Source organism: Mytilus edulis, chromosome 10 (genome assembly GCF_963676685.1).
Source record: "Mytilus edulis chromosome 10, xbMytEdul2.2, whole genome shotgun sequence".
In the NCBI taxonomy this organism is placed as follows: domain Eukaryota; kingdom Metazoa; phylum Mollusca; class Bivalvia; order Mytilida; family Mytilidae; genus Mytilus; species Mytilus edulis.
Genome location: NC_092353.1, coordinates 64,515,807 through 64,659,985, shown reverse-complemented (window position 1 = coordinate 64,659,985; position 144,179 = coordinate 64,515,807). Strand labels below are relative to the sequence as shown.

The 144,179-nt window shown below is 32.2% G+C and overlaps 1 protein-coding gene across 4 annotated transcripts; it reads left to right on the top strand.

Annotated features, from left to right (window-relative positions):
• Nucleotides 1-50,726: 50,726 nt before the first annotated feature.
• Nucleotides 50,727-137,291, top strand: LOC139492244 (DNA polymerase zeta catalytic subunit-like). 4 transcript variants are annotated; one of them, XM_071280436.1, is made up of 36 exons: nucleotides 50,727-50,833; nucleotides 53,355-53,518; nucleotides 54,189-54,375; nucleotides 56,702-56,776; nucleotides 61,386-61,467; nucleotides 63,960-64,038; nucleotides 64,322-64,472; nucleotides 65,294-65,391; nucleotides 65,689-65,793; nucleotides 71,623-71,707; nucleotides 73,486-73,571; nucleotides 76,058-76,186; nucleotides 82,384-82,651; nucleotides 83,474-83,598; nucleotides 84,494-90,707; nucleotides 97,755-97,794; nucleotides 98,761-99,993; nucleotides 100,738-100,857; nucleotides 101,740-102,392; nucleotides 105,634-105,749; nucleotides 106,623-106,741; nucleotides 108,408-108,526; nucleotides 109,447-109,588; nucleotides 113,518-113,768; nucleotides 115,019-115,076; nucleotides 116,050-116,129; nucleotides 117,311-117,380; nucleotides 117,727-117,834; nucleotides 121,085-121,194; nucleotides 121,951-122,065; nucleotides 122,899-123,036; nucleotides 125,894-126,084; nucleotides 129,040-129,267; nucleotides 130,473-130,539; nucleotides 133,709-133,870; nucleotides 135,228-137,291. In XM_071280436.1, the coding sequence occupies exons 2-36, from the start codon at nucleotides 53,380-53,382 to the stop codon at nucleotides 135,375-135,377; spliced, it is 12,093 nt and encodes a 4,030-aa protein (XP_071136537.1). In that variant the 5' UTR covers nucleotides 50,727-50,833; nucleotides 53,355-53,379; the 3' UTR covers nucleotides 135,378-137,291. The 4 variants fall into 4 exon arrangements, with proteins under 4 accessions (XP_071136537.1, XP_071136538.1, XP_071136539.1 ...); XM_071280437.1 differs by having other exon boundaries at nucleotides 50,746-50,833; nucleotides 53,332-53,518; XM_071280438.1 differs by lacking the exons at nucleotides 50,727-50,833; nucleotides 53,355-53,518; nucleotides 54,189-54,375; ... (4 more) ...; nucleotides 65,294-65,391; nucleotides 65,689-65,793 and adding an exon at nucleotides 66,264-66,384.
• Nucleotides 137,292-144,179: the final 6,888 nt, after the last annotated feature.

Genomic DNA, 144,179 nt, shown 5'->3' with positions numbered 1-144,179 from the left:
TTTAATACTGTCAGGTTTGAGGTAACGGTAGGTTATACTTTGTGTATAATGTATTAAGGGGAGATAATCAATCCAAATGACTTCATAGGGGGGTGAACTATAAAGATTTGTTTTATACTGTCAGGTTTGAGGTAATGGTAGGTTATACTTTGTGTATAATGTATTAAGGGGAGATAATCAATCCAAATGACTTCATAGGTGTTGAACAATAAAAATAAAATTATACTGTCATGTTTAAGGTAACGGTAGGTTATACTTTGTGTATAATGTATTAAGGGGAGATAATCAATTAAAATGACTTCATAGGGGGTGAACAATAAAGATTTGTTTTATACTGTCAGGTTTGAGGTAATGGTAGGTTATACTTTGTGTATAATGTATTAAGGGGAGATAATCAATCCAAATGACTTCATAGGTGGTGAAAATAAAAATTAAATTATACTGTCATGTTTAAGGTAAAGTTAGGTTATACTTTGTGTATAATGTATTAAGGGGAGATATTGAATCAAATGACATTATAGGTAGTCAACTAAAAAATTGTTTTATACTGTCAGGTTTAAGGTAACGGTAGGTTATACTTTGTGTATAATGTATTAAGGGGAAATAAAATGAATCAAATGACATTATAGGTAGTCAACAAAAAAATTGTTTTATACTGTCAGGTTTGTGGTAACGGTAGGTTATACTTTGTGCATTATGTATTAAGGGGAGATAATCAATCCAAATGACTTCATAGGTGGTGAACACAAAAATTGTTTTTTACTGTCAGGTTTGAGGTAATGGTAGGTTATACTTTGTGTATAATGTATTAAGGGGAGATAATCAATCCAAATGACTTCATAGGGGGGTGAACTATAAAAATTTGTTTTATACTGTCAGGTTTGAGGTAATGGTAGGTTATTCTTTGTGTATAATGTATTAAGGGGAGATAATCAATCCAAATAGGTGGTGAACAATAAAAATAAAATTATACTGTCATGTTTAAGGTAACGGTAGGTTATACTTTGTGTATAATCTATTAAGGGGAGATAATGAATCAAATGACATTATAGGTAGTCAACAAAAAAATTGTTTTATACTGTCAGGTTTGAGGTAATGGTAGGGTTATACTTTGTGTATAATGTATTAAGGGGAGATAATCAATCCAAATGACTTCATAGGGGGTGTACACAAATATTGTTTTATACTGTCAGGTTTGAGGTAACGGTAGGTTATACTTTGTGTATAATGTATTAAGGGGAGACAACCAATCCAAATGACTTCATAGGGGGGTGAACAATAAAGATTTGTTTTATACTGTCAGGTTTGAGGTAATGGTAGGTTATACTTTGTGTATAATGTATTAAGGGGAGATAATCCAAATGACTTCATAGGTGGTGAACAATAAAAATTAAATTATACTGTCATGTTTAAGGTCACGGTAGGTTATACTTTGTGTATAATGTATTAAGGGGAGATAATGAATCAAATGACATTATAGGTAGTCAACAAAAAAATTGTTTTATACTGTCAGGTTTGAGGTAACGGTAGGTTATTCTTTGTGTATAATGTATTAAGGGGAGATAATCAATCCAAATGACTTCATAGGGGGTGAACAATAAAAATTTGTTTTATACTGTCAGGTTTGAGGTAATGGTAGGTTATACTTTGTGTATAATGTATTAAGGGGAGATAATCAATCCAAATGACTTCATAGGGGGGTGAACAATAAAGATTTGTTTTATACTGTCAGGTTTGAGGTAATGGTAGGTTATACTTTGTGTATAATGTATTAAGGGGAGATAATCAATCCAAATGACTTCATAGGTGGTGAACAATTAAAATAAAATTATACTGTCATGTTTAAGGTAACGGTAGGTTATACTTTGTGTATAATGTATTAAGGGGAGATAATGAATCAAATGACATGATAGGTAGTCAACAAAAAAATTGTTTTATACTGTCAGGTTTGAGGTAACGGTAGGTTATACTTTGTGCATAATGTATTAAGGGGAGATAATCAATCCAAATGACTTCATAGGGGGTGAACACAAAAATTGTTTAATACTGTCAGGTTTGAGGTAACGGTAGGTTATACTTTGTGTATAATGTATTAAGGGGAGATAATCAATCCAAATGACTTCATAGGGGGGTGAACTATAAAGATTTGTTTTATACTGTCAGGTTTGAGGTAATGGTAGGTTATACTTTGTGTATAATGTATTAAGGGGAGATAATCAATCCAAATGACTTCATAGGTGTTGAACAATAAAAATAAAATTATACTGTCATGTTTAAGGTAACGGTAGGTTATACTTTGTGTATAATGTATTAAGGGGAGATAATCAATTAAAATGACTTCATAGGGGGTGAACAATAAAGATTTGTTTTATACTGTCAGGTTTGAGGTAATGGTAGGTTATACTTTGTGTATAATGTATTAAGGGGAGATAATCAATCCAAATGACTTCATAGGGGTGAACACAAAAATTGTTTAATACTGTCAAGTTTGAGGTAATGGTAGGTTATACTTTGTGTATAATGTATTAAGGGGAGATAATCAATCCAAATAGGTGGTGAACAATAAAAATAAAATTGTACTGTCATGTTTAAGGTAAAGTTAGGTTATACTTTGTGTATAATGTATTCAGGGGAGATAATGAATCAAATGACATTACAGGTAGTCAACTAAAAAATTGTTTTATACTGTCAGGTTTGAGGTAACAGTAGGTTATACTTTGTGTATAATGTATTAAGGGGAGATAATCAATTCAAATTACTTTATAGGGGGGTGAACAATAAAGATTTCTTTTAAACTGTCAGGTTTGAGGTAATGGTAGGTTATACTTTGTGTATAATGTATTCAGGGGAGATAATGAATCAAATGACTTCATAGGTAGTCAACAAAAAAATTGTTTTATACTGTCAGGTTTGAGGTAACGGTAGGTTATACTTTGTGCATAATGTATTAAGGGGAGATAATCAATCCAAATGACTTCATAGGGGGTGAACACAAAAATTGTTTAATACTGTCAGGTTTGAGGTAACGGTAGGTTATACTTTGTGTATAATGTATTAAGGGGAGATAATCAATCCAAATGACTTCATAGGGGGGTGAACTATAAAGATTTGTTTTATACTGTCAGGTTTGAGGTAATGGTAGGTTATACTTTGTGTATAATGTATTAAGGGGAGATAATCAATCCAAATGACTTCATAAGTGGCGAACAATTAAAATAAAATTTTACTGTCATGTTTAAGGTAACGGTAGGTTATACTTTGTGTATAATGTATTAAGGGGAGATAATGAATCAAATGACATGATAGGTAGTCAACAAAAAAATTGTTTTATACTGTCAGCTTTGAGGTAACGGTAGGTTATACTTTGTGCATAATGTTTTAAGGGGAGATAATCAATCCAAATGACTTCATAGGGGGTGAACACAAAAATTGTTTTATACTGTCAGGTTTGAGGTAACGGTAGGTTATACTTTGTGTATAATGTATTAAGGGGAGATAATCAATCCAAATGACTTCATAGGGGGGTGAACAATAAAAATTTGTTTTATACTGTCAGGTTTGAGGTAATGGTAGGTTATACTTTGTGTATAATGTATTAAGGGGAGATAATCAATCCAAATGACTTCATAGGGGGTGAACAATAAAGATTTGTTTTATACTGTCAGGTTTGAGGTAATGGTAGGTTATACTTTGTGTATAATGTATTAAGGGGAGATAATCAATCCAAATGACTTCATAGGTGGTGAACAATTAAAATAAAATTATACTGTCATGTTTAAGGTAACGGTAGGTTATACTTTGTGTATAATGTATTAAGGGGAGATAATGAATCAAATGACATGATAGGTAGTCAACAAAAAAATTGTTTTATACTGTCAGGTTTGAGGTAACGGTAGGTTATACTTTGTGCATAATGTATTAAGGGGAGATAATCAATCCAAATGACTTCATAGGGGGTGAACACAAAAATTGTTTAATACTGTCAGGTTTGAGGTAACGGTAGGTTATACTTTGTGTATAATGTATTAAGGGGAGATAATCAATCCAAATGACTTCATAGGGGGGTGAACTATAAAGATTTGTTTTATACTGTCAGGTTTGAGGTAATGGTAGGTTATACTTTGTGTATAATGTATTAAGGGGAGATAATCAATCCAAATGACTTCATAGGTGTTGAACAATAAAAATAAAATTATACTGTCATGTTTAAGGTAACGGTAGGTTATACTTTGTGTATAATCTATTAAGGGGAGATAATGAATCAAATGACATTATAGGTAGTCAACAAAAAAATTGTTTTATACTGTCAGGTTTGAGGTAATGGTAGGGTTATACTTTGTGTATAATGTATTTAGGGGAGATAATCAATCCAAATGACTTCATAGGGGGTGTACACAAAAATTGTTTTATACTGTCAGGTTTGAGGTAACGGTAGGTTATACTTTGTGTATAATGTATTAAGGGGAGACAACCAATCCAAATGACTTCATAGGGGGGTGAACAATAAAGATTTGTTTTATACTGTCAGGTTTGAGGTAATGGTAGGTTATACTTTGTGTATAATGTATTAAGGGGAGATAATCCAAATGACTTCATAGGTGGTGAACAATAAAAATTAAATTATACTGTCATGTTTAAGGTCACGGTAGGTTATACTTTGTGTATAATGTATTAAGGGGAGATAATGAATCAAATGACATAGGAAGTCAACAAAAAAATTGTTTTATACTGTCAGGTTTGAGGTAACGGTAGGTTATTCTTTGTGTATAATGTATTAAGGGGAGATAATCAATCCAAATGACTTCATAGGGGGTGAACAATAAAAATTTGTTTTATACTGTCAGGTTTGAGGTAATGGTAGGTTATACTTTGTGTATAATGTATTAAGGGGAGATAATCAATCCAAATGACTTCATAGGGGGGTGAACAATAAAGATTTGTTTTATACTGTCAGGTTTGAGGTAATGGTAGGTTATACTTTGTGTATAATGTATTAAGGGGAGATAATCAATCCAAATGACTTCATAGGTGGTGAACAATTAAAATAAAATTATACTGTCATGTTTAAGGTAACGGTAGGTTATACTTTGTGTATAATGTATTAAGGGGAGATAATGAATCAAATGACATGATAGGTAGTCAACAAAAAAATTGTTTTATACTGTCAGGTTTGAGGTAACGGTAGGTTATACTTTGTGCATAATGTATTAAGGGGAGATAATCAATCCAAATGACTTCATAGGGGGTGAACACAAAAACTGTTTAATACTGTCAGGTTTGAGGTAACGGTAGGTTATACTTTGTGTATAATGTATTAAGGGGAGATAATCAATCCAAATGACTTCATAGGAGGGTGAACTATAAAGATTTGTTTTATACTGTCAGGTTTGAGGTAATGGTAGGTTATACTTTGTGTATAATGTATTAAGGGGAGATAATCAATCCAAATGACTTCATAGGTGTTGAACAATAAAAATAAAATTATACTGTCATGTTTAAGGTAACGGTAGGTTATACTTTGTGTATAATGTATTAAGGGGAGATAATCAATTAAAATGACTTCATAGGGGGTGAACAATAAAGATTTGTTTTATACTGTCAGGTTTGAGGTAATGGTAGGTTATACTTTGTGTATAATGTATTAAGGGGAGATAATCAATCCAAATGACTTCATAGGGGTGAACACAAAAATTGTTTAATACTGTCAAGTTTGAGGTAATGGTAGGTTATACTTTGTGTATAATGTATTAAGGGGAGATAATCAATCCAAATAGGTGGTGAACAATAAAAATAAAATTGTACTGTCATGTTTAAGGTAAAGTTAGGTTATACTTTGTGTATAATGTATTCAGGGGAGATAATGAATCAAATGACATTACAGGTAGTCAACTAAAAAATTGTTTTATACTGTCAGGTTTGAGGTAACAGTAGGTTATACTTTGTGTATAATGTATTAAGGGGAGATAATCAATTCAAATTACTTTATAGGGGGGTGAACAATAAAGATTTCTTTTAAACTGTCAGGTTTGAGGTAATGGTAGGTTATACTTTGTGTATAATGTATTCAGGGGAGATAATGAATCAAATGACTTCATAGGTAGTCAACAAAAAAATTGTTTTATACTGTCAGGTTTGAGGTAACGGTAGGTTATACTTTGTGCATAATGTATTAAGGGGAGATAATCAATCCAAATGACTTCATAGGGGGTGAACACAAAAATTGTTTAATACTGTCAGGTTTGAGGTAACGGTAGGTTATACTTTGTGTATAATGTATTAAGGGGAGATAATCAATCCAAATGACTTCATAGGGGGGTGAACTATAAAGATTTGTTTTATACTGTCAGGTTTGAGGTAATGGTAGGTTATACTTTGTGTATAATGTATTAAGGGGAGATAATCAATCCAAATGACTTCATAAGTGGCGAACAATTAAAATAAAATTTTACTGTCATGTTTAAGGTAACGGTAGGTTATACTTTGTGTATAATGTATTAAGGGGAGATAATGAATCAAATGACATGATAGGTAGTCAACAAAAAAATTGTTTTATACTGTCAGCTTTGAGGTAACGGTAGGTTATACTTTGTGCATAATGTTTTAAGGGGAGATAATCAATCCAAATGACTTCATAGGGGGTGAACACAAAAATTGTTTTATACTGTCAGGTTTGAGGTAACGGTAGGTTATACTTTGTGTATAATGTATTAAGGGGAGATAATCAATCCAAATGACTTCATAGGGGGGTGAACAATAAAAATTTGTTTTATACTGTCAGGTTTGAGGTAATGGTAGGTTATACTTTGTGTATAATGTATTAAGGGGAGATAATCAATCCAAATGACTTCATAGGGGGTGAACAATAAAGATTTGTTTTATACTGTCAGGTTTGAGGTAATGGTAGGTTATACTTTGTGTATAATGTATTAAGGGGAGATAATCAATCCAAATGACTTCATAGGTGGTGAACAATTAAAATAAAATTATACTGTCATGTTTAAGGTAACGGTAGGTTATACTTTGTGTATAATGTATTAAGGGGAGATAATGAATCAAATGACATGATAGGTAGTCAACAAAAAAATTGTTTTATACTGTCAGGTTTGAGGTAACGGTAGGTTATACTTTGTGCATAATGTATTAAGGGGAGATAATCAATCCAAATGACTTCATAGGGGGTGAACACAAAAATTGTTTAATACTGTCAGGTTTGAGGTAACGGTAGGTTATACTTTGTGTATAATGTATTAAGGGGAGATAATCAATCCAAATGACTTCATAGGGGGGTGAACTATAAAGATTTGTTTTATACTGTCAGGTTTGAGGTAATGGTAGGTTATACTTTGTGTATAATGTATTAAGGGGAGATAATCAATCCAAATGACTTCATAGGTGTTGAACAATAAAAATAAAATTATACTGTCATGTTTAAGGTAACGGTAGGTTATACTTTGTGTATAATCTATTAAGGGGAGATAATGAATCAAATGACATTATAGGTAGTCAACAAAAAAATTGTTTTATACTGTCAGGTTTGAGGTAATGGTAGGGTTATACTTTGTGTATAATGTATTTAGGGGAGATAATCAATCCAAATGACTTCATAGGGGGTGTACACAAAAATTGTTTTATACTGTCAGGTTTGAGGTAACGGTAGGTTATACTTTGTGTATAATGTATTAAGGGGAGACAACCAATCCAAATGACTTCATAGGGGGGTGAACAATAAAGATTTGTTTTATACTGTCAGGTTTGAGGTAATGGTAGGTTATACTTTGTGTATAATGTATTAAGGGGAGATAATCCAAATGACTTCATAGGTGGTGAACAATAAAAATTAAATTATACTGTCATGTTTAAGGTCACGGTAGGTTATACTTTGTGTATAATGTATTAAGGGGAGATAATGAATCAAATGACATAGGAAGTCAACAAAAAAATTGTTTTATACTGTCAGGTTTGAGGTAACGGTAGGTTATTCTTTGTGTATAATGTATTAAGGGGAGATAATCAATCCAAATGACTTCATAGGGGGTGAACAATAAAAATTTGTTTTATACTGTCAGGTTTGAGGTAATGGTAGGTTATACTTTGTGTATAATGTATTAAGGGGAGATAATCAATCCAAATGACTTCATAGGGGGGTGAACAATAAAGATTTGTTTTATACTGTCAGGTTTGAGGTAATGGTAGGTTATACTTTGTGTATAATGTATTAAGGGGAGATAATCAATCCAAATGACTTCATAGGTGGTGAACAATTAAAATAAAATTATACTGTCATGTTTAAGGTAACGGTAGGTTATACTTTGTGTATAATGTATTAAGGGGAGATAATGAATCAAATGACATGATAGGTAGTCAACAAAAAAATTGTTTTATACTGTCAGGTTTGAGGTAACGGTAGGTTATACTTTGTGCATAATGTATTAAGGGGAGATAATCAATCCAAATGACTTCATAGGGGGTGAACACAAAAACTGTTTAATACTGTCAGGTTTGAGGTAACGGTAGGTTATACTTTGTGTATAATGTATTAAGGGGAGATAATCAATCCAAATGACTTCATAGGGGGGTGAACTATAAAGATTTGTTTTATACTGTCAGGTTTGAGGTAATGGTAGGTTATACTTTGTGTATAATGTATTAAGGGGAGATAATCAATCCAAATGACTTCATAGGTGTTGAACAATAAAAATAAAATTATACTGTCATGTTTAAGGTAACGGTAGGTTATACTTTGTGTATAATGTATTAAGGGGAGATAATCAATTAAAATGACTTCATAGGGGGTGAACAATAAAGATTTGTTTTATACTGTCAGGTTTGAGGTAATGGTAGGTTATACTTTGTGTATAATGTATTAAGGGGAGATAATCAATCCAAATGACTTCATAGGGGTGAACACAAAAATTGTTTAATACTGTCAAGTTTGAGGTAATGGTAGGTTATACTTTGTGTATAATGTATTAAGGGGAGATAATCAATCCAAATGACTTCATAGGGGGGTGAACTATAAAGATTTGTTTTATACTGTCAGGTTTGAGGTAATGGTAGGTTATACTTTGTGTATAATGTATTAAGGGGAGATAATCAATCCAAATGACTTCATAGGTGTTGAACAATAAAAATAAAATTATACTGTCATGTTTAAGGTAACGGTAGGTTATACTTTGTGTATAATGTATTAAGGGGAGATAATCAATTAAAATGACTTCATAGGGGGTGAACAATAAAGATTTGTTTTATACTGTCAGGTTTGAGGTAATGGTAGGTTATACTTTGTGTATAATGTATTAAGGGGAGATAATCAATCCAAATGACTTCATAGGGGTGAACACAAAAATTGTTTAATACTGTCAAGTTTGAGGTAATGGTAGGTTATACTTTGTGTATAATGTATTAAGGGGAGATAATCAATCCAAATAGGTGGTGAACAATAAAAATAAAATTGTACTGTCATGTTTAAGGTAAAGTTAGGTTATACTTTGTGTATAATGTATTCAGGGGAGATAATGAATCAAATGACATTACAGGTAGTCAACTAAAAAATTGTTTTATACTGTCAGGTTTGAGGTAACAGTAGGTTATACTTTGTGTATAATGTATTAAGGGGAGATAATCAATTCAAATTACTTTATAGGGGGGTGAACAATAAAGATTTCTTTTAAACTGTCAGGTTTGAGGTAATGGTAGGTTATACTTTGTGTATAATGTATTCAGGGGAGATAATGAATCAAATGACTTCATAGGTAGTCAACAAAAAAATTGTTTTATACTGTCAGGTTTGAGGTAACGGTAGGTTATACTTTGTGTATAATCTATTAAGGGGAGATAATGAATCAAATGACATTATAGGTAGTCAACAAAAAAATTGTTTTATACTGTCAGGTTTGAGGTAACGGTAGGTTATACTTTGTGCATTATGTATTAAGGGGAGATAATCAATCCAAATGACTTCATAGGGGGTGAACACAAAAATTGTTTAATACTGTCAGGTTTGAGGTAACGGTAGGTTATACTTTGTGTATAATGTATTAAGGGGAGATAATCAATCCAAATGACTTCATAGGGGGGTGAACTATAAAGATTTGTTTTATACTGTCAGGTTTGAGGTAATGGTAGGTTATACTTTGTGTATAATGTATTAAGGGGAGATAATCAATCCAAATGACTTCATAAGTGGCGAACAATTAAAATAAAATTATACTGTCATGTTTAAGGTAACGGTAGGTTATACTTTGTGTATAATGTATTAAGGGGAGATAATGAATCAAATGACATGATAGGTAGTCAACAAAAAAATTGTTTTATACTGTCAGGTTTGAGGTAACGGTAGGTTATACTTTGTGCATAATGTATTAAGGGGAGATAATCAATCCAAATGACTTCATAGGGGGTGAACACAAAAATTGTTTTATACTGTCAGGTTTGAGGTAACGGTAGGTTATACTTTGTGTATAATGTATTAAGGGGAGATAATCAATCCAAATGACTTCATAGGGGGGTGAACAATAAAAATTTGTTTTATACTGTCAGGTTTGAGGTAATGGTAGGTTATACTTTGTGTATAATGTATTAAGGGGAGATAATCAATCCAAATGACTTCATAGGGGGGTGAACAATAAAGATTTGTTTTATACTGTCAGGTTTGAGGTAATGGTAGGTTATACTTTGTGTATAATGTATTAAGGGGAGATAATCAATCCAAATGACTTCATAGGTGGTGAACAATTAAAATAAAATTATACTGTCATGTTTAAGGTAACGGTAGGTTATACTTTGTGTATAATGTATTAAGGGGAGATAATGAATCAAATGACATGATAGGTAGTCAACAAAAAAATTGTTTTATACTGTCAGGTTTGAGGTAACGGTAGGTTATACTTTGTGCATAATGTATTAAGGGGAGATAATCAATCCAAATGACTTCATAGGGGGTGAACACAAAAATTGTTTAATACTGTCGGGTTTGAGGTAACGGTAGGTTATACTTTGTGTATAATGTATTAAGGGGAGATAATCAATCCAAATGACTTCATAAGTGGCGAACAATTAAAATAAAATTATACTGTCATGTTTAAGGTAACGGTAGGTTATACTTTGTGTATAATGTATTAAGGGGAGATAATGAATCAAATGACATGATAGGTAGTCAACAAAAAAATTGTTTTATACTGTCAGGTTTGAGGTAACGGTAGGTTATACTTTGTGTATAATGTATTAAGGGGAGATAATCAATCCAAATGACTTCATAGGGGGGTGAACAATAAAAATTTGTTTTATACTGTCAGGTTTGAGGTAATGGTAGGTTATACTTTGTGTATAATGTATTAAGGGGAGATAATCAATCCAAATGACTTCATAGGGGGGTGAACAATAAAGATTTGTTTTATACTGTCAGGTTTGAGGTAATGGTAGGTTATACTTTGTGTATAATGTATTAAGGGGAGATAATCAATCCAAATGACTTCATAGGTGGTGAACAATTAAAATAAAATTATACTGTCATGTTTAAGGTAACGGTAGGTTATACTTTGTGTATAATGTATTAAGGGGAGATAATGAATCAAATGACATGATAGGTAGTCAACAAAAAAATTGTTTTTTACTGTCAGGTTTGAGGTAACGGTAGGTTATACTTTGTGCATAATGTATTAAGGGGAGATAATCAATCCAAATGACTTCATAGGGGGTGAACACAAAAATTGTTTAATACTGTCGGGTTTGAGGTAACGGTAGGTTATACTTTGTGTATAATGTATTAAGGGGAGATAATCAATCCAAATGACTTCATAGGGGGGTGAATTATAAAGATTTGTTTTATACTGTCAGGTTTGAGGTAATGGTAGGTTATACTTTGTGTATAATGTATTAAGGGGAGATAATCAATCCAAATGACTTCATAGGTGTTGAACAATAAAAATAAAATTATACTGTCATGTTTAAGGTAACGGTAGGTTATACTTTGTGTATAATGTATTAAGGGGAGATAATCAATTAAAATGACTTCATAGGGGGTGAACAATAAAGATTTGTTTTATACTGTCAGGTTTGAGGTAATGGTAGGTTATACTTTGTGTATAATGTATTAAGGGGAGATAATCAATCCAAATGACTTCATAGGGGTGAACACAAAAATTGTTTAATACTGTCAAGTTTGAGGTAATGGTAGGTTATACTTTGTGTATAATGTATTAAGGGGAGATAATCAATCCAAATAGGTGGTGAACAATAAAAATAAAATTGTACTGTCATGTTTAAGGTAAAGTTAGGTTATACTTTGTGTATAATGTATTCAGGGGAGATAATGAATCAAATGACATTACAGGTAGTCAACTAAAAAATTGTTTTATACTGTCAGGTTTGAGGTAATGGTAGTTTATACTTTGTGTATAATGTATTAAGGGGAGATAATCAATTCAAATTACTTTATAGGGGGGTGAACAATAAAGATTTCTTTTAAACTGTCAGGTTTGAGGTAATGGTAGGTTATACTTTGTGTATAATGTATTCAGGGGAGATAATGAATCAAATGACTTCATAGGTAGTCAACAAAAAAATTGTTTTATACTGTCAGGTTTGAGGTAACGGTAGGTTATACTTTGTGTATAATCTATTAAGGGGAGATAATGAATCAAATGACATTATAGGTAGTCAACAAAAAAATTGTTTTATACTGTCAGGTTTGAGGTAACGGTAGGTTATACTTTGTGCATAATGTATTAAGGGGAGATAATCAATCCAAATGACTTCATAGGGGGTGAACACAAAAATTGTTTAATACTGTCAGGTTTGAGGTAACGGTAGGTTATACTTTGTGTATAATGTATTAAGGGGAGATAATCAATCCAAATGACTTCATAGGGGGGTGAACTATAAAGATTTGTTTTATACTGTCAGGTTTGAGGTAATGGTAGGTTATACTTTGTGTATAATGTATTAAGGGGAGATAATCAATCCAAATGACTTCATAAGTGGCGAACAATTAAAATAAAATTATACTGTCATGTTTAAGGTAACGGTAGGTTATACTTTGTGTATCATGTATTAAGGGGAGATAATGAATCAAATGACATGATAGGTAGTCAACAAAAAAATTGTTTTATACTGTCAGGTTTGAGGTAACGGTAGGTTATACTTTGTGCATAATGTATTAAGGGGAGATAATCAATCCAAATGACTTCATAGGGGGTGAACACAAAAATTGTTTTATACTGTCAGGTTTGAGGTAACGGTAGGTTATACTTTGTGTATAATGTATTAAGGGGAGATAATCAATCCAAATGACTTCATAGGGGGGTGAACAATAAAAATTTGTTTTATACTGTCAGGTTTGAGGTAATGGTAGGTTATACTTTGTGTATAATGTATTAAGGGGAGATAATCAATCCAAATGACTTCATAGGGGGGTGAACAATAAAGATTTGTTTTATACTGTCAGGTTTGAGGTAATGGTAGGTTATACTTTGTGTATAATGTATTAAGGGGAGATAATCAATCCAAATGACTTCATAGGTGGTGAACAATTAAAATAAAATTATACTGTCATGTTTAAGGTAACGGTAGGTTATACTTTGTGTATAATGTATTAAGGGGAGATAATCAATTAAAATGACTTCATAGGGGGTGAACAATAAAGATTTGTTTTATACTGTCAGGTTTGAGGTAATGGTAGGTTATACTTTGTGTATAATGTATTAAGGGGAGATAATCAATCCAAATGACTTCATAGGTGGTGAACAATAAAAATTAAATTATACTGTCATGTTTAAGGTAAAGTTAGGTTATACTTTGTGTATAATGTATTAAGGGGAGATATTGAATCAAATGACATTATAGGTAGTCAACTAAAAAATTGTTTTATACTGTCAGGTTTAAGGTAACGGTAGGTTATACTTTGTGTATAATGTATTAAGGGGAAATAAAATGAATCAAATGACATTATAGGTAGTCAACAAAAAAATGTTTTATACTGTCAGGTTTGAGGTAACGGTAGGTTATACTTTGTGCATTATGTATTAAGGGGAGATAATCAATCCAAATGACTTCATAGGTGGTGAACACAAAAATTGTTTTTTACTGTCAGGTTTGAGGTAATGGTAGGTTATACTTTGTGTATAATGTATTAAGGGGAGATAATCAATCCAAATGACTTCATAGGGGGGTGAACTATAAAAATTTGTTTTATACTGTCAGGTTTGAGGTAATGGTAGGTTATTCTTTGTGTATAATGTATTAAGGGGAGATAATCAATCCAAATAGGTGGTGAACAATAAAAATAAAATTATACTGTCATGTTTAAGGTAATGGTAGGTTATACTTTGTGTATAATCTATTAAGGGGAGATAATGAATCAAATGACATTATAGGTAGTCAACAAAAAAATTGTTTTATACTGTCAGGTTTGAGGTAATGGTAGGGTTATACTTTGTGTATAATGTATTTAGGGGAGATAATCAATCCAAATGACTTCATAGGGGGTGTACACAAAAATTGTTTTATACTGTCAGGTTTGAGGTAACGGTAGGTTATACTTTGTGTATAATGTATTAAGGGGAGACAACCAATCCAAATGACTTCATAGGGGGGTGAACAATAAAGATTTGTTTTATACTGTCAGGTTTGAGGTAATGGTAGGTTATACTTTGTGTATAATGTATTAAGGGGAGATAATCCAAATGACTTCATAGGTGGTGAACAATAAAAATTAAATTATACTGTCATGTTTAAGGTCACGGTAGGTTATACTTTGTGTATAATGTATTAAGGGGAGATAATGAATCAAATGACATTATAGGTAGTCAACAAAAAAATTGTTTTATACTGTCAGGTTTGAGGTAACGGTAGGTTATTCTTTGTGTATAATGTATTAAGGGGAGATAATCAATCCAAATGACTTCATAGGGGGGTGAACAATAAAAATTTGTTTTATACTGTCAGGTTTGAGGTAATGGTAGGTTATACTTTGTGTATAATGTATTAAGGGGAGATAATCAATCCAAATGACTTCATAGAGGGGTGAACAATAAAGATTTGTTTTATACTGTCAGGTTTGAGGTAATGGTAGGTTATACTTTGTGTATAATGTATTAAGGGGAGATAATCAATCCAAATGACTTCATAGGTGGTGAACAATTAAAATAAAATTATACTGTCATGTTTAAGGTAACGGTAGGTTATACTTTGTGTATAATGTATTAAGGGGAGATAATGAATCAAATGACATGATAGGTAGTCAACAAAAAAATTGTTTTATACTGTCAGGTTTGAGGTAACGGTAGGTTATACTTTGTGCATAATGTATTAAGGGGAGATAATCAATCCAAATGACTTCATAGGGGGTGAACACAAAAATTGTTTAATACTGTCAGGTTTGAGGTAACGGTAGGTTATACTTTGTGTATAATGTATTAAGGGGAGATAATCAATCCAAATGACTTCATAGGGGGGTGAACTATAAAGATTTGTTTTATACTGTCAGGTTTGAGGTAATGGTAGGTTATACTTTGTGTATAATGTATTAAGGGGAGATAATCAATCCAAATGACTTCATAGGTGTTGAACAATAAAAATAAAATTATACTGTCATGTTTAAGGTAACGGTAGGTTATACTTTGTGTATAATGTATTAAGGGGAGATAATCAATTAAAATGACTTCATAGGGGGTGAACAATAAAGATTTGTTTTATACTGTCAGGTTTGAGGTAATGGTAGGTTATACTTTGTGTATAATGTATTAAGGGGAGATAATCAATCCAAATGACTTCATAGGTGGTGAACAATAAAAATTAAATTATACTGTCATGTTTAAGGTAAAGTTAGGTTATACTTTGTGTATAATGTATTAAGGGGAGATATTGAATCAAATGACATTATAGGTAGTCAACTAAAAAATTGTTTTATACTGTCAGGTTTAAGGTAACGGTAGGTTATACTTTGTGTATAATGTATTAAGGGGAAATAAAATGAATCAAATGACATTATAGGTAGTCAACAAAAAAATTGATTTATACTGTCAGGTTTGAGGTAACGGTAGGTTATACTTTGTGCATAATGTATTAAGGGGAGATAATCAATCCAAATGACTTCATAGGTGGTGAACACAAAAATTGTTTTTTACTATCAGGTTTGAGGTAATGGTAGGTTATACTTTGTGTATAATGTATTAAGGGGAGATAATCAATCCAAATGACTTCATAGGGGGGTGAACTATAAAAAATTGTTTTATACTGTCAGGTTTGAGGTAACGGTAAGTTATTCTTTGTGTATAATGTATTAAGGGGAGATAATCAATCCAAATGACTTCATAGGGGGTGAACACAAAAATTGTTTTATACTGTCAGGTTTAAGGTAACGGAAGGTTATACTTTGTGTATAATGTATTAAGGGGAGATAATCAATCCAAATGACTTCATAGGGGGTGAACAATAAAGATTTGTTTTAAACTGTCAGGTTTGAGGTAATGATAGGTTATTCTTTGTGTATAATGTATTAAGGGGAGATAATCAATCCAAATGACTTCATGGGTGGTGAACAATAAAAATAAAATTATACTGTCTTGTTTAAGTTCACGATAGGTTATACTTTGTGTATAATGTATTAAGTGGAGAAAATCAATCCAAATGACATTATAGGTAGTCAACAAAAAAATTGTTTTATACTGTCAGGTTTGAGGTAACAGTAGGTTATACTTTGTGTATAATGTATTTAGGGGAGATAATCAATCCAAATGACTTCATAGGGGGTGAACACAAAAATTGTTTTATACTGTCAGGTTTGAGGTAATGGTAGGTTATACTTTGTGTATAATGTATTAAGGGGAGATAATGCAAATGACTTCATAGGGGGGTGAACAATAAAGATTTGTTTTAAACTGTCAGGTTTGAGGTAATGGTAGGTTATACTTTGTGTATAATGTATTAAGGGGAGATAATCAATCCAAATGACTTCATAGGGGGTGAACACAAAAATTGTTTTATACTGTCAGGTTTAAGGTAGCGGAAGGTTATACTTTGTGTATAATGTATTAAGGGGAGATAATCAATCCAAATGACTTCATAAGGGGGTGAACAATAAAGATTTGTTTTAAACTGTCAGGTTTGAGGTAACGGTAGGTTATTCTTTGTGTATAATGTATTATGGGGAGATAATTAATCCAAATGACTTCATAGGGGTGAACACAAAAATTGTTTTATACTGTCAGGTTTGAGGTAACGGTAGGTTATACTTTGTGTATAATGTATTAAGGGGAGATAATCCAAATGACTTCATAAGGGGGTGAACAATAAAGATTTGTTTTAAACTGTCAGGTTTAAGGTAACGATAGGTTATACTTTGTGTATAATGTATTAAGGGGAGATAATGAATCAAATGACATTATAGGTAATCAACTAAAAAATTGTTTTATACTGTCAGGTTTGAGGTAACGGTAGGTTATACTTTGTGTATAATGTATTTAGGGGAGATCATCAATCCAAATGACTTCATAGGGGGTGAACACAAAAATTGTTTTATACTGTCAGGTTTGAGGTAACGGTAGGTTATACTTTGTGTATAATGTATTAAGGGGAGATAATCCAAATGACTTCATAAGGGGGTGAACAATAAAGATTTGTTTTATACTGTCAGGTTTGAGGTAATTGTAGTTTATATACTTTGTGTATAATGTATTAAGGTGAGATAATCAATCCAAATAGGTGGTGAACAATAAAAATAAAATTATACTGTCATGTTTAAGGTAAAGTTAGGTTATACTTTGTGTATAATGTATTAAGGGGAGATAATGAATCAAATGACATTATTGGTAGTCAACTAAAAAATAGTTTTATACTGTCAGGTTTGAGGTAACAGTAGGTTATACTTTGTGTATTATGTATTAAGGGGAGATAATCAATTCAAATGACTTTATAGGGGGGGTGAACAATAAAGATTTCTTTTAAACTGTCAGGTTTGAGGTAACAGTAGGTTATACTTTGTGTATAATGTATTAAGGGGAGATAATCAATTCAAATGACTTTATAGGGGGGTGAACAATAAAGATTTCTTTTAAACTGTCAGGTTTGAGGTAATGGTAGGTTATACTTTGTGTATAATGTATTAAGGGGAGATGATCAATCCAAATGACTTCATAGGTGGTGAACAATAAAAATAAAATTATACTGTCATGTTTAAGGTAACGGTAGCTTATACTTTGTGTATAATCTATTAAGGGGAGATAATCAATCCAAATGACATTATAGGTAGTCAACAAAAAAAATGTTTTATACTGTCAGGTTTGAGGTAACAGTAGGTTATACTTTGTGTATAATGTATTTAGGGGAGATAATCAATCCAAATGACTTCATAGGGGGTGAACACAAAAATTGTTTTATACTGTCAGGTTTGAGGTAATGGTAGGTTATACTTTGTGTATAATGTATTAAGGGGAGATAATGCAAATGACTTCATAGGGGGGTGAACAATAAAGATTTGTTTTAAACTGTCAGGTTTGAGGTAATGGTAGGTTATACTTTGTGTATAATGTATTAAGGGGAGATAATCAATCCAAATGACTTCATAGGGGGTGAACACAAAAATTGTTTTATACTGTCAGGTTTAAGGTAACGGAAGGTTATACTTTGTGTATAATGTATTAAGGGGAGATAATCAATCCAAATGACTTCATAAGGGGGTGAACAATAAAGATTTGTTTTAAACTGTCAGGTTTGAGGTAACGGTAGGTTATTCTTTGTGTATAATGTATTAAGGGGAGATAATTAATCCAAATGACTTCATAGGGGTGAACACAAAAATTGTTTTATACTGTCAGGTTTGAGGTAACGGTAGGTTATACTTTGTGTATAATGTATTAAGGGGAGATAATCCAAATGACTTCATAAGGGGGTGAACAATAAAGATTTGTTTTAAACTGTCAGGTTTAAGGTAACGATAGGTTATACTTTGTGTATAATGTATTAAGGGGAGATAATGAATCAAATGACATTATAGGTAATCAACTAAAAAATTGTTTTATACTGTCAGGTTTGAGGTAACGGTAGGTTATACTTTGTGTATAATGTATTTAGGGGAGATCATCAATCCAAATGACTTCATAGGGGGTGAACACAAAAATTGTTTTATACTGTCAGGTTTGAGGTAACGGTAGGTTATACTTTGTGTATAATGTATTAAGGGGAGATAATCCAAATGACTTCATAAGGGGGTGAACAATAAAGATTTGTTTTATACTGTCAGGTTTGAGGTAATTGTAGTTTATATACTTTGTGTATAATGTATTAAGGGGAGATAATCAATCCAAATAGGTGGTGAACAATAAAAATAAAATTATACTGTCATGTTTAAGGTAAAGTTAGGTTATACTTTGTGTATAATGTATTAAGGGGAGATAATGAATCAAATGACATTATTGGTAGTCAACTAAAAAATAGTTTTATACTGTCAGGTTTGAGGTAACAGTAGGTTATACTTTGTGTATTATGTATTAAGGGGAGATAATCAATTCAAATGACTTTATAGGGGGGGTGAACAATAAAGATTTCTTTTAAACTGTCAGGTTTGAGGTAACAGTAGGTTATACTTTGTGTATAATGTATTAAGGGGAGATAATCAATTCAAATGACTTTATAGGGGGGTGAACAATAAAGATTTCTTTTAAACTGTCAGGTTTGAGGTAATGGTAGGTTATACTTTGTGTATAATGTATTAAGGGGAGATGATCAATCCAAATGACTTCATAGGTGGTGAACAATAAAAATAAAATTATACTGTCATGTTTAAGGTAACGGTAGCTTATACTTTGTGTATAATCTATTAAGGGGAGATAATCAATCCAAATGACATTATAGGTAGTCAACAAAAAAAATGTTTTATACTGTCAGGTTTGAGGTAACAGTAGGTTATACTTTGTGTATAATGTATTTAGGGGAGATAATCAATCCAAATGACTTCATAGGGGGTGAACACAAAAATTGTTTTATACTGTCAGGTTTGAGGTAATGGTAGGTTATACTTTGTGTATAATGTATTAAGGGGAGATAATGCAAATGACTTCATAGGGGGGTGAACAATAAAGATTTGTTTTAAACTGTCAGGTTTGAGGTAATGGTAGGTTATACTTTGTGTATAATGTATTAAGGGGAGATAATCAATCCAAATGACTTCATAGGGGGTGAACACAAAAATTGTTTTATACTGTCAGGTTTAAGGTAACGGAAGGTTATACTTTGTGTATAATGTATTAAGGGGAGATAATGCAAATGACTTCATAGGGGGGTGAACAATAAAGATTTGTTTTAAACTGTCAGGTTTGAGGTAATGGTAGGTTATACTTTGTGTATAATGTATTAAGGGGAGATAATCAATCCAAATGACTTCATAGGGGGTGAACACAAAAATTGTTTTATACTGTCAGGTTTAAGGTAACGGAAGGTTATACTTTGTGTATAATGTATTAAGGGGAGATAATCAATCCAAATGACTTCATAAGGGGGTGAACAATAAAGATTTGTTTTAAACTGTCAGGTTTGAGGTAACGGTAGGTTATTCTTTGTGTATAATGTATTAAGGGGAGATAATTAATCCAAATGACTTCATAGGGGTGAACACAAAAATTGTTTTATACTGTCAGGTTTGAGGTAACGGTAGGTTATACTTTGTGTATAATGTATTAAGGGGAGATAATCCAAATGACTTCATAAGGGGGTGAACAATAAAGATTTGTTTTAAACTGTCAGGTTTAAGGTAACGATAGGTTATACTTTGTGTATAATGTATTAAGGGGAGATAATGAATCAAATGACATTATAGGTAATCAACTAAAAAATTGTTTTATACTGTCAGGTTTGAGGTAACGGTAGGTTATACTTTGTGTATAATGTATTTAGGGGAGATCATCAATCCAAATGACTTCATAGGGGGTGAACACAAAAATTGTTTTATACTGTCAGGTTTGAGGTAACGGTAGGTTATACTTTGTGTATAATGTATTAAGGGGAGATAATCCAAATGACTTCATAAGGGGGTGAACAATAAAGATTTGTTTTATACTGTCAGGTTTGAGGTAATTGTAGTTTATATACTTTGTGTATAATGTATTAAGGGGAGATAATCAATCCAAATAGGTGGTGAACAATAAAAATAAAATTATACTGTCATGTTTAAGGTAAAGTTAGGTTATACTTTGTGTATAATGTATTAAGGGGAGATAATGAATCAAATGACATTATTGGTAGTCAACTAAAAAATAGTTTTATACTGTCAGGTTTGAGGTAACAGTAGGTTATACTTTGTGTATTATGTATTAAGGGGAGATAATCAATTCAAATGACTTTATAGGGGGGGTGAACAATAAAGATTTCTTTTAAACTGTCAGGTTTGAGGTAACAGTAGGTTATACTTTGTGTATAATGTATTAAGGGGAGATAATCAATTCAAATGACTTTATAGGGGGGTGAACAATAAAGATTTCTTTTAAACTGTCAGGTTTGAGGTAATGGTAGGTTATACTTTGTGTATAATGTATTAAGGGGAGATGATCAATCCAAATGACTTCATAGGTGGTGAACAATAAAAATAAAATTATACTGTCATGTTTAAGGTAACGGTAGCTTATACTTTGTGTATAATCTATTAAGGGGAGATAATCAATCCAAATGACATTATAGGTAGTCAACAAAAAAAATGTTTTATACTGTCAGGTTTGAGGTAACAGTAGGTTATACTTTGTGTATAATGTATTTAGGGGAGATAATCAATCCAAATGACTTCATAGGGGGTGAACACAAAAATTGTTTTATACTGTCAGGTTTGAGGTAATGGTAGGTTATACTTTGTGTATAATGTATTAAGGGGAGATAATGCAAATGACTTCATAGGGGGGTGAACAATAAAGATTTGTTTTAAACTGTCAGGTTTGAGGTAATGGTAGGTTATACTTTGTGTATAATGTATTAAGGGGAGATAATCAATCCAAATGACTTCATAGGGGGTGAACACAAAAATTGTTTTATACTGTCAGGTTTAAGGTAACGGAAGGTTATACTTTGTGTATAATGTATTAAGGGGAGATAATCAATCCAAATAGGTGGTGAACAATAAAAATAAAATTATACTGTCATGTTTAAGGTAAAGTTAGGTTATACTTTGTGTATAATGTATTAAGGGGAGATAATCCAAATGACTTCATAAGGGGGTGAACAATAAAGATTTGTTTTATACTGTCAGGTTTGAGGTAATTGTAGTTTATATACTTTGTGTATAATGTATTAAGGGGAGATAATCAATCCAAATAGGTGGTGAACAATAAAAATAAAATTATACTGTCATGTTTAAGGTAAAGTTAGGTTATACTTTGTGTATAATGTATTAAGGGGAGATAATGAATCAAATGACATTATTGGTAGTCAACTAAAAAATAGTTTTATACTGTCAGGTTTGAGGTAACAGTAGGTTATACTTTGTGTATTATGTATTAAGGGGAGATAATCAATTCAAATGACTTTATAGGGGGGGTGAACAATAAAGATTTCTTTTAAACTGTCAGGTTTGAGGTAACAGTAGGTTATACTTTGTGTATAATGTATTAAGGGGAGATAATCAATTCAAATGACTTTATAGGGGGGTGAACAATAAAGATTTCTTTTAAACTGTCAGGTTTGAGGTAATGGTAGGTTATACTTTGTGTATAATGTATTAAGGGGAGATGATCAATCCAAATGACTTCATAGGTGGTGAACAATAAAAATAAAATTATACTGTCATGTTTAAGGTAACGGTAGCTTATACTTTGTGTATAATGTATTAAGGGGAGATAATCAATCCAAATGACTTCATAGGGGGTGAACACAAAAATTGTTTTATACTGTCAGGTTTAAGGTAACGGAAGGTTATACTTTGTGTATAATGTATTAAGGGGAGATAATCAATCCAAATAGGTGGTGAACAATAAAAATAAAATTATACTGTCATGTTTAAGGTAAAGTTAGGTTATACTTTGTGTATAATGTATTAAGGGGAGATAATGAATCAAATGACATTATTGGTAGTCAACTAAAAAATAGTTTTATACTGTCAGGTTTGAGGTAACAGTAGGTTATACTTTGTGTATTATGTATTAAGGGGAGATAATCAATTCAAATGACTTGATAGGGGGGGTGAACAATAAAGATTTCTTTTAAACTGTCAGGTTTGAGGTAACAGTAGGTTATACTTTGTGTATAATGTATTAAGGGGAGATAATCAATTCAAATGACTTTATAGGGGGGTGAACAATAAAGATTTCTTTTAAACTGTCAGGTTTGAGGTAATGGTAGGTTATACTTTGTGTATAATGTATTAAGGGGAGATGATCAATCCAAATGACTTCATAGGTGGTGAACAATAAAAATAAAATTATACTGTCATGTTTAAGGTAACGGTAGCTTATACTTTGTGTATAATCTATTAAGGGGAGATAATCAATCCAAATGACTTCATAGGGGGGTGAACAATAAAGATTTGTTTTATACTGTCAGGTTTGAGGTAATGGTAGGTTATACTTTGTGTATAATGTATTAAGGGGAGATAATCAATCCAAATGACTTCATAGGGGGTGAACACAAAAATTGTTTTATACTGTCAGGTTTAAGGTAACGGAAGGTTATACTTTGTGTATAATGTATTAAGGGGAGATAATCAATCCAAATGACTTCATAAGGGGGTGAACAATAAAGATTTGTTTTAAACTGTCAGGTTTGAGGTAACGGTAGGTTATTCTTTGTGTATAATGTATTAAGGGGAGATAATTAATCCAAATGACTTCATAGGGGTGAACACAAAAATTGTTTTATACTGTCAGGTTTGAGGTAACGGTAGGTTATACTTTGTGTATAATGTATTAAGGGGAGATAATCCAAATGACTTCATAAGGGGGTGAACAATAAAGATTTGTTTTAAACTGTCAGGTTTAAGGTAACGATAGGTTATACTTTGTGTATAATGTATTAAGGGGAGATAATGAATCAAATGACATTATAGGTAATCAACTAAAAAATTGTTTTATACTGTCAGGTTTGAGGTAACGGTAGGTTATACTTTGTGTATAATGTATTTAGGGGAGATCATCAATCCAAATGACTTCATAGGGGGTGAACACAAAAATTGTTTTATACTGTCAGGTTTGAGGTAACGGTAGGTTATACTTTGTGTATAATGTATTAAGGGGAGATAATCCAAATGACTTCATAAGGGGGTGAACAATAAAGATTTGTTTTATACTGTCAGGTTTGAGGTAATTGTAGTTTATATACTTTGTGTATAATGTATTAAGGGGAGATAATCAATCCAAATAGGTGGTGAACAATAAAAATAAAATTATACTGTCATGTTTAAGGTAAAGTTAGGTTATACTTTGTGTATAATGTATTAAGGGGAGATAATGAATCAAATGACATTATTGGTAGTCAACTAAAAAATAGTTTTATACTGTCAGGTTTGAGGTAACAGTAGGTTATACTTTGTGTATTATGTATTAAGGGGAGATAATCAATTCAAATGACTTGATAGGGGGGGTGAACAATAAAGATTTCTTTTAAACTGTCAGGTTTGAGGTAACAGTAGGTTATACTTTGTGTATAATGTATTAAGGGGAGATGATCAATTCAAATGACTTTATAGGGGGGTGAACAATAAAGATTTCTTTTAAACTGTCAGGTTTGAGGTAATGGTAGGTTATACTTTGTGTATAATGTATTAAGGGGAGATGATCAATCCAAATGACTTCATAGGTGGTGAACAATAAAAATAAAATTATACTGTCATGTTTAAGGTAACGGTAGCTTATACTTTGTGTATAATCTATTAAGGGGAGATAATCAATCCAAATGACTTCATAGGGGGGTGAACAATAAAGATTTGTTTTATACTGTCAGGTTTGAGGTAATGGTAGGTTATACTTTGTGTATAATGTATTAAGGGGAGATAATCAATCCAAATGACTTCATAGGGGGTGAACACAAAAATTGTTTTATACTGTCAGGTTTAAGGTAACGGAAGGTTATACTTTGTGTATAATGTATTAAGGGGAGATAATCAATCCAAATGACTTCATAAGGGGGTGAACAATAAAGATTTGTTTTAAACTGTCAGGTTTGAGGTAACGGTAGGTTATTCTTTGTGTATAATGTATTAAGGGGAGATAATTAATCCAAATGACTTCATAGGGGTGAACACAAAAATTGTTTTATACTGTCAGGTTTGAGGTAACGGTAGGTTATACTTTGTGTATAATGTATTAAGGGGAGATAATCCAAATGACTTCATAAGGGGGTGAACAATAAAGATTTGTTTTAAACTGTCAGGTTTAAGGTAACGATAGGTTATACTTTGTGTATAATGTATTAAGGGGAGATAATGAATCAAATGACATTATAGGTAATCAACTAAAAAATTGTTTTATACTGTCAGGTTTGAGGTAACGGTAGGTTATACTTTGTGTATAATGTATTTAGGGGAGATCATCAATCCAAATGACTTCATAGGGGGTGAACACAAAAATTGTTTTATACTGTCAGGTTTGAGGTAACGGTAGGTTATACTTTGTGTATAATGTATTAAGGGGAGATAATCCAAATGACTTCATAAGGGGGTGAACAATAAAGATTTGTTTTATACTGTCAGGTTTGAGGTAATTGTAGTTTATATACTTTGTGTATAATGTATTAAGGGGAGATAATCAATCCAAATAGGTGGTGAACAATAAAAATAAAATTATACTGTCATGTTTAAGGTAAAGTTAGGTTATACTTTGTGTATAATGTATTAAGGGGAGATAATGAATCAAATGACATTATTGGTAGTCAACTAAAAAATAGTTTTATACTGTCAGGTTTGAGGTAACAGTAGGTTATACTTTGTGTATTATGTATTAAGGGGAGATAATCAATTCAAATGACTTGATAGGGGGGGTGAACAATAAAGATTTCTTTTAAACTGTCAGGTTTGAGGTAACAGTAGGTTATACTTTGTGTATAATGTATTAAGGGGAGATAATCAATCCAAATAGGTGGTGAACAATAAAAATAAAATTATACTGTCATGTTTAAGGTAAAGTTAGGTTATACTTTGTGTATAATGTATTAAGGGGAGATAATGAATCAAATGACATTATTGGTAGTCAACTAAAAAATAGTTTTATACTGTCAGGTTTGAGGTAACAGTAGGTTATACTTTGTGTATTATGTATTAAGGGGAGATAATCAATTCAAATGACTTTATAGGGGGGGTGAACAATAAAGATTTCTTTTAAACTGTCAGGTTTGAGGTAACAGTAGGTTATACTTTGTGTATAATGTATTAAGGGGAGATAATCAATTCAAATGACTTTATAGGGGGGTGAACAATAAAGATTTCTTTTAAACTGTCAGGTTTGAGGTAATGGTAGGTTATACTTTGTGTATAATGTATTAAGGGGAGATGATCAATCCAAATGACTTCATAGGTGGTGAACAATAAAAATAAAATTATACTGTCATGTTTAAGGTAACGGTAGCTTATACTTTGTGTATAATCTATTAAGGGGAGATAATCAATCCAAATGACATTATAGGTAGTCAACAAAAAAATTGTTTTATACTGTCAGGTTTGAGGTAACAGTAGGTTATACTTTGTGTATAATGTATTTAGGGGAGATAATCAATCCAAATGACTTCATAGGGGGTGAACACAAAAATTGTTTTATACTGTCAGGTTTGAGGTAATGGTAGGTTATACTTTGTGTATAATGTATTAAGGGGAGATAATGCAAATGACTTCATAGGGGGGTGAACAATAAAGATTTGTTTTAAACTGTCAGGTTTGAGGTAATGGTAGGTTATACTTTGTGTATAATGTATTAAGGGGAGATAATCAATCCAAATGACTTCATAGGGGGTGAACACAAAAATTGTTTTATACTGTCAGGTTTAAGGTAACGGAAGGTTATACTTTGTGTATAATGTATTAAGGGGAGATAATCAATCCAAATGACTTCATAAGGGGGTGAACAATAAAGATTTGTTTTAAACTGTCAGGTTTGAGGTAACGGTAGGTTATTCTTTGTGTATAATGTATTAAGGGGAGATAATTAATCCAAATGACTTCATAGGGGTGAACACAAAAATTGTTTTATACTGTCAGGTTTGAGGTAACGGTAGGTTATACTTTGTGTATAATGTATTAAGGGGAGATAATCCAAATGACTTCATAAGGGGGTGAACAATAAAGATTTGTTTTAAACTGTCAGGTTTAAGGTAACGATAGGTTATACTTTGTGTATAATGTATTAAGGGGAGATAATGAATCAAATGACATTATAGGTAATCAACTAAAAAATTGTTTTATACTGTCAGGTTTGAGGTAGCGGTAGGTTATACTTTGTGTATAATGTATTTAGGGGAGATAATCAATCCAAATGACTTCATAGGGGGTGAACACAAAAATTGTTTTATACTGTCAGGTTTGAGGTAACGGTAGGTTATACTTTGTGTATAATGTATTAAGGGGAGATAATCCAAATGACTTCATAAGGGGGTGAACAATGAAGATTTGTTTTATACTGTCAGGTTTGAGGTAATTGTAGTTTATATACTTTGTGTATAATGTATTAAGGGGAGATAATCAATCCAAATAGGTGGTGAACAATAAAAATAAAATTATACTGTCATGTTTAAGGTAAAGTTAGGTTATACTTTGTGTATAATGTATTAAGGGGAGATAATGAATCAAATGACATTATTGGTAGTCAACTAAAAAATAGTTTTATACTGTCAGGTTTGAGGTAACAGTAGGTTATACTTTGTGTATTATGTATTAAGGGGAGATAATCAATTCAAATGACTTGATAGGGGGGGTGAACAATAAAGATTTCTTTTAAACTGTCAGGTTTGAGGTAACAGTAGGTTATACTTTGTGTATAATGTATTAAGGGGAGATAATCAATTCAAATGACTTTATAGGGGGGTGAACAATAAAGATTTCTTTTAAACTGTCAGGTTTGAGGTAATGGTAGGTTATACTTTGTGTATAATATATTAAGGGGAGATGATCAATCCAAATGACTTCATAGGTGGTGAACAATAAAAATAAAATTATACTGTCATGTTTAAGGTAACGGTAGCTTATACTTTGTGTATAATCTATTAAGGGGAGATAATCAATCCAAATGACTTCATAGGGGGGTGAACAATAAAGATTTGTTTTATACTGTCAGGTTTGAGGTAATGGTAGGTTATACTTTGTGTATAATGTATTAAGGGGAGATAATCAATTCAAATGACTTCATAGGTGGTGAACAATAAAAATAAAATTATACTGTCTCCCGAGAAATATATACACACTTTATCAGTAATATATTGTCATGCTTCTGCATATTCACATTTTTTATGCCATCACCAAAATTATTTATCATTGGAAATTTCACTTACATAGGGTTTATTAATATAGAGTAATTTTGGTAAGTAGGGCTTATTAATTATAATGTTCTCGAGATGTGCTTTTCTAGACATTTTTGACGGTCAGTTTAATCCCATTTATCTCAATATTATCTCCGATGACAGAAATGTCAACCCGACCTATTCGTGTCAAAATCTATTTGATGAACTAATTTCTTCTAAAACTACACGTGCAGTAATTCTGTATTATTTGATAATCAATCACATTCACGTTACACGTTTGCATGATAATGGGTTCTGTATGAGTGAACTGTAGTGTTGCAAGATCAATGCAAAAGATTGGGACCGCTTCATGGACTGACATGCGTTAGCAACTCGAATATGATACAATAATCTTGGACTGTAGTCTTTTTGATTGGTACTATGTGTTAGAGAAAAATGACATAAATTTGGTGGAATCAATCGTTACTCGCTCCATGAAAAGCGTAGTGCGCTCCTTGAAAGTAAATAAACATTTAAAAGTAGTAAGGTTTACCAAACTCATAGGCTGTAAATAGATAAGATTGTTTAAAGATAATGTATAGTGACTGGAAACAGATGTAAATATAAAGTAACAAAATTTTACTGGATGATTCCAGGTTCTCCTGATAGAGGAGGGATCTACAGAAGGTAACAGGTAACAGTGAGCTTACACGTGACATTATTATTTGTAAACAAACCGGCTCCTCATGTAACACGTGTCTGAATTATGCATTTGAAGTGCAATCAATCTTTTAATCACTATTTTTTGTTATTTATGTGTCTGTTTTTAGCTTTGCATATCAGCTGATCAGTAGTCGAAGTAAATTAGACATAGTACTATTTAATCCTGTTCTGAGTTGTGATTTTTATATAGTACTAGAACACACCCGTGATATCGCGGGTCCGTGACTGAATTAAAGTATATAACTACGTGCAAGCCTTATCTTAGTATTAGTACTGTCATCTGATAAAGTCATGCCGATTATAAGATACACAATTTTCTTTGCTTTCAAATCTTTCTGTTTGAACCCGTCGAACTGGAACTTATCAATTATTGGTAATATTAAATATTTGGAAAACAAAAGATCCTGGAATGGAGTATTTTTTAATCAACAGCATTGTCCTATATTAGTTATAAATAAAGTTGAATTCTTTGATTCGTTGTTTTACGTCATGCCCGCTAACAAATTGAAACTTATTTTTAGTCCAGATTTTTAGTATTCGTATTGTTATGTATATTAGAATTAGTGATTATACTATTGGTTTCGGTATCGGACTCGACCCAGAACTTCCTAATTACTGGCGATATTAATTACGTGGAAAACAAAAGGGCCTGAATTGGTGTAATTTTTAATCTACACCTTTGTACTATATTAGTTGTATATAAAGTTGAATTCTTTGATTCGTCGTTTTTACGTGATGACGGCTGACAAATTGGACCTCGTAATTTTAGTATTATAGATTAGAAGGTAAGCATGGTAAGTCTAATTAAGTCCTGATCCAGAAATCCTGAAATTAAAAACATGAAATCCCGAAGTCACGAATTTAAAAAATATCAAATCCCGCCATCCCGAAATTCAAAATAGACATCCCGGATCCCAAAAGGGTCAATAGAACATGGGTTTTTAGGTCAGGTTTGTACGCATGAAATCTATAGTAAAAAAATGCCAGTGATAGAAAGATAAACAGATAAGCAACTGTCAGGGCCAAATAAGGGAGGGGAAGAAAGCCAGTATTAGTACTATTTCACAGAACGATAAACAGATGCATTCATAGACGATCATAGACAGACCCAGGGAGTGGGAAAAGTTTAGTTGATTATATATGAAATCATCGAAACATGACGGGAGTGGGCAACCCTCTGGTCAGTCAGAGCCCTCACCCCTTTATGGAAAGTTCTGGATCCGCCACTGAGATTTGCAGGTTTTGTAAAGATACCTTAAAATATCACCAACTCTGACTGAGCACACAGTTTGATTCATGTTAGCTCATTAGCTGGGTTCACTGGCTAAAAATTTTCATTACGGTTCACTGGCAAATATTTTATGATATTCATGTGTAGATAATCTGATAATCTACATGTGTGTGAGGAAAAGTTAATATCAAGCTGGCTTTTGTCTGTAAAAAATGTCATAGGCCAAGTTATGGAGGTGAAAAGCCAGTTACAGAACGATGAACAGATGATCAGGTTTTCTTCGTATAGATCCCTTAAAATTCCCCCCAATGAGGACACAATTTGATTTACATTAGCTCATTAGCTGCACTCACTCGCCATTAAGTTCATTGTGGCTCACTGGCTTATATTTAGAAAAGCTGATAACATGTACATACATGAGGGTGTTAATTCCCTTTACTGTCAGGTGTCAAACAGTCATTCTCGGCTACTGTTAGCTTCAAATTGGTTAAAATATAACTGTGATTAGTCAAAATATCCTTAAGGTGATTTGACAGATGTCTCAAATAATTATCATTACTGTTATTTTTGGAAAACAAATAGCGTGATTTTTCAAATTCAGCTGATTTTTTTTTCGTCTGAAAAAAAGTTTACATTTTATCTTCATGTCTAAAAATTACCGTTTAATCTTCATTTGGCTTTGGCAAGAATACTTCAATAAGGTACCACCATTACTACCCTCATACATGTACATGTATATGGTCAGATCATATGTTATCGTATGTCATTTGAATTTGTACTTTGCATGCCTTTTCAAATAAAATTGTAATGCTAGAATGCATTCTTAATAGAACAATAACCTATGAGAAGAGGACACATATGTCAACCAAAATTTTTGCAGCCACGTCAAAACCCTATCAAGCTTGCGCTCATGTTGTGTTAAAACTTTTTTAGGAAGCTGAAAAATACCAACAATAGAAAAATAAACAGATAATTGATATTGTAAAATATCAATGCGGTGAAAAGCCAATGATCTACATACATGTATTTACATGTACATAAATATGGCAACCATAAAATACAACTGATTTAATTTACACCACAACTGTTGGAATGGTTGGAAAAAACCTTTATGTCTATATAACTTAATTGTCTCATTCTAGTCCATTCAACTGACAGAATCAATGTAAATTTCATGAATTCTTTAATATCATGTATAATCATGAAAAATACCAACAATAGAAAAATAAACAGATAATTGATATTGTAAAATATCAATGCGTTGAAAAGCCAATGATCTACATACATGTATTTACATGTACATAAATATGGCAACCATAAAATACAACTGATTTAATTTACACCACAACTGTTGGAATGGTTGGAAAAAACCTTTATGTCTATATAACTTAATTGTCTCATTCTAGTCCATTCAACTGACAGAATCAATGCAAATTTCATGAATTCTTTAATATCATGTATAATCATGGACTATTGTATATAGCAATATCTGTTAGCCATTTAGGGGTCTTTTGCATTTAAAGTTCAGTTTAAGTGGGTTTATTTTGCGAAAAAGAACTCAATTTCCACATCATAGTTGCATTTTCTTTATATTTTGCGGTGTCAAAATGACCTTAATATAAAGGACAATATATAGACTCAAAAATGGTATATCACATTCTACACATGAGATTTTAGCAGGAAAGACTGCCATTGTAGTATTTAACAATTGCAACGTTTTAATTTGATCTCCTCCACTAATTGAAGTAGAATATTTAATGAAGGTTTGTCCACATTTTGGAATATGTTCATATGTATAGAAATAATGATGAGCCTGTTTCTAGATGCATGAGATAGACTTCAATATTTATCATTTATTGAAAATAAGTGGAATCATTTTTCAGAAAAGTTTTATTCTATGGAAATGTATCCCCCCCCCCTTTTTATAAATTGAAAAGATTACATTTTCCCCCTTATTTCAAAACCTAAGCTTGAATGTAATTATGACATGATAAAGCATCAGAAACCAAAAGTTCTAATAAAAGACAACTAAACCCAGATTTATGTAAATTGAATAAAACAAAAACATTCAAGTATAATTAGAGTTTATATACTATTTTTTTTCATTTTACGGTTAATTAATGAATACACACACAGGCACTGGTCTCAGAATTTATTATTTAAAGGTATAAGACGAGTGCCTGTGAATACACATATCCGTTTTTGTGAGAAAATACAAAACTGGCAGAGGGTTTGAAACGGGACACAAATTAAAACTATAATTGCTCCTCAGTGAATAAACCAAATAAAACAGCTAGCAAATAACCCTAACCATAAACCAAATAAAACAGCTAAACAAAGAAAGAAACATACATAATGACATATTTAAGATGGACAAAAATCTGGGGTTGGTATTGCCTAAATATTCAATATTGTGTTGATGAAAAAACTCAATGCATTAAGGAGCTTGGTGGTGAAAACCCCAATTTTGTATTAACTTGAGGGGTGAATTGGAATTGATAATGCAATTAAAAAACTTTATCACCCAATTATATAAGAAAATGGTGGGTAAAAACCCCAATTTGTGAATTCTTATCTGGAGCTCTTGACAACCACCAAACATCAACCCACACCAAACTGAATGTAATTGAAAGACATCTAGAGGTCAATATACAGTCTCTAACAGAAGATAAAAAAGGGAAAAATATAGGGAATTTTGAAGAATTTATATTATTAAATGTACTTGCATTTAATTTTGAGATGTATTGTTTCAAATTTTTATGGTATACAAATGTCCTGTGTCCGTCCGTCTGTCTGTTCGGCGTAAACATGTCGCACCGTAACTTGAGAACGACTTATCCAAATTTCATGAAACTTAATATAGTTGTTTCTTATGATGGTCAAATGATATGTATACTTTTTGGTGAAAATAAGATTAAAACTTTTTGAGTTGCGGCACTTTGTTACTAAAACAGGGGTGTGTTTTTTTCACATGTCGCACCGTATCTTAAAAATGATTCTTGATTATGGCTTAAAACTTTAAACACTTCTTAGTTATATTAATCTTAATATCTGTATACTTTTTGGTGATGATTCAAAATTTTATTTTTGAGTTATTTAGTATTTTGTAAAAAAGGGGGAGGGTTTTTTTACATGTCGCACCATATCTCAAAAACGATTTATGATTATTGCTTAAAACTTTATACATGTCTTTGTTATATTAATCTAAAGATCTGTATACTTTTTGGTGATGATTCAAAATTTCATTTTTGAGTTATTGAGTATTTTGTAAAAAAGGGGGAGGTTTTTTTACATGTTGTGCCGTATCTCAAAAACAATTTATGATTATTGCTCTAAACTTTACACACTTCTTTGTTATATTTATCTAAAGATCTGTATACTTTTTGGTGATGATTAAAAACTTTATTTTGGAGTTATTGAGTATTTTGTTAAACAGGGGAGGCTTTTTTTACATGTCGTGCCGTATCTCAAAAATAATTTATGATTATTGCTTAAAACTTTACCCACTTCTTTGTTATATTAATCTAAAGATCTGTATACTTTTTGGTTTTGATTCAAAATTTTATTTTAGTGATATTTAGTTTTTTGTAAAAAAAAAAACAGGGTTGGGGGTTTCACATGTCCCGCCGTGTCTCAAAAACAATATATGGTTATTGCTCAGAAACTATTTATGATTATTGCATAAAACTTACACACAAGACGTCGGGCGTATCATGCGCTCATGGCGCAGCTTTTTATTTAGTTCTAGGTTCCACGGTGACCTAGCTACCATTTTAGAAAACTGTGATTTAAATGCTAGTCTATTAGAGGGATATTTCATTTTCATTGGTGGTAGATATGGAATCTTATTTTATCATGAAGTCAGATTTGAAAATGACTTTGGGAATGAAGATGCAGTAAAGACCGAATGTCAGTTTTAGTCTTATATATGTACTTTCTAATTTTAGTCTTATACAATGTATGTATATAATTATGTGTACATATATATCACTGATTCAGTGGCAATGGTAAATAGACACTGACAAGTCTTAGATAACATTTTATAGTTTTGAATGTGTTGTCAGTTGACTAAAACTAGGTGGAGGTGTGTGTGTTCTTATTTCCAACAGAGGGACTCTCAACCTATATCAATATGTGCATGAAGCAAATTGATAGTTGCTAGATACTGAATGATTATACCACAAGAAAGTTTTAACCTGTGCATATATACTTAAAATATGATAAAACAAATCATGTCTTTTTCAGGACTTCTGAATCCAACCATGTAGTATGGAATGTTCTTGAGATATGGTTTTGGTCGATGGATGTTCACGAAGGACCTGTAGTACAAAGTATATCACTGGATTTAGCTCTTTGTCTAAGTGTATTATTAAAGTACTTTGCTTTGAGCTCAGTTCATTGTTATGCAATTCATTCTTTGTGAAATAAAGATTTGACTGACAACTCTCATGTACAAGGATTTGTCAAAGTAGTATCACCTCTATGTACAATGCAAGTATTAGGGAGATAAAAGCATTCCATTTTGATTTGAACCAAACATATTATAAAAAAAAAACAAAAAAAAACGGAATATGCTACTCCTGCTACTAGCAATATGATGCTAGGTTGTTTTAATAATCTGTACTGCCTACTGATGACTCGGTCCAGAGTGTAAATGGTCCTTCAATTATGTTAAAAAAAATTGTTAGGCCTATCCAGACTTATCGATTTCTAAAACTATATTTCATTGTACATGTTTGAAATTTTTATACAACCGCAGAAATTTTTGCAATTGTAAATAGGTATCCTGTTGTCGTCGTCTGAAGACAGATTGTTTCCGGATAATAACTTTAGTATAAGCAAAAAGAAATCAATAAAATTATAACACAATGATTATAACCACAAAAGGAAGCTTGGGATTGATTTTGGGGGTTATGGTCCCTAAGGTTTAGGTATAAGGGTTCCAAAGGTGCCCAAAATAAGCATTAATCTAGTGTCAGTACAAAAAGTTGTGTATAAGTATTTCAATTGTTCTGAAATTGTACCATAATGTTTAATACCATAAGTAATATTTTGTGGGTTATGGGGCAAACAGTCTAGGAATTAAGAGCCAAAACAAGCATTTTTGTAGATTCAAGACCATGAATTGGAGTTATCTTCTTTGTCTAGAATGGTTGTTGAATTACCTAAAACCAATGCTTTATGAAATTTTTTGAAAATTGGAGTTATCTTTCTCTGTCCAGAATAGTAGTTGAATCAACTTCAATTAATGCTATATACAATATACAATGCAAAATTCACTTTACTACCAACTGATAAATTAAAGCAATCTTTAATAACCATTCAGTGATTACAAGCACTTTGATTATCATTCTAAGGTTATGCCCTTTTACAAATGGAAAAATTGAAGAATTATTTAGTTTCTTAAGTTTGTCTCAATTAAATTGAGTGAAATGTGTATACCGTTGGTTTTCCCGTTTGAATGGTTTTACACTAGTAATTTTGGGGCCCTTTATAGCTTGTTGTTCGGTGTGAGCCAAGGCTCCGTGTTGAAGGCCGTACTTTAACCTATAATGGTTTACTTTTTAAATTGTTATTTGTATGGAGAGTTGTCTCATTGGCACTCACACCACATCTTCCTATATCTATATATAATGCGTATTACCTCTAAACTCTTTAAGTTCAATTTTTGGCAGTTTCACTTTTACAGTTCTTGATTTATGTCCCTTTATAACGTTGTATGCTAGCGGGGGCATCATCACCTGACCATGACTATGACATTTTATATTATAATGACTTATGATGTATTTAAATGAGTAGTTATATAATTATTGTTGCAAACTCCATTAGAGATCATTTTTATACGACCACAAAAATTGAAAAGTTTTTGGTCGTATATTGGTATCACGTTGGCATCATCGTCGTCGTCTGAAGACATTTGGTTTTCGCACTCTAACTTAAGTAAAAGTACATAGAAATCTATGAAATTTAAACACAAGGTTTGTGACCATGAAAGGAAGGTTGGGATTTATTTTGGGTGTTTTGGTCTCAACAGTTTAGGAATTAGGGGCCAAAAAGGGCCCAAATAAGCATTTTTCTTTGTTTTCGCACAATAACTTGCGTATTAGTAAATAGAAATCTATGATATTTTAACATAGGTCTATGAGCACAAAAGGAAGGTTGGGATTGATTTTGGTAGTTTTAGTCCCAACTGTTTAGGATTTAGGGGCCAAAAACAGGTCCCAAATAAGCATTTTTCTTGGTTTTTGCTCAATAACTTTAGTATAAGTTAATAGAAATCTATAAAAAAATTTAACACAAGGTTTATTACCACAATTTTTTTGGGGGGAGATTTGGTCCCAAGGAATTAGGGGCCAAAAGGGTCCAATATTAAACTTTGTATGATTTCATCAAAAAATGAATTATTGGGGTTCTTTGATATGCTAAATATAACCGTGTATTCAGATTCTTAATTTTTGGTCCTGTTTTCAAATTGGTCTACATTTAGGTCCATAGGGTCCAAAATTAAACTTACCTTGGTTTTAACAAAAATTGAATTCTTGGGGTTCTTTGATATATGCTAAATCTAAACATGTACTTAGATTTTTATACGACCGCAAAAATTAAAAAAAATTTTGGTCGTATATTTGTATGATGTTGGCGTCGTCGTCGTTTTCGTCCGAATACTTTTAGTTTTCGCACTTTCACTTTTACTAAAGTGAATAGAAATCTATGAAATTTTAACACAAGTTTTATGACCACAAAAGGAAGGTTGGGATTGATTTTGGGAGTTTTGGTCCCATCATTTTAGGTATTAGGGGCCAAAAAGGGCCCAAATAAGCATTTTCTTGGTTTTCGCACTTTAACTTTAGTTTAAGTAAACAGAAATCTATGAAATTTTGACACAAGGTTTATGACCACAAAAGGAAGGTTGAGATTGATTTTGGGAGTTTTGGTTCCAACAGTTTAGGAATAAGGGGCCAAAAAAGGGCCCAAATAAGCATTATTCATGGTTTTCGCACAATAACTGTAGTATAAGTAAATAGAAATCAATGAAATTTAAACACAAGGTTAATGACCACAAAAGGAAGGTTGGGTTTGATTTTGGGAGTTTAGGTCCCAACAGTTCAGGAATAAGGGGCCCAAAGGGTCCAAAATTGAAATTTGTTTGATTTCATCAAAAAATGAATTATTGGGGTTCTTTGATATGCCAAATCTAACCATGTATTCAAATTCTTAATTTTTTATCCTGTTTTCAAATTGGTCTACATTTAGGTCCATAGGGTCCAAAATTAAACTTACCTTGGTTTTAACAAAAATTGAATACTTGGGTTTCTTTGATATGCTGAATCTAAAAATGTACTTAGATTTTTTATTATGGGCCCAGTTTTCAAGTTGGTCTAAATCGGGGTCTAAAATTAAACTTTGTTTGATAGATTTTTTATTATTGGCCCAGTTTTCAAGTTGGTCTAAATCGGGGTCTAAAATTAAACTTTGTTTGATTTCATCAAAAATTGAATAATTGGGGTTCTTTGATATGCCAAATCTAACTGTGTATGTAGATTCTAAATTTTTGGTCCCGTTTTCAAATTGGTCTACATTAAAGTCAAAAGGGTCCAAAATTAAACTAAGTTTGAGTTTAACAAAAATTGATATGCTGAATCCAAACATGTACTTAGATTTTTTATTACGGGCCCAGTTTTCAAGTTGGTTCAAATCAGGATCCAAAATTATTATATTAAGTATTGTGCAATAGCAAGAAATTTTCAATTGCACAGTTTTCAGCAATAGCAAGAAATTTTCAATTGCACAGTATTGTGCAATAGCAAGAAATTTTCAATTGCACAGTATTGTGCAATAGCAAATATTTTCAATTGCACAGTATTGCGCAATTGAAGATTTCTTGCTATTGCTGAATACTGTGCAATTGAAAATTTCTTGCTATTGGACAATACTGTGCAATTGAAAATTTCTTGCTATTGCTGAATACTGTGCAATTGAAAATTTCTTGCTATTGCACCAACTTTATTTGAACCAACTTGAAAACTGGGCAAGAAATATCTAATTGCACAATATTGTGCAATAGCAAGAAATTTTCAATTGGAGTTATCTTTCTTTGTCCAGAATAGTAGTTGAATCAACTTAAATCATTGTTTTATACAATATACAATGTATGTTCAATTTTCCTATCAACTGATAAATTAAAACAATCTTTACCATTCAGTGATAACAAGCACTTTATTTTACATTTTAATATTTTATGATGTATTTAAATGAGTAGTTATTGTTGCAAACTCCATTAAAAATTTGAATTGAGATCAGTTTTGGAAAAAGGGAAAAAGGGGGAGGGGGTAAAATTTTCTCATTTCAGATTTCATAAATAAAAAGAAAATTTCTTCAAACATTTTTTTGAGAGGATTAATATTCAACAGCATAGTGAATTGCTCAAAGGCAAAAAAAAATTTTAAGTCTCATTAGACCACATTCATTCTGTGTCAGAAACCTATGCTGTGTCAACTATTTAATCACAATCCAAATTTAGAGCTGAATCCAGCTTGAATGTTGTGTCTATACCCAACCGTTCAGGGTTCAACCTCTGCGGTCGCATAAAGCTGCGCCCTGCGGAGCATCTGGTTGATTATGAGCCCAGTTTTCAAGTTGGTCCAAATCGGGGTCCAAAATAATTATATTAAGTATTGTGCAATAGCATGAAATTTTCAATTGCACAGTATTGCACATTAGCAAGAAATCTTCAATTCCACAGTATTGTGCAATCAGAAGCGGATTAAGGGGGAGGGGGCCCCGGCCCCCCTTTTTGGGAACAAATTTGGTTGCTTATATAGGGAATCACTGAAGCGTAACTGGAGTGGGCCCCCTCTTAGGCAGTTATAGTGGGCCCCCACTTATGAAAATTTCTAGATCCGCCAGTGTCAATAGCAAGAAATCTTCAATTGCACAGTATTGCGCAATAGCAAGAAATATCTAATTGCACAATATTGCGCAATAGCAAGAAATTTTCAATTGCACAGTATTGCCAATAGCAAGAAATATTCAATTGTACAGAATTGTCCCGTTTTCAATTTGGTCTACATTAAGGTCAAAAATTAAACTTTGTTTCATTTCAACAAAAATTGAATATATGGGGTTCTTCAATATGCTGAATCTAACCATGTATTTAGATTTTTAATATTTTGACCCGGTTATCAAATTGGTCGACATTGAGCTCTAAAGGGTCTAAAACTAAACATTATTTGATTTCATCAAAAATTGAATTTTTGGGGTTCTACGATATGCTGAATCTAACCATGTATTTAGATTTTGGATATTGGACCATAACAGGTAAATGTCCAATTTAAAATTTTTAAGTTTTTGGAAAGTTTGCTATAGCTTGCTACTTTCCTTAGGCGTCGGTCTCAAACTTCCGGTTGACAGATTATCGCAATATATTCGAGATAGTGTAGTACTATTGTTTGAGTTCTGATTCTTGGAAGATTCTTTTAAAATTTTGAGTAACTACTGTTTTGACTGAAAAATTATTACAGCTTGAATAAAAAGAAATGAATATTCACCGACGATTCAGATGAATTTAACTTCATTTTAAAAATGAGTATTACAAACACTACTTCGCGGATCTGCCATGCGCTGTAGAGAAAATCACAAGAAATCTACGCGAGATTGCGTTTTCATTCATTCATGAATATTTCATTATTTCCCCGCTCTACTTTTACCTGTTTACTATATGTACGTACGTAAACGTGGTAAAATCCCGAGTGTATCGAAAGAATCGGGAATGACTGATTAAAATGCGAGAACAAGTTGACATTTTGACCAAGCCATCGGATAATTGAAAAGTGATAATGGTTTGTTTAAACAAAACACAGGTGAAAGAATATAAAATACTCGATAATTATATTATATGTCTAACGTCTCACGCCAAGGTTGAGTAAAGGTAAAAATGACCGGCTTTAATAAAAAATAAAAAAAAAAAAAAAAATGCATTGTTTTTGTCTAAACATCGATCGGAAGATTTTGATGCCAAAAATCATTTGAAAACTTAATTCCGTTATTTAAATACTAATTGTTTCACATTCCAAAGTGGATATAAGGAACTTTACTCGTTCAGCATGCTCAAGTGGATCAAACTGACAGCAGAAAAACATTGACCCAACGTCAGTTCTTCTTCACGGTCTTCTTCCAATAATTTACATCATACCACATCTGGTGTGTTATTGTAAATTCGTATCATATAGCATCCATATTAAAAGCAACCGAGTCAGCATCCACTTCTTCGAATATTATAGCTCAGGGTATCAAGACAAGTTCTATAGAAATGATTATAAGGTTCATGATGTGTACCTTTTGGCTAAAATGGCTGCATTTTCACCTCAAAATTTAGATAGATTACAGACAAACAGCGGTCTGTGCATCTGGAAAAGTTTTAAGTCATACCATGCCCTATATTAATAGATTTCAATTGCTTTGTCACCCAAACACAGAGGCAATGATTACCGTAATATATCAAATGAATGGCTTAAAACAAAAATTCTCAAATGTTCTTAACTCATAAGACAATGCTTAATTTCACAACAGTAACTAAATGTGTTACAGGTTATAAGCACCTCTATGAATCTAGTGTATATAAACTTTTTATTCCTGTGTTCATACTGCTGTTGTTATGCTCCCATCGTATTGAGTTTTATCCTTGTTCTGCTGTAAGTATGTATGTCCTTCCCTTACTTGTACGTACATGTACCTCCGTACATCCAAAAATTCGTTTCTGTTCTCTTACTTTAGTTTGCCTGAACCAAATTGTATGAAACTTATACGCAATGCTTATAACCACAATTCACAAGTCAAGTTTGAATTTTAGTTGCGTCACTTACCATTCTAGCATTTTATGCTACTTTACAAAAAGGAAAGTTGCTTGAAATTTTAGTTTCTGTTCTCTAACTTTAGTTTGTCTTAACCAAATGCTATGAATCGTATACACAATGCTCATTACCACAAACACTGATCAAGTTTGAATTTTGGTGGCGATAGTTATACCATTTTAGAGTTATGCCCCTTTACATATGTAAAAAATGGCTGACTATTTTCGTTTTACATTTTGTAGTTATCTAACTTCAGTTCGCTCAACCAAATGTTATGAAATTTATACAGTGTTAATACTTTTAACAATAAAACAAAGATCAATCTTGAATTTTGGTGGAGTAATTTTTACTGCTCTAGGGTTTAGCCTCGTTACAAATGGAACCAGATGCTCCGCTGGGCACATCTTTATACGACCACAGAGGTCGAAACCCTGAACAGTTGGGGCAAGTATGGACACAACATTCAAGCTTGATTTAGCTCTGAATTTGGATTGCGATCAAATTTTTGACATAATATATAGGTTTCTGACACAAAACAAATGTCAAGATCTAACAAATCTATTGCGCAATACTGTGTAATTAGAATGTATACACAATGCTTATTACCCCATAACTCAGATCAAGTACACATTTTGGTAGCGTCATGCACATTTACAGTTCTTGAGTTGTGACCCTTTATAACATTAATGCTAGCGGGGGCATCATTTGTGTCCCATGGACACGTTCCCTATTTTAGATAAAAGCCTTTACTATAAATTCACTTTCATTACATTTGTATTGATTTAAGTTACTGTAACTGTCTTATTTATAAAAAAAAAAGGATGTATATTTTTTGTAAAGAATCAATGCTATCCAAAAGAGTTCAAAGGAGGAAAACTATAGGTCACCATATGCTCGTCAATAATGAGAAATATCTGTACCATATACATGCAGAAAGCTATAAAAGGCCCCGATAGGAAACATGTGGAGCAATTCAAACAAAAAAACTTACGTGTTAATTTACTAAAAACAAATATGAAGGATCTAAACCAATAGAAAAATACTAATTCACAGGCCCTTGATGTTGACATGGCATGGGTACTTAAAAAGAAATTATCAGAGCTTTCTGTATATTTCAATATTTTAGATCTACAGTTTTAGGTTGCAATAGAAAATATCAAAACTTTTTATGACAAACATGAAAAAAGTGATTTTTGATAATTACTGACAAGACAATGGTTTAGTTTAACACATCCAAGCTGTGATGAAATACATTTTTGAAATAATACACGTCTATAACCTTTTTGGAATAATGCACAGCTACAGTTGCAAACTTTCCAGAGGTGCTATCCAGCACTTTGATTAAGTTGAAGTTCTTAGACCACATTCATTCTGTGTCAGAAACCTATGTTGTGTCAACTATTTAATCACAATCCAAATTCAGAGCTGTATCAAGCTTAAATGTTGTGTCCATACTTGCCCAAACTGTTCAGGGTTCGACTTCTGTGGTCGTATAAAGCTGCGCCCTGTGGAGCATCTGGTTGGAATAAGGGAAAGGGGGTGGTGAAAAAAATTGAGGGAGAGGGGGGATTTTTCTAATTTCAGATTTCATAAATTATAAAGAAAATTACTTCAAGTATTTTTTTTTTGAAAGGATTAATATTCAACAGCTTGGTGAATTGCTCAAAAGAAGAAAAAAAAATTAAGTTCACAAGACCACATTCTTTCTGTGTAACCTAAGCTGTGTCAACTTTTTAATCACAATCCAAATTCAGAGCTATATCTAGCTTGAATGTTGTGTCCATACTAGCCCTAACCGTTCAGGGTTCGACCTCTGCGGTCGTATAAAGCTGCACCCTGTGGAGCATCTGTTCCATTCATTTGTTTATTTCTTAATTTGTGTGAATTAACATTGTTACAGTAAATATTAATTACTACACTTTCATACCACAACAAATATTGTAATGGTACATTTATCACTTATATTTGTATCCATATAACAAAACAAAAAATGAAAAGGAATAATTTTGCAATACCTTTTGAATACTATAACTTTTTAGATATTAAAACATATTAAGACTAATTAAGAAGATGTTGATAATATCTGCTTGACACACTGTAAATCTAAATGTTAACAAATAGAACACTGCTTGACCGCTTTTTTGTAACACTTTTTGAACGTGTAATGGTGTTCCAAATGTTTACACTAGTGTTCATCAATTGAATGTGTGGTGTTCAGTTTTTAATGCCTATGTGTTTCATTTTTGAACATTTGATGTTAGAGACCTTAACATTAGTGTTCAACGATTTAACATGTCCGAATGTTCAAAATCTTTATACGTCGACGCGTTCAACAGCCATGTAACACTTTTTGAACACACAGAACATGTTCAAAACCAAAATGTTAAGATTCAGAACACCAGACGTTAACATGCAGAACAGTTGACATAGGTGTTCAAAGTGATGGTGTTCAAATGTGGAACATGTTCTATTTTCAAGCGTACATAATTTTCCATAAGTACTAAACTTAATTAAACTGTTATGAAACTATATTGAATCAGGCAAAATATAACAATAAAACATATTTTAACAAGTAATTCTTTATATAATCAAATGAGCATATATGTAAGAAAAGTACACAAGAATACCTTATGATATCACAGTCAAGTCACAGTCAGTGAAATCACATACATAATTGTTTTAAACTGACTAAAATATATCACAAATAATGATTTACCCCTACATGACAAGATAATTGCTACATATCATGTGTATCTTAACTAAAAAAGCATGTCAATGTGATAAGTAGATAGTTTATGATATAGATATGTGTCACAATGAAAGTTTAAAAGTTTGCAAATTCCAACAGTTCTTGTACGATCACATACAATGTACGCTCCACTTTTCAGTGCATCTTCACTTAAAGCTATCAACTGGGTGGCATTTTATGTGTTGTTATCAACTTCCAATGTCAAAATCCTCCACAACAGGTAATGTCTATGAGCCTATATATCCTGCAAAACAAAATTTAGAATTAAAAGAAGAGTTTTTCATTAAGCATCAAATTATGCAATGGTTGTTATGCTTTAATTTCGATATATGCTAGAGTACAAATTGATATTCGATGGCAGTAAAATGCAAGTTTTGACATTATAAATTACAAAAGTCGATTTCTTGACCTAAGGTATACAGATATAGAAATGATACACCCACATAAGCTACTAATATACATATATTGTCATACCTTTTTTAACATCTTTCTTTTCTCCAACACTTTATAGCATGCATAAATGACCTTCGTGGGATTATTGGCTACCGGTTCCTAATTCAAACATTTCAATCTAACGATTCCTGCAAATAAAAAAAAACGAATGCATTTTCTAAGTAAAAAAAGGTGTTCCAAATATTTACACTAGTGTTCATCCATTGAATGTGTGGTGTTTAGTTTTTAATGCCTTTGTGTTTCACTTTTGAACACTTGATGTTAGAGTTATTTTACACTTAATGTTCATCAATTGAATATGTGGTGTTCAGTTTTTAATGCCTTTGTGTTTCCTTTTTGAACACTTGATGTTGAAGTTCGTAACACTAGTGTTCATTAATTGATTGTGTGGTGTTCAGTTTTTAATGCCTTTGTGTTTCATTTTTGAACACTTGATGTTAGAGTTTTTAACACTAAGTGTTCAGCATATATACGTGGATGTCAAAAATCATCATTTATTCTGTATAACAGACAGACGATCACAGACTGGTTATTCATCAGTTTAGGAAATCATCAGAACAAAGCTGACAGTTATTTACGTTTAATCTAAATCCTGTTCTTTAATTGTCTTTTATGTTGACTATTGAAAATTTGGATATAACAGTTATGAATATTTGACAAATATATATCTGACATGAGAAAATAGCAAGGAAGCCATCGAACTACCTATGGAGATTATCCTAACTTGTTACTCACTTCTTTCGTGTTCATGTGGAATTGAAGTCCCTTCTCCAGTTCTCTTCCTAATGTGTATCCATTCTTCGTTTAACCGCCTTAATCACCAGCCGATGTCTTTTTCCGGTATTTGGTACCCTGGTATATTTTTTTTAACGCGAGGTGTTCAAAATTTCGAGCGATTTGAACACTGATTAAACATGTAGTGTTAATAAACTGAACGGATCATGAAATAAGAGAAACATCGACATATTTTTATTACGATATTATCATAACAGGCCTCATTGATATGCATAATTATGTCACTTATAAGTAAAACTAGTAATAATAAGAAAATAAGTTCATACACTACATATATGCCAGCTTGGAAGTTTAATATTTCACAATTACTAAAATATTAGTCAAAAATTCACAAGATCATCATCCTGCGTATACATTCATATCTTTTAATGAATTTCTTTTTGAATTTGCCAATTAGAAGGATAGAAAATCGGACAAACTACTATCTTCTTTTTGAGATCAGAATTTGAACACCGGTGTTCACTGTGTCTGAACACACATGTTAATATTTTTAACGCTAACGGTAAAATTTTGAACACGTCTCTAAGCATGAACATATGACGTTAAACTATTGAACATTCGGTATACTTCGACAAGCTTTGGAGGAGATATAATCAAAGAATTGATATAAATCAGCACAGAGGTTTACTTCCTAGCTCATTTAGTCCCAAGCATCATGTCAGGCATTGTCATTACTAAAAACCAATAAATGTATTCTAATATGAGGAACAATTCGACATTTTAACAAACAAAAAATACTAATGATACTGACGATCCACCACAAAGTAATATAAATAGAACCATACCAATAGTAAGCAAATACATATAAAAAAGATGTGGTATGACTTGCCAATGAAACAATTCTCCACAAGAGACCAAATCGACACAGAAATTAACAACTACAGGTCACGATGCTTTGAAAAAACTTCCAGTAATTGCAAATACTCTTAGTTCGATGCTTTGAACAAACTTCCAATAATTGCAAATACACTTAGTTCGATGCTTTGAACAAACTTCCAGTAATTGCAAATACTCTTAGTTCGATGCTTTGAGTCTTATGACTTAATTCTAGTTGGCCGATTTTTTTTTGTGTGTGTCTCTTACCGATATTTTGATTTGATTTGTGTAGGTTGTTTTTATATTGCACTGCTACAATACTGTTCCGGTTTCGGGGAGGATTGAGCGCTCACAAACATGTCGTTGTGCTGTTACACCACTGTACTAGGCTAGGGGATGGTTGGGATCCGCGGCTTACATGTTTAACCCCGCCACATTATGTATGTAAAAAAACTATGTGCGTGTCCTAAGTCAGGAGCATGTAAGTCTGTGGTTGTCGTTTGTTACTTTGTTACTTGTTTGTCGTTCATTATTTTGTACATTAATTAGGCAGCTGTTAGTTTTCTTTTTTGACTTGTTTTACATTTGTGATTTCGGGGTCTTTTATAGCTTAGTATGTGAAATGGGCTTTGCTTATTGTTGAAGGCCATATGGTGATCTATGGCTGTTAATTTCTGTGTCATTTGGTCTCTTGTGAGGTGTTGTCTCATTGGCAATCATACCACATCTTCGTTTTAATATTAACCCCTGCCATATTCTTTATGAACCTGTCCCAAGTCAGGAAGTTTAGTGGTTGTCGTTGGTTCATGTCTCAACCCATATTTGATATTTTGTAATTTGATTTGTTATGTATAATTAGGCTGTTAGTTTGTTCGTTTAAATTGTTTTACACTTTTCATGGCCTTTTATAAACGGCTTTACAGTATCGGATTTTGTCATTATTGAAGGCCTTCGATTGTTTGTAATTGCTTACATGCACTTCATATTTGAACTCCGGTGGATAGTTGCATAAAAAGCAATCATATCACATCTCTTCGTTTTTATATTATATATCTGACGTTTAATCTCGTTTTCCTGAATACGCATGAAATATTTGTCACTGTGCGTAAAAAATTAGCAACAATTTTAACTTGTATTAACTAGTGATAAGAGAAAACCGTCTGATATTTATGAGAGGTCGGAGGGGTCCTGATCCCGAAATCCCGGGCATAAAAACATGAAATCCCGAAGCCCCGAACTTAAAGAAATTCAAATCCCGACATCCCGAAACTCGAAATAAAGGATTCCCGGATCCCTAAAGGATCAATCCAGAAATCCCCAGCTTAAAAACACCTGATCCCGACGTCCCGAAAAAGGTCCTGCCCCCCTTCTTGTTATCTTCGGTTGGGGTGGGGGACAGGAGTATTTCGTAAATGAATATGGTAGCCTGGTAAGAGTTGAAATATAGGCATGTTTAGCGACAAATTAACTTGAATGAAAAATAATGCCCTCTTCCCTTCTTCATTCCTCATCTATTGATTTAAACTGACCACTAGACACTTTTCCGAGTGTTGAAAGTAGCGTTTAAAACCAATAAATCAAAATCCATTCCCTAGAATTTCAAATAGTTGGCCCTTAACTGTTATTGTCCGTGTAGTTCTTATATCCATCCAGCTTATCGTCCTATAGATATTCCTAGTAAGGCTGTCGTACCAAAAGAGGGACGAAAGATACCAGAGGGACAGTCAAACTCATAAATCGAAAATAAACTGACAACGCCATGGCTAAAAATTCAAAGGACAAACAGACTAACAATAGGACACATGACACAACATAGAAAACTAAATAATAAACAACACGAACCCCATCAAAAACTAGGGGTGATCTCAGGTGCTCCGGAAGGGTAAGCAGACCCTGCTCCACATGTGGCACCCGTCGTGTTGCTTATGAGATAAAAAAAATCCGGTAAATAGTCTAATTCGGTAGGTCACATTTATGAAAGGGAAGGGGATTGTAGTTACGACGTAAGGAACATATCCGATATCATTTGTGAAACGGTTATTCCATAACGGTCAACCAACTCGTGATGGCGTCCGTAAAATTTACGAAGAGATGATTTCAACTTCACCATTTGGAACTCTTGATTTAAAAGCTTCCTTGTGAGCAACAACCCTCTATCAAGAAAAGCATGATAAGAAATGCAAGCACGGGAATATCGTATCAATTGGGAGATATATACACCGTATGCAGGTGCTGCTGGAATGTTGCTACTTACAAATGGAAAGTTCACAATTGGAAAGCTGAAATCATCTCTTTTGTCGTAAAGTTTTGTTTTCAATCGACCCTCATTGTCAATTTCTAGATGTAAGTCAAGATATGAGGCCAACTTAACTGTATCTGTTGTATCCTTTATCTCTAGTTCAATGGGATAGATGCGTTCGACATAGTCACCAAATTTTGAATTATTTAGTGAAAGAACATCACCTATATAGCGGAAAGTAGAGTTAAAGGATACTGCTTACTTCTTGTCTTTCTTCCTAAGAAGTTCCTGTATGAAGTCCGCCTCATAATAATAAAGAAACAAATCGGCAAGAAGAGGGGCACAATTCGTTCCCATTGGAATGCCGATAGTCTGTTGAAAAACACGTCCTCCGAACGTAACAAATATGTTGTCAATCAAGAAATCAAGCATCTTGATAATGTTAGTTTCGGAGAATTTTTAGTTTGAATCAGAGTGATCCTTTACAAAGTAAGATTTATCCCTTCCTAAGACAAGAAACTTGTATATTCGTTGGTCATTCTTTTTGATGAAACAAAGCAATACCAACTCTTTCAATTTGTATTTTAGTTTGGAATGTGGAATACTTATATAAAGTGTAGAAAAGTCAAATGTTTTAATACTATTATAAGATGAAAGAGAGTTAGATTGTATGTACTCTAAAATATCTTTGGAATTTTTAAGTATCCACATCTGATTCACGCCACCTCTAGAATAGGCAGTTTCACAATAACTTTGATTGCCGAGTGATAAAATAGATGTTAATAATTTAGAAAGAGGTTTCGTGGAGCACTTGGAAGACCCAATATACCGTTGTTTGTAAGGACACTTATGCAGTTTAGGTATCCAATACAGTGATGGAAGATCCAGTTCATCATCTTTGGTTGAAATTTCAAAGGAACATAGAACAGACCTATGATTATCCAGGAATTCCTCCTTTGGTAAGTGTCGTGAGGGTATATGTTGGGTTTCCAAGTGAATTGTCAATACCTAATTCGTTTATCAAGCAGTTGTAGCAGACAGAGTTATTAGTTAATTTTTAGCTCCCTTTGGTAAAACTCTAAATTTCATATTTGATGTATTTCATTGTTAATTAATTTACATGAAGCTTATTAAGGATATATTTGTTAAATTAAATAGCTTTTTCTATTTTAATTCATTGGTTAAAGATATTTATTTATATTATAAAGTTTAATATTTGCATCGTTGCAAATTCTTTGGTTACCTTCTGTAAGAAATTTATATATTTTATATAAAAAGTTTTAGATTCTTCATTTGAACTCTGGGATGATTGACATTTAGTTGAACCATGGACATTCCAACCAAGATTCATGAGGATAGTGCATTTGCTACATGCCTATAGTACGGGTTAATTTGAAGTGTTTAATGCTCCATTTCTACACGTTTGGCTTTACATAATAAAAGTTGTACTTTGTTGAATAAATTATATATTGTTTTCAGTTTTTGGTTTTCATTTACTTAGATATATTATAGCGCATCACTTTTGGCATCAGTCGTTTTCCGCACACATCAGTTTACAAACTAGAATTAGCTGTGGTCCGCATACCCGAATCTTAGGCAAAATTGTTCCTGCTACACAGTTAATGTACAATGTAATGAGTTTTACACACAAAAACGATGTTGTTTGGGGCTTTATCTGCGGGGACAACAACATATTTGTCGTGAAGGTGTTAAGTGTTTTGCAACATTAGGGTCTCTAAAGATTGACGTAGCATGGGCATTGATTGAACCATTCAGTTTCTTAATTCTGATTTGTATCAACGACCTCACTGCCTTAATCCATTCGGAAAGAGTGTCTACGTCTTCCTTCTCACGCTTATCCCATTGCCTGGCATAGTTCTCGACTGAATCCATCAAAATTTTAAAATTGTATTTCCAATTGATGGATTTCGACTCACGATATTTTGGACCTTTCGTTAACACATTTTGTAGGGAAGTGTTATTAACAATGTTAAAACATGCATAACACAGCTCACATTCTCATATATCTACATTCATAAATTTATAAATGTCATTTCGACTAAACGACGCCATGTAATTGTTTGTTTTGTGCCTCTCCCGTCTAAACCACCTATTTAAAAAGAAGAGGTGGAAATAGAACCAGAAGATCTTCCCAATGAAAAAAAAAACAAAAAAAGAATGTCTTCTGGTTCATTACTGAAGAACAAAAGAACACGCCCCTGTTAATTGTAAATGGGAACGTCTAAACACCGCTCAGGCCGACCTCCTGGGTGCACCCAGGACCCTGTATAGTCATCGTATCTGCACACAGGATGGATGTATATATATTCGTTATACGCTTCTTATTTTCGAGTTAATTTTTGGTAGAATTTGAAATCGAACTTAGATAGAAATAATGAGGACACATGTCACTGATTACACAACCATTGACAACTACTGATCACTACTGAGCCGGGTTTCATACCGAAGTCCGGGTCCGGAGTCCGGTCCGGTCCGGTCCGGGTTTCAGTACGTACCACAAGTTTTCACATTGACACGGATAGACACGAGATGGCGCTGCATATAACAATCACAATCAGCATTCGATGGTCAGTAATCTCATAAATTAAACAACACACAAATCATTTCCAGAAGCATGCATCATTTTTCATACTATTGTTTATTTATTTGAATAGAATGCAGACCGTCACACCAAGACATATGCACGGTACTGTTAATCCGTGACATATGTACTTATGCCTGCTTTGTGGATTTTTCAGAAAGCTTTGACACTGGTATCAAGTTTATAAATTTACCATCTGCGGGAGTAGGTACTTCATTATAAAAATAACACATAGCTGAGGGGGGTGATAGAGCTGATTGGTAGCCCGAGAGGTACCTCGAGAAAGCATTGTCAACCGTGGCAAAGCCAATGTTGACTGCTTTTTCGAAGGGTACCAAACTGCTCTATCACCACAGGAATCAGAAGTTCTATCAATAAAATTCTGTAAATAATAGGAGAAGCTCTATTTATAGTCGACTTTACAGAATTTAATTGATAGAACTACGAGAAGCTCTATTGATAGTCGATTTTATTATTTAAAGAATTTTATTGATAGAACTTCCGATTCCTGAATCCTGTGCTATCACACTCTCAGCTCTGTGTTTATTTACATGTAATTTATTATACTGAATGTCCTATCATTATTGTCTTTTACAGATGAACTTTTTAAAAGTATTTTCTATGACATGACACATAACAACTTACACGTATTAGAAGTGAAGCAAGATGTTTTATTTTTTTATTTTGACAGTCAAATGATGCAGCTTAACGCTATTCCCGGGTGACCCTAGAATCTGTCCTACTTGAAGTATTGACATCACAAAACAATAACTTTTCCATTGTGGCATCATTTGTTTTGTATTATGACGTCACATTTTTACGGGAACCTTTGAGATATCCAGTAATGGCTGAGAAATAGCAATAAGGTGTATAGAATCTGAGCCAAAACGTAGAAATTACTCATTGTCTTTAATAACTTGATGTAAATTCAATTCATTCTTCTTTAAAATGTAAATTTTTGATTGGTCTGGATGAGAGGGTGACATTAAAAAATATTGTCACCAGCTCAGTCATATACTTGATAGAGTAATTTAACACCCTCGTATTAGCCAATCAAAATATGGCATTAAAGTGAGGTATAATAATTTATAATTATTAAACACATGTATATTTTGTATCAATCAAGTAAATCTTGTGTTAAGAATTAATCCAGACAAGAGTTAAATGTAAACAAGGGGACAATTTAGTCTAATCTGTAATATTCAAGTAAATTATGTTCATTGGGATTGCCAACCTTGGAAAGAATATAGTAGGGATAGAAATGATATGATACAAGTGTTGCATGGTAACTGGATGATTTGAAGTCTGCGTTAAATGTTGACAATTGGAACCCGAATAAATGTTTATGTTAATGTCAACTGCACACACCTAAATAAGTTTTTTTTATAAGTATAATATATATAAATATATTATTATGAGACTATTATGCCATAAGAAATTGCATTACGACAATCCAAGAAGAGGGGTTAGTAGAAGCCATTGGCTTATTTAAGTAAACGGAGATCCCGAGATAAAGATATAATATATATAAAGTATAAATGACTTGCCAGAGTATTTACAAAAAAGTGGAGACCCTGTGAATTGCTTATTATACACAGACGATTTTGTCCTTAAGGTTCATGTAGGGTATAAACTTTTTTTTTTTTAACAAAGGATTTCTCTACTTTTTTCTAAAAATAAACTTAATCCTATACTTAATAGAAAAGTACAATAAAAATGTGGGGTTACGTTTAATCATGTAAGCCCACAATCTGCCTTCAAAAGAAGTATGCAGTTTTGTCAAGGTACTTTTTTTCTGTTGAACTAATTGGAGCAGAAAACATGGATAAGGTAAAAAAGATCTATATTACAAAAATTGCTAAAATTTTACAATTATAATTTAGTTTTAGTACAGCTTATATGAAGAAAAAAAAAAATAGGTCACCATTGAGTTGAGAAAGATTTTCAATATTAATGCAAAAAAAGGCATTATTTCACCAAAGGGAGATAATTTGGAGCTTTTTCAATGATATAAACATTTTAAAAATCATCTGGGGCCAAAATGAATTGATTTTTTTGGTTGATTTAAATGATTTTTGTACCATATCATAATATAAATTTACAACTAATACTGTAATAAGTTAAATTTGAAATAAAAAAAATATGTTTAAATTTTTGCTGAATTTTTGTACCCTGGAGCCTCTGTAAAAAGTAAAATCACAAAAGTGATCTTAGGAAAATTCTAAAAGGAAATTCAGTAATTAAATGGCAATATCAATAGCTCAAACACATAAAACGAATGGATAGCAACTGTCATATTCCTGACTTGGTAGACATTTATTACACAAAAAATAAAATATCTCTGTTCATTCAAGTAGGAAATGATCATAATTTATAAAGTTGTTACTCCCAATCACCATCAATTACCAAAGACTTTTAATTGATGTGCACTTTGTTGTGTGATGCAATCAATTATTTTGATTTTTTATATTTTTTTATTTAAAGTCTTCATTTGAATGACTTTTTAGATCTGTTTGGAATGTTAAAGGTGTGATGTTTTCACTGAGAATAGTTGCTACTGACCATTATTTGTGTCCTCCTATCCCAGAATTGGATGTTCGATACTCTGATTTGACACAGTCAGAGATATGGAGAGTCCCTGTAATTAGGGTATATGGATCAACTCCAAATGGTATGTATGTCAAGTAAATGTATCAGAAGAATCCTACATGTACATGCCTTAGTCACCCTATCTTTGGTTGACAATCTTGATACATTGTACTGGTAATAAATAAATAGTTGAAAACTATAAATTTTATTTAAACTTCTTACTAGAAAAATACTTTTTTAAGGTAAATTACAAATTCATATAAACCTTTATGCAACTTTACTTATACCAATTCTGTTCTGTTCTGAACTTCTGGTATATACCTCCGTTTTCTCAGATCACTCCACTTATCAGATGAGCATTTTTTAATTACTTAACTTAAAAAGAGGATATCTTTTATATACAATGTATTTACAATATGATAAAATATAATTTGAAAACGAAATAAGTTAGTTAAGTTGCATTAAATAAGGGTTTAAAATGTCTTTGGTGCGTTAAGGTTCTAGTCGATAAGTGCTCTGCCAAGGCTAATGTTAAAAATATATAACAGTATCTTGTATGCTAATATTTTTAGACTGAACCAGTTAGCTTGGCATTTACCCAGAGGTCAAATTATAATTTTACATATTGGTGTTACACTTTTATTGTCAAGGCTTAACTTCATTTAAAAGAAAGGAGGAATGTTTGCTTTAGCACTGTCAAACATTTTATAATTATAAATCAGATTTAAATATGATCTGACTTTTATTGATAGGTCAGAAAACATGCATGCATGTTCATGGAGTGTTTCCTTATTTGTATGTGCCATATGATGGAACCCAACCATGGGACCGTTATCTGAAGTTATTTGCTAGAAGTTTGGACAAAGCTTTGAATGTTAGTTTGAATAAAGTCAACTCTAATACACAGCATGTTTATAAAATCAACCTTGTGTCAGGGATGTAAGTATGCAAATGTATGAATTAGAAAATGTGTATTTAAACAATTGTATTATTGCATCTTTTGACTTTGTATTGTTTGTGTACGCTCAAAAACTTGTGATATTTTTATGCCCCACCTATGATAGTTTATAACTTTAGGTTGCCTCAACCAAATGTTATGAAACTTATACATACTGCTTATTACCACAAAACACAGATCAAGTATGAATTTTGGTGGCGTCTCTTTTACAGTGCTAGAGGTTGCATTTCTGTAAATATTGACAATGCAATTTCCCATAGGAACTCCTTTTACGGCTAAAACTGTACCACTTTTACTATGAAGTTTTGAAAAAAATCTTATCCTAGAATTGAAAGTTCATATGCACCACAATTTTTTTCAAAGGTCAAAATATAGGGCTGTGCGGCATATTTTCAACGTTTATATGCCCTGAACTTCTCAGAGTTTAAACTTACACTAATTTTCTTAACTACCCCTACCTCGAATGAAAGGTTACCACAGATTTCAATGTAAACAATATGCACGTGTTTATTTACTGGTAACATTCCCAAGTTCTGTCTCTGCGATATGGAACACAGAGAGCATAACTGGGAACCAGTATGTAAACAAAATCAATTTTCTATGAATATTCAATTACTCCCCAAAAGAGGCGTGTTTTGAGAAACAGCTGTATTTACAAAGTGCAACCTAGAGTTATACCCCTTTACAAAATTCAAAATTGCTGAATTTTTCGTTTCCTTTCTCAAACTTAAGTTTGTCTGAACTAAATGTTATGAAATGTATGTATATAATGCTTTTTACAACAAAACAAAGTTTTAAGTACAAACTTAGGTAGTGTCACTTTTACAGTCCCTGAGTTATGTCCCTTAGTTACGGTAGCAGGGACGCCATCTGTGTCCCTATGGACACATTCCCCATTTATTTGCTTAATGTATCTCTCTGCAATCAAATCAATTATGTGCACAATGCAAACCTTTTAATGATTTGGAAGGAAGCATAAGGCCATTAATGATTTATTTGGGCCTTTTATATGAAAAATAAAGAAGTATAATAGAGCAATCAAAATTAAAGTCTTTTGCATTTCAGGGACCAAATATTAGCTTTACAGACCTCCTCCATTGCCTGAAAATATTGTAGTAATTGAATGTAGCATTGGATTTTTGCCAATTTCACAAAGATATCTTACGGTCTTTGCATTGCCATTAATCAAAAACATACAGGATGATAGTAAATATTAAAAAAAACATACATATATTTTATTTAACAGGCTATTATATTTAAGGCCAACTAAATTAATTAGTAGATTTTCATCCAAATTTTTGAAAAAAATGGGGCAGGTGGGAGGATTTTATTTTTTAAATTTTATTTCATATGAATTACAGAAAACCCTCTTGTTACGAGTTCTTCATACCGCGGGGGTATAAGCAAGTGTAAAATAAGCTTATATCATGTATATACATGTTGATGAAAAATCAAACATTATTTTTCAAACTCTTAAATAATTATCTCTGATTGACAACCACTGTTATACATGTACATGTAATTGCCGCTTTAAAAACCTATTTATAGTAAACATAAAAGAACGAAGAGAAATGCTCTCTTCAGTTGGACTATACCAACACCAAATTTATCTTTCTTTCTAAGCGATGGTTGTAGTCCCTATAAAATTAAGAAAATGTATAGGTACAATTGTATGCAACACAAGTATTATGAGTACAGAATAAAATGAAAACTCAGTGTTGAAAGTAATTATGATCATTATTATGATGTAAAACATGAACTTCACCAAAAAGAAGTTGTTGTTTAATGACTACATATAGGGTATTGGGACAGAGGTTGTTTGCTGTTTGTTTGTCAACAAAAAACAGCCATGGGTAAATCTAGGGGTATGCTATGATAAAATGTGTATGTTTGTCGACATTTTTTTGCTCAATATACGGTCATAAATCTAACAAGTTCGTGCTTGTGTCAATTTCTTTAGTCCAGTCATGTGTTTTTTACCAATTTGTTCCACGATTCTTGCGCTTTGGATATCATTCACAGTCCAAATGATGTTGTCATCATAGAGCAGCACAATATGTCAACTAATCATTTTCGTTAGATTACTCGAAGAAATACAAAACCAAAATTTGAAATAGGAAATTTTGAATGAAGCAAAATAATCGATGGTTCGCAGTAACGGACATGAACAAAATTCGGAAATCGTAATTTTTTTTAAATAAAAAAAATCAGGACGGGACGATTTCAGAGGGGCGGGCGTGGATGAAAGTCTATCAATTAATTTTAATTGGCCTAATGAAAGGTACTACTTTTTAATTTGTTTTCCAGACCAATGTATGGATACCATGAAAAGGAAGAACAGTTCTTAAAGATTTTCTTATACAATCCCAGAATGGTCAAGAAGTAAGTATTAACACTAATACCCATTGCTCACCACATAAGTAAGTAATAACACTAGTACCCAGTGCTCACCATATAAGTAAGTATGAACACCAATACCCATTGCTGAAAAACTATGACTTCTATGAGTTTTTTCCAGTTTTTGACAATTTTTTGGCAAATTTAGCTTTTTTCAAACTAAATCAGTTATTTTTATAGTTGTTTTCACAAGGAATTTTGTTTGTCAGGTCAGTTTATTTATATTAAGATTAGCATTTTTCCATTTTGTGGAAATTTAAAAACAGTTAGAACTCCAAAGGAGTAGGTTCAGTAAGACCCCTTTTTGGCCCCAAAATATAGCAGTTTTACAAAATTGTTAAAATGTAAACTGTTAGTTATTTATTGGAAAGTAGAATGCTTCTGCTACATAAATATGGGTTTCTTTTTTACAATACAATGCACATATATCGAGTACTAGCATCATTAACTGGTGCTAAATTACTGAAATCTTCACAATTTGAGCATTTTAGTTCAGTTTTGACAGTTTCCGTCTTAAATGAAAGTGGCCGCATTTGTGTTCATTCTTAATATTGAAAAAGTTGTATTTGATGATAATACATAACATATATAAAGTTTGAGGATGAACACTGATGCGGCCACTTTCATTTTTGACAAAAACCATCTTAAAAGTGACATTTTTTGGCATATTTGATAGATTTTTCATACTTAAGCTTGAATCTGAGCGTTTTAAATGATTAAAACAGTAAAAATCTTTCACATAAACTAATTGAATCAACTGAAATAGACACGTTAGTGTTAAAAAAGTGACCAAAATTTTTTGTCAGATGAACTTAAAAATTGAGGCTGTAATCGGTCCTTATAATTACCCGACCTATTCCTTTGTGTTTTTAAATTTTTTTACGATTTTTGGATGATTTTGCTATATTTTACCAAAAATCACCAATTACCCAATTAAGAATTGCTGTAAAGTTTTGAAATAATTAGAATTAAGATTTTTGTTTTTTTTGAAATATCAAATGAACTTCTATTACCAATTTTTAGGTAAAGATTGCATGAAATGTAATCAAAACCTTATGGGACTAACTTGATATCTAAATCTTCAAAGGCTGATCACTACCTTTTTTTGATACACAAAATATAGTGCATTTATCATAACATTCTATACATACTATCCATGAATGTTTCCAGAAATTAATGGATGTAATACATGCTAAGATATTCAAGGCACAAAATGATGTTTGAATTGTCAAGAAAATTACATAACTTTTGCAAGGTACATGTACAGGAATCTAATAACTAGTTTAAAAATATAAATGATTTCATAGTTAACTTCCTCTTTAAAAAATGGAGTTATCTTCCTTTGTCTAGCATAGCTGTTAATCAACAACAACCATGCAATATTTTACTTTCCACCGATAAATTGAAGCAATCTTTACTGTTCAGTGCTTTCTAGCACTTTGATGATAATCTTTTCCCTGTTAATTTTGGTAATTTGTGAATCTCAAATTCCAACAAAAATTTGATGTTTTCACCAAAAATTTCATGTCTTTAAAAAATATCATTTTTTGTCGAGCCTGCAACTTTTGTTGCAGAAAGCTCGACATAGGGATAGTGATCCGGCGGCGGCGGCGGCGGTGTTAGCTAACTTCTTAAAAGCTTTATATTTTAGAAGGTGGAAGACCTGGATGCTTCATACTTTGTATATAGATGCCTCATGTTACGAAGTTTCCGTCAGTCACATGTCCAATGTCCTTGACCTCATTTTCATGGTTCAGTGACCACTTGAAAAAAAAGTTCAGATTTTTTGTAATGTTGAATTCTCTCTTATTATAAGTAAGGCCTAAAAAAAAAAGATATGTGTTTCCGGTAACATCATTTTGAAAAATAGGGTCGGTAGGTCGGAATTCTTTTTTTTTTTTTTTTTTTTTTTTGACATCGTAAATGAAATCCGGAAAATTATCATGTTTTTTCCACGTCCGGATCCGTAATTAGTTTCAAAAACCGGAAGTGTGCCATTTGCAATGTTTTTGAAGCACCTGCTGTGCAAATTTCTTGGATTTTAACCTATTTGGAATACCTTTTGACATTAATAAAATGTTTTACTGGCTTTCTATGCAAGAGGAAGCAAGAGAGAAAAAATATTATGTCATCTATCAGAAGCCTGTGTCAAAAACAGGGTCGGTTGATAAATTTTTTTTTTTTTTTTTTTGAAGATCCAATAAAAAAGTTAGGGTCGGGGCTAAAAAACAGGGTCGGTCGGGTTACCGGAAACACGGATCTTTTTTTTCTCTGCCTAATAGGATAACTATATTGGATATGTGCGTACCTTGAAAGGTCCTCATGTCTGTCAGACAGTTTTCACTTGACCTCAACCTCATTTCATGGATCAGTGAACAAGGTTAAGTTTTGGTGGTCAAGTCCATATCTCAGATACTACAAGCAATAGGGCTAGTATATTCGGTGTATGGAAGGACTGTAAGGTGTACATGTCCAACTGGCAGGTGTCATCTGACCTTGACCTCATTTTCATGGTTCAGTGGTTATAGTTAAATTTTTGTGTTTTGGTCTGTTTTTCTCATACTATATGCAATAGGTCTACTATATTTGTTGTATGGAATGATTGTAAGGTGTACCTATCTAGCGGGCAGATGTCATGTGACCTTGACCTCATTTTCATGGTTCAGTGGTCAAAGTTAAGTTTTTGAGTTTTGGTCTTTTTATCTAATACTATATGCCATAGGTCATCTATATTTGTTGTATGGAAATATTTTATGATCTTTATGTCAGTCGCGCAGGTTTTTTTGACCGTGACCTCATTTTCACGGTTCATTGCACAGTGTTAAGTTTTTGTGTTTAGGTCTATTTTTCTTAAACTATAAGTAATAGGTCAACTATATATGTTGTATAGAAGCATTGTTAGCTGTACATGTCTGCCTGGCATGGTTCATCTGACCTTGACCTCATTTTCAAGGTTCATTGGTCTTTGTTTAGTTATCTTGGACTTGGTTAATGTTAAGTTTATGTGACAGTTGTATTAAAGCTTAGCTTTATACTTAGGACTATCAACATAATATCAATGATTAGTATAGAAGGCGAGACATTTCAGCGTGTGCACTCTTGTTTTTTATTATTTCATTTCATAAACACTATATAAATTGTTGTTAAACTTTTGGTTTGAAATCATTATCTTCCAAAATTATGTTTAAGAAGCTTTTCCCATTTTTCACTATTTTTGACGAATTTTGCTATTTATCACTCCAAAAATACATGTCAGATTTCTTGGTGATATTTAGTATGTTACAAAAAAAGCCTTTAAGAATTGAAAAATTTGAAGAAGAAAAAATTATGTTGCAATAATTCTTATATCATTTGCATATCTATAAATACTTGAATTGGATTGGTCAATTCGAATTTTTCTCTTGGTTTACACTTCGAAAAACCATGTTTCCGAAACTATTTTCGTAATCTATTCATGCGCGATACACATTCTTGCGGGGATACTGGGATTTTCAGAAAATTGCGATTATAAAACAATTGCATAACAGTTGTTTCTATTCTAATGCATATATAACAAACAAAAAAAGAAATAAAACAAATGCACTAAAGCTTCGAAAGTGTATAAAAATAAAATTTAAATAAAATTCCGCGAAATTTCATGAAGGATTTGCCGAATTTACGTCTTGGCATAACATGACGTCATACGGGTGGAAATTTTCAAGGGAAAGATAATTTGTTACATGTACGCTTCAAATTCGGATAATATTTAATTAAAATGAAGTTTTTGAGGTAGGTGCTATATTTCATTTTAGATTCTGATGCATTTATCGGACATTTATGGTTTTTAAAAAGATGGCGGCGTACTCTTTAGTTACGACATGCCATTGTGCTTTTGATGGCAAATATAACAGCCATCAAACAATTAATGTAAATTAATAATCGCGTATGTTTGGCTGAAGAATTATAAGGATTAAACACATTTTTTCTAGAGGTTATTGATGTGTAAACCGGGTCTCTTACTCACAAACTTAACGGACTTTTATTCAGTTTGTGAGTTAATCCTATAATGTTTTTGAGGTTGGCCACATTTTTCATCTATTTTGACTAGACTGTAAGGAACTAATACTTTTTCTTTTAACATTCATATAACAATTTAATTTATTCTAAGTGACGACCATACAGGCATTTAGTTGTTTATCTTACATAGAATTGTTAAATAATAACAATACATAACTGATCAGAAACCAAAATCAGAGTGTTCATAATATAATTATTATTAACTTTAAATTTAAATGTAATACAATTTATTGCTATTTTATGAATTTTTTCTTTGATCTTGCTGACTGATAACTTCCTTTCTCAGTGGGGTCAAGTGATATGAAACTAAGGGAACCAAGGAAATTAACCATGTCGTCATAGGTAAAATAGCGATGAACAGATTATCATTGGTCATCTCAACTCAAATGCTTTTCTCCTTTTCGCAGTACTGGCTCAAGCGAGAAAATCAATCTCTTTGAGATAAATAACGATAATCTATATAAGTACAATGATGTACAATATGTGATAATTCATTTTTCATCTATTTAACTTCTTTGTAATAAACACTTTATTTTAGGGCTGCTGATTTGCTACTTGGAGGAGCTGTGATGAATAAAGCTTTTCAGCCACATGAAGCTCATATACCATACATACTTCAGGTGAATATTTATATATACAATAGTGCTGGCCATTCTATTCATACCATTTATTTTTGAAGATATTGATTTAATAATTAGTATAAAGTTATACAAATACAATTTACAGTTCAAGATTGAATTTTGTTCTGGTCTGATGATTTTGTGCAGAGTTATCGTCCTTGGACTTACAAAATTCACTAAAATCATCAGTTTTCCACATTTTTTTCCCGTAATGCTTCAATATTTTGATTTTTTAATTTGTTTATAGTTTTATTATGACAAGTTATAGATGGAGATCAAATTTTGTTTCAGTCTGATGATTTTTATACGAACGCAAAATTTAAAAAAAAATTGGTCGTATATTGGTATCGCGTTGTCGTCGTCGCCAGCATCGTCTGAAGAAGGATTGTTTCTGGATAATGACTTTTGAATAAGTAAAAAGAAATCAATATAATTTTAACACAGTGTTTATAACCACAAAAGGAAGCTTGGGATTGATTTTGGGGGTTATGGTCCCAAAGGTTTAGGAATAAGGGGCCCAAAGGGGCCAAAAACAGCATTTATCTAGTTTCAGGACAAAAAGTTGTGTTTTAGTATTTCAATTGTTTTGAAATTGTACCACAATGTTTCATACCATAAGTGGAAGGTTGGGATTTATTTATTAGGGGTTATTGGGCAAACAGTCTAGGAATTGAGGGCCAAAAACAAGCATTTTTCTAGTTTCAAGACAATAACTTGTGTGTATCTGCATGGATCTCTCTGACATTGTACCACAATTTTCCATATGACACAGGGAAGGCTGTGATTCAGTTTGGAGTTCATTTTCATGTATGAATAAGGGGCCAAAAAAGGGCAAAAAATAGCATTTTTCTAGTTTACAGACAATAACTTGTGTTTAAGTGTATGGATCTCTATAAATATTTACATGAAGGTTCAATACCACTAAAGGAAGGTTTGGATTGAATTTGGGGGTTATGGTTTCAATAGTTTAGGAATTGGGGGCTAAAAAGGGGGCCCAAAATAATCGTTCTTGTAGTTTTCAAACAATAACTTATATTTAAGTGTATGAATCTCTCTGAAATTAAACCACAAGTTTCCATACCTTGAAAGGATGGTAAGTATTGACTTTGGGGAGTTATGGCTCAAAATGTTTTGGAATTAGAGGCAAAAAACGGGAAAAACTAGGTATTTCTGGTCAATGGACAATTAAAACAATTTAAAAGCAGTGTAAGGGAAGTAATTCTAAAACATTTAACATTTACCTCCCTTACACTACTTGTATATTATGTATAAAGAAATGTCAGGTTTTGGACTAATTGCCAAAAAAAAGGGGGGGGGGGGGGGTAGTTGTTTTCAATTTTTTTTTCTTCAAATTTCTCAAATTGCAAATTTTTGAAAAGTTAAAAGAAGAAATCTTTAATCAATTGCAGAATATTGTGCAATAGATTTGTAAGATCTTGACATTTGTTTTGTGTCAGAAACTCATATTATGTCAAAAATTTGATCGCAATTCAAATTCAGAGCTGTATCAAGCTTGAATGTTGTGTCCATACTTGCCCCAACTGTTCAGGGTTCAACTACTGCGGTCATATAAAGCTGCGCCCTGCGGAGCACCTGGTTTGCTAAGTTATGGTCCTTAGACTTTAGAAAAATCACTTAAATAATTAGTTTTCAACACTTTTTTTTGAAGATATTGACTTGATATGTTTTATATAGTTAACACCATGACAAGTTATAGATCAAGTTAGAATTTTCTTCCAATACAATGAAATTTTTACCTGTAGCGGAGTATATATTGCCATGCAATACTCACATGCTTGTTTATATAGAAACTTTCATTGTTATCACTCTCATGTGTACAATTCTTGACAGATTTTTATGATATTGATATTTTAAGTTTAAATCATTAATGTTTTTGATGAGTATGCAAATATTGATTATAATGAAAATTGTATTTTTGGAGCGCTCATGTTTTGTTCTTGCCAGAAGTTTTTGAAACTTGTATCATAGGTTAATATTATCAATGTCTTTGACACATGGAAAATATGTGCTGATCAAATATTCTTAATAAGTCATGTAAGTTATGCCAATTGGAAAAATAAATTATATTGGAAATTGCATGGCATTTGATCTGAAGCCTTTATTACTTTAAGATTTTATGAATTGTTTAAATGAACAAAAATAAAAGTGTTATTTTTAGTTATTGCTCTTTGGAGCACATTGGAATTTTATTTAGATTTTTGGTTGTCTTGTTGTCAGCATGGTAAACATCTTTATCAACTATTATTTTTAATCCTTGCAAAACTGATATTTAGCTGCCTTCAAGTCCTGAAATTGAAAACCAAAGAATTGTAGCTAGCAAACAAATGGACTTAGAATTGATAAGCAAAGTTTTCAAAGGCCTTAGCATATTATAATCTACAAATTGGGTTTATTTGGCATAAGTTATATATATTTAAAATCTATTGATCAGTTTATATTATAGTTATATAGTGTTTTTTGTTTATTTACAGATGTTCATTGACTATAATTTGTATGGTATGAATATGATCAATGTTTGTGCTGTCAAATTTAGGAAGCAGAAAACAGATGGTAAGTTTTGTTATCATTTTGTTATCTTCATTATATTATTGTGAGCTATAAATCTCAATCTCTTGTAAATTTTTGCAAGAAGATTGTATGTCTATACTCTATACCTTGCATTTAGACACCTAAGAAGTGTATGTCCCATCATGTTAAAATTCAACAGGCATATTCTTTTTGAATTTCATTTTTTTTGTTTTCAAAAATGTCAAGTGAGCTTTAAGATCTTCAATCTTGAAGTCTCTAGATTTATTGAATATTATATATATATATTTACCATTTCTCTTTGTAGAGGATGAAAGCTGTTATTTACCTTATGAAAGTTATGATAGAATGCAAAAAAAGAAGGAATCTGAAGAATCAAGTCCATCGACACCTACTTCACTCTTTGACAGAACAGAAATGGTCACACACAAAACATGGGATATCAATAACATACAAGAGTATGCTTTATCATTTATCAACAATTTACGGTCATCAAATATATATATGTTAATTAGACATGTATAGTATGCATATGTGTATGATATGCATTTGCATATAATACGCAATCCCTTTCATCACTCTAAAATCGAGATAAAAAGTTTTAAAAAATTTGAAAAAAGGAAAAATCTTTTCATTGATCATGTTGATTAAGAGCATGGGGGTAATAATTATGTTGAAAACATGTCAAAAGGTTGTTTGTTTTTTCAATTGCTACACACCCTAACTTAATAACTTAATCCTCAATTACATTTTAACCTCACTCATGCAGACTGCATTTTCTAATTGCACCAATCTGCAGTTCAATTACCCTGATTTAGTTATTCATTTGCACCGATTATGTATAGGTAACTTACAGGTGGATGTTCAGTTTTATTTATTATTTTACACATCTTCTTTTAGCCAGTTGTACATATGTTAAGACTTGTCAATTATTACATGAATATAACTGTGTATGTTGTCCCATGCCCACCAAGGGGAGGTGGAAGTAGGACAATTTTTGTTTCCATTGGAGTTTTTTAAAAGTCCTTGATAGGTTTGAAAATAGGCTAAAAAAATGGCAGGAGAAAAAAAGCCTGAAAGTGCCTTTCAAAATACAGAAAACCCAGTTTGCTTTCATTTTGACAGCTCAGTGTTTGCTTTGTAAATTTATTTTGTTTCATTTAATTTTAATGATACATATACTTCTTTTATGACTCAAAAAGAATTTCAGCTTGAAACCTATAAATTAGTTATAAAGAGTAAAGCAGCTGAGACATTTAACCACTTTTACCTTTTGTAGGGAATTGTTACTTGATGAATCAATCACTAGACAGAGTACATGTGAACTAGAATGTGATGTAGTGGCTCCAGATATTTTAAATCGACAGGATGTGGATGGTTAGTTTGAAATAACTCATTTAATTTGATTTTTAATTAATATAACATAGTCCGGACCCTTAATAAAACCATAAGGTTTGAATGTCAAATCTTTGTTGTTGTGAAAAAAACAAAATTTTAATGTTTAATTACTTTTAACTGACTAGGTAGGTCCTAAAATGTGTTTCTAAAACTTTTAGGAATTTTAGTATGATAAATGTTGAAATTCTGCAATTCATGTTACAACCTTCTCTCAAACAAATTTTTGATTTTGTGCAATGTTATGTCATTAATAATTACTTGATTCTGGGATTTCAGACAAAATTGGTATTAATCCAGGACTTGCAGCCTTATGGGAGGATGAAAAACAAAGGAAACGAAATATTGGAGAGACATCTCAGATTACTCCACCAGATTCTCAAGGTAGGAAATTTAAGTGAAGCATCTCAGATTACTCCAGGGAATTCTCAAGTAATATGGAAGAGACATCTCAGATTACTCCAGGGATATTCAAGAAATATGGGAGAGACATCTCAGATTACTCCAAGGAATTCCTAAGTAATATGGGAGAGACATCTTGGATTACTCCAGGGAATTCCCAAGTAATATGGGAGAGACATCTTGGATTACTCCAGGGAATTCCCAAGTAATATGGGAGAGACATCTCAGATTACTCCAGGGAATTCCCAAGTAAAGCATCTCAGATTACATGAGGGAATTCCCAAGTAATATGGGAGAGACATCTCAGATTACTCTGGGGAATTCCCAAGTAATATAGGAGAGACATCTCAGATTACTCCAGGGAATTCCCAAGTAAAGCATCTCAGATTACTTGAGGGAATTCCAAAGTAATATGGGAGAGACATCTCAGATAACTCCAGGGAATTCCCAAGTAATATAGGAGACATCTCAGATTACTCCAGGGAATTCCCAAGTAAAGCAATTCAGATTACTCTAGGGAATTCCCAAGTAATATGGGGGAGACATCTCAGATTACTCCACCAGATTCTCAAGGTAGGAAATTAAGGTGATCTCAGATTACTCCAGGGAATTCCCAAGTAAGAAAATATAGAATTATCTTTTACATAGTGATCTCAAGTTAATCCAGTGATTCCAAAAGTATACATTAATAAGATAATCATTACAAAAAACTCAAGCAAGCAGCTTTTTCCATGTTATTTCTTGAATAAGAATAAGAATAAGAATTTTATTAGTATTAAATCCAAACAATAGGATTGTTACTAAAATATATGACAAAAACAAACAAACAGACAGTGGCATATTAAATACAAAACGATAGTCATTAAACACTACAAACATGTAGCATTGAAAGAAAAACAAAAACATAGATTATTAGTATTAATTATAATACTATTTTTGACAGCATGCCTCCTCTTTAAAATTATCATCAATTAAAATATTATGCTTATATTACAAAAAATATGTTATAATATATATAACATTATAAGTTGAGCCATCAATTACACAGTTCATATATTGACATTATAATTGTTTCTTTCATTATACATTTCACTTATGTAGTTAACAATGATAAGTAAAATATCACATTCTTCGCAGGAAAATATAAATTCAAATTTGTTTTCTTCACTCATTGAATTAAAACAGGGGACAATACTAGATATTTCATCAAACATTTTGATCCTAGTTTTATTAATTTCTGAACATGTTATGATAAAATGAAATTCATCTTCAACCTCTTTATGGCATAAAGGACATATTCTATTTTCTAAAGCTGTTTTGTTGTATCTACCACGTTCAACAGCCAGCATACTATTACTTATTCTTATTTTAGCATAATTTTTTGTAACATTTTTATCTAAATTCAATAAAAGGTACTTTTCTAGTTCATACTTTACTTTAAATTTTCTGTAGGTTCTTAGTTTATTTCCATTTATTGAATTATCATCATTAAAGAGACAATTTCTCCAAAATATAATGTAATTTTCATTGAGCTTCTTCACGATGGCTAAAAGTAATCTTTTTTTAGAGAAGGTACATTGATTTTCCCAAACATGAGTGAAATTCAATTTTGAAAGTAGCATTTTAACTTTTGAAGCAAATCCATCATTTAACTGCTTGTTAGCTTTATAAACATTATATAATAATGACTCATTTTCATTTGACTTTAAAATATGTAACCAAAATCCAACAGAAGACTTAAGGGCCTGTATGCCAATAGGGTACATTCCCAATTCAGCTAATACAGCTGTATTTACTGCCTTTGAATTAACATTTAGAAGACCTTTCGCAAATTTGATTTGGAGTTTTACTGATTCCATAGATAAATATTGAGATTCAAGAGTTTTGTTGTTCTTCACAATATTTAGCGACCATATCTCACTACAATACAGTAATATTGGGCTAACACAAGAATTAAATAGTTTCATATGGGAAAAAACATCCATCTTATCTGAGTAGAGTATTTTTTTTATACAAAACAATGCCTTAGAAGCTTTTTTACATAGGAGATTTACTGCATTAGTGAAAATTCCTGATGGCTTGAATAGTATACCTAAATATTTATATTCTGTGCAACATTCAATTACTTCATTATTCAATACAAACTTGTCTTTAGTAAGTTTTTTACCACTTTTATTAAATATCATTGTTTTTGTCTTGTCAAGATTGACAGTCAAGTTCCATTTTTCACAATAAGTATTTAACTTGTTTAGACAATTTTGTAAACCTGAGGATTCTGATATTAATACTAAGTCATCAGCATATAAAAGACTAGACAATTTTATGTCATGTAATGTTACAGGATCACATGTGTTATCAAACATTGATGTTAAATCATTTATATAAAAAGAAAATAAGGTAGGACTTAGAATGCAGCCTTGTTTTACTCCAACTGTGGAAGGGAACATATTAGTAATGCCTTCAGTGACTTTAACTGCAAATAAAACTTCTTTGTACATATCTTTTAGAATATTAAAGAATGGTCCATTTATGTTATATTCAGCAAGTTTGTGCAACAGAGCCTCTCTATTTATAGTGTCAAAAGCTTTTTTAAAATCAATAAAACATGCATATATTCTTTTGTTTGATTTAAAAGCCTTATCAATAATAGTTTTGAAAGTAAGAATATGATCACTAGTTCTGCATCCTTTTTTGAATCCAACCTGTTCACGACAGATAATATTATTATTTTCTGAATACTTTTCTAAACGGTTATACAAAACTCTTGAGAAAAATTTTCCTAAGCAGCTAGAAAGTGCTATACCTCTGTAGTTTGAGGGGTTATTAAAACACCCTCCTTTGAATACTGGTTTAATGTAATTTTCTCTCCATTTAGAAGGATATATGCCAGTAAAAAGAATTAAGTTAAATAATTTTACATACATGTTGACATTCATAGTACAAGATATTTTCAACATTTCATTTGTTAATCCATCAGAACCACAAGATTTCTTATTTTTCAAGGCTTTCAGAGCAAGAAGCACTTCCTCTGCAGTTATCCTAACATTTAAATCTTTGTTGCAATTATTCAAAAATTTATCATCAGTGCATGATTTGAAATCAGAATTTTTGTCATGGGTAGTATTCATTAGATTTTTGAAGTATTCAAACCATTCTTTAGCTTGAAGGTTTGAACTAGGATCATTCAACTCTTTTTTCTTTAAAGTTTTAACAGTTTTCCAAAACTCATCTGAAGAATTATTTGATTCCAAAATTTTTGTCAGCATTTTATTTCTAAATTGTCTATAGTTTTTCCTTATTAATTTATTAAGTACGTTTTTTTTGGACATAACTTCTAATCTTAGTTGTTTATTCCATGGTTCTTTACACAATTTCCTAGTATGGTGTTTTAAAGCTCTAAATTGTGCTTCACATTCATTATTATAGTAGGGTTTTTTAACTTTTCGGAATTTACTTTTGTTATTCCTGAACGTTGATCGTTTTGGGCCAAGAAAAGCAGCATTATACAATAAAGATGATATGTTCGAAACATTTTCATTAATTTTTTCTTCTACACTGGACAAGTTATTTTGAACAGGAATTTCTGCTAAGTTTTCTATTTCAGAAATAATTGGTTGGAAGTCAGTTTTTAATAAGTTTAATTTAAATGTATTTTCATATTCATTACTCCATTTTATGCACTTTAAAGGAGTTTTTAAGTTTTCTGGGGAAAATTTCTGAAGAAAATCCTCAAAATGAATTTTAGATTAAGGTATCAATGATGATTTAAGCATTTTAGAAGAAATTTAGATGGATAGATAAATTTTCCACCTGCCCACATGCGAAAATTTGAACTATACTGAGCGACAAAAGAAACGATACACTTATTTATTATCAAATTGTCAAGAAATAGGTTTTATAAAAAAATTAACAACAACAAATGTATGAATGACTGACAATGAATTATGCATACTAAAAAAATAAAGTACAGCGGAGTAACAGTTTTTGCACAATTTCAAAAACAACAGATGAGATCAAAAATCTGGAATAACAGTACGTTTCATCAGATGTTTACAGTTTGAAAAGTCAATATCTCGTGTGTCCACCATTGGCATTAATTACTGCTTGGAGCCTACATCGCATAGACAAGACAATTTTGGAAATTTTAGCCTGAGGCATGTTGTTCCACTCCTGTTGTAATGCTTGGGACAAATCTTGCAGTGTAACAGGTTGGCGTTGCCTTGAGCGAACTCTACGGTTCAGTTCATCCCATATGTGCTCGATGGGATTCATGTCTGAAAATTTCGATGGCCATGGCAACACATCGATGTTTTGTTGCTGCAAGTAGGCATTTGAAACACGAGCAGTGTGGGGACGGGCATTGTCATGCTGAAATGTTATTCCAGGTCCATATCTGTTAATGAAATTAACCACTTCCGTTGACAGAATTTCATCCCTATAGCGTTGGGCATTTAGTGTTCCATTGACTATCACGAGATTAGTCCGGTTACGCGTAGATATGCCACCCCAAACCATGACACTACCACCACCAAATCTGTCATGCTGTTGGACGCAACAATCTGCAAATCGTTCACCTGATCGTCTATAAACTCTTGCTCGACCATCTGAATGCTGGAGAGTGAATCTGGACTCATCAGAAAACAAAATATTGCTCCATTCATTATTGAGTCTCCATCGTAAACGAGCTTGACACCATCTTAACCGCTCTTGTCTGTGTCGTTGTGTCAGTGTCGGTCCCCTATAAGCACGTCTAGGACGAAGATTAAAAGACCGGAGTCTTCTACGGACTGTTTGTGCACTGATACGTCTGCCCTGAACAACACCAGTCGATGCCCTAGGAGGCATAAACCTATCCCTCAAATGCCGTATACGAATGAATCTGTCGTCAGCAATTGTTGTTACCCGTGGCCGCCCAGACCGAGGTCGATCCGCCGTAGATCCAGTTCCTTGGAATCGCTGCTGTAGCCGATATAATGTCAAACATTTACAGCCAATTGCTCTTGACACGGCAGTCATACCCATGCCTGCTTGAATCATGCCAATTGCACGTTCCCGTAGTGCGGGCGTAAGACGGGTCATTTTGAAATGTTTTCTTGAAATTTTGTGAACTTACGACTGGATACAGTAACAGGTGTTGAACAACATCAAATTAAGTCGATATTTACTAACAGATTTCTCTGCACGTGCAAATTTTCCAAAATTAGAATTTAAAAACTGTTAAGAACTCACCTGTTGTACAGGTAAAAAATCAATAGGTATGGGACGTAGTTTTACCTAATTAACGCGTGTATCAAGTTTCATTTTTATATCTTTACTTTTTTTTTAAATTATCAAAAAAATAAAAGTGTATCCTTTCTTTTGTCGCTCAGTATATTTCAAACAATGTGGTTCTGATGTTTTTTTTAATTTAAATTTTAAAACCTTTTTAAATTTTTCATTAATTTATGTTTATAATACATGTATTAAAAAGAAGATGTGGTATGATTGCCAATGAGACAAATATTTACACGAGACCAAATGTCACAGAAATTTACAGCCTTAAATAATGAGCAAAGCCAATAGTGCATAGTCAGCTATAAAAGGCCTCAAAATGACATATGTGGTGTGAAACAATTCAAACGAAAAAACTAATGGCCTACTTTAATTCTATATTCCATGTTTGTTTTCATAATAATGAATTATAATAATTATGAAGGAATCAAATGATTTTAGACTTTCAGGCAAAAATAAGCAGTTGTATAAATTTTACTCTTATTATTCAAAAGTAAAGTAAACATTTGTTTACATAAACACCCTTTTATTTATTTGCAGAGAGAGAAAATATAGAAATGAGTGAGAGTGACCAAATGTTGAGGTTAAAATATCTACAGATAATACAGGATCAAAAACCTTATATGTAAGTTTGAATGATAATACAGGATCAAAAACCTTATATGTAAGTGTGAATGATAATACAGGATCAAAAACCTTATATGTAAGTTTGAATGATAATACAGGATCATAAACCTTTTATGTAAGTGTGAATGATAATACTGGATCAAAAATCTTTTATGTAAGTGTGAATGATAATACAGGATCATAAACCTTTTATGTAAGTGTGAATGATAATACTGGATCAAAAATCTTATATGTAAGTGTGAATGATAATACAGGATCATAAACCTTATATGTATGTTTGAATGATAATACTGGATCAAAAACCTTATATGTAAGTTTGAATGATAATACAGGATCAAAAACCTTTTATGTAAGTGTGAATGATAATACATGATCAAAAACCTTATATGTATGTTTGAATGATAATACAGGATCAAAAACCTTATATGTAAGTTTGAATGATAATACAGGATCAAAAACCTTTTATGTAAGTGTGAATGATAATGCAGGATCATAAACCTTATATGTAAGTTTGAATGATAATACAGGATCAAAAACCTTATATGTATGTTTGAATGATAATACAGGATCAAAAACCTTATATGTATGTTTGAATGATAATACTGGATCAAAAATCTTATATGTATGTTTGAATGATAATACAGGATCAAAAACCTTATATGTATGTTTGAATGATAATACAGGATCAAAAACCTTATATGTATGTTTGAATGATAATACAGGATCAAAAACCTTATATGTAAGTTTGAATGATAATACAGGATCAAAAACCTTATATGTATGTTTGAATGATAATACATGATCAAAAACCTTATATGTAAGTGTGAATGATAATACATGATCAAAAACCTTATATGTAAGTTTGAATGATAATACAGGATCAAAAATCTTATATGTATGTTTGAATGATAATACAGGATCAAAAACCTTATATGTAAGTGTGAATGATAATACATGATCAAAAACCTTATATGTAAGTTTGAATGATAATACAGGATCATAAACCTTTCATGTAAGATCAATGTTATGTATTATTACCATGGTTGACTATGTTTTCTCATGGTACCTATCTACTCTATCACCCCTTCAGCTATTCGTTATTTATATACATTTGTACTACAATATAGGAAGTTCTTAAGGTAATGAGTAAATGGATGCTCTTGCAAAATTTTTTGCAAAAAATCTAGAGCGTGATGAACTGCACACAAACATAAAAAAAAACACTATATATATATATATATAAAATTTGAAACTGAGTAACTGCTAATTCAAATAGGGTGTGCTTCTTTAGCTTTTTGAACAGCACCGTAATAAAATACTAGATGTATCTTCTATACATAACACAGACTCAGAGATGTACACAATAATGGCTGTGCAAAGGTTATGCAGATTAAGAGCTTGGGAAAATGTACAAATTAAAATGAAATAAATGCCACCAAATTCCCTTAATGCTTTTGGTGCATTAAAGTCATGACATCTTATGAATGAAAACACCAAAGCAGAATGCTTTTCCATTGCATTAATCCTCAAAATTCAGATAACTTTGCCTTAAAATTGAGTTTTCAGGAAGGTGTTGTTTTATTTACTATTCTATTGCAATATTTGCAAATTAATTGATCTCAAAAAGTCACTATGGCAGCTCCTTAGTTATGAAATGTCAACTGTGGATTTGAAGGTAGCTTACAAAAAAAAATGTAAAATTAAGGATGGCAAATTGAATTAAAAATTTACCATTTATTTAGACATTTTTATCCATTCATGGGAACTTATTTTCAGAGATAGCCAGACTACAGATGAGTCGCAAGGATCAGTTAGAGACAATAGCCAAGCTTCTGTTCTAGATATGCAGTTGTCAGAAGAAGGTAGCAACATGATACAATAATTTATTTTATTTTAGATTATTGAAAAAGGGGTTATGAGTTGATTGAATAATATATTGCATTTATTCTGAATTATAAGAATTTGGCAAAAAGATAATGTTTATACGCAAAATGTTCTCTAAGGCCAGGGTTTTTTAATTTGCCGGTTTACGGATTTTTCCCATGAAAAAGTCTGGTCGGTCAGTCAGAAAAAAAAAGAAAAAAAAAGTATCAGAAAAATATGCAAAAAAAATATATTTCACCTTTCTAACAATATGTTTGGTTTGCTATTTGATCATCATTTCTTATATATTAGTTTGATGAAATATTATTGCTCAGCTGCCATAAACATTGCATGACATTCGTCTAGTAATTTTCTGTGAAAAAAAGGGGGTTTGTGTCCATGGACAAAGATGAAATTAAATCGTCATTTCACAAACCTAGACCTAAATAAATTTCAGTAAACTTGGTCGTAATGATCTTCAAACACGAAAACTGATAAAGAAAAAAAAGAAAAAACGTCGTACGAAAAATAAGTTTCAACACACATGTCAAAAATGTAATAGACTCGTCCACTAGAAAAAGGAAACCGGGTTCATCAGTTATCATGCATTGCCGTTTTTTATATCCAAATGGACGATTTTTTTATTATCAATGACACAAGTCTGAAGAAAATTCCAAAAGATTTGTTTTAATTAAGTTCTTCAACTTGTCAGACGTCTTCCACGGTTGGACAAGTTCATTTTCCATTTTTCTATCTTACGGAATGATGACAAATACGGGAAACAAACTTAATTTGTAATGGGTTTTAAACACAGGTTTCGTTCCGCAAAATTATTTGCGCAAACGACATTTCAAGGTCAGTTATGATTGATTTGTGTATTTTTAGATACGTAAATTGGAAGTTTTAGTTTTCACAACAGAAGTGTTATCAATTCCATTAGTGTTTAATGCATTTCATTTTAAAAAAAAAGGATATTTTATTTATTTTTTAGAGATAATGTTTTTGTTGGGGTCGGCAGGAATAAAAAAGCATGAAAAGTTAATTTTATTTTTATTCTGCAAGTCGACAAAATCAGGTCGGCGGATCCATAAACCAACAAATTAAAAAATCCTGGCCTAAGTTTATATAATAAATACTATAAAATTTACATTTGACCTTTATTAATTTTGGGAAACATTGATAATAGTCTGAAACCTGATGTACCTATATACTCTACTACATTCCAAGTGAAAAGATATAGCTCCTATGATCTTGCTGCATTTGTTAAAATAGTACATTTAAGATTATTCCTCACATGAAGTTGAAAGACAATTGTGTCTTTTGACAGTTTCATGAATTTTTCAGCTCAACAGGGCCATTGTTAGTGTATGCCATCACTTGGTGTCCAATGTTGTCTGTTGTCATCCTCATCTGTCGAGACTGTCGTCGTCCATCGATGTTGAAAATTATTTCAAAAATCTTCTCCTGACACTACTGGACCAAAACCATCAAACTTTGACTGGATTTTTATAAGGGCTATTCCAGAAAAAAATGTATGGGGGGTTGGGGGGTTGGAAGGCAGTTTTTGTCAGCACCCGCCACCCAGACAATTGTAATTGAGAATTATAGTGCATTATAGTGTGAAAAGTTGCTCTGATACCCATCGCCCATGTATTATTAATACAATGTGCCTTCCAACCCCCCCCCCCATACATTTTTTTCTGGAATAGCCCTAAGATAAAATTTACATTAAACAGTCAGGATTCTACTTCATCCAAATTATCTCCACTTTATGCCAACTCATTTTTATAATCATCAAAAATGGAAGCCATTGTGGCAATGACACACTGTTAATTTAGAGCTCTAGAAAACTGATAAACTAGAGAATTATCAGTTTCCTTACATGCCAGTTGTATTTTAAATGTATCTAATACTGTGGATTAATTTTTGTTCGTCTTAAACCAATTTTCGTGGGTTTCGTGGGTACATGTGAACCACGAATTCAAATGTTCAACGAATAACATATTTTCAATAGGCTTTGTATAGAGAGATTGGCAAAACCAAAAAATCAAATATCCCCAAATATGGAAGTTTCAGCAATCCACGAAAAAAAATTGATACCCACAAAAAATAAATGAATCCACACTAGCTATTGAAAATCATTTAATGTACTTTTATGATTTGGTCAACTTGAAACTATTGTCTGATCGGTTGTCAGGATGAATTTTCAAAAGTTCAAAAATATTTAAAAAAATTCTAATTAAATATTTCATGAAAATGCAGACTATAAATGTTCAGAGGTTGAAGGCTTATAACCCTAGAAAACACACACACTAAAAAAATGAAAAAGCAGACAAAAAATCCTCAATTGATTAATGAAAATATATATTACCGTCATCATGGATAATATGCACAAATATCACAGAACCTACCCCATGGCAAAATAAATCTGTTTATTATACAATTATTATATAATTATTAAAAGACTATGTTATTTTATTTAAAGGTTTAGAAAGCTCCTCTTTGGATACAGTGATTGTCGAGGAAGATGAAATAATACCAGTTATTTCTGTAGATTCCATTAAAAGGGTTGTATCAATGAGTCAGAGTTTTTCTGCATCACAGCCATCACAAGGTAAATTGATTTTATAATTAGAATAATGCATCTCTCACCTGCTACATTCTGTATTTGTATGCCCCACCTAAATGATAGTTGAGGGGCAATATATTTTATGGTCTGTGCGTCTGTTCATTTGTCTGTCTGTCTATCACAAGGTCCAGCTTCAGGTTAAAGTTTTTGGTCAAGGTAGTTTTTGATGAAGTTGAAGTCCAATCAACTTGAAACTTAATACACATGTTCCTTATGGTATGATCTTTCTTATTCAGATGCCAAAATAGATTGTTTACCCGATTTTCATTGTCTACTGAACATAGAAAAATGATAGTGGGAGTGGGCCATCTGGACACATTCTTGTTATACGACCGCAAAAAAAAATTGTGCGTTTGTATAATGGTATGATGTCGTCATCTGCATCGGAAGACACATTGGTGTCCGGACAAATACTTTAGTTTAAGTGAATGGAAGCAATTAGGGACAAAAAAGGGGGGAAAACCAGGGTTTATCTGGTTAAAGGACAATTTAGAAAATTTTTAAGCAGTGAAGGGGAGGTAATCCAATTAAAATTTAAAGAGCACTGTTTTATATATGTTTGATTTCTTGAAAGTGTATTGCTCAATAGCAAAAAAAATAATTTTTAAGTTCATTAGACCACATTCATTCTGTGTCAGAAACCAATGATGTGTCAACTACTTAATCTCAATCCAAATTCAGAGCTATATCAAGCTTGAATGTTGTTTCCATACTTGTCCCAACTGTTCAGGGTTCGACCGCTGCGGTCGTATAAAGCTGCATCCTGCGGAGCATCTGGTTTTTCTTATCTTATCATTTGTCATTCCTATTCTTTACATTTTTGACGAGCCTGAATAACTTGTCTCCCTGTCTGAGACATGGGGATCCTGGATATTGGCATTGTTTTTGACACATTTAGGTCAGTCTGTGGTTAAGGTATATAGAATAACTTTGTCAAAACCTTATGGAATTTTATTGAAAGAAAAAGGTCTGGTAAGGGCTAATTTTGGCTTAATTTTCTTAGTATACCTGGGGTCTGTTGTTCAACTTGTCGTTAGGGCTAACACGTCGTTAAAATTTCTTAATCATTCGATTAAAATTAATCATTTGATGAAAGATTTTTATATGACCGCAAAAATTTTAATTTTTTGGTCGTATATTGCTATCACGTTGGCATCGTCGTCGTCATCGTCATCCGAATACTTTTAGTTTTCGCACTCTAACTTTAGTAAAAGTGAATAGAAATCAATGAAATTTTAGCACAAGGTTTATGACCACAAAAGGAAGGTTGGGATTGATTTTGGGAGTTTTGGTCCCAACATTTTATGAATTAGGGGCCAAAAAGGGCCCAAATAAGCATTTTCTTGGTCTCGCACTATAACTTTAGTTTAAGGTAACACGATACCGAATGGCATATCTCCCGATTTCCAAAAATTTTGGCATACGTGTACTTTGAATCGAGCTACATCGGAATATGTAATAAAAAATGGGGGTCACCATTTTTGTTTTTTTGTAATTTTCATAGGAAAATGTCAATTTTGGCGACAAATTTACTTAGGTATATAGGGGAAATGCCTTTTTTTCGGCTTACTTTTTTAGATTTTCGAATGGATGGCTATTTTCTTATATACGGAGAAATACAAAAAACTAACATAATATCCAGGATTGCATAGTGAATCCATACACGTATAGAAACTCATATGTCACCATCCTTGTTTTTGAAATAAATGGCTTCAAAGTTGATCAATAGGCCTAGAATTTGACCAAAAACGTGTGACGTTATGGTGTACGGAATATAACGTTATTCCTTCTCAGGGAAATGGAGAAAGAAATATGTGTCAGGATCTGAATGAGTATATTTTATTTTCATTTCCCCTGTTGACTGTCGTAAAGTTCCTAGTAATGCAATATAAAATTCTACTGAATCAGATATAATTTTATTTCGTCCTGCACATGGAATTTCACTCATATGAATTAATATTAAAATCGTCTGATTTTCATATCAAACGAGCATATACTTGCAACTTGCGTGAACAGGTTCCATGGGAATATCATAATAATAGTTCCGGAATTTTGTACACGTTAAATTCACGTAAATATTTGAAATAAAATTATTTAAATAATATCTTTGTTCTAAAATTTTATTAAAACCATAAAAAATACCATCAGATTTTTGTTAAGTTTATGTGAAAATTAAATGAAACATTTCACGTGAGATTCATCCAAATTACTGATTTTTAACTCCATCATATTAGACAATTAGACATCCCGTGATGCAGAAATATAGTATTTTAAAAAAATTGATTCATCTAACAGTTTTTTAATTGCTCGGTTTCATGGTTGTTTAACGTTCAGTGGCAAATAGTTCATGCATGTTCGGGACGGCACAATACAATTTTGAAGACAGTTGTTTATAAAAGACACATTTGATGCACCAGTCAAAAAAGATTAAACATTTGTAAACTGTTAACCCGAATAATTCAGTCGTTATATTCCATTTCATTTGTGAAAAATTATTTACATATCAAATCTTGAGATCATATATGCATTCTTTATATAAGTAAAACAACTGCGAAATTTAAAAGTTCCAGCTTGAAATTCAACCTGTATCAGATGTAAGCCGGAGTCTGTACTCTGTGTGCCTTCATATTTTATCAAAAATGCCTAATCCAGCAACCTGTCATGAAACAAAAAAGAAAATTCAGACGATATGCGCACCTATTATATGAGTAGTAACACCAGGTACATAGTTTTAAAGCTGAAGTATAACGACTGTAGTCCTAAACAATTAGCCGAATTAACCCTATATATACTAAGTGCGGGATTAACGGTCGAACGGACAAATGTTAAACAATATGATGATACGTGCTCTATAAGTAATTTGGTGACAATGCATATTTTTGAATATGCAGTTCATATAATGGTAATTTGGAGATCTGAAATGTAGTAGCAATGTAAGAAGGCTAGTATTTCCGTCATTTCGTCTTTGGTGGAAAGTTCATTAATTGGAAATTTAACCGCAATTCCTTATATTTCATTATGGTTTGAATTTTCTAGAAAAGAGCAAAAGTTTTAAGACTTAAACTAATATTTACCAAGAGACTGAAATGTTACTGTGACAATTATACTACACATACTGAAAATTTTCCAATGTTTACTAAAACTACAAATAAGAAGTGTATTTAGATACTATTCCAATTAGCATTAGTCACATTTTCTTGATGTCTTCAATGTGTTGATGTCGTATAATTAATGCCCAGCTGTTGCTATTTTATAAATTGCACATTTATCATTCTATCAGCCAACTTTTGTACAAATAACATGTACATGTACACATTTGTTTTTATTTGTACTTGTACTTTTACGAATAAAGTCTCATGTTACCCCACTTCCATAATGAGCAAGCGGTAACGTAGATATTTAGTTTTGCGTAACTTTTCAATTTTGGTCTTCCTCGCGGTTTGAGTTTAAACTTTGTCGAAATTTTTTGAAAAAATAGAGGCAATGATTCAAATTTTAACAACTAAAGTTCCAAGTGACGGGTGTAAATTGTAGGATTGATTGATTTGATTATTGGTTGGTTAACGTCAAGTGGAAAATATTTCGTGCATGTTTAGGACGAGAACAAGTTAACAATAAATACAATAGGTAGGTTTTGCAATAGAGGCAGGGCATCCGCGATGATGGTCGGGAAAATTTTAACTGACGCTATACATGTATATATATACTTGTTCTAAAAACTAATTTTAAGAAAGAAACTTTACGGGCCTTTTCCGAGGCCTAGTATGCGAGCAAAATGGCCCTAAGAGCCTAAAAGGTAACTTTGTTAATTTTCTTTCAGTCGTTTTGTCTCCCAACTTGTACATGTACATTATTTCCAACTCAAAACTGAATGAACACCGAATACCCATGCAAGCGTAAATTAACACGAATATAAAATCTAAATGATTTCAAGATCTTGCTTTTTAACAGTCTCTTGCCGTTTGAATAATAAAAAGTCAGTCGTTTGCATGTAAATTTCGAGAAAAAAATTATAACGGAATCAGGGAAGACGGAACCGGTCTGACTACAGCCAGCCCCAACTATCAACTTTGTAGACGCAAGCGGATACTCGGGGCTGGCTTCATTCAGACTGTAACGGAACCTGAATTTTGTTATTTTATTTCTGCCGAATCAAGTGCACTCACACCACATCTTCCTATATCTATACCAAGAATAAAAATAAAGAGACAAAACTGTGTCTGTTATGCATAAGAACATATATAGATAAAGCGTGCAGATGCTTAAATATCAAAGAAACAGAATATTCAAAAAGTAAAGTAATACTTTTTAAAGATTAATAATGAGCAGAATGATTGCCGGAAAATGATAAAACCATCTATGTCAAATAACCGCTACATATTGTATCAAAACTCTCGGCCCTCTGCATCTAGGGAAAGTTACCGTTAAAAATGTCACACAAAACTCGCTGCATTGGCTTATAAATATGTATGAACGTTATTCGATAACGTCAGAAACGACAACTCATGGCGTAACGTCATTCGGTATCGTGTTACCTTAAGTGAATAGAAATCTATGAAATTTTGACACAAGGTTTATGACCACAAAAGGAAGGTTGGGATTGATTTTGGGAGTTTTGGTTCCAACAGTTTAGGAATTAATGGCCAAAAAAGGGCCCAAATAAGCATTATTCTTGGTTTTCCACAATAACTTTAGTATAAGTAAATAGAAATCAATGAAATTTTAACACAAGGTTTAGGACCACAAAAGGAAGATTGGAATTGATTTTTGGAGTTGAGGTCACAACAGTTTATGAATTAGGGGCCAAAAAGGGGCCCAAATAAGCATTATTCTTGGTTTTTGCACCATAACTTTAGTATAAGTAAATAGAAATCTATGAAATTTAAACACAAGGTTTATGACCATAAAAGGAAGGTTGGGTTTGATTTTGGGAGTTTTGGTCGTAACAGTTTAGGAATAAGGGGCCCAAAGGGTCCAAAATTGAACTTTGTGTGATTTCATCAAAAATTGAATAATTGGGGTTCTTTGATATGCCGAATCTAACTATGTATGTAGATTTTTAATTTTTGGTCCCGTTTTCAAATTGGTCTACATTAAGGTCCAAAGGGTCCAAAATTAAACTAAGTTTGATTTTAACAAAAATTAAATTCTTGGGCTTATTTGATATGCTTTATCTAAATATGTACTTTGATTTTTGATTATGGGCCCAGTTTTCAAGTTGGTCCAAATCAGGATTCCATATCAAGTATTGTGCAATAGCAAGAAATTTTCAATTGCACAGTATTGCACAATAGCAAGAAATATCTAATTGCACAATATTGTGCAATAGCAATTAATTTTCAATTGGAGTTATCTTTCTTTGTATAGAATAGTAGTTGATAATATATATGTTGGAAATTTGCCAGACATGACTATAATGTCATTTTCTATTTTTTATTTGCCAATAACTTTGTGTAAATAACTTCATTGGAAAATTGCCAATATAAAATGTTGCTGATGAAGTTTTTTTTATTGTTTTATACAATAAACAATGTATATTCACTTTTACTACCAACCAATCTTTACCATTCAGTGATAACAAGCACTTTATTTTACATTTTAATATTTTATGATGTATTTAAAAGAGTAGTTATTGTTGCAAACTCCATTAGAAATTTGAATTGATATCAGTTTTGGAAAAAGGGAAACGGGGATGTGAAAAAGGGGGGGGGGGGGGGGGGGTTTAAATTTTTCTCATTTCAGATTTCATAAATAAAAAGAAAATTTCTTCAAACATTTTTTTGAGAGGATTAATATTCAACAGCATAGTGAATTGCTCAAAGGCAAAAAAAAACTTTTAAGTTCATTAGACCACATTCATTCTGTATCAGAAACCTATGCTGTGTCAACTATTTAATTTTAGATTTTAAAAAGTTTGAAGAAGAAATCTTTAATTGATTTGTAAAATCTTGACATTTGTTTTGTGTAAAAAAAAAACCATGTAATGTCAAAAATTTGATCACAATCCAAATTCAGAGCTGTATCACGCTTGAATGTTTTGTCCATACTTGCCCCAACTGTTCAGGGTTCGACCTCTGTGGTCGTATAAAGCTGCGCCCTGCGGAGCACCTGGTTGACATTTTTTAAGCACATTGTCTACTTCAGTCACTTCAATTAGTTAAATATAAAGTTTTTGTTTACAGCAAACAGTCAAGACAAGTCTTTAGCAGATATTTTAGCTTCATTAGCTGATGAAAACTGCAGTTCTTCATCACAGGAAATTGCACAACAAATAACTGCACTAGAGGAAAGAGATAGCATTCTTTTGGATAAATCTCAACCTATTAACGATGAAGATGATAAACAACAGGACGAGGAAACTTTAGAGATGACACAAGTGCTTTTTGATGATATGAATAAAAATGAAGACATAAGTAACCAACAAGAAGAGATAATAATACCTGAATCAAGGTGAGAACCATTGTTATTGCTATTTTATTAAATTTTATTTTGATCAATCTGATTTAATTTTTTGATGCTCCAATGATACAGTTGGAATATGGATTTTTATCAGGTGAAAGAGAATGCATTACATATCATGTAGTATATTCTGTGATGTAGCCAAGAAAAACAAGAGGGCACATACTGAAATGTCTAGTCTGCTTTATTGTCCATTGATTTTAATGTTCTATTTTAAGAAAAAACAGACCAAAACACTAAAGCTAATCATTGAGCAATGAACTGTGAAAAGGACAAATAAAACCTACCAAACTAACATGTACATTGTAAAATATTTCAATACACCAAATATAGTTGACCTATATTACAAACAGTATTAGAAAAACAGACTTAACTTAACCTCTGAACCATGAAAATTAAGTCAAGGTCAGATTACACCTACCATGAACATAAAAAAAATTTGGGCCCTGTTTTCAAATTAGTCCATATTAAGGTTTGAAGTGTTCAAAATTTAACTTTGCTTGATTTCAATTAGAATTTTTTTAATTTTTTTATATGCTGAATCTAACCATGTCATTAGATTACGGATATCAGACCATTCTAGGTAATAAAGCAAATGTCACATTTCAAAATTTTAAGATCTTTGACCACATTTATTTTATCTCAGAAACCTATGTTATGTAAAAAAAATATGATCACAAGCCAAATACAGACAGTATTGTGTCCAAATTTGCAAGAACTCTACAGGGTTAACCCTCTGCTGTTTTATCAGTAACACAGTTTATCATTAAAAGAGTTATAAAATATCTCATTAGTGTTCATTTATATTTTCAGATCTGTTGACTTTAATCTAGAAGGTTTAGATGACACTTGGAATATGTCACAGTTCTTACAAAAAGATGATGAAGATGAAACAGATGATGATATTCCACAATTTGATGGAGTGGGGGATGAACTAGGTAAATTGTCTGAAACACAAATACTCACATATAAATATGAGCATATATCTTTCACAATTTTTTTATGGCCCTGCAACGAAGTTGTCGGTGCAATATAGTTTCACCCTTGTCCGAAATTCCGTAATTCCGTAATTCTTTCATTCTTTCATTCCGCAACAAACCATTATACAGAGTTTTTTTCTAAACGCCTTCAGATATTGGGCTGAATTTTGGTATTTGAGTTAGTTTAAGTTTGGTTCCGCTCCGCTAATTTTTGCCGAAACTACAGGCTTTGCATTGACTTTGATAAATTGATGAAAATCACAGTTATAAGGACTTTTTCTAAACTCTTTCAGATATTGGGATGATTTTTGGCATGTGAGGTAACCAAGATGAGTTACAGATCAAGTTAAAGTTTCATTTTGCTCCGCTAATTTTTGCCTAAATTAAGGGTTTACAACTTTGAAAATTGTTGAAAATCACAGTTATACAGACTTTTTTTCTATACCCCTCCAGATTTCAAGATGATTTTTGATATGTGAGACGACCATCATGTTTGTGTCCACATGGGTTATTGAAATTGCAGATTTTTCAACTTTTTGAGACGGGGCCATTCGTGTCGCTTTGACACATCTAGTTTTAGTCATATATTGGTATCATCGTCGTCCGAAGACAGTTGGTTTCTGGACAATAACTCTAGTATAAGTAGATAGAAATCTATGAAATTTAAACACAAGGTTTATTACCACTTTAACTGTTGTAAATGAAACTCTTTGAGTCAAAGCTATTTTTCTTGTTGATAAATTTTATTGAGACAAACATGCAATATGTGTAAAACAGGTTTTTTGGAACCTCTATTAATACATTTGGGTAAATGTTGATGTAATTATGATTGAATGGGTTTTATTTATTTCAGGAAAAGAAACTGAAACTGAGAAAAATCATCAGAAACCATTTGTTTCTAACCAGATGCTTCTATCAAGAAATATTGAAAACAATTCGTACACACCATCTCTTGGATCAAATAGTCAAAACGAAAATGCAGACCAACTATCATCACAGTCTCAAAACGAAACCATTCCAGCTAAAGTTTCTTATAGGAAAAGATATAAGGAAGATAACTCTGTCAACTTAGGACACGGCTTTGATAATTTTGGTAACTTAGTTTCATCTCATCAAACTGGAAATGACATTCATAAAGGCAATGCTAATTTGCATTCAATTAACCAAATTAATTCATCCCATAGCAGACTTGGTAACAACGGCAATCATAGCAAAATATTGGACACATCAACACATGATAGTAACCATGGATGTAAACAATCACCAATACATAGTAGTCAGAACATAATGTCAACAAGTAGTCCGGGTATCAAATCACCCTTTAATGAAGACAATCAAGGAAGCTTCAAGTCCATCAATGCTCAGTTACCTTTGAGGATGACTCCTTCGCCAGAAAAAGATAACTTTACTGTGCATCATTATTCTCAGGATGGTTTACAAGGAAGCAAGGAAATAGGATCAGTTCAAGATCAGATGCTACAATCTGATAATAATTATCATAGAAATATGCCATCCTTGAATGATTTAATGCCTCAATCACATTTTCACATGTCAAATGTTAATCAGTATGACAGTATTAAAGGGCACTCATCATACAGGCAATTTCCTGCTACATCAAATGTGCGATCTGTTTCTCAGCCAGTTGTAAATAAATTATTACAGACTGGTTACCAGGTGAATTCTGGTTCTCAGCCAGTTGTGAATAACTCATTACAGACTGATTACCAGGTGAATTCTGGTTCTCAGAAAACTTTGCCAGGATCTCACTATAAACGAAACCAAAACAGGATTATCTCTTCAAGTTCAAATCACCAAATGCCTCATACACCATCATATAAAATTCCACAAGAGCAACAGCATATGCAAAAGTCTTCGGAAAATAATCTGTTTTCACCAGCGAATCTGCAAACTTTATTGTTACCTCAGTCATATCAACACGCTCAGTCTGGATCTATTGTGTCATCTCAAATCACCAAAGAACATTTGACAAATTGTAACAATCAAAATAATCAGTCTGATCAACAGTTTTCTCCAACAAATGCATTTTGTAATTTGCAAACTTCTCCAATGAATGAACTACACAATGTACACAACATACAGTATACATTGCCAATGTCCTCAAATGATCATTTTTACATGCAAAGTCATAGGAATTCAGTTGACAATTTCCATGAATATTCTCATAGAAAGATCAAACAGACATCTGTTGGGAATGTGTCATTGTCAAGCTTGACACACCAGCATAGTAGGAGTAATGTGTCATCATCAAACTTGACACACCAGCATAGTGGGAGTAATGTGTCATCGTCAAGCTTGACACACCAGCATAGTGGGAGTAATGTGTCATCGTCAAGCTTGAAACCCCAGCATAGTGGGAGTAATGTGTCATCGTCAAACTTGACACACCAGCATAGTGGGAGTAATGTGTCATCGTCAAGCTTGACACACCAGCATACTGGGCGTAATGTGTCATCGTCGAACTTGACACACCAGCATAGTGGGAGTAATGTGTCATCGTCAAACTTGACACACCGGCATAGTGGGCGTAATGTGTCATCATCAAACTTGACACACCAGCATAGTGGGCATAATGTGTCATCGTCAAGCTTGACACACCAGCATAGTGGGCGCAATGTGTCATCATCAAACTTGACAGACCAGCATAGTGGGAGTAATGGTTATCATTTTCAGGAAAAGAGTTTTCACCAGTTATTGACAGAAGATGAATATCTTTCAAAACAAGATAATTCAGAAGATGATATTTGTTTCCAAAATTCACAGCTGTCTGAAAACACTACGAATTATAAGTCAAAGCCATATACTAAATTGATTCCAAAGTGCCATCAATATACAGGACAGTCATCCAATCAACATTTATGTTTACCCAGTAATAGCAAAGCATTTGTTTGCGAACCCAGTAAATATAAAAGAATACATAATCATTCACATGTTGAGCAAAACAGGCAGCAGCTGAAAAATTTGACTGAATTTAATCAAACTTCATCTTTTCATCCAGTTGAAAGCAAAGATCAGTCAATCAATAGTTCTTTACAAAGATCTATTACAGAAGATTTGAAGAAAAAACAGGATATGTCAGTCATTCACCAAACTCACAAAGGGCCACATAACATTGGCTACATACATACACATTCAGGGATGCAACCTATGCAACAAAATCCAAAGGCAAAGGAGTTATCAAGGTCAACCAATATAAGACAAAAACTACAAAGAATTCCTTCAGCATCTACAATTATGCCTAGTATGCATGAAAATATAAAAAAATCAACTTCAATGAAAAATGAAGGTATAAGTTGTAAAATTTTTCCCTCTAAACACGAGCCATCTACTTTAGAAAGGTTATTATTGTATGGAAATGATGATACTAATATGGAAACCTCTTCCAATCAAAGTTTGGCAGACAATTCTACAGAAGTTTATGTACAGTCTACAAATGAAAGTACTGATCTGTTTCTCCATTCATCACAATCATCATCTTCTCAAAGAGCATTCTCTCAACCACAAACAAATTGTGAAAGCTCTGTTAAAACAAGTAAATCTAAAGGAAGTGACAGAAAAAATACTTTATCCAGTCTAGAGACTCTTGTGAAGAATGTTAATCAAGGATCAAGCTTTGGATATCAATATAAAAGTCCTGTACACAGTCAGGATTCGAATAATTTTGATCCCTTTTCTGTTTCTGACACAAATAGTGTATGTAATACCAGTGAATCTTCCAGTTACTCCTGGCAAAAATCACCAGCTCACAATAATGATACTGAATCATCAAGTGACTTTAGTCATCCTAAATTGTCTGGTCGGTATGATGGTAGCAAGTCAACTAATCAATTTTGTGTTCATAAATCACCTAGCCAGTTTGGGAGTAAGCCACCTAATCATGTTGGACTAGGAAGGAGTTTATCATATAGTGGATCTTTACATTATGACAATTTTAACTCTACAAATACATTAAAAGAGCAAAATAAGATGTATTTACATGAACAAAATCAACATCCATTGGATTTAAACCACACATGGTCAGAATCTAGTAAAAATGTCAAAAAACAAAAAGCAGCTATTAAGAGGTCACATAGTTTCACATTTGAGAAAAAGGTACAACAGGGGACAAGAACAAATTCAATTCAGCAAATGAAACCGCAATTTGGTGTGAAATCCAAGAAACCACTTACACCCAATCGGGCTTACTCATTTGTATTTCATCTTCCAACACCTTTTTACAAAAAACTTAAGTTTAAAGATGAGAAGCCACTGAAGCATGACATCAGTGTTGTAAGAATGCACCCTATGGATGCACGAAGATACAGTCTGTTGAAAATCGGCAGAGGAATTGTTAAAGTTAAAAAACTGTCACAAACAGACATTGATCAATCTGGTATTACTTTAAAAGCCTCATTGGAAGAGCTGTTAAAAATAGCTGAAAACAACCAAAAACATAGAAGTGGTTTCTACCAAAAATGTGTTCAAAATTATAGATTGAAATCACCTTATGATATAAAAACTCAGGATGTTAAATTTGTGAATGAGATAAATGTTTCCAATAAAAAAGAAAACTTGATTTCAAAGAAACATAAATCTTTGGCTAATATGACAAATGTTTATCGTGAACCAATGATTGCTCCTCCTGCAGAGACTTTAGCTGCATCCTCCAAGCATTGCCATAGTATTCAAAAAGTAACACTGACGTCAATTATTGAAAATGCTTTGATAACAACCATTAGTAAAGAAAATGAGGAAGAAAATACCATAAATCTACCTCACACTGGTACAGGTTCTTCTGATCATTGGAAAGAAAATGATCAACAATCAATGCAATATCTCATGTCACATAGTTTCAAAAACAATGGAAATTATAATAAAAATGTGTCACATGATGAAATAAAAGATACTTCCCTAAACCAGAGTCATCAAGTAATTTTAAATTTTGAAGAAAAGGAGCTTGTTGATCGTTCAGGATTAGATAAGCTGATGTTGTACAATAACTGTAGTCCTGTTGGTCAAAACCTTTCATCAGGAAAATGTGATTCAAGCTTGCTGGAAACAAATCTCTCAAGAAATGATAGTCAATTATGTGAGAACTCAGTAAAGAAATTTTCAAAAAATAGTAATTGTTTGGCTTCTGTGAATTATATCTCAGGGAATTTAAGTGCAAATATGATGTTTCCAACTCATAGCCTTTTAATTACAAATGAAAACTCTGAAAAAAAGAAAATTGATTCAAGTAAAGGTTGTATAGCAACAAATGTAGCTTTAAACAATTGTTGTCATGACGATAAGAAGAATTCAATGTTATGCAGCAAACGCAGCATGAATAAAATGCTGACAAGTCCTACTGCTGTCACTGATTCTGAAATAGGTGATACATGTATAATCTTGAAAGATGAAAGTTTGACTGATGCATCAGATCACTTATTGACACCCAATATTAGTAAGCCAAGGACACCAGTGGCAGGCTGTAGTCCAATTAGTCAACAAAATATTGATGGTGAAATTCTTAATTTTAAAGGCGATTTTGAGAAAGCAAATAAAGATTTTAATCATTATGATGCAAATACAGGAATAACTAGTGGCAGTGCAAACACAAAAACTGATAAAAGTATAATAGCAGGTTTTGTAGAAAATAAAGAATTTGTTGCATCAGAAAAATGTCTTGACCAGAATTCCTTGAAATGTTTGAATCCTTTCACAAAACATGGAAATGGTTATAAAAAACGAAAACTACTTGAAAATTTAACTGTTACATATGGACCTGCAAAATGGAAGAAAACGGTAAAAAGTCAGGAATTATCCAATGTTTCTTCAGAATCGTCAAATGATGACTCTCTCCATCATTTTGACTTTTTTTCCCTTGAAAAAGAAAATGGTGTACAGAGCTCTGAACAGAAGAGGTCGTGTGGTTATCACCAAGGTTTAACAATTGATTGCATTGGAAAACCTTACCCAACATGCAAGAGGAAATCTTCACTTAGTATGAACCGTAAGCTTCAAGTTGCCTTTCTGGGTAAGAGGGCAAAAAGAAAAAAACAGGTGAAACATGCAAGTAAAAATAGTAAAATACAAAAATCAATATTGGGACTATCACTCCTTCATGAAGCCACATTGGCTAATTTAACAGAGTCAAAATCATCAAATGAAGTTGATCTTGCAGAAACTGATTCCGAGTTCGAAGATGTCCTTTCAAAAATGGCTCTCTATTCCTCCCCAGAAACTGACAGTTTAGATAGTTTGCCTCCTCAACCATTTTCTCCTGAAGGATTATCTCATAATCTTCAAAGTTTATCAAGTTCTGAATATTTTAATAAAAAGGAATTTTCTAACTTGGAAATGGAAACATCAAAACTAGGTTATATGTGTGATATTGACAATTCAGAGAGATTGTTGAACCGAAGTTGTAACACTGATGGATTTTCAAATTGTGATGACCAACATTTTTCAAAAACTGACTGTTGTAAGAAAGCTGTGGTGAAGCTCAATCGTTTGTCAGAATACGAAATTGAAAAGTACAAGAAGGAAAAGCAAAATATTGAAACGGAACAGGAAAATTCAACACCAGATTTAGAGCCGAAAACTATCTCACAATATCCAAAATATGGTTCATGTAGAAATGAAAAAAATCATACAGAGAAATCACACATAAATCCAACAGAAGTTTCATCTTGTTATTCAAAATATAGTGACCTTGACAGCCTTAGTGAGCCAACTCTCAGCATAACAGCAGACAAGATTACTAATGAGCAGTTATTAAAGTCTTGTGAAACTCAGGTTGGAGTTAAAACTATGGAGATTTCTATGTCAAAACTTGTAACAAATGATAAAGTCAATATTAATCCAGTATATTTGAAGGGAACTGAATCCCTGCCAGCTAAGGATGATGTTTGTGAGCTTGTTCAACATAACTTGATTCGTACAAGTGATTACAAAGTTTTTACATCTAAGTTATTACCTCCATCTAAAAAATATGTGACTGATACAGCCTTAAAACTGAACTTGAATCAGGCAAACAACCAAAACGCATTTTGTAGTAATCCTGATGATATTCCAGAAAAACCGAAGTAAGTCAATGTTAATATAGATTATTAGCTTATATTGACAGAATAGACCGTGTGAGCTATTGCAATCATTTTTAAGAATAAACAATCAACATAAATCTGTTAACTTTTTACGTTTACATTGTTGGTCACTGGATACTTCATACTTTGTATATAGATGCCTTATGTGACAAAGTTTCTGTTAGCCATATGTACATTGTCCTTGACCTCATTTTTATGGTTCAGTGACTACCGGTACTTGAAAAAAAAAAGTTAAGATTTTTTTGTAATGTTAATTTTTCTCTTATAATGTGTAATATGATAACTTTATTTGGGATGTGCATATCTTGCAAGGTCCTCGTCCCTGTCAGAAAGTTTTCACTTGAACAAGATTAAGTTTTGGTGGTCAAGTCCATATCTCAGATATTATAAGCAATAAGTCTAGTATATTTGGTGTATGGAAGGATTGTAAGGTGTACTTATCCAAATGGTAGATGTCACCTGACCTTGACCTCATTTTCATGGTTCACTATGTGGTTATAGTGAGGTTTTTGTTGAAGCTGAGACTTAGGGATAGTGATCTAGCAGCCTATGGGGGCTACTACCATGGCGGCGTGAGCTAACTTCTAAAAAACTTTATATTTTAGAAGTGGAAGACGTGGATGCTTCATACTTTGTATATAGATGCCTTATATAATGAAGTTTCAGTCTGTCACACGACAATTGTCCTTGACTTCATTTTCATGGTTCAGTGACTACTTGAAAAAAAGATTTTTATGCCCCACCTACGATAGTAGAGGGGCATTATGTTTTCTGGTCTGTGGCTCTGTTCGTCAGTCCGTCCTGCTTCAGGTTAAAGTTTTTGGTCAAGGTAGTTTTTGATGAAGTTGAAGTCCAATCAACTTGAAACTTAGTACACTTGTTGATTATGATATGATCTTTCTAATTTTAAAGCCAAATTAGACTTTTGACCCCAATTTCACGGTCTAATGAACATAGAAAATGAAAGTGGAAGTTTCAGGTTAAAGTCTTTGGTCATGGTAGTTTTTGATGAAGTTTAAGTCCAAACAACTTGAAACTTAGTACACATATTCCCTATGGTATGATCTTTCTAATTTTAATGCCAAATTAGATTTTTTACCCAATTTTACGGTCCATTAAACATGAAAAATGATAGTGCGAGTGGGGCATCCGTGTACTTAGGACACATTCTTGTTTGTAATGTTAATTTCTTTCTTATTATGAGTAGTAGGATAATTATATTTGGTATGTGCATAGCAAGGTCATCATGCCCGTCAGACAGTTTTCACTTGACCTCAACCTCATTTCATGGATCAGTGAACAAGGTTAAGTTTTGGTGGTCAAGTCTATATCTTAGCTGATACTCTTAAGCAATAGGTCTGGTATATATTGTGTATGGAAGCATTGTTAGATGTAAATGTCCAACTGGCAGGTGTCATCTGACCTTGACCTCATTTTCATCAGTTTAGTGGCTATAGTTAAGTTTTTGTGTTCTGTTCTTCTGTTACTGTATGCAATACATCTTCTATGTTTGGTCTATAGAATGATTGTAAGGTGATGTACATGTCCAATTGTCATGTGTCATTTGACCTTAACCTCATTTTCATGTTCAGTGGTCAAAGTTCTCAAGTCTGTTTTTGAGTTTTGGTCTTTTTAAGGGCCAAGTGAGCTTTTCTTATCACTTGGCGTCCATCGTTCGTTGTCTGTTGTCCATTGTCGTCTGTCATCAACCATCGTGGTTAACTTTTACAAAAATCTTCTCTGAAACTACTAGGCCAAATTTAACCAAACTTGGCCACAATCATCATTAAGGTATCTAGTTAAAAAAATGTGTCTGGTGACATGGCCAACCAACCAACCAAGATGGCCAACATGGCTAAAAATAGTACATAGGGTAAAATGCAGTTTTTAACCGGATTTTTGTGTACAGCGGGCGGCAATCAAATGTTGTCCGTGCATTTACTCATGAACCGTTCAATCAAAGATTTTAAAATTTTAATATGATGTTACTGACAACAAAATGAAGGTCAAGTTTAATAATGACGATTTTTTCACTTTTACCGTTCAGGAGTTATGGTTCTTGAAAGATTGAAAAATTGTGTTTCCAGTCATGTCCGTGCATTTACACATGAACTGTTCAACCAAAGCTTCCCAAATTTTAATATGTTGTTACTGATGACAAAATGGAGGTCAAGTTTAATAATGACGATTTTCACTTTTACCGTTCAGGAGTTATGGTTCTTTGAGAGATTGAAAAATGGCGTTTCCAGTCGTGTCCATGCATTTACTCATGAACTGTTCAACCAAAGCTTTTCAAATTTTAATATGTTGTTACTGATGACAAAATGGAGGTCAAGTTCAATAATGACGATTTTCACTTTTACCGTTCAGGAGTTATGGTTCTTGAGAGATTGAAAAATGGCGTTTCCAGTCGTGTCCATGCATTTACTCATGAATTGTTCAACCAAAGCTTTTCAAATTTTAATATGTTGTTACTGATGACAAAATGGAGGTCAAGTTCAATAATGACGATTTTCACTTTTACCGTTCAGGAGTTGTGGTTCTTGAGAGATTGAAAAATGGTGTTTCCAATCGTGTCCGTGCATTTACTCATGAACTGTTCAACCAAAGCTTTTCAAATTTAAATATGTTGTTACTGATGACAAAATGGAGGTCAAGTTCAATAATGTTGATTTTGACTTTTACCGTTCAGGAGTTATGGTCCTTGAAAGATCGAAAATGGCGTTTCCATTCATGCTGTTGCATTTACTCATGAACTATTTAACCCAAGCTTTTCAAAGTTTAATATGTTGATAATATGACAAAATGGAGGTCAAATTTGATATTGATGATTTTCACTTTCACTGTTCATCACTTATTGCCGGGACACAAATTAATGTTAATAAATCCGGTTTGCTGTCGTTGTGACAGCCTCTTGTTGGCTCATATCTCAGAAACCAAATCATATAGAGCAAATCTGATGGGATAAATTTGTTTGTTAGGTCAAGGTCTATCTGCCCTAAAATTATCAGACCAATCAGGCAACCGGTTGTTGGGTTTATGTCCCTGAATTGGTAATTTTAACAAAATTTTGTAGCTTTTGTTTATGATCTTGAATATTATTATAGATAGAGATAAACCTTAAACAGCAATAATGTAAAGCATAGTAAGACCTACAAATAAGTCAACATGATCAAAATGGTCAATTGACCCCTTAAGGAGTTATTGTCCTTTACAGTCAATTTTTAACAATTTTCATAAATTTTGCTACTGGCACAAGTTCATTATAGATGGAGATAACTGTAAGTAGCAAGAATGTTCAGTAAAGTAAGATCTACAAACACATCACCATCTCACTAAAACACAATTTTGTCATGAATTCATCTGTGTCCTTCGTTTATGATATGCACATAGACCAAGGTGAGCGACACAGGCTCTTTAGAGCCTCTAGTTCTAATACTTTTAGCAATAGGTTAACTATGTTTTTTGTATGGAAGGATTGTAAGCTGTAAATGTCTGCCTGGCATGGTTCATCTGACCTCAACCTTATTTGCATGGTTTATTGGTCAATGTTCTGTTTCTTAGAAATTATAAGCAATAGGTCAACTATATTTAGTTTATTGAATCATCAGATTGAAAGGTGTACACATATAATATCACATTTGGTTTGTATGACCTTTAGCTCATTTTTATTGATCATGGTAAGTTTATGTGAAAGCTTTATATTCAGGACTATCAACATAATATCCATGTTTCGTAAAGAAGGCGACATTTCAGCATGTGCACTCTTGTTTCATCATGCTTGAAGATATTGACTTGATATTTGTTATATAGTTTACACCATGACAAGTTAAAGATCCAGTAAATTATTTGTTCAAGTACAATGAATTTTTAATCGGTAGGGGACTGTATTGCCATGCTATTCTCAGATGCTTGTTAACCTTCTGACATCTATTGCTAAGCTTATTACAACTAATAAACAAATCATGTTCTCCCAGACCAAAGTACCAATCAATATAAATCCATTGGTTCTATAGTGTAAATATGTCATTAACAGTGCCAATAAACATGCAAGACCCTGAGCAAGGCCATAATATAGTACATGTATCAACATTATGCAGGACCATAAGTTTTCATAGTGTATAGCATTACAATTCTATGACAATATTATAACGATTCAAATGAGAAAAACAGCTATATTATATAATGGTAAACCAATAAAAAAAATATATAGTATATACCAACAGCAATATAAAACAGGAACAAACACTGCTTTTTCTTGGAAAACACATACAGAATGTGGTGGGGTCAAACATGTTATTTGTTTATAGGGTAACTGTTTTACATGTCCTTCTGTTAGCTAGCATCTATAGTTACATTGCTATCAGTGCATATTGCAGTTTGATGAATATTTTGCGGTCTTTGACCCTACCACATGACTAAGAGATAATAAGCAACTTTCAATGTTAAGTTTTTGACTTCAGTCATTCTGAAAAGAATTACTTTTGACAGATCAACTATATTTTGTATAAAGTTGCATTACTATCAGACTATCTCAGTTTAAGGTCCTGCCGAAAAGATCACGTTCCAGAGACTTAGAATTAATAAGCAATTTTGCTGTCCTTCAGATTGTCTTTTTGGGAATTGTATGGGGACAGGAAATAATATCTATGTGTCTATAGTTGATTTATTAGTTTTTATTAATTTTGGAATAGCTGTCAGTAGCAGTGAGTATTCCCAGATTGTTACTTTAATCTCTTTTTCAGCCTTCTAAGGCCCAAAGTGCCCCATGCGAGATTATGCCATCACTTGGCATCCGTCGTAGTCATCCGTTGTCATTGTCTGTCATTGTTTTAAACTTTTAAAGAATCTTCTCCTCTCAAACTACTGGGTTAAATATGATGAATTTTCCCCCCTTTTAAATTTAAAATTCTAAGTTTTTTTTCTTTCTTTTTTTTCTACAATAGTAAAATGATCTCTTGGCTGAAGAGAATATTCATTTGGAGGGTTGTTCCCAACCTAACAATGTATTTAAAGTTAATACAATTACAGGTCATAGTACGGCCTTCAACACGGGGCTTTGGCCCAGACCAAACAGCAAGCTGTAAATGACCCCAAAATTACTAATATAAAACAATTCAAATAGGAAAACCAACAATCTAATCTATAGTTGTCTGAACACCAATTAAAAATCCCTACCTGTGCAACCAAACTTTGCAATTTTCACAGTTTTCTAAATATTTTTATCTTAGGCCATAGTTATTATATTTTTAGTTTTACGAAATTTTTTGACAAAACCAATGGGTAGGAGGACGAAAAAAAAAAAAACTGCTGCTGCTGATTTTTTTTTTAATACCAACTGTCAATATCAAATTTTTTTTTTTTTATTTCACCAGGAGATTTTCTACTAGTGTAACAACTATTTTTTTTTTCTTGACAAGGTTTGAATTGAAAATCAATGTGCAACAACTTACTAAATCACCAAGAGCATAAATTTAGATTCTTTCATCTGGGTCGGAGGAGAAAAAAAAATAAAAATCAACATTTTTAATTTTATTTTTTTTCCTATTTGGCAAAAATTAGGGTAGGAGGGTTCGTAAAACTAAAAATAAAAAAACTACGGCCTTAAGTATAACTTCATAGAAACCAGGTATATTCTGAATTGTACATGTATAAGCTTTCTACATGCCAATTTTCAATATACCTTTAAAGCCTTCCAAGAAAAAACTGACCTTTGACAGAGGTACTCCAAAAATAACCCCTGGTTTCTGGAAATCTTCAATTAGTATACTATGGAGCCCATTAATCCTCAATTTTTAATGCAAACTAATAGACAAGTAAATTTTGGCTCAAAATGGCCTAAATACATTTCTCTTTCACCAAAAGTTTGATTTCTGCAAATTTGTTGGTTAGTTGTAAGTAAACAAGGACATCATAAGCACTATTTTGTGTCAGAGTAGGGCTACTTTTAGATACGTTCTAAATTGGAGGGAGTAATTGGTGGTCTGACACCTTTATACGAATGGAGAAATATCTATGAACCACACCAAAAAAAAGTAAATTCACAAAAACCTAGAGAAAAATTCAAAACAGAAAGTCCCTAATCAAATGGCAAAATCAAATGATAAACACATCAAACGAATGGATAACAACTGTTATATTCTTGACTTGGAACAGGCATTTCAAATGTAGAAAATGGTGGATTGAACCTGGTTTTCAACTTTTGTAGCGCTAAACCTCTCACTTGTATGACAGTCCCATCAATTTCCATTATATTTACAATGACGGGAGAACAAAACATATATAATAGGTAAAATTGTCAATAGGGGTACAGCAAATATTTCACAAAGAAGCAGAAAAAAGCATCTATCAAATTTAACAACCACATGCATTGCATACTTATATATATATGTATTTTAAATCAACCCATAGAGGATTGAAATATTTTGAAGTCCTGTGCAAAGTTCACATCAACACTAGTGTAGAGACCCAAGCTTGACATCAGAATGTAAACGTCACACAAGTAGAGATATAAAATAATTTGTTTGTTTTCAAACAACAACTACTGAACAACTGGATCAGGACAGATGCATAGACATATAGCAGGTTTGGGTAGTTTTGTTTTACTGGCAAATAATATTCAGTAACACTTTTCCTTCAGAAGTTTTGTGTATTTTATTCCAACAACGAAAATCGGCATGATTTTACAGGGTAATGTAAGTAAGAGGGAAGTCCACTGATGTAAAAAAAAAAGGTACAGGAAATAAACATGACTTCTTTGTTGGATGTGGGAGGCCCGGGAATATTAAAAAATGTTTGTTTTCTGCTTTGGAAAAAATATGTGGCAGCAGGTCCCTCAAACAAGAAATTGAATTGTTGTGGCCTTTAGAGTGCATTGAAAATAACATACTTTTAATGAAAGATCTAAACATTTCAGTTGTTTATAAACAATTGAGATACTATTGCATACATTTTAATATTCTTATTTAACAATGATATTAAAAGTTGAACAAATTGAGTAACATTTTAATATTCAAATCTTTTTTCCAGAGAACTAGGAGGGAGAAAACTAAACATTGAGTCAACTCAGGTAAGCAATAATCAATGCCTAATAGGGATATTTAGAGTAATTGATCATTTTGGGTAAAGATTGCATGAAATGCAATCAAAATTCTATGTTACTGACTTGATATTAAAATCTTCCAAGGCTTATCACTACCTTTTCGATACACAAAATAAAGTGCATTGATCCTTACATTCTATACATCCTATATATCCATGAACATTTCCAGAAATTTATCAATACAATATATGCTCAGACAGATATTTTAGTCACAAAAAGTTACCCCTGTCATGAAAATAACATAACTTTGTCAAGGTGCAGGATTCTAATATTTGTTCTCAACATATAAATGATGTCATTGTTACAGTCATCTTTAAAAATTGGAGTTGTCTCCCATTGTCGAGAATTTTAGCAGCATCAACTGCAACCAATGCTTTATTAAAAGTGCAATAATTAATTTTACTTCCAACTGATAAATTAAAGCAATCTTTACCCTTATGTGCTTTCAAGCACTTTGCTTATTCTAAGCCAAAAAGTATAATCAGAAATTATTTATGGGACATTTTTTTAATGACTGCAAAAGTTTTTGGCCTAATAATGGTTTGTCATATTTGCTGTTGTCATCTGAAGACATATGATTTCCAGACAATATGTTGAGTATAATTGTACCAAAATTTTCAATACCACAAATAGTATGTATGGATTGATTTTGGGGTTATTGTCCTAAATGTTTAGTAGTATTTAAGGGGCCAAACCATGCATTTTTCTTTTTCAGGTCAATTATTTGTGTAAAAGTGTATGTGGATCTCTATGAAATTGTACCATAAGGATCCATACCTTAAAAGGAAAGTCAGAATTGATTTTTGGGTAATGGTCCTAACTGCCAAAAAACTAAGATTATATATTATGAACAATGACTTGAGATTTGATAAATTGATACTTTAATTAGCATGTATATTAGTATAAAACAACTATCTAAACATTTTTTTTCAGTTGTCAGAGTTAGCTGAGTTTAACAGTGATCTTGGGAGTGACAATATAGCAAAATGGAGAGGCAATATTTGTTCAGCAGGCAACGACTTTGTTAAGTCTAAAGATATTCTTGATAGAATAGACAGGGACAGAACACTGCAGTTTTCATTAGTAGATGATGCACATGTTATCATCACACCTTGTAAAACTCCACCTTTATGTAAACATATAAGGGATTGGAAGACTAGTAGACAGGTTTATAAACATAGGACTGTGAAAGACAGAAAAAAAGTTGATATAAAAAAGCAAGAGCAGATTGAATTTAAGCGTATACAAAAGTTTCAACAAAAACGTTTTTCCGTAAAGCCAAATAAGAGTGTTAGCTTCAATGGCCAATATTGTGAAAAAATGTCTTCATCTTCAAAAGCTAGTAGAAAACGTGGAAATGAGATGAAATCCAACATTGATGAAAATAGCCTAATTTGTGACAGTTCTAGGGATGATACTGAGGATGATGTAATAGGCACCTCCCCACCTGATGTTACACCGTCCAATAGAAATATCAAACACATATTATGTGACAGTTCTAGGGATGATACTGAGGATGATGTAATAGGCCCCTCCCCACCTGATGTTACACCGTCCAATAGAAATATCAAACACATATTATGTGACAGTTCTAGGGATGGTACTGAGGATGATGTCATAGGCCCCTCCCCACCTGGTGTTACACCGTCCAATAGAAATATCAAACACATATTATGTGACAGTTCTAGGGATGATACTGAGGATGATGTCATAGACCCCTCCCCACCTGGTGTTACACCGTCCAATAGAAATATCAAACACATATTATGTGACAGTTCTAGGGATGATACTGAGGATGATGTCATAGGCCCCTCCCCACCTGGTGTTACACCGTCCAATAGAAATATCAAACACATATTATGTGACAGTTCTAGGGATGGTACTAAGGATGATGTCATAGGCCCCTCCCCACCTGGTGTTACACCGTCCAATAGAAATATCAAACACATATTACAAAACAGACTCTTTTCATCTCAGCCTGGATTACTCTATAGTCCATTATTGCCTAGTCAACAGACACTACACAGTACACCTCTGACAAAAGTTAGAAATAATAATCTTGTCTTGCCTGCTTGTACACCAATAAACCATTTAAAGAAAGAGGCTCCTTTGTCCAGACTTGAGGCTGTTAATACCGGAAAGGGAGAGTTGTCAATTGAATTACAGGTATGTAGAGACAAACTAGTCCATTGTTTTAAAGACTAAAATAAACACTATGATACATAATAAACAATATTTATTACCCTTATTTTGACTAAAATTTTTCATTAAACAAGTAAGAATTCTTTAAATATTCTGCTGAAAGGATCTATGGCATAAAGTGGCCCCAGATTAACAAACCAAGGATGATGTCTGTCTGCATAACTTATAGGAGTCAATGATTTATAGAAACACTTTTTGTCTTTAACATAAAAAAAAGGTTTACTGCCATCACAATGGTATATCGTGTCCATTTTTGCCCCAACTGTTCAGGGTTGCCCCTCTGGTCGTATTTTTTTTCCTTGTTTTTTTAGTAAATTGTTTGTAGAATTTACTGGTAGGTTAGTTTATTATTTTATGTAGTTTACATCATGACAAGTTATAGATCAAGTTAGAATTTTGTTCCATTACAATGAATTTTTAACTGGTAGGAGACTGTGTATTGCATTGCAATACTCACAGAATGCTTGTTTAAAACTTGATTTCAGCTTTAATACAATCAGCTATAACGTGTGATGCGCTTTCAGATTCATCAATCAATAACTTCCTGTTTAATGTCAAATATTTGGTTAGGGGTATCATCAGTTCACTTCACACTTCAGACCATCAATTGTTCATTGTATTGCTTAGGGATTGCCTGGATAATCAGACCAAGCAATGATGTTCAATTATATTTTTGCTTTGTGTAGGTGTTATTTTATGTTCTTCTAGCAATATTCCACACCTGTACAGAAAAGAAATGTTTCCCAGATAGATGGACCTACACCTAAAAATTCATTTGGATTCCAGATTAGCCAACAGAATTTTCATGATGCTAAAGCACTCCATGAGGTAGCTTTTAAATAAATATCTAAATCAATTAGGGTAACTTTAACAAGTAGACATTATAAGTTGAATAGTTCGTTACTGACTCCCGTACAGATCCATAGAGGGTTAGTAAAATTCAAAGAGCTGAGGCCGAATGCTGATTCTCCTATGGAATTTACTCACCCTCTATCTCTGTGAGTGGTGAACAGTTTAACAAATTCATTGCACAAAGAACTTTTTCTGCTGTGTTTTGTAGAAAAATAAACAAAGAAATACAACAACATCAAAAGATGACATTTCTATTCTCTTACTTTAGTTTGCCTAAACCAAATGTTATGAAACTTATCCACAATGCTTTTAATACCACAAAACACAGATCAAGTTTGAATTTTGGTCCAGTTACTAATACCATTCTAGAGTTAAGAAGTTTTACAAATGAAAAAAAAATTGCTGTTTTTCTTGTTTCCGTTCTCTCCAAAAGTTATATGAAACTTATACAATATGCTTATTACCACAAATCAAAGATCAAATTTGAATTTTGGTGGGATCAGTTTTAACATTCTAGAGTTGTGCCCTTTACAAATGGAAAAATTGTTTCTGTTCCTAGCTTAGTTTGCCTTAACCAAATGTTATGAAACTTATAGACAATGTTATTAATTACCACAAAACACTTTTACACTTTTTGAGTAATGTCCTTTTATAATGTGTATATGCAAGCAGGATCATCATCTGTGTCCCATGAACATATTCCCCATTTATTGTGTAATCTTATCCTTGATCCTGATCTCCCTTCCAATCAAATTGATGCAGGTTTTTTTTGTCTTTATTGCCAAAATTAGAGTAATAAAGAATTGCTTTTGAAAATCTCCCAATTAACAGTAAACAAATATTGTTGATTTGTTTTAGGTACAGAATATGACAGTATTAAGTATGGAATTATTAGCAGACAGTAGAGGGGATCTACTTTCAGATCCAGAAGTAGATGCCATAAAGGCACTTTTCTACACTATACATAATGATATGAATGATACAGACATAACAGGGATTATAGTGGTTGATGCAGAGTCTACAAAGATTCAGGAAGAATTGAGAGAAAAGAGTAAACAGTCAGCACATCTGTCGACATGCAACAGTCAAAACCCATCAACTTCAACAGATACAACCTGTAAACAGTCAGCACATCTCTCGACATCCACCAATCAAAACCCATCAACTTCAACAGATACAACCTGTAAACAGTCAGCACATCTCTCGACATCCACCAATCAAAACCCATCAACTTCAACAGATACAACCAGTTCATCTGTTACACCTGTATCAAAATCTGAGTCACCCAAGACTTCAAATGTGAAAGATAATAAAAGAGATAGAACACCATGTCTTAAGGATACTAAAAAAAGTGACCAGTTATCATCAAAACTGCAAAGAAACACTTCATTTTCTGGTGTACATTTAAATCAAACATTACTCCAGAAGTCAGGGATTGATGATAATTTGCAGATTGCATATGTGGAAACAGAGATTGGTCTTTTTAATTCATTTAAGGATCTGATAACAAGGTAATATTATCATACAATTCAAACGAAAATAAAGGAACTTATGAGCACAGTAGGGCAGAAAAAATGTGTCACAAATTTGTTCATATGTGGATATGGACGTTGGCAGACTCCAGAGCTCCAGAAGAGTAAACAGTGTCTTCTCGTGGCACCTTTCAAGTAAAAAGAGGGGGTAATTGCATTTAAAGATGTAATAATCAGGGAAAAAGATGAGATTTTGCTTCAACAAATGAACCATACCTGTATTTATTTCGCTTAGAATTAAGACAGAATCTAGCAGGAATGATGTTAGAACTATAAAAATATACTAGTGTTCATATTCTAGCCAGAATGTAAGCAGGAATCTGCCTGAAAAATAGCCAAAAAATTTAGATTAACAGGATTTTTTTAGTATGAATATTGTGATTACTACCAGTAATATTCTAATTAGCAGGAAAATAAGATTTTTACTAGAAAACCTGGTTTGAATTTTTATACCCCTAAGGGCATTAAGTTTTACGTCTGTACGAGTGTACGTTCCAAAGTTGGTTTCGGTTCTCTCACTTCAGTTTGCTTCAACCAAATGTTATGAAACTGATACACAATACTTATTTATATCACAAAAAACAGATTAAGTTAGGTGCTGTCACTTTAACCGTTTTAGAGGTATGCCCCTGTTCAAAGGAAAAATTGCTGAATTTCTGTTTCTGTTCTCTCACTTTAGTTCGCCTAGCCTCAACCAAATGCTTTTTACCAAAACATACAGATCAAGTATGAAGTTTGGGGGTGTCACTTAATTCTATAGAGTTTTGCCCCTTTACAAATGGAAAAATTGCTGAAGTTTTTGTTTCCGTTCTTTAAATTAAGTTTGCATCAACCAAAATTTATGAAACTTATACACAACACTTATTGTAACATAAATTTGATTTTTTCCCTTGATGTTTTTATGAAATGATTTACTTATAAAGTGTGTTGAGGGAAAACCATGATATATTATCTACAATTCAATGTTGTACCATACTTTGCTAATTAAGTATGCAACTCAACTAGAATCCAAAGGAAAGTAGACAGGGCTTAGCTATGACACTACCCGTATATATTTATTTTCATGTTATTGCATGACTGAAGCTCCACCCTTTTTTATAAAGGTATCCCCTCTGGAATATTTAGGAAACTGAAAAAAGTAAATGGTCAAGATCTTCATTTTTTTCCCTTTTATAACAAAAAGCAATTAATCATATGTACCACATCTAGAGAAACTTTTTTCTTTTTTTAAACTAAAGGATTGTTATGAGTTCCCTTAATTTTGGAAAAATTACTAAAAGTTTTTATATTTCAGTTCTGAAAAAAACTAAAATGCAATACTACAATGTAGTGCCATTTCCTTTGCGAAAATTCAATTAAATTTTGATTAAAAAAAGGGGGTGTATCACTAAGAAAAAGAATTAATTCTATTAAATAATGATTAAAAAAAGAGGGGTAACTAAGAAAAAGGAATAAATATGCCTACAACAATTTGTGAAAAAACATGATTCTTTTTGCAATAAATAGAGGTACACTATCTACACTCCCTGGATCCTCCACTGTTTAGTGTTTTGTCATTAAAATTGTGTTTTAGTAAATAATCTAATAATCGAATTAATAAAATAACAGAAGAAAAGCAGTTTGTACGTAAACTTTAAATGTATAGATATGCATTTTTCAATGAGATGAACAATCTGTAAAATATTATTGATTTGTATTTTACCTTGAAAACCAAAAAAAAATTCTTATCGTCATTAATAGATTGATTATTTAATCCTTATCGCTATAATCCAACATTTTTGTTTACTCTCTAATAACATAATGAAATTACCTGCGCATACAAATATACACAGGGCGCAAAACTAAAAAATCGGGAAAATCCCACATTTTCTTTACTTTCTGCAAATTCTGAGGTTCTATTAAATGAAATACAAAGAAGATCATACATGAGGCGCACAAGTGACTTGCACGAGCTTCCAATTCATTGAATAAAACTGTATCGTGATCAATTTCCGATTTTAGCTCAAGGTCTACAAGCTGTCAATCATTTTATTTATATAAAAAAATTTATATACCATGTGTCTTACTTAATAACATATTTAAACAAACTCATCCTACGGATTCGTTTGTTTAAATATGTTAACTCATAAAACCATGGTATATATAGTACTTACCACAAAACCCAGATCAAGTACAAAGGATATGGTTCACTTATGGCACAAAATGGCCTAAAATATCAACTTTATTATAAAACCCCAGACATGTCACAAATTGGTTCGTTAATGGGTGTATTTCAAAAGCCTTTTTGCTAAATAAATCAGTTCCCTTCATAAAAGTACATAATATTCTCCAAAGTAAGCCAATTTTAGACATGTTGTCAAAATATGATGATTTTGTGCTATTTTCAGATCTAAAAGCTTTAGGAAAACATAGGCTGCCACCTATGATCCAAAATTTTTTGTAACCAAAAGATTCCAAATTTGATATGTAATTTATCAGTATAAAAACTTGGATCTTGGATGGTGGCCAAGGTTGGTTATACCAAAAACAATTTAAATTCTGGAAAAAATTGACCAAAGAATAGAGAGCTTCCACAATTTACAGGATCAACATACATTTACCAGGTTTGGAACTGTCCAAACCAATCAACAACAGTTAGCTATGATATAGCTTGGAACAGTGCATATGATCCTGGATAGAATCCTCAAATCTTCCAATCAGAAAGTAAGAAGCATTCTCCCTGCAGACTGTCCATCGTTCAATCTTAATATCATCTTGGCAGAGACGATAATGAGAATTGAGATTCTTTTTCCCATGGAGATTATTTGACCCTTCCCCACAGTTATTTATTTACTTTGAATATTTTGGTTATACATGTAGTTTACATGTTGCAATTTGTGTCTAGGCCAGTCCTGAAAATTCCAAACCCTAATTTCGATGAAGTCTTTTGCATAGTTAACTTGTTTAAGTTTGTGATTAGGTCTTATTTAAGATAACCACTAATGTAAATTCTTGGATATTTGGTATGCAGTTTCAATAGCATTTGCATAGTTCTTTTCCAAAGAGATTAATTGGTTCTGACCCTCAGTCATGGTTCATTGATCTCAAAATCTTTTCTATAATTAACAGGTTAAACTATAAGAATTTTAATTGCAACATTTGCACCATTCTAACAAAATATCAATCAGAAGAGACTACATGACCTCTGTGTAAACAGTTTATTATTGAAATTATTTTACAGATTGGATCCAGACTTGTTAGTTGGTTATGAAATACAAAAAAGTTCTTGGGGATATTTATTGCAAAGAGCAGCTCAAGTTGGTATTGGTCTTTGTTCACAGATATCTAGGATACCAGGTAATTATATATCAATCTACATTTTGACCATGCATGTCCTCATTTCACAGATCAGTGATCAATGTTAAAATGACGATTAAAGATACATGATTAGGTCCATTCTCAGATACTGTATGCATAAGGCCAATTATATTTAATTTATGGATGGCAAAAAGGTGTACATGTCAGTCTGCCAGGTTTAGTTTGACCTTGATTTCATTTTCTTGGATCATTGGTCCATGTTATATTTTTGTGTTTTGGTCTATTTTTAGATAACCTTGCCCAATGGGCCCAGTGACATTTTCTCTTCACATGACGTCTGTCGTGTGTCATCTTTTTTGTTAACTTTAATAAAAGTCTTCTCCTCTTTAACCAAACTTGACAATAATTATCATTTAACAGTTTATTGTATACTTTAAGCAATATGTCAACTATATTTTGTGTACATAGGTATGCAATAATTGAAAGATATACATGTCTGTCTGGCTTGGAAAATCTAACCATGACCTCTTTTTAATGGATTCTTTGCATTTTGTTCAAAAACTCCAGAAGAAACTGAATCTGTTTACAGAAATCATTATCAGCAATAAAAAGAAATTTAGTCATAAATTATATTCTAATCACAATGTTTGAGAGTGTGTATTGTTGAAAATGCATATAGGCATAGAAGAGGGACACAGGCACTTCAGAGCCTGTATACTAGTTATATTATAAACAAGGAATTAGCTGAATCTTGAATAATTTTGAGTTCTGGAAAATTTATGAGAAATTTATGATGAAAACTAACCAAACTAAATAGGGTGCACATGGCTAAGGTGGGTTAGTTAGTTCATACTGAAAGGATAACCTTAGCCATGTGCTCATTGTTTACAGTATTGTTTTACTTTTTTTCAGAAGAAAAACGAGGTAGCCATTTTTCAGCTGAGAAGGATGAGTATGGTGCAGATAGCATGTCAGAGATTCATATTGTTGGCAGGATTGTGCTCAATCTTTGGAGAGTTATGAGACATGAGGTATAAATAATATTAAAGCTTGATGAAAGAGGGATGAAAGATACCAGAGGGACAGTCAAACTCATAGATTGTAAATAAACTTACATTGCCATGGTAAAAAATAGAAAGACAAACAGACGAATAATAGTACAATAGACACAACATAGAAAACTGAAGACTAAGCAACACCAACCCCACCAAAAACTGGGGGTGATCTCAGGTGCTCAGGAAGGGTATGCAAATCCTGCTCCATACTGTATCAGTTAAATATAACTGTACTAGCAGCCTTAACCATTTCTGTTTGAAGGGAACTTGACTGATCCATGAAAGATTGGTATTGATGACCAATAGAATTCGTCAGATACAGTATAGCAGGTTATTTTCATGGGGTGCAAATTTTCCTTTATTTTCGCAGATAAAACGAAATCACCAAAATAAATTCCGCCAATTTAAAACATTACATGCAGAGGTATTGATAAAAGTTTTGAATCTGCAAAATTATAATTGTCAAAATATTTTGTATACCTTATTCAATGAAAATTGAGAAATTTTGAACCCACGAAAATAACCCTCTGTACATCAAATCAGCTATGTAAGAGTTGCTGTGTTGACTGTCTGTAATCAATCAGTAAAATAATTATGGATACTTATATAATTAAAATTCTTATGTAAAACGTACTCCACAGTATTAACATGCAATAAACAGGGACCTCTACAAAGGCACCTGAAATGTTTATTTGTAATCAACTTTTTCGCAATAAAAATTTTATCACTTGAAAATAGTAATAATGCATTTTAATGTTACTAGATGATGAAAATAAATCCATTTATGCCCCAACTGTTCAGGGTTGGATCTCTGCAGTTGTATCTAGCTGCGTTTGGTGAAGCAATTTACTTGTTTCTGTTCTTTAACTTGAGCTTTCCTTGACCAAATGTTATTAAAAAGAATTGCCCAATTATAAGAATAACCACAAAATACAGATCAACTTCTAACTTTTGTGGCGTTACTTTTACAGTTTTAGAGTTATGCACCTTTATAAATGCATCATTGTGCATAAGATTTATAAAATTTGGTTTTAGAGACAAACTAAAGTGAGATAATGAAACGAAAAAAATGCAAGTAAAGGGGCATAACTCTAGAAGGGTGAAAGCAATGCCACCAGAATCAAAAACTGGTGATTCTTTTTTGTTTTGTTTTCTAACATGAGTTAGCCTCCACCAAATTTATTGAAACTTATACACATTGCTTATACAACAAAATTCATATTAAGTACAAAGTTGGGTAGGGTCCTTTTTATCTTTCTTTAGTTATGTCCCTTTATAATGTTACATGCAAGTGGGAGCATCATGGACATATTCCGCATTATAAAGTTAATGTTAAGTATTTTGTAGTTGGTCCATTTCTCAGATACAACAAGGTATTGATCAACTATCTGTCTTGCAGGGTTTGTCTGACCGTGACCTAATTTATGTGGATTATAGATTATGCGCAATGTATTTTACATCAATGCATGAATATGATGCAGCTGAACAAATATCATTAATGCTGCTAATAAAATGCAAGTTGTTTTCAATATCATTATCAACAATTAACAATCAACTTTCAAGCCATTAAAAGAGGGACAAAAGATACCAAAGGGACAGTCAAACCTGCAGCTTATGAGCTATTGTTGATTGTATTTTGCAGGTTACTCTTAATATTTATACATTTGAGAATGTGATGTTCCATGTCCTTCACCAGAGAACGCCTAAGTATTCATTTAGAAATCTCAACACTTGGTACAATAAAAAGACACATAATCACAGGTAAGCCCTACTGAGGACTAGATTTCTGAAATGCCACATACAGTTTTTATGCCCCCTCCAAAAAGGAGAGGGCATTAAAAGTTTTACCCATTTCAAGGCTTACACTTTTAGCCAATCGTGACATGTCTTATTACTTTCCCCACCACTGTACCATCAGAGCAAACATTTTAAATAGCAGAACTGTTAGTTACGACTTAACAAAGACGAGAAATGGACTCGTCCCAGATAATATTGAAAATAAAATATATCCAAATAAGAACAAATCAATTTTTCTCGTTAGTCAGATCAAGTCAGATTATATAATACATTTAGTTACAAGTCCCTCATGCAAATTTTATGATCTAATTGTACATCAAAGGTTCATTTTGATATTGGTCACTTAATGCTAATTTGAAATTTAAGCTAAAAACAGGGGCCATTTTATGGCCTTATAGAACCTACTCTTTTATCAATGACCTGTTTAATGATAATCACATACATTATTAGATGGAGAGTAATGAATTATTTTATCAGTGACCTGTTTAATTGATAATCACATACATTATTAGATGGAGAGTAATGAATTATTTTATCAGTGACCTGTTTTATTGATAAATACATACATTATTAGATGGAGAGTAATGAATTATTTTATCAATGACCTGTTTAATTGATAAATACATACATTATTAGATGGAGAGTAATGAATTATTTTATCAATGACCTGTTTAATTGATAAGTATATACATTATTAGATGGAGAGTGATGAATTATTTTATCAGTGACCTGTTTAATTGATAAATACATACATTATTAGATGGAGAGTAATGAATTATTTTATCAGTGACCTGTTTAATTGATAAATGCATACATTATTAGATGGAGAGTAATGAATTATTTGATCAATGACCTGTTTAATTGATAAGTATATACATTATTAGATGGAGAGTGATGAATTATTTTATCACCAGAGTCAGAGCTAACTTACAGATAATGGAACAGATTGATCTTGTTGGTCGTACAAGTGAATTTGCCAGAGTATTTGGAATAGAGTTTTATCATGTTCTTTCCAGAGGATCACAGGTAGGTACATTAACATTATGTAGTTTTAGCTATGGCCATGTGAGCAATTGCAATCACTTAGCATCTGACATTCGAAACTTTTCCAAAAGTCTTCTACTCTGAAACTACTGAACCAATTTCAACCACATTAGGCCGAATGATTTTTTTGGTATTTTTGTATCAATTTTGTGTTTTTATAGCGTTCGGTCAACAAGTATAACTGCCACAAATAAAAATAGAACATAGGGGGTAAAATAAAGATTTTGGCCTATGTCTAAAAAAAAATACAGTAGGTAAAGCAAAGCTTACAAGGTTAGAAATGATCAGCAGGTCTATTTTTATAATTGAGGAAATTTTCAGAAGAATTGCACTGTTTGTTTAGTTGATTTATAAACTATGAAAGCTAAAGAGAATGTTCAAAAGAATGTTTAAACATGTATTAATATACATTAAACAGCTAAATAAACATGTATTGATATACATTAAACAGCTAAATAATCATGTATTGATATACATTAAACAGCTAAATAAATATGTATTGATATACATTAAACAGCTAAATAAACATGCATTAATATACATTAAATAGCTAAATAATCATGTATTAATATACATTTAACAGCTAAATAAACATGTATTAATATACATTAAACAGCTAAATACACATGTATTAATATAAATTAAACAGCTAAATAAACATGTATTGAGATACATTAAACAGCTTAATAAACATGTATTGATATACATTAAACAGCTAAATAAACATGTATTAAGATACATTAAACAGCTAAATAAACATGTATTGATATACATTAAACAGCTAAATAAACATGTATTAAGATACATTAAACAGCTCAATAAACATGTATTGATATACATTAAACAGCTAAATTAACATGTATTAAGATACATTAAACAGCTCAAAAAACATGTATTAAGATACACTAAACAGCTCAATAAACATGTATTAATATACATTAAACAGCTCAATAAACATGTATTAATATACATTAAACAGCTAAATAAACATGTATTGAGATACTTTAAACAGCTAAATAAACATGTATTAATATACATTAAACCGCTAAATAAGCATTAAACATGTATTGATGTACATTAAACAGCTAAATAAACATGTATTAATTTACATTAAACAGCTAAATAAGCATTAAACATGTATTGATATACATTAAACAGCTAAATAAACATGTATTAATATACATTAAACAGCTAAATAAGCATTAAACATGTATTGATATACATTAAACAGCTAAATTAACATGTATTGAGATACATTAAACAGCTCAATAAACATGTATTGATATACATTGAACAGCTAAATATGCATGTATTGATATACATTAAACAGCTAAATAAATATGTATTGATATACATTAAACAGCTAAATAAACATGCATTAATATACATTAAATAGCTAAATAATCATGTATTAATATACATTTAACAGCTAAATAAACATGTATTAATATACATTAAACAGCTAAATAAGCATTAAACATGTATTGATATACATTAAACAGCTAAATTAACATGTATTGAGATACATTAAACAGCTCAATAAACATGTATTGATATACATTGAACAGCTAAATATGCATGTATTGATATACATTAAACAGCTAAATAAATATGTATTGATATACATTAAACAGCTAAATAAACATGCATTAATATACATTAAATAGCTAAATAATCATGTATTAAGATACATTAAACAGCTAAATAAACATGTATTGATATACATTAAACAGCTAAATAAACATGTATTAAGATACATTAAACAGCTCAATAAACATTAAACATGTATTGATATACATTAAACAGCTAAATTAACATGTATTGAGATACATTAAACAGCTCAATAAACATGTATTGATATACATTGAACAGCTAAATATGCATGTATTGATATACATTAAACAGCTAAATAAATATGTATTGATATACATTAAACAGCTAAATAAACATGCATTAATATACATTAAATAGCTAAATAATCATGTATTAATATACATTTAACAGCTAAATAAACATGTATTAATATACATTAAACAGCTAAATAAACATGTATTGATATACATTAAACAGCTAAATTAACATGTATTAAGATACATTAAACAGCTCAAAAAACATGTATTAAGATACACTAAACAGCTCAATAAACATGTATTAATATACATTAAACAGCTCAATAAACATGTATTAATATACATTAAACAGCTAAATAAACATGTATTGAGATACATTAAACAGCTAAATAAACATGTATTAATATACATTAAACCGCTAAATAAGCATTAAACATGTATTGATGTACATTAAACAGCTAAATAAACATGTATTAATTTACATTAAACAGCTAAATAAGCATTAAACATGTATTGATATACATTAAACAGCTAAATAAACATGTATTAATATACATTAAACAGCTAGATAAGCATTACATATGTATTGATATACATTAAACAGCTAAATTAACATGTATTGAGATACATTAAACAGCTCAATAAACATGTATTGATATACATTGAACAGCTAAATATGCATGTATTGATATACATTAAACAGCTAAATAAATATGTATTGATATACATTAAACAGCTAAATAAACATGCATTAATATACATTAAATAGCTAAATAATCATGTATTAATATACATTTAACAGCTAAATAAACATGTATTGATATACATTAAACAGCTAAATAAACATGTATTGAGATACATTAAACAGCTAAATAAACATGTATTAATATACATTAAACAGCTAAATAAACATGTATTGATATACGTTAAACAGCTAAATAAACATGTATTAATATACATTAAACAGCTAAATATACATGTATTGAGATACATTAAACAGCTAAATAAACATGTATTGATATACTTTAAACAGCTAAATAAACATGTATTAAGATACATTAAACAGCTCAATAAACATGTATTAATATACATTAAACAGCTAAATAAACATGTATTGAGATACATTAAACAGCTAAATAAACATGTATTGATATACATTAAACAGCTAAATAAACATGTATTAAATAAACATGTATTAATTTACATTAAACAGCTAAATAAGCATTAAACATGTATTGATATACATTAAACAGCTAAATAAACATGTATTAATATACATTAAACAGCTAAATAAACATGTATTAATATACATTAAACAGCTAAATAAACATTAAACATGTATTGATATACATTAAACAGCTAAATAAACATGTATTAATATACATTAAACAGCTAAATAAACATGTATTGATATACATTAAACAGCTAAATAAGCATTTATGCAAGATCAACACAAAAATAATCCAGTTGGAGTGAGTTGTAGGAGCCTCTTGGATACACAAAGACAACAACATCATATATAACATAAGTTGATATCAGTTTGAAAATCAGTGCTTGGAAAAAAATGATTTTATTGAAAATTGCATTGTCATCCTTCTCATGTGTACAACTATTGCAAAGTTTTTATGAAACTTATTTCAAAGGTTTATCTCAACAATGTCTTTGACATTTTCGAAATAAGTGCTGATCAAATATTTTTTCAAAGTTATGCCCTTGGAAATGTTAGTTATATATGAAATCATATTGCTAAGATGAGAAAAACCAACAGTGTATAGTTGGCTATGAAAATCCCTGACATAAAAAATATGAAACTATTCAATTGAGAAAACTTACAGACTGTTTTATTACAAAACAATTATTGAAAATAGAATTTGGCAGAAATGAACCAACTACAACCATTTTATAACTACTGGTTCTTGACTTGGAACATGCATATAAACAATGTGGCGAAGTTAAAAGGATTTGCTGGCGCCAAACCCTTCCCATAACACTTTTTACCAATGATCATTCAAATTAAACATACAAACAAACAGTGAAATTGTATATCATTATATATTTCAGTATAGAGTTGAATCAATGATGTTACGACTGGCTAAGCCAATGAATTTCATCGCAGTCTCACCAAATGTGCACCAACGAGCCAGAATGAGAGCACCAGAGTGTATACCTTTAACATTAGAACCAGAATCCAGATTTTACCATGATCCTGTTATTGTGGTTGATTTTCAATCACTATATCCATCTATCATGATTGCTTACAATTACTGCTTCTCTTCTTGTGTTGGAAGGATTAGTTTACTGGAAAAAGCTCAGTATGTTATTTCAGACCTATAATGTACAGCGGGTTATTTTCGCAGGGTGTAAATTTTTCTCTTATTTTCATGGCTTTTAACAAAATCACCAAAATAAATTCCGCCAATTTAAAAGTTTTGAATTTGCCAAAATAATAACCACCAAAATATTTTGAATACCTTATTCTGGGAAAATCACTAAATTTTACTCCCTGCGAAAATAACCTGCTATACGGTAGTTTATGAACATTTTTTATTTGGTGGAGTCACCTTGACTGTCTGTCTTTTTGATTGTATGAATATATAGAAAATAAGATGTGGTATGATTGCCAACGACACAAGAGACCATATGACACAGAAATTAATAACTATAGGTCACCATACAGCCTTCAACAATGAGCAAAGCCCATACCACATAGTCGGCCATGAAAGGCCCCGAAATGACAAATGTAAAACAGTTCATACAAAAAAAATAACGGTATAATTATATATGTAATTATACCCCCGCTTTAAAAAAGGGGGGGTATACTGTTTTACCTCTGTCTGTCAGTCCGTCCGTCAGTCCGTCCGTCAGTCCGTCCATCAGTCCGTCCGTCAGTCAGTCCGTCCCATGAAACTTTCTCAGGAACTACACATCCACCCTTTCTGTAATTTGGTATCAACATTTATATATGTCAGCCATACAGTGTGATGCGTTTTCAGATTCATCACTCGACAACTTCCTGTTTACCGAACACTTGTATGATTTTACACATGATAACCAAGTTAAAAATTTTCGTCACATTTATCTCAGGAATTACAATACAAGGATTTCTGAAATTTGGTTTCAGGATTTTTATAAGTCAGCTATACCGTGTGATGTGTTTTCAGATTCATCACTCGACAACTTCCTGTTTACCGAACACTTCCATATTTTTACACTATTAATATTATCCACTTGCGGCGGGGGTATCATCAGTGAGCAGTAGCTCGCAGTTTCACTTGTTGTTAATGTGTAATTGTTATCCGCTTATAGCACCATACATGTACCTAAGTTGTAATAAATTGTCTTGTCTTGTAATGAAACAACTGTTCACAAGAGACCAAATGACACATATATTGATAAATATAAGTCACCATACAGCCTTCAACAATGAGCAAAGGCCCTGAAATGACAAATGTAAAACTCATGGCCTTATTTATATACAAAAAAATGTATAAACTATTCTCCATTGTTACCTTCTGTGCAAACTGGTCCTTAAGTCTTAAATCAATATTTATTTTTATTATAGTGAGGGTGCTATTGAATTTGGATGTACACATTTGAAGATTCCTCCTTCAGTTTTGAAGGTAAGTCATGTTGTTATGTTCTTTGAAATTGTTAAGGTAGCACATAATTGTGACTAGTAATGAGATTTATCTAGGTGAAATTGACTTCATCGATATTAATTGATATAAGCATTTTGCAGGTCTTTTTCTATTTTACGGTAATGATGTAAAATGCCACATTAATTACTAGATAATGCATAATTCTTAGTTCCATTCAAGCTCAACTGGCTTAATAAGATTTCCTCATCTCTTGGGGTCTGTCTTTCATCATCGTCTGTTCTCCGTTAACTTTTACCAAACAATATCCTCTCAAACAGCTTAGCCAGATATAACCAAACTTGGCCAAAATCATTTGGGTTTCTATTTTTAAAATGTGTCCGATGACCCTGCCAACCAACATGGCCACCATGGCTAAAAGTACAAAATAGGGTTATAATGCACATTTTTTTCTATTATTATATAAGATAAAAAAACCAGTCACGAATAGAAAAAAGACTTGAATAAAATTGCCCAGAGCTTTAAGCTATTTCAATTGTCCTTATTTACTTATATTTAAAAAATTTTGGACGACTACTTATTGAAATTATTGCCCTTAAATGACAAACTTTAACCTTTTTTTCATTTTTACCTATTATCTAAAAAAGTATAATAGATACAGAGAAACATTTAATTGCAAAAATGATTTGCAAGACAAGTTCTTCAAGTATGTAAGTTCACTTTGTTTCTACATCTTAATTGTTGAGCCTTTCAATCAGCAATTTTCAAGTTATGATATTGGGGCTGATTTTCACCTATGTTTTTCATGATTTGTGGCCCTTTATTATATAATGCTATAATAATGACACTAATAATTGTAAAGAAAACCAGGTAGTTATCATTTTTACTGCCTGTTTAATATCATGAGACATAAGTCAAAATAAGGGATCATGGCAAGATGACAGTGAAAAAGTGAAACCTACATATTCAAAATTAAAAAATAAAATTGCTATTTTAGAAAATCCAAGATGATGTGACAGTTTCTCCAAATGGAGTGGTGTTTGTGAAACAGAGCGTAAGGAAAGGAATAATCTCAGCGTAAGTTATTCTTATTATGTCCCCTGCAATGAAGTTATCAGTGACATATAGTTTTACCCTTTTCTGTCATTCTGTCATTGATCAACAAACCATTATACAGAGTTTTTTTCTAAACGCCTTCAGATATTGGGCTGATATTTGATATGTGAGTTAACCATGATGAGTTACAGATCAAGTTTTTGACAAAATTACGAGCATTGGATCTTGATAAATTGTTGAAAATCACAGTTATACAGACTTTTTTTTTGAAAAAGCCTTCAGATGTTGGGCTGATTTTTGGTATGTGAGTTAACTATGATACGTTATAGATCAAGTTTAAGTTTCGTACTGTTCCACTAATTTTTGCGGAAATTACAGGCTTGGACTTTGATAAATTGTTAAAAATCACAGTTATACACAATATTTTTTGAAACGCTTTCAGATTTTGGGATGATTTTTGGTATGTGAGTTAACCATGATGAGTGAAAGGTCAAGATAAAGTTAGGTTCTGCTCCGCTGATTTTGTCAAAATTAAGGGTTTATTACTTTGAAAATTGTTGAAAATCACAATTATACAGACTTTTTTTCAATACGCCTTCAAATTTTAAGTTGATTTTTGGTATGTGAGACTACCATCATGTTTGTGTCCACATGTGTTGTTGAAATTGCAGTTTTCGACTTTTTGAGACGGGGCCATTCGTGTTGTTCTGACACATCTAGTTGTATTTAGCTTTATTGGTACAGGTCGTCTTTTTATCTTCACTTTACATCTGAAGTCACTCTTACAATGATAGACTGCAGCAGACCTAAGTATAAAATTTTGACAAATATGATACCTACCCATGTTAAAATGAGTATAGATAATAACGTGAAGGATTTATTTCTTTAATTGAACATATATTATAATATCCAATAGCTACCGTAAAACGCATTATTTTTGGGGGTGTTCAATTTCGCAATTTTCATTGAATAAGGAATACAACATATTTTGGCAGTTATCATTTTGGCGGATTTAAAACTTTTATCAATACATTTGCATATGCAATTTTAAATTGGTGGAATTAATTTTAGCAATTTTGTACAAATATAGGCGAAAATTTACACCACACGAAAATAACCTGCCATACAGTATGTTCAAATATGAATGCTGACATATTATGATTTTTACCAATAGGAGTGTATATTCTATCTTACAATTATAGGATGGTAGAAGATATATTGAATACAAGAATAATGGTGAAGAAAGCCATGAAAGATTGCAAAAAGGACAAGGTATAATTTTTAGTGATAAGTCTGCTTCCATCTGTCTGTCACATCATTACTAGAGAACTGTTTGACTTAAAACTTTCATACTGTGTAGAATTATTTGTGGTTACCGGTATATTCTCTTGACCATGTCACTGATTGGATAATTACATGTACACCGCATGACACAAAGTGCCATAGGGTATATTGTTTAGGACCAGTCCATCCCTCAGATTGCCTCAATCAAATGCTATGAAACTTATACACATTGCTTATTACCACGAAACACAGATCAAGTTTGAATTTGACTGGCCTTCCTTTTACCTTTGGACCTAGAGCAATATCTCAAAGTCGTCTTGAATTTTTTTTACAGACATTATATCGCCTGTTGCATGCTAGACAACTAGGATTGAAATTGATTGCCAATGTAACTTATGGATACACTGCAGCTAATTTTTCAGGACGTATGCCATGTATTGAGGTTAGTGGAGTTTTATAATTTACTTTTATAATATGATAATGTTAGATGAAAAAATTATTTCAAGCATTTAAAGTTTCTTTGTTTTCCAGTTCACTGCTTTTAACAAAGTTAAATCTATATCACCAGTTTAATCAAATTATAATTACCAGTAGTCTTCATTTGCTTCAATTAATTAAAATATTGTATTAAACTGTTGATTTAAACATGAGACTTTATAGCACAACTGTTGAGAAGACAGCGGGACTGGCAATGTCTTAAATTACCTTTGTATCCGAGGTCAATGTCACATCAGCGAAGACACCTTAGCTTTAGTTATATTAGTAACAAGTAAAAGTCAAACTGTATAGCTGTTATTTGTTATGACAGTTAGATAATAAGAAATTTTTCCTTCAACAACATGATCACCAACCCACTATAAATTGTAAAATAAAACCTTCTTTATTCTTTGTTATTACCCATCACTTCAATTGAACAGATTTTTATACGACCGCAAATTTTGAAAAAATTTTCGTCGTATATTGCTATCACGTTGGCGTCGGCGTCGTCGTCGTCGTCGTCGTCGTCGTCGTCGTCGTCGTCGTCGTCGTCGTCCGGCGTCCGAATACTTTTAGTTTTCGCACTCTAACTTTAGTAAAAGTGAATGGAAATATATGAAATTTTAACACAAGGTTTATGACCACAAAAGGAAGGTTGGTATTGATTTTGGGAGTTTTGGTCCCAATATTTTAGGAATTAGGGGCCAAAAAGGGCCCAAATAAGCATTTTCTTGGTTTTCGCACTATAACTTTAGTTTAAGTTAATAGAAATCTATGAAATTTTGACACAAGGTTTATGACCACAAAAGAACGGTTGGGATTGATTTTGGGAGTTTTGGTCTCAACAGTTTAGGAATTAGGGGCCAAAAAAGGGCCCAAATAAGCATTATTCTTGGTTTTCGCACAATAACATTAGTTTAAGTAAATAGAAATCAATGAAATTTAAACACAATGTTAATGACTACAAAAGGAAGGTTGGTATTGATTTTGGGAGTTTAGGTCCCAACAGTTTAGGAATTAGGGGCCAAAAAGGGACCCAAATAAGCATTTTTCTTGGTTTTCGCACCATAACGTTAGTATAAGTAAATAGAAATCTATGAAATTTAAACACAAGGTTTATGACCATAAAAGAAAGGTTGGGTTTGATTTTGGGAGTTTTGGTCCCAACATAATAAGGGGCCCAAAGGGTCCAAAATTAAACTTTTGTTTGATTTCATCAAAATTGAATAATTGGGGTTCTTTGATATGCTGAATCTAACTGTCATGACTGTGTATGTAGATTCTTAACTTTTGGTCCCGTTTTCAAATTGGTCTACATTAAGGTCCAAAGGGTCCAAAATTAAACTTAGTCTGATTTTAACAAAAATTGAAATCTTGAAGTTCTTTGATATGCTGAATCCAAAAATGTACTTAGATTTTTTATTATAAGCCCAGTTTTCAAGTTGGTCCAAATCAGGATCTAAAATTATTATATTAAGTATTGTGCAATAGCAAGTCTTTTCAATTGCACAGTATTGCGCAATGGCAAGAAATATCTAATTGCACAATATTGTGAAATATCAAATTTTTTTTTAAGTAGAGTTATCTTTCTTTGTCCAGAATAGTAAGCAAGAAATATCTAATTGCAAAATATTGTGCAATAGCAAGATTTTTTTTTAATTGGAGTTATCTTTCTTTGTCCAGAATCAACTTAAATCTTTGTTATATACAATATACAATGTATATTCACTTTTTACTACCAACTGATAAATTAAAATAATCTTTACCATTCAGTGATAACAAGCAGTTTTTTTACATCTTAATATTTTATGATGTATTTAAATGAGTAGTTATTGTTGCAAACTCCATTAGAAATTTTAATTGAGATTAGTTTTGGAATAAGGGAAAGGGGGATGTGATTAAAAAAATTGGGTTCAATTTTTCTCATTTGAAATTTCATAAATAAAAAAGAAAATTTCTTCAAACATTTTTTTGAGAGGATTAATATTCAACAGCATAGTGAATTGCTCTAAGAGAAACAAAAATTTTAAGTTCATTAGAACACATTCATTCTGTGTCAGAAACCTATGCTGTGTCAACTATTTAATCACAATCCAAATTTAGAGCTGAATCCAGCTTGAATGTTGTGTCCATACTTGCCCTAACCGTTCAGGGTTCAACCTCTGCGGTCGTATAAAGCTACGCCCTGCGGAGCATCTGGTTATACATATAAAAAAGGAAGATGTGTTATGATTGCCAATGAGACAACTCTCCACAAGAGACCAAATGACACAGAAATTAACAACTATAGGTCACTGTACGGCCTTCAACAATGAGCAAAGCCCATACTGCATAGTCAGCTATAAAAGGCCCCTAAATGACAATGTAAAACAATTCAAAAGAGAAAACTAACGGCCTAATTTATGTACGAAAAACGGAACCAAAAACAAATATGTAACACATAAAAACAAATGACAGCCACTGAATTACAGACTCCTGACTTGGGACAGGGACATACATATATATCCATCAAATACTAAAGGTTTAGTTTGTTTAACAATTCGCTAAAATAAGCAACCATTTTTTCCCCTACAATTTGAACATTATCTAGTTATGATTTAATTATATACAGTTTGCATGGCTAGCTTTTGAGATAATCTAATAAAGATAACTGTCTGGTAATTTATCAAAATATGTTAATACTTTGTTAACATTCAAAATTTAAGAATATTTTGTGAAATTATTTTGTTTTTAATATTACCGGTCATAAACCTCTTAAGCAAAATTTCTTTTCCAATATTACTATCACCAACTAAATACACAAAGCTGAAATTACTGCTTAATCAGTGTTGATACCACTGTAACTTATATGGTGGTGAAGTTAAAATCATCCCTTTTGTTAGTTTTTCAGATGTTATCAAGAGCTGGTTGAATGTTATGGAATATCCGTTTCACAGATGATAATGCATATTTCCTTAATGTTGAAACTATAATCCCTTTATTCCAAAATTGTTAACAAACAAATTAAACTTAATACTGTCTTTGTACTGACATGAGCAACACAACAGCTGCCTCCTTACCCTTCCGGAGCACCTGAGATCACCCCCAGTTTTTGGTAGGGTTCTTGTTGCTCAGTCTTTAGTTTTCTATGTTGTGTTAAATAATGAATGCATATAATTGTGTCTTTTTTTGTTGTTAGTATATATAGCTAAAACATACAGGTCAATTTGTTGCAGGTTGGTGATAGTATTGTTAGGAAGGCAAGAGAAACTTTAGAAAGGTCTATTAAACTGGTAGAAGACACACCAAAGTGGGGAGCAAAAGTCTTGTATGGCGATACTGATAGGTAGATTTGATTATACAGACAAATAGTTATTGCATTGAAAATTTTAGTAATGTGGTTGAGCTATTGCTATTTGATTCGTTCCAGCTAGATATGATATTTGATGACTCTGCATTGTGAGGTACTGACTTGAGATTCCTTACGAGATCATTTAGTACCTAGAAGATTACCAAGAGTTTACATTTCCAAACTTTGTTAATTGATCCTAAAATAGTATAAGTCCTTTGATAATAAACACAATATTGTATATCCTTGCCTGTACATTCTTCCTTAGATTCATTTATCTTTAAATTTACACGATTTAACGTTTCAAATAACAAATTATTTGTAGATTTATATTGTTTTGACTCATAAAAATTGGAATTGTTGTTCCAATTATTGTTCCAACTTATTGTCTAACTATCAGTCTTAATTTTACAAATGTAAAAGTTTTGTATTAGTATTTTATCTTGTTAATTGAACACAAGTACATTAGTGGAAATGCTGTAATCTTTCAAAAATAGGGAACGTGTAGTTTTACTGTCATGACAATTCACTTGATCAAGGATTTGTATTATTTACAAAAACTTAACATGAACAATGAAAAATGTCAATAAAATGTGTATAGAAATCTCCAGTTTTGAGGCCCAAACTCCAGTCTATAGTTTCCCTTGGAACTTTTATTATTCTGTTGTGAATCAAATTAATGAGTTTTAGTCAGTCATGGTTGTCATGAATTTGTCAACTAATGATATACAACTTCAACAATATTTTTTTCAGCATGTTCATCTTATTGAAAGGTAGAAGTAAAGATGATGCTTTCAAGATTGGTTATGAAATCTGTGATGCTGTAACAGATATGCATCCAAGTCCAATTAAACTCAAATTTGAAAAGGTAAATAGGATTTAATCTAAATCAAGTTAATTACTGGTATGAATAATTTTATTAAATGATTATGTATGATTCTGTGCACAAATAAGATGTTGTGTTGTTGCCTAAGCCAATACACAGCGCTCGTCAAGTTAAGACAAGATTTGAGTATTACTTTTACAGTGATGAAGTTGTTAAAAAAATTTGTCTTGCCTGCCACCACTGTCAAGAAAGCTTCACAAGCAACCAACCCGATAAACCTATGCAGAAAGTAGAGATTGAACAAGGCAAACCCAATCAAAAACAGTAACTTTCGTTGATGAATGACCTTTAGTGTACAGGTCTTCTATCATAATTTTATCCATTGCCAGACTTTTTTGTATAGTTCCATGCCGCTGCTGGTGGACGTTTCGTCCTCTAGGTCATCTCCAGCCCAGTAGTCAGCACTTTCGGTGTTGACATGAATATCAATTATATGGTCATTTTAAAAAATTTCCTGTTTACAAAATTATGAATTTTTCGAAAATACTAAGGATTTTCTCATCCTAGGCATAGATGACCTTAGCTGTTTATGGCATAACTTTTGAGAATTTTTGGTCCTCAATGGTCTTCTTCTTTGTTCTTCTGTGGCTTTATAACTTTTTTATTCTGAACGTCACTGATGAGTCTTATGTAGATGAAACTCGCGTCTGGCGTACTAAATTATGAGCCATGGTACCTTTGATAATTATTTTTCTTTGAAAAATGAAAAACTTAATTGTAAATGGAATGTACTGAATAACTCTGATAGTTGGATATGGTGGCAGAAACTGTCTATAGCTATTGTTTGATGTGAGTTTAATGTTTTTTTTATTTAGGTTTATCTTCCTTGTGTCTTGCAAACAAAGAAGAGATATGTAGGATTTAGTTATGAGACGCCAGACCAAAAGGAACCAATATTTGATGCTAAAGGCATAGAAACAGTGCGAAGAGATGCATGTCCTGCTGTAGCAAAGGTTTGAATGTGCAATTTTTTATCCTTGTAACTAGTTTTAAAGTGATAGACAAAAATCGTTGACCTATGTCATTTTATTATTCTGTCCTTTGTCATTGTAATTATATGATAGAGAATTAATTAACAATTGTTTAGCTTGAATACATTACAACTTGTAACAAGTAAGTCATGCAATTTTACAGATAACAAAGAAAAGATAAAATGTTTCCTTGTCTGCATTCAAAAAGTTCATGGTCTGAATTTTTTGGAGCTAAGAAGTGTATTTTCATATTTTCAAAAGATTTTTTTTCTAAGGCCACATGACTGGCTTCTGTTGTCCGCATCATAATCTTTCAAACTAAATAAAAACTTCTCCTCTTCTTGCCAAATTTAACAAAACAGCCACAATCATCATCAATATCTAGTTTTATAAATGTGTTACATGACCCTGCCTGTCAACAAAGATGGCCAGACATACAGACACATGGCTTAAAATAGAACATAGTCCTGGGTAAAATGGTAATTTTGTCTCAGGAAAACCAATATGAAAAGAGAAAATCTAACAGAGGTAGAAATTTTCAGAATGTTGAGATATACCTGCTGTTCATTTATGTCAAAACTGTCATACAACTTCTTGTGGGAGAATCCCTATCAAATTTTACCAAATATTTTTTCTTTTTTGCTTATTATTATGAAATCTATTATTTGAGAAGGAAAAAATTTTAGAAAGACCAAATCTACAAATAAGTCACATGGCCAATATTGTTAGATGACTCTTTATTTGAATTATTGACCTATAATGACAAATTTTACCATTTTTAACCGGATTTTTGTGACAAAAATGTCGGTTATTGATTTGGGGATGTACGGCGGGCAGGCGGGCGGTTGGTCGGGCGGGCAGTCGGGCGGGCGGTCGGTCGGTCGGTCGGGCGGGCGGGCGGGAATCAAATGTTGTCCGTGCATTAACTCATGAACCGTTCAACCAAAGCTTTTAAAATTTTAATATGTTGTTACCGACAACTAAATGAAGGTCAAGTTCAATAATGGCGATTTTGACTTTTACCGTTCAGGAGTTATGGTTCTTGAAAGATTGAAAAATGGAGTTTCCAGTCGTGTCCCTGCATTTACGCATGAACTGTTCTACCTAAGCTTTCCAAATTTTAATATGTTGTTACTGATGACAAAATGGAGATCAAGTCCAATAATGGCGATTTTGACTTTTACCGTTCAGGAGTTATGGTTCTTGAAAGATTGAAAAATGGAGTTTCCAGTCGTGTCCGTGCATTTACGCATGAACTGTTCTACCTAAGCTTCCCAAATTTTAATATGTTGTTACTGATGACAAAATGGAGGTCAAGTTTAATAATGACGATTTTGACTTTTACCGTTCAGGAGTTATGGTTCTTGAAAGATTGAAAAATGGTGTTTCCAGTCGTGTTCGTGCATTTACGCATGAACTGTTTTACCAAAGCTTCCCAAATTTTAATATGTTGTTACTGATGACAAAATAGAGGTCAAGTTCAATAATGACGATTTTGACTTTTACCGTTCAGGAGTTATGGTTCTTGAAAGATTGAAAAATGGAGTTTCCAGTCGTGTCCGTGCATTTACGCATGAACTGTTCTACCTAAGCTTCCCAAATTTTAATATGTTGTTACTGATGACAAAATGGAGGTCAAGTTTAATAATGACGATTTTGACTTTTACCGTTCAGGAGTTATGGTTCTTGAAAGATTGAAAAATGGTGTTTCCAGTCGTGTTCGTGCATTTACGCATGAACTGTTTTACCAAAGCTTCCCAAATTTTAATATGTTGTTACTGATGACAAAATAGAGGTCAAGTTCAATAATGACGATTTTGACTTTTACCGTTCAGGAGTTATGGTTCTTGAAAGATTGAAAAATGGTGTTTCCAGTCGTGTCCGTGCATTTTCTCATGAACCATTCAACCAAAGCTTTTGAAATTTTTACATGTTGTTACTGATGGCAAATTAGAGGTCAAGTTCAATAATGACGATTTTGACTTTTACCGTTCAGGAGTTATGGTTCTTGAAAGATTGTGAAATGGCGTTTCCATTCACGTTGTTGCATTTACTCATGAACCATTCAATCTAAGCTTTTCAAATTTTAAGATGTTGATACTGATAACAAAATGGAGGTCAAATTTGATATTGACGATTTTCACTTTCACCATTCATCAGTAATGGTTCTTGTGATATTGCCAGGACACAAATAAATATTAATAAATCCGGTTTGCTGTCGTTGTGACAGCCTCTTGTTATACAATGGCAGAACAAAATTTTGTGTTTATATATACTAGGATGTTGTCATTGTCATCTAGGTAGTCTACTGACACATTTCGCTTCCGGACAATAACTTTAGTTTAAGTTAATGGATCTAAATGAAATTTTACAAGAAGGTTTTATACCACAGAAGGAAGGTTGGGATTGCTTTTGGGGGTTATGGTCCCTATAGTTTAGGAATTAGGGGCCAAAAGGGGACCCAAATAAGCATTTTTCTAGTTTCTGGACAATAACTTGTGGAATGGTGTATGGATCTCTCTAAATTATACCATAAATTTCCATACCACAAAGGGATGGTTAGAATTGGCTTTCTGGGGTTTTGGCTCAAACAGTTATAGGAATTAGTGGCAAAAAAGGGGGAAAACAAAGGTATTCTGGTTAAAGGACAATTTCTTAAGTACAAAACATAATTTAAAAGCAGTGTAAGGTAGGTAATTCAAACATGTTGCAAATTTTATTTCAATATATTTTGCAGAAGAAAAAGTGTAATTCAGCTGAAGTAAACCAACTCTCCTTTTGAGAATTTTTCATTTGTTTTCTTACAATGTTATTTCTAGATGCCACTATTCAATTTCAGATTTTGGAAAGATCTATAAAAGTATTGTTCACAACAAAAGATGTTTCACAGGTTAAGCAATATGTTCAGAACCAATGTCGTAAAATAATGGAGGAAAAAGTTAGTATGCTGGACTTGGTCTTTGCCAAGGAATTCAGAGGGATGTCTGGATACAAACCTGGGGCATGTGTTCCAGCTTTGGAAATCTCAAGGTACTTTTCAAATACATTGGCTGGTAATAAATTGGTCAAACTCCATGTGTAGTAATATGAATTCTTTGATTATGCAACAAAGTTATAAACAAGTTATGTTAAACCATGGAAGTATTATATTGACAGGAACTCCAACAAACCGACTTCAAACGTTTATAGTGCGATGCCGCAAAATCGTTAAGTATCTGTTAATTAATTTGACATCTTTCAATTAGTTGTATCGATGCATGGGTTCAACGACGTTTTCGGGATACTCGTAATTACGGAACTTACCGAAGTAACCGGATGTATACATAAATGTCAAGGATATGACATTTAACGACCATGCCAATATTTGGCAGTTGACAATTTATAGTTTTTAGGTTTTCTATGTTAATAAACTATCAACGTTTACAAATATTTCACTAATCAATATGGACATGCACGATTTTGATGATGAAGAATTTGAAAAAATTATCGGAGAAGAAATTGAAGAGTTTTATTGCTTTTGTAAATCTGAAACATGTTCAATAGAAAAGATGACTGATTAATTTCAAACAGATGCCATATGATCCCCCCCCCCCCCCCCCCCCAAATAAAAAACTGAAAAAAAAACATAATCGTTTGCATGGACATCATTTTCAATCGCAAATATCTATTTATTCTTCATATTCGCTTATTTGTTTTTGTGCATAATTAGGCCAATAGAATTTTTTTTCATATATGAAATGGATTTGCTATAGTTGAAAACTTCTGTTTCATTTGATCTCTGGTGGAGAGTAATCTTATTGGCAATCATATTTTCTTATTTTTATATTGAATTATAATGAATGTCTTGTGTAAGGAAACAAATAGTTGTAATCTGCATGTATAATTGAGGTTTACTGCTAACAAATCACTTGTTGAATTGTTTACTGAAAGTCCGGTGTCAAATGTTTCATTCATTTCAACAAAAAGAAAATTTTATAAATTTCCCAAAACAAATCCGTCAGACGCCAGAGCAATCTCGGACCAGGTTGAATTAAAAAAAAAAAGAAGGTGTACATGTAATCTGTGTTTTAACTTGATACATACTATATGGAGAGACAATCACGGGCGTATAATTATCCACCTCTTAGTGCTTTTTAAAACAATTTCTATAAATATGTTAAGTTACATTTTACGATCAAGAAAACTATTAATATTTGTGTTACACTCGATTAAAATTTACAATCTTTAACTTAAAATTTGAGTTATCAGGCGCCATCAGGCACACTACACGGACATCAAATTAGTTTCTGCAAACACTCTACTTCAGAATCATGTAATCTGCATAATCCGATATTTCCCGATTTCCTAGTTCTAGTGATAAAAACATATTAGACAAAACTAAAAATAATCTTACTTTCTTTCCAAATACAGTTATTTTTCTTTTGTCATTCTGTTAAATATGGACCGATTTTTAAGATTGTTTCAGCTGTAGTCTTTAATTATTGAATAGAAACAGGTGTCGTTATTCGTGTAGCGATTCGCAATTAGCCACGGGAGTTTCCGTGTTTATTTACATTGGTAGGTAGATTAGACCCTCGATAACAGATCACGTGATAAGATCAGTTTCTGTGAACTACACACGCGAGGGCGGCATCGCAGATACCCCACAAAGGAGTTATCACATACTTGACATACTGAGTCGGAACCTTTTATTTTCCTAAAGAAATCAGTGGGGTGCGAATGTGCTAATTTTTCGTTGGAGTTCCTGTCAATATAATACTTCCATGGTTAAACAAAATTAATGTTGTGCACCTTTGAAATATTATGTGGAAAATGATTGATTTTCTGTTTCCCCATTGACAGTTTTTCCAGTACAAATGTTTTAGGATGATAAGTGTTTTGATTATGTCTATGAGCTGAAAGATAAAACACTGTCAGCCAATCAGAAGACGTGTTACATCCAAAATTAAATTATGAGTCTGGAAATTGATGGTTTCTTGGGATAAAGATTGGTTACAAAAGATAACTTTTTATTTCGAAAGGAAAAATATTTCAGGAAATAAAAAGGAGGGGACTGGAGATCCTGGAAAAGAAGTTTAACCTACCTCATGTTAAATTTACTTTTCCAAGAAGATATAGATTTACTTTTGTACTTCTATGTTGTGATGTTACACTATTGTTTAAGGTAAGGGTGAAGATTGGTACCTGTTAAAAATGTTTAAACCCGCTGCATTTGTTTGCACCTGTCCTAAGTCAGGAACCTGAAGTGGTTGTTGTTTGTTGATGTGGTTCATAAATGTTTCTTGTTTTTTTGTTTTTCATATAAATTAGATGGTTGGTTTTCCTGTTTGAATGGTTTTACACAAGTAATTTATAGGGGCCCTTTTAAAGCTTGCTGTTTGGTGTTAGCCGGGGCACTGTGTTAAAGACCATACTTTGACCTATAATGGTTTACTTTTACAAATTTTGACTTGGATGGAGATTTGTCTCATTGGCACTCATACCACATCTTATATCTATTATGTCAAATATTTACTTCTCAAAAATTGATTACTGGATAATAATTTGAAATTTCAAAATTTTGTTAAGGACCACTATAAATTTATATATTTCATTACATTACATATATGTATAGATAAAAGTTGTTGACATTTTATAGATAATTTACAAATCTATATTAGTTTGTGACAAATGGAAGAAAAAACTATAAATTTGGAACTATAGATTATGTTTGATTATAATTTGAAAATAGATATTTATTGTATTACATCATATCTAATGTTAGATTGTTTTCCACACTTTTTTGCATCATGCTTGAAGGTATTGGTTTTTGAGGATTTTTTGTTTGTTTCACAACATATACCAGTTATCTACAAATGTTTACAATAGTCCCAAAGCATTTGCTGAAAATTATCTAAAATTTCCATTTTTATTTTCATTTACCAAAATATGAATGTGATTTTATTTGTCAAATTTAAATAACAAAATCTGATGTTGTTATTTCAGAAAAATGTTGCAACATGACAGAAGATCTGAGCCGTCTGTGGGAGAGCGAGTACCCTATGTTATAGTATATGGAAGCCCAGGACTACCTTTAATACAACTTGTTAAACAACCATTTGAACTACTGACTGATCCGTCATTAAGGATAAATGTTACATACTATATCACTAAACAGATCCTCCCACCAGTAGGAAGAATATTATCTTTACTTGGAATTGATGTCTTCTCATGGTTAGTCATATTCATTTTACTCCAAGTTAATGCCAAATTACAGTTTAGATCCCAATTTCAGGGTCCACTCGACATAGAAAATGATAGTGCGAGTGGGGCATCCATGTACTGGGGACACATTCTTGTTCATAATGTGATATGTTTCAACTATTTTGGATGATAGCCAAAAAGGGGCCCAAATAAGCATTTTTTCTAGTTTCCAGACAATAACTGGTGGAACAGTGAATGGATCTCTCTGAAATTTTACCACAAGTTTCCATACTACATAGGGATGGTCAGAATTTGCTTTGGGGGGTATATTGTTACATTACATTTATGTTTCATTATTATACATTATTTTGATTGTCAAACAGCAATCTCGCGTCATTCTGAAATAAACCTTCATTTCAAAATGAAATGTAACATACATGATGACCGTGACAAGCTCCACATTACGTGCACTGGTAAATGAATGTAAAGCTTGATAGAAATCCTTGTTTTCATGATCCTAGCACAAAAATGTAATTATAAGTATTGAATACATCTTTTAGTAATATAGGGTTGTTTGTGCCCTAAGCACATATTTTTTTTAACTAAGTGCTTCCGCACTTAATATCAAATGTATTTCAGTCAACACTTTTTCACCCAATAAATTTAGAAAAAGAAGCATTCAATTTTTAACAAATAATATACCATTTGTTTTACATTTTCCTTTCCATTCTTCTCAAAATCAATTAACTACAAATATTTATAAAAAAAAAAAAAGTGTCTAAAAATGAAATATCAAAATATATATTTGTATCAATATTGTGAAATCCTTCATCTTTGTCCATACTTGCCCCAACTGTTCAGGGTTCAACCTCTGCAGTCATAAAACTGTGTCATGTTAAACATTTCATTTTAGTTATTGTCCTTGTACCTTGGATAGATAAAATAAGTGAAAGGCATGAACTCTTTTGTTTTGTATTATTTGGTTGCTGTGAGACAAAGTGCTGTGAGATTGATATTTAACCATTTATCTTCTTTCTATTCATATTAAAGCATCATAATTGGGCCCATTTTGATTTGAATTTTAGTAAAACTGCATAACATATATTTTTGAATTATTGGTACTAGATGGAGGCAGCATATTGTATAGATGTGAGGGAAGACAACCCTTTAGTTAATGAAGTTTGATCCTTTATTCACAGTGACTATTTAAATATTCTATATTTTATATTTTGTAGGTATATTGATATGCCTAAAATTATACGTGTTGTACCACATTCAGTTATACCTTCAGAAAACAGGAAGGCAAGTATTATGACTGTTTATAAAGTTAATCTGCCTTCAAGGGCCAGTATGATCTTTTGCTATTCATTAGTCATCATTAAACTTTAAAAGATCTTTTCCTCTGAAACTATTGCACCAATAAATAAACAGCTGCGCCATAAGCGCATGATACGCTCGATGTCTTGTGTGAAAGTTTTATGCAATAATCATAAATAGTTTCTGAGAAAGTTTTAAGCAATTACCATTTAGGCCAATTAAAATTAATTGATAGATTTTCATCCCCGCCCGCCCCTCTGAAATCGTCCCGCCCCGAATTTTTTTATTGTATAAAACTTACGATTTCCGGATTTCGTTCATTCCCGTTACCGGTAACCGTTAAAATTTCGTTTCATCCTCAAAGCTTCCTGTTTCAAAAATTTCGGTTTTGTACCTCAAGTAAATCTAACAAAAAGGATTAAGTCGACCTTTCCGCTGCTCTAGACTATGATGACAACATCATCTTCCGAGAGTAAAGATTGATAAAGAGAATGACGTGAAATATTGGTGTTAAGAGAAACACGCTGTTTCCAAGACTGCAAATCGCGGTATGTCACAAATTTATGTGATTAGAAAACTGCGGACTTTTTTATTTATGCAATGACTTTGTCTCAGGAAATTTAAACTGTAAATGATACCCAAAGCGCAAGATTCGTGGAAACCATTGATACAGAAAACATGACTGGATTATAGATATTGAAATACAAGCACGAACTTGTCAGATTTATGACCGTTTATTGAAATTAAAAAGTCGACTAACATATGCATTTTATTTATGCAAGCCCTTTGATTTTACCCATGGCTGTCTTTTTATGTTGACAAACAGCAAATGTCCCAATACACCCAAAAAGAGTCATTAAACAACAACTTTTTTTTTATTATTAAGTTCATGTTTTACATGATAATTATATTTTCATCTTGCATATAAAGTACCAACCCTATTATTTTCAACACTCTCTGAGTTTTCATTTTATTCTGTACTCATAATAATTGTGTTGCATACCAATGCATTTGCTTCATTTTATGGGAATACAAGCCATTGTTTAGAAACCCAAATACATTTGGTGTAGGTAGTCAAACTGAAGACACGTTTTTGTTGTTAAGTTTTTAAAGCCGCAATTAGATATATTTATTTAAGGATTTGAAAAATTATGTAAGATTCCTCATACTTGTGTATATAAAAAAGAAGATGTGGTATGATTGCCAATGAGACAACTATCCACAAAAGACCAAAATGACACAGACATTAACAACTATAGGTCACTGTACGGCCTTTACAATACATGATATAAGCTTATTATTACACCTACATATGTGAAGAACTCGTCACAAAACATGCAAAAGGGTTTCATGTGAAATAAAATTTTAAAAATAAAATCCTCCCACCCGCCCCATTTTTTTCAAAAATTTGGATGAAAATCTACTAATTAATTTTAGTTGGCCTTATTGCTTTTGAGACATGGCGGGACATGTGAAACCCCCCCACCCTGTTCTTTTTATACAAATATCACTAAAATAAAATTTTGAATCAAACCAAAAACTATACAGATCTTTAGATTAATATAAAAAAGAAGTGTGTACAGTTTCAAGCAATAATCATAAATTGTTTTTGAGATACGGCGCGACATGTAAAAAAAAACCCTCCCCTATTTTACAAAATACTCAATAACTCAAAAAATAAAATTTTGAGTCATCACCAAAAAGTATACAGATCTTTAGATTAATATAACAAAGAAGTGTATAAAGTTTAAGCAATATTCATAAATCGTTTTTGAGATACGGCACGACATGTAAAAACCCCCTCCCCCTTTTTTACAAAATACTCAATAACTCAAAAATGAAATTTTGAATCATCACCAAAAAGTATACAGATCTTTAGATTAATATAACAAAGAAGTGTGTAAAGTTTTAAGCAATAATCAGAAATCGTTTTTGAGATACGGCGCAACATTGTAAAAAACCCTCCCCCCTTTTTTACAAAATACTCAATAACTCAAAAATGAAATTTTGAATCATCACCAAAAAGTATACAGATATAAAGATTAATATAACTAAGAAGTGTGTAAAGTTTTAAGCAATAATCAAGAATAATTTTTGAGATACAGTGCGACATGTGAAAAAAAACACCCCCCTGTTTTAGTTACAAACTGCCGTAACTCAAAAAGTTTAAATCTTATTTTCACCAAAAAGTATACAGATCATTTGACCATCATAAAACACAACTATATTAAGTTTCATGAAATTTAGATAAGTCGTTCTCAAGTTACGGTGCAACATGTTTACGCCGGACAGACAGACGGACAGACGGACGGACGGACACCTGACATTTGTATACCATAATATGTCCCGTCAAAATTTTGACGGGCGTATAAAAAATCAATAATTGACCAGTAGGTGACTAAAGATTAGCACTAAATCAGTCACATAAGTTTGCCACACTTCTTCTTGAATCAATTGATTAGATATTTGCTATATCAAAAGATGTTACAAATCAAGTTGGAGTTTCAGTTGTTGAGTGACGTTGAAAGTTGTGACCCCTTGACAACAAAACAAATTGCCAAAAGAAACCCTTATTTGTGTAATTCATGATTCAATTGATAGGATATTTGGTATGTTGTATCATTATATAAAGGTATTATTGCTAACATTTCAGAATGGCCCATACATTTTTTAATTCAAATAGTTTTTGTTGACAAATCCAGAGAATTTAGAGTGCTTTTTAAGTAGAAGATAGCTATTATGATTAAAAAAAAGACAATGTATGAATAAGTCCTAAAAAAAAATTAAAATTTTGCTGAAATTATTTTACCCTTGAGCCTCCTTAAGTATTATGAATTTGGTTATGTTATGTTTCCCATTATAATGACTCAGATTTGATAACAACTGAAGTTGTGAAATTTTCAAATTTATTTCACATCAGAAATTATCAGTTTATATTTTAGATCAAAATCACAGTATTTGGCGATCATCTTATAATATGTAATATTAGCAACAGCTAATATTTATTAATGTTAACACAATCACATTTGGATAAAACTTATCTTAATTATATTACATATTACAGGGAACTATTTCTCAGTTCAGTACTTCTCATCTTCCAACTGTCCTGTTTGTGAAAAGATAAAACTAACCTTAATTATATAACATATTACAGGGAACGATTTCTCAGTACTTTTCATCTTCCAACTGTCCTGTTTGTGAAAAGGCCACAAATCAAAATATCTGTGATAGCTGCATGCAGGACCCACAAAAGGTCACAACAGTTTTAAACAGCAGAATTAGAAAGTGGGAAAAAGTACATTACCGAATGTTGGAAGTAAGTTACTCAGCATATTTATAAAACCTTGAACAGCTCACAATGGTGACAATTTGATATATCATTTGTACCTAATGTTTTATCATTTCTGAAATTTTCTGGCTTATATTTTCTACCTACTGGTATCAAGAATATCATATAGAAAGTGCTTATTTCAAAATTTGTTACTTTTACCCTAACCAGAAGAACAAAGTTTGACAGGATATTCATTGATTCTGATTGAATAGTTTTAAAATATCTCGCCTCCAAGTTGTGAAATAGTCAAAATCAAATTAAAGTATGATAATATGTCAACATTTCTGTTTCCACAGTGTGGGAACGGAACTGTATGGTTTTTTTTTATATTTAGGTCATTTGAGAGAATGTCAAGCGGGGCTCCGACATTTGAAATAATTATCAGCTGTTGAGAAGTTAAATGTTGTAGGAAAAACGGTAGTATTAAATTTTCCCAGCATTAGGTTGGCCTTTTGAAATTTTGTGTACCCAAGGCAGGTGAAGGAAGTCAAATTAGGAGCGCTGTGATTGGATGTAAGGGTACCGAATTAGTGGTGTTACACCATAAGAGGCTACCTATAAATTGATAATATTGTTTTTGGAAATTTCATCATCTGTATCATAAATACCTCTCTCTGCTTGTGATCCAAGTGAGAAGCATCTCAAGCATAGTTATTGTGAAATGTTGAGACTTTGTTGTTTTATTAAAAGTTGTAATATGGTAAATATTAGCAGCATACTATTATTTATTTTACATAAATAAATGGAATCAGATGCTCCGTCAGGAAATTTTCTTCTTCATGTACCTGAACTTTCGGTGTTAGATTTTAAAAATCATTGACACAAATTTGATATTAACTTTGCTTTTCTGTGCTGTAATAAAATGTCAGAAAATCGGATCTAAATCGAAATTCTATAATGGATGATGAATGATAATAAAAATGACAAGCATTTTATTAGTAACACCAAAAGGATCAGTCGTCTTGAGATTGCTATACAATACTTTGTTGAAGATCTCACAGAAGCTTCAAAATAAGGAACAGCAGAAACAGTAATATGTGTTTAATTTCTATTTATTTTAAGTGACATTTATCCTGTTAGAATCAAAGACACTAATCTTAATGTTGTAAAATACAATTATCAATGTCCTAATGTTTACATCCTTCAGAGGTTTTTTCAAGATATGAAATATGTAACAATTACTGGTGTAGAACACCATTTGGAATAAAATAAAAAAGTCGATATGTATTTTTGATACTTATCAATATCAGTTCCCCATGTAAAATGGTTACTTGAAAGATAGATATGAATGTATGGATATGACCTCCAAAACAATGTTTATTATAATTTTGTCTCTTTTCAGATTTGTAACTGTTGTATGGGAGCACAAGATGAAAAACAGCAATGTGTATCACTGGACTGTCCAATATTGTACAGACTCAACCTTGCCTTAAAAGATAGCCATAAAGGAAGACATTTCAGGGATATTATTAACAAGTGTTTTGAATTTTAACGCTTCAAGATATAGAGCTTGAAAGTTTGAAACTGAGTTGTTGTTTGTCTGTGATCATATATCTGTGTTTAGGAGTTGATGGTTGTTATCGTCTGGTTTACAGTGAGGTATTAAAGGTGATCCCTTTATATGTTCTATGTTTTCCTTAAAATAGTTTATGCATATTTCAAATGTAGTATAAAACTACTCAGAAGTAATAAAACGAACCGTCAACATAGATTAAAAACTTTAGGACAAGTGTGACATTGACATGTCTTTAGTATGCATATACATATATATGGAATGATAATTCTTTGCTCAATAATTGTACTTTCTGGCTGAATAACTCATAGCACCATAATAAAAGTATCTATATGTTGTAAGTCTAGTTAAACTTACAGATATTTTTCTTTTAATATGTAAAGGTTTGTACAAAAGTAAAAAAAAATCATTGTTCAATGTAAATGTGGAATGCAGTACATTTATCATTTGAATATATGTTAACATTTTGTATTAATACAGAGTGTGTTGCAGAAATCTTGGCATGCTTAGGTAGTGTCATAAGAAAGCTGTTTCCAGCAGTGGTGTCAACTCTTTGTTTGTGAATATCTCAGTTTATATGGTTAGCCACTGATAATAACTCAATGATATTTTGTATGCAGTTGTGCAAGTATTGGCAAATCTTTTTTCCATGCATGGATATTTTGAGAAACATCTTTTTGTGCTGTGATAATTAAACAAAAATTAATAGGTTTAATATGACATAAGAAATTGTTTCCAGGTGTCAATTTTTATTTATTTTTGTTTTATAAGTTTGGAAAAGATGTGGTCAGATTATTTTTTTTAATCACAGATAATCTGAAATTTCTTATTATAGGATTTCAACAAAAAAGATAGATGGATGTAACAATAAATCTAAAGGTGCCATTTTTATTTTATTTTTAGAAAGGTATAAATTTACTTAATGTAAAATATCTCAAATTTTCAAAACCCTCTTGTTTTGGAATTTCGACAACTATATTGGTACATAGGTATAATATACAGTCAAAATTATTCGCTGTTGTCAAAGTTCAGATAAAAACTTAGTTTTTGTCAAGCCTGCAACTTCTGTGGCAGAAAGCTGGCGGCAGCGGCAGAGTTTATCCACTTCTTCAAAGTTTTATATTTGAGCAGGTGGAAGACCTGTGTGCTTCATACTTTGTATATAGATGCCTTTTGTTATGCAGTTTTCGTCTGTTATCTGTGACCTCATTTTCTTGGTTCAGTGACCACGTCCACTTCTTCAAAGTTTTATATTTAAGAAGGTGGAAGACCTGTGTGCTTCATACTTTGTATATAGATGCCTTATGTTATGCAGTTTTCGTCTGTTATCTGTGACCTCATTTTCTTGGTTCAGTGACCACTTAAAAAAAAAGTTTTTAGCAAAACTGTTTGTACCTATCAAGAACACATCCTGAATTAATTACTGTATCATTCAAAATTTATAAAAATTGACAACCTATTGCTATTAACATAAATTTCTTTGTAAGCTTCACACAAAACATTTGCAAGAAGGGCCCTTGCTGACATGTGATTGTCAGTTTTCTAGTTGTAATAACTGAGGTACATGTGGACAGCTAAATGAATAGTAAGATAATGTATTTAAAAAAAGCAGTTAAATCTCATTATTAAGATGAATAAGGATATATTCCCATCTTTGTTTTACTATCAATTGCATATTTCATCTGTAGATCATTGTATATATAACCTGTTTATTCAAAGAAATTTGCTCATACTGACACACAAACGCTGATTGTCATGTTATTTGTTTATTTATGTATATTATGCTGCAGAATTGTATAAATAAATTTTTATTTCATATCTATACATGTATGATGATTACAAATGGTAGCTAATTTTGTAATTTATTTGGAAAAAAATATAAGTTAAAAATCCGAGTTATTTCTTTCATTTTAGAAGGGTAGACATTATGTTTTGTAGTTTATATCCCAACTCAATGCAGAAGGGCTATGTTGCATTTACCTTAGCCGTACACACGCATTTGTTCATCCCTTCATTCATTTTGTTTAGCCATCTGTCTGTTCGTGCTTCCAGTATTTTTGTCAGACTCCCATCTTTCTCATGTACTTCAGTTAGGCAGTGAAAATGTTTCCACCTTTAAAATCTGTCAGACTGTCTTCTTCTGCATTTCCAATACTTTGAATTACAGGTAGAGGCATCATTAGCTCATCTGTTACTGATTAGTTCATTGATGAAAAATAATCTGTGTTACCATTGTGAGCAATAGCATTAATTGTCATTTATGTTGCCAGTGTCAAGAGTCATGTTTGAAAACCAAAGATGAACTAGATACCATTGAGATGGGAGCCATCTCTGTGGGCCCCGCTGTCAATAATGTGTGGTAAATAAGTTGTATGGATAATCTGATATGAAGCATTATTTGAAGTTATTACATAGTCTCATGTGTGATTTTATTCTAAGATTTAAAGTTAAAACTGATAAATATTCTCAACTTACTTTCATAGTATAATAGTGATATGACTGCATGATGTGAACTCATTGTTGACTACTCTAAGGTGACTTCTGGATAGAGGTAGAGCGGACACAATTTGTTAAGAACAACAAACGGATGGACCTTTGTCACACACTCTGGTGTCATGTATAAACCGACAGACAGACGGTCAAGTATAAAGTATGAAATATTAACGGTTCTCGAGAGGTAGAGCGGACACAATTTGTTAAGAACAACGAACGGATGGACGGACTGACCTTTGACCTAGGATGCATACATTATGACACATTCTCTTGTGTTGGTTAATATAAATGTTAAGTTGAAAATGTGTGTCAGGTATAAAGTATGAAATAATAACAGCTGTCCTCTCAAAATGTAGTGTGGATCAAATTTGTTAGCGATGGACAGACCAACAGACAGACAGACAGACCTTTGACCTAGGAAGTTGTACATACATCATGACACACCCTCTGGTGTTGGTTAAAATGGATGTCAAGTATAATATTTGAAATCATAACGGTTCTCAAGATATAGAATGGACACGATCTTCACCACAGGACACGGGGTTGTCAACTGAAACCAAAGTTTTTTTTTACCTTGACCTTTGACCTAGGAAGTTGTACATACGTCATGACACGCCCTCTGGAGGTGGTTAAAATGGATGTCAAGTATAAACTTTGAAATCATAACGGTTATCTAGATATGGAGCAGACACGATCTTCACCACAGGACACGGGGTGGTCAACTGAAACCAAAGTTTTTGACCTTGACCTTTGACCTAGGAAGTTGTACATACATCATGACACACCCTCTGGTGTTGGTTAAAATGGATGTCAAGTATAAACTTTAAAATCATAACGGTTCTCAAGATATAGAGCGGACACGATCTTCACCACAGGACACAGGATTGTCAACTGACACCAAAGTTTTTTTACCTTGACCTTTGACCTAGGAAGTTGTACATACATCATGACACGCCCTCTGGTGGTGGTTAATAAACATGTAAAGTATAAAGTATGAAATCATAATGGTTCTCTAGATATGAAGCGGACACAAAGTTAAAGTGTTACGGACGGACGGACTCATCACTATAGGGGCCCTAATTACAGAAAGTACAAATAGGAATGTTAAATTTTCAATCTTATGATTTTTAAAGGCATTGGCTATTCTGTCGGATCCGGCATAATAGCCTCTGAGGTGATATTTTGCTTCCTCCGACAAAATAGCGATATATATATAGAGGTTGCATACAGTGTTGGTGTTAGTTTTGGTAATGTTAATTTGACCATGCATTGAATATTATAACGTTGTACTTTAATAATTCATTTCGTGCATCTCAATTATACAACATAATTTATATGAACGATCTTATTGGCTTGCTAGGGCAAGAACCAATATACCAAAGCAGCACATATATTTATTAAAGTGCAGTTAAATTAAAACTTTCTTTTGATTGTAACAGGATATTTTTTTTAAATCCCAGTCTTTTTCCTTATACTGAAGTTATTATTACTGTTAGTAAAGAAAGTCCCTGCTACTGACAATCATTTTGAATTTGGCCAACATTATAATTTTTTTTGGGTGGCTCCATACCTAAAAAAATATTTATAAGCATAAAATCTATGGCTGTGCAAAGTATTATGCTTTAACCATAAAGTGATCGATTGTTTCATTTTATCATATATTTAGTAGTAAATACAGTAGTTTTGAATATTTGATAAATAGCCTGCCGTTTAATCGGGCGGGCATATCGTGCAACTTTGATGCGCACCCTTTATCATACCATTCATCACACTCCTATCCTTTATCACACCCCTACTCATTTTTACATAAAATCCGTTTTTTATGCAAGCTTCTCAAGAAATATTTTTCCTCATACATGAAAAATGGGTCCTAAATGAACAGCCATTCGGGGGTGAAGCAATTTATTGAATGACGTAATTGTTTAGCATGTGACGTCTCAATTGCGAGTTTTCATTTTTTCAGGCACACAAATGCAACTATAAAAAGAACTCATTCAAATACCATACAAAAAACACACAAAATATTTACAATAAAAAATATTTTTTTAAAACAACAGCACGCTAATTGTATGGTAAACCAGGTGCAGTGGAGGAGTAATTGAGCAGTTCTTTTAAAGCATTTAAAACAAGACAAAAGTAGAACTGAAAGAAACCCAGGTGCTAGGGATCAGAAAGCAGTTCATATATACTCTCCTGTTGAAATATATGAAAAAGTGTATAAAACACAGCAAAATCCATATCACATGCTGTATCACCCTCGACCAATATCATCTCTTGGGCCTACAGGCCCTCGGGCTGATATTGGTATATCGGCATGATACAGCATGAGATACAGATTTTGCCATGTATTATTCTCTATATATTGGACTTAGCTGCTGGACTACATGTGGAAAGTTTGCAACGGTAGATGTGTATTATTTCAAATATGTATGTTATCTCAGCTTTGATGTTTTTTCCTAAGCCAGTGTCTCATCAGCAATTATCAAAAATGACTTGTTTTCATGTTTCTCCTGAGACTACTATAACACAGGTTTGTTATGTAAAATTTGATAATTTCTATTGCAAGCTTAAACTGTAGATTTAAAATAATCAAATATACAGAAAGCACTTAATTTCTTTCTGTGCTGATCCCATGTATAAGGCCTGTGATTTTAGTGTTTTTTGTTGATTTAAGTCCTTCATATTTGTTTGTATTGTATTATTACTAATTAGGCAGTTAGTTTTCTTGTTTTAATTGTTCCCATTTTTAGCTCACCTCTGAAACTTTTGTTTAATATTCACATATACCAAGGTGAGCGACACAGGCTCTTTAGAGCCTCTAGTTTTTATATCTGGGCCTTTTATTGCTTACTATATCGTATGAGTTTTTCTCATTTTTGACGACTACATGGTGACCTTTAATTGGATATAGGAAGATGTGGTGTGAGTGCCAATGAGACAACTCTCCATACAAATAACAATTTAAAAAGTAAACCATTATAGGTTAAAGTACGGCCTTCAACACGGAGCCTTAGCTCACACCGAACAACAAGCTATAAAGGGCCCCAAAATTACTAGTGTAAAACCATTCAAACGGGAAAACCAACGGTCTAATCTATATAAACAAAACGAGAAACGAGAAACACGTATATATTACATAAACAAACGACAACTACTGTACATCAGATTCCTGACTTAGGACAGGTGCAAACATTTGCATTTAATTGTCTATATATCTTCCTCCTGTGAACTCTTATGGATAGCTGGTTCATTCACAAAAAATACCACCTCTCTTATTTTTAAATAAGACAGCAAACTTATCAATACAACTATAATGAAAGTGAATTTATATTGCTTTAATCAACAATGGCAATTTGAAGACGAATAAAAAGTTAATATACACTAGATTTCTAGAGGTACTTAATATTAAAACCATGTAATACATAGACAATAATTGTTTAGTGTCTTTAAATATCAGCTGTATTTGTACGAGGCTAGGAAACAAGGTGTATGCGAGCTTTTAGCGAGCTACTACACCTGTTTCGAGCCGAGTACAAATACAGCTGGTTTTTAAAGACACTAAACAGTTATTGTCTTTATCCTGCAATTAATTCTGTATATTGTTTGTGTTTTAACATATTTAGCATTTATTTTCAATTTGTAATCCCTTGAGGCCCGCGTAGTTATATCAAAATCACACATTACACTGAAGACGGGTTCGCAAAAAAGAATCTCGAATGGTCAACAATAATACATCGCTCAAGGTGAATAATTATCTATTTTAACATAACAACTAATTTCAACAGTAAAAATAAATAACAAAACATTGTCAAATTTGAAACAGAAGTGTACGAGTCCTACGCTTCAGACTTGACATTCACTAAACATGCATGCTGAAATTGACATGGTTGATTTTGTAACACAATCATACACATTCAAGTTTTGAAATCGACAATTGTCCTCGTTATTGGAATGCAACTGGAATACACATTCAGAGGTCACACAGGTTCAAACAATACTCAGTCCAGCAGTGGGCGGAGCTTTAAAGCGATATCTGTATAGTATACAGATACAGCATAGCGATATCTGTAGGGCTGTATCTGTATAGTAGGACACCCAATTGCAGGATAAATTTTAGTTGCTGCTGTTAAATTCAGCATTGAGGCAATGACATTTTGAGATTTTTGGTTTTCAGCCATTCCTTTGATATAATCTTTGCCTGTGTGTTGAGTTGAAACAGTTAATTACGGGGGTGTTTGGATATATGCCCGAGGCAGCCTATGGGTATATGCCTGAGGCGGCCTATGCTTTGATATTTTATACACAAAATATCAAACCATAAGTACCTATGGGTAACCATAGGCCGCCTCAGGCGTATATCCAAACACACCCTACATGTCAATCTTAAAGAATCCTACTGACCCTTGAATAAAGTGTGAGGTTCATTCTGTAAATTCTGAAATTGGATGTCAAGGTCAGTATGATGCTTCTGCGTATAAATTTTGTCAATTCAAAACAGTTCAAAACCGATGCACCAAACACAAACCAGACTATCATAGGAGTAAAATTAGAAAGGTCAGAGGTATATGATACACCCCAAGCCCAAAATGCAACAGCATTTTTCTAGTACAAAAGATATGACCCAGACACGAATTGTACAAGGTTTTACTACCATAGGTATAAAAGGACAAAGTGAAAGTAAAAGTCAAATTAATCCAACTTTGGGATATGACATGTCCAAAGACCATGATGCAACTGCCAACTTAGTTTGATAACCTGTTAAAAGTTAAAAGCACAAACTTTATAAAAAGGGCACAAATTGGATAAAGTCAACTATCATGATCACTTGACTTTACTTAGGTATCCTTATCCTTATACAGTAAAACCTGTATAAACCGGCCGGCTACGGGACTATGAAAAAGGGCCGGTTTGGACAGTGAGCCGGTTTATTCAGGTTTCCGTTTTAACCGAAAGTTAATGACTTGTGACGTCCGACATTTTGCATGTAAAAGTTCTCTCTGATTGAAAATTATATCTGATAAATTAAAATACTTTCACTTCGTTTTTCATTGTTTGCATTTGCATCATAATGCTCGCGTTGTTTGGATTGTAAGACAAGAGTTTCGATTTACTCCCATGATCAATAATTTGAAATGTTGGAATGGCCGATTAAAAAGCCAGAATATTATCAAACGTAATTTCATCACTTTCGAAACGTTGTCGTACAGTGTACAATATCCATTGATTGTTGTCATCCGGGTGTTTTTCATTATCAAGGTCATTTGTTTAGGAGTTCACAACAGGGAACCCAGGATTTCGAAATCACGATGTGAATTTCTTACTCCGCGATTTAAATTTGTTTATCCAAGTTAAAACGTAAGTTTAATCCGAGATGTATTCGGTGTGTCTTTTTGTTTAATTGACACGTTTATAATGTTATTAAATAATACAGCTCACTACTGTATGATTGTAGGTTCACAGTTTGACACCTGACTAATTGATTATCACGAAAAGCCATATTGAATAAACAAATATGTTTTGATTGCATATCGATCATTGAAATTAATTAGACAAACCGGTTTTGACAGGTAATAATTAATGTAATTAAGAGTATTGGGACTTCATAATTAGACCGGAATTCGGAATACACAGGGTCCGGTTTACAAAGGGTATTTTAACAAAGACTTTGAATGGAAAAATATGGGTCTTTCATTTTCGGCCGGAATGGATAGGAAACCGGTTTATTCAGGGTCCAGTTTAATCAGGTTTGACTGTAATCCTAAAACTTAATTAGAAGGCCGTAACTCGACCTGTCATTGAGTTTTTCTGTTGTCAGTTTGGATCCATGTAAGCCATTGGAATGTTAAATAGCTAGTAATTCTTTACTGAATTGAAAGTTTATAAATGTTTTTTGGCACTGTCAAAACCTTCTGTCTGTTCTGATAGATGTTTTGACCAAAACAATGCACTTCTATCAAAGCCAGTATTTTCCATTAACTCATCCTTAGTGTGACATAGACAGAAGCAATATGATTATCGAGTATTTGATACCTGTCACCTGCTTATTGTTCAATCAAACTTTTATCACTTGTTAATTTATAGCCGCTGGCCTGGTCATGTGTGATAATTAGTAATATCGATCATGCTTCTAGATAACTCGAGACTAAAACAAAAAGGGCCCATCACAAACTCTGACTATAACAAAATTCGGACTAGAACAAACTCAGCCTACCATTATTTATATCCAGAAACATTTTGCCATAGGAAAGTATATTGTTATACTTATATATATAGCAAGCTACAGCAAAC

What these genes read in the sequence shown, in the direction of transcription:
- LOC139492244 (XM_071280436.1), top strand. Translation starts at nt 53,380, where the DNA reads ATGTTTTCACTGAGAATAGTTGCTACTGACCATTATTTGTGTCCTCCT. An exon ending in AAATCGACAGGATGTGGATG is followed by an intron (nt 65,392 to 65,688) that starts GTTAGTTTGAAA and finishes CTGGGATTTCAG; the next exon opens with ACAAAATTGGTATTAATCCA. An exon ending in TACATTACCGAATGTTGGAA is followed by an intron (nt 133,871 to 135,227) that starts GTAAGTTACTCA and finishes GTCTCTTTTCAG; the next exon opens with ATTTGTAACTGTTGTATGGG.